This window comes from Caloenas nicobarica, chromosome 11, assembly GCF_036013445.1.
Source record: "Caloenas nicobarica isolate bCalNic1 chromosome 11, bCalNic1.hap1, whole genome shotgun sequence".
Lineage (NCBI taxonomy): Eukaryota > Metazoa > Chordata > Aves > Columbiformes > Columbidae > Caloenas > Caloenas nicobarica.
Genome location: NC_088255.1, coordinates 998,833 through 1,116,493, shown reverse-complemented (window position 1 = coordinate 1,116,493; position 117,661 = coordinate 998,833). Strand labels below are relative to the sequence as shown.

At 42.6% G+C, this 117,661-nt stretch overlaps 5 protein-coding genes across 7 annotated transcripts; 2 read left to right on the top strand and 3 right to left on the bottom strand.

The window, feature by feature from the left end:
- Positions 1-12,751: 12,751 nt before the first annotated feature.
- Positions 12,752-13,336, top strand: GP9 (glycoprotein IX platelet). The gene has a single exon (XM_065642921.1). The coding sequence runs from the start codon at positions 12,752-12,754 to the stop codon at positions 13,334-13,336; it is 585 nt and encodes a 194-aa protein (XP_065498993.1).
- A 16,497-nt stretch (positions 13,337-29,833) lies between these two features.
- RAB43 (RAB43, member RAS oncogene family) lies at positions 29,834-49,106 on the top strand. Its single transcript, XM_065642472.1, has 3 exons — positions 29,834-30,071; positions 39,565-39,748; positions 40,632-49,106. The coding sequence occupies exons 1-3, from the start codon at positions 29,850-29,852 to the stop codon at positions 40,883-40,885; spliced, it is 660 nt and encodes a 219-aa protein (XP_065498544.1). The 5' UTR covers positions 29,834-29,849; the 3' UTR covers positions 40,886-49,106.
- Positions 49,107-54,096: 4,990 nt separating this feature from the next.
- On the bottom strand, positions 54,097-67,014 carry LOC135993024 (haloacid dehalogenase-like hydrolase domain-containing 5). Its single transcript, XM_065642604.1, has 8 exons — positions 66,877-67,014; positions 64,663-64,872; positions 63,959-64,071; positions 62,189-62,282; positions 61,031-61,064; positions 59,978-60,152; positions 57,760-57,948; positions 54,097-56,410 (listed from the first exon to the last, which is right to left on the bottom strand). Exons 1-8 carry the CDS (start codon positions 67,012-67,014, stop codon positions 56,014-56,016), a joined length of 1,350 nt encoding a protein of 449 aa, XP_065498676.1. The 3' UTR covers positions 54,097-56,013.
- Positions 67,015-68,474: 1,460 nt separating this feature from the next.
- Positions 68,475-82,598, bottom strand: ISY1 (ISY1 splicing factor homolog). Of its 2 annotated transcripts, XR_010606799.1 has the most exons (12): positions 82,529-82,598; positions 82,383-82,405; positions 80,572-80,623; positions 78,886-78,951; positions 78,138-78,180; positions 77,819-77,931; positions 77,431-77,548; positions 76,476-76,598; positions 74,122-74,231; positions 72,933-73,019; positions 70,501-71,477; positions 68,475-68,567 (listed from the first exon to the last, which is right to left on the bottom strand). XR_010606799.1 is itself a non-coding variant. In XM_065642605.1 (11 exons), the coding sequence occupies exons 1-11, from the start codon at positions 82,529-82,531 to the stop codon at positions 71,370-71,372; spliced, it is 846 nt and encodes a 281-aa protein (XP_065498677.1). In that variant the 5' UTR covers positions 82,532-82,598; the 3' UTR covers positions 70,180-71,369. The 2 variants fall into 2 exon arrangements, 1 of the variants encoding a protein (XP_065498677.1); XM_065642605.1 differs by lacking the exon at positions 68,475-68,567 and having other exon boundaries at positions 70,180-71,477.
- Positions 82,599-83,927: 1,329 nt separating this feature from the next.
- On the bottom strand, positions 83,928-93,185 carry CNBP (CCHC-type zinc finger nucleic acid binding protein). 2 transcript variants are annotated; one of them, XM_065642757.1, is made up of 5 exons: positions 93,046-93,185; positions 86,696-86,815; positions 86,318-86,410; positions 85,931-86,129; positions 83,928-85,002 (listed from the first exon to the last, which is right to left on the bottom strand). In XM_065642757.1, the coding sequence occupies exons 2-5, from the start codon at positions 86,796-86,798 to the stop codon at positions 84,885-84,887; spliced, it is 513 nt and encodes a 170-aa protein (XP_065498829.1). In that variant the 5' UTR covers positions 86,799-86,815; positions 93,046-93,185; the 3' UTR covers positions 83,928-84,884. The 2 variants fall into 2 exon arrangements, with proteins under 2 accessions (XP_065498829.1, XP_065498828.1); XM_065642756.1 differs by having other exon boundaries at positions 85,931-86,133; positions 86,319-86,410.
- Between the last annotated feature and the right edge of the window lie 24,476 nt (positions 93,186-117,661).

Genomic DNA, 117,661 nt, shown 5'->3' with positions numbered 1-117,661 from the left:
TTGAGAAGAGAAATAGAAACTACTCCACCCTGTGGAGAATGCCATGGATGAGCTTGGTCAAGACATCTACGTTAATGGCTCTTCCTTCCAGAGAGTGATGAGGACACAGTGAGCGAAGCCCTTGGGGTGGCAGAGGGAAGAGCAGATGATATATCATTCCCTTCATGCAGTTAGGGGAAGGACTAAGCAAGCAGAACAGACCAGGAATTTGTTTGGTCAGAAAAAGTGGATTTCATTAAATTGAATATTATTTTGTTGATATAAATTGCATCGAGAGTTCATAGTAGGTCAAGAGCTCTGCAGTATATCTGAGGATATAGTACTCACCTGGGAGGTGGAAGATTGAATATAATTGAGTAGGGACTTAACTTTGGTCTCCCATATCATCATGAATTCTCTAACCATTGCACTACTGACCTGCCGGGTTCTCTCTTAATCTTTCCTCTTGGAGCTGCTCCACTTTGCATAAACAATTGCACGTTATGCAGAGCAAGGAATTAAACCCAGTTGTCCCATATCCTAGATGAAAGCCCTGATCCATGGGGTATCCACTTCAACTGTACATAAACCTCTTGGGTCACACCAGTTGAAATCGGCTTTTTGAATAAGGTCTAAGAGTTATCTCAATCCGGTCAAACAACTCAAATAAATCTGAAATAAGCAATTTACACTCAGTCTTCCCTTCTCGTCCCCAGAACAAGAAAAACTATTCACACAGCCCTTCGCATGGAATATGTCCATCACATTTTGTAGACTACACAATGGATCTTGAAATCTCCAAAAATTATTGTAGACCTCAAGCATATTTTCTGCAAAAAGACATATTTTTTCTCCCATACCTTTTTTTAGTTCTTCTGGTGATTCTTTTTTCAGATAATTAAAATTCCCATTCCATTGTTTCAAATACTTTAAATGCTTTTACCTCTCAATCACTCAATGCCAGTCTGGTTTACATTTCCTATTACCTATTACTTCAAGGTTGAGCTGCAGTAAACATTCATAAAAATAGCTATCCATATAGAAATGCAATTTATATAGATGGTATTTGCCTTCTTATCAAGAACCAACTACATATAGAAACACATTTGTTTTTTCTTTACATATTGTCTGTGCTACAATGTTTTTGTGTTACTGGTTTGATATTATCCTCTTCCAATCTGAACAACAAAAAACTTTTTTTAGACTCTTTCCAGTTTTACTCAAGTATCTGGAAATAATTTTTATCCTTATTTCCTTTTTTACCTAGCTCCTTATGCATAAAGAAAAATCACCTCTAGCCTGAAAATAATAGTATATCAAAAATTTAAAGACTTGAAGGGAACTTGAGACTTGCAACACCAGCATCAATGATTTAAACCTGTAAAAGGAACTGAGACCTTGTCACTGATTTTGGCTGAAGAAATGGGTCATTTACTCACGTTGGGTCTTTGTCAGAGGCATTGCCAAAGTCAGAGTGTGGAGGATAATTTATTTTGTTTGCTTTTCAGACAGATTATATTATTCCTGCTTGTATTTTGTGCACTTATTTCAGCAGTCTGAGACAGTCTGGTGGGTGAAATATCAAAAGCCAGGAGATTTATATCTATTTCAAAAGTGTAGTGCAAACATACTCGTCCTCAGAGAGCCGTGGTACCTGGACTCAGTAGTTAAAGCCAGTAACATCACTTAACAGACTACCTCAATGAACCTCAATTATCTGGTTGTATTTTCATATAAGAAGCGGTTAGGACGTACTTCTTAATGGCATTACAGCTTCTGTGGCATTGAGGCTGCAGTGCTGGCTGAGCTGATCAACACGGGGAGAGAAATCGCCTGCAGGCTGCAAAGTCCCACAGAGAAGGGCCTTCAGTTCTGCCTTTTTTCCATAAAGCAAGCTGTAAGCTTTGGAATCGTTACCATCAATATTATCATTATTAACTAATCTGAAGATTAATTCCCACATCTTCTTTGAAGTTGCCTCACTGAGCGACTTTGTCAGCAAGTGCAGCTGTTACTGAATGTATTTAGAGTGCAGGTTCCAGCAGATCCAGTGGCTTCCCATCCATCCATCCATCCATCCATCCATCCATCCATCCATCCATCCACACAGCCAACTTTTGGTCCCTACCTTTCCCTTCCTTTGCAAGGTGAACTGCTTCAGTTTAGGTTAGCTAAACTGGGAAAAAAAAAAAAAAGATGAAGATTTAAAAGATCTGAGTCAATCCTTAGCTTGTATTCAAAAAGTTCTCAAACGAAAATATATATAGTTCATGCTGTTGAAATTCCATTAGAGAAAGCTCATTCAATGGCATGAGGGTTTTGCCTGCTTACCTCTAATGTGAAAATAACAGCAGAAGGATTTTTTTGATTTACACTCTGACCAAGCAGAAGTTTTTGAGGGAAACTACCACATGCAAAATACCACATCTCAAGCTGTGATATACTGTGGTTCATATACAGCAATAAGTTGCGCGCATCCTTGTTGGCTTAAGAGCTAGATATGCTTTAGAATATACCCCTAGCAGTGGGTTTTAACAGGGTTCTAAACTTCTGAGTTTTCTGGACAATTTCTATACACACACTCTCACAAAATGAACACTTAAAAGGATGGAACTCGAGACTGAACCAGGTTCTTAATGAATATGAATTATGCTTCCTCCCCCCAGCAGGACAATACCTGCAGGATACATTTACATCTTGCATCTGTCTGCACTGGAAATAACGGAGTGGTACCAGGTGGAACAGATGGCAGGATGAAAGAGAAAAACGAAGCGGTGAAGAGCATACATCCATCTCCAGCAGAGCAAAGTGCTGAAAGGAAGACCTGGAGTACCCAGAAAGGCTTTTAGAGAAAAACACCTTAGAGATATAAGCTGTTCAACCTTCCTTTTCTCCCCTCTTAAGTAAAGATAACTTGCTCTGATTCATAAGATGGAACTGCTCCTGCAGCTGGCTGTTGTTGTGGTATAAGATGCCTTTTTCTTGTTCAACTTTGCTGAATGTTTTTGGCTTAAAGTAAAGGAAACAGACACTGATTTGTCAGGAGTAGCTGCTTCTGGGCAGGGTCAAGTGCAAACAAGACTTGCATATTACATGTCTACTCCAGTTTTCTAAAGAAAAAAAAATATTTTTCCTATCAAAATATCTGCAATACACTTAATGGAGACTGAGTGATTCCTTGGCTTTTGGCATGTGATGCACATCATGGCTAACTGTCTTTCCAAGCTGTGAAGAAATGGGGTGTCTCCTTTTCCACATCACCAAAGATCACTGCAGACGCCTTTGCCACAGTCACATCATGCCAGCAGTTTTACACGCTCATCTGATTCTCTGCAGTGGTTGTGCGATGCTGCTGCTGTTATTTTTATACTGTATGAAGCAGCACCCAAACTTTTCATTGTATTTGAAGCATTCTGCCCTTGGGGTTTTTCCACGTAAAGGAAAAATACTGCTATCAACTCTGTACTCATGAAAATTCATACCATGCCAACAGCCCAGTAAGCCCTTTAAAACCTTTCCGAGATGAATCTCAAGAACTTTTGTTCAGAGTCACAGAAATCTTCACCGTCTTCAAGACACTACTTTATGTGCTGACTTTGAACAAAACAGACAGGTGCTGAATTTCAGTTTACAGATTGCCTTAGAAATGATAGAAGCCTAAAATAAGGTGACATCTGCACTATTTATTAGTCATATCCAATATCCTGAAGGCTGAGAAAATCTCAGTCTTCCTGAATTGAGAATTAGCGTCTGTGCTTCTTTCCTCACATGTTCAATTTATATCCGCCAGGAACTTTGCCCTGAGTAAAATTGCTGACCGCCCTGTAATGTTCTTTTATTCCACTATCTATCACAGTCAAAATAAGGAGCTTCTTGAACAAGTATTTTTGAACACAAAGGTTTGATAGCCCTGCTTGACATGTCAGGGAAAAAAAAAGTAATTTTGGAACTCTGGAAATTAATGGATTCACATTTTTCTCATCCCACAGAAAACATAACGTTCACCCACTCCCTAAAAATAATATGCTTGTTTCCTGACTATATATCTGGAGGTGATTCAGCAAAGTCCTGGCCACTCAAGCCCAGGTCTAAGCCCTAGCAGTGAGTTTATTTTTCCCTTCCAGAAATCCCTCTTTTACCCAGAGGTTGGCACACGCATTAAGCTCGAGAAAGTACTTGGGTTACCAAGTTCTCATGGGCCCTGCTTCCTAGAACCAAACCAAGGGGTGTTAGTTCACCAGCTTCAGTAGCTCTCTTTATTGTTTCTTATTCCATACATATTTTAAGACCACGCTCCTGGTCGTAGAGGGATGGGACAACCTCCTCCCCTCCTTTTCTTTCATGTGGGATGTGTAGCTGTAATTTCCAATAGCACCTGCAAGCTCCAGAAGTGCGGATCAGTCTCTGCTATACCTACCCAGTTAAGCCCTTCAGACACAACTTTATTCACAGAAGTGAAACACTCTTTGTCATCCTACTGACTTTCAGAGCAAGATTAACAAATAATTAATAGAATTTTGATGTGTTTTTTCCCAGATACCAGACATGCAAACTGAGCAAAAGCTGAGATTTGTAGTAAAGCTCTGTTTGGCTGCAATCTAGCAATACTGATTAAGGTGGAGTTAGTATATCGACATCTAACTGGCCGTATATTCTGGAAAGGAGTCCTCACTACTATAAACTGTGTTTTATTCATAGAAATTCGTCAGAAAAGCCACAGAGTTTGGAGAAGAAAAAACAATTGTGTTCCCTAGGAAACAAATTGAAACATCTGAAAGATTGTAGATGATGAGTAAAGGCGAAAGGCAAAGCACAGAAGCAAAATCTCAGGCAAAGCACTGTGATTTCAGTAACACACTTAGGTCACAACAAAAGTAGCCCTTAAACAGCAAGAAGTATAAAATACTTCTGAAAGGAGCCAGTGACAAAGACTTAATGGGAAAGGGAATCCCATGGATTTTTGTTTCTTCGTCCTTTTATCTGAAAGAACCTCATCTTTCAGAGTTCTTCACATGAGGACTCCTCAAAGAAAAAAAAAATCTAGACGGATTTTCTGTAGTCAGAAAACCTGAACTATGTTCTTTAGCTCATGTAACTAAAGGTGCTGCAGCTTGATGTGCAGCCGGCCGAGGTATGAGGCAAACACCCCCGATTTCAGAGGCAAACTCAGGGTGAGCTGCTGACTCCAGGGGACAGAACTTCCCTAGCATTCCAGGCTCTGGTTTGTCCCGTTCGAGGCTGCAATGCTGCGGGTGTTCCGTGCCTGTCAGCGCAGAGACAATGACACCAACAGTGTCATCGCAGGACAACATCAAACCACCGAGGTTCATCAGAACTGATGTGGAAATAAATTATAAATAACCTCCAACTAGCTCCATTCAATGTAGGCAGTTTCACTGAAGTATAGCCATCAACACTGTGTTTCGACTAGAGAGAGTGAATGAGGGTAAAGAAATAATTAGATTATGTGGGAAGAGACTTGCAGCATCTTTTAATGAATTTACAACCCTTCTCAGAGGAACACTGCTTATTTATTTCCTGCTATATGTGACTATATGATTAATTCATCTCCCAGCTTGATGAAACTGACTCTCCAAACTCTTCATATATTAAAATTCAGCAATAAGAAATAATAGGATTAGCACAGGAGCATTTTCGGCTTCTGCGATTTTATCATGGCTCACACTATAAAGGTTTCCTTCAGAACCCAACTCTTGGAGATGTCACTAGAGGTGAATCTCAGCCTTCATTAGCAATATCTAGCCTTAATGACTATCAGCAGAACTTGGAAAACGTGAGCTTTAATGGCTCAAAACACCAAGTCAACATAGTATATTTTTTAAAATGCAAATGTAATGATTTGGGGATGCAGTGCAAGAATTGGAAAATTGGGGTGGCAATAATGTTATGTGGCATACTAAAGCAAATCCTGTGCGGTAAGACAGTTTGAGTGTTGTTCCTGACACAGGAAAACTCTGCAGTTGTGCCAACACCTTCTGAGCAGGTTGGGTGGGTTTGCTGGGGTGCGTAGTCCTGACAGTCCCTCTGCTCTGCAGTAGAAACCCAGCAGAACTGGATCCAATCTGTCTGCAGTCCCTTTCTGTGGCTCTCCCAGCACCAGCAGAAGTCTGGGCAAAAATCTGCCATTTGCTGCAGCACAAAGAACATAACTGGGCACAGCTGCAAGTTTTAACAACACAGTGTTAAACACAGCATTAGTATGGAAGGAGTAATATGACTGTAGCAGCTCACATCTAGAAAAATTTCATTCATCGTTGAAAAGATATCCAGAGTTGACTGGTTTATTTCAAAAAAAAACATGAAGTCATAGCTTTACAAATGGCTACATAAAAACTAATCATCTTGCCAATTATGAACAGTGAGTTAAATTCTACAATGAATTACCATGGTAAACTCATCACTTGGGCTTTTCCGATATAGTCTTTTACATCAGAGACTAATTAATTTCTAATTGATCTTTCCAAGAACAACTGTTCAGTGTGACCACACAGTTCAATGCCCTGCCTTCCACATTTCCAGCTCTTCAAGCAGAAAAGAGCAGGACTTTAGCTAACGGGGCTCAAGACTGATGTTGTTTATCAGCAGACTCCTTAACCAAGAACACACCACAACACTCAGAGTGCTGCTTCATCTCAGGAATTTTACAGTCCTACTGCAGCTGGTATCCAGTAACCTGGGAAAGACACTTAGTAATAAATATCTTTAGCAGGCTGGACTGCATTGTTACCAGGGCGTACAAACAAGGGTCATTTACGGCCGTTCTTTGGCTGATTTAAACAGATCACGTAATACACACCTCTGCTACAAATTTACCTCGAGGCTATCGAAAAGGTAATATTCTAAACGAGTATAATATTTCAGTCGTTCAGATAATTATTTTGAATTGATAAACTATATTTAGAGGTTGATTCAGAGAGTATATGCTCAACATTTAACAAAAATAGTAACTTGAATGACACCTAGTGGAAAGATAAGCAATAGCTGACGATTGCACAACCATGCACAGTTCTGAATAGTGAAAACAGCAAGGAGGGAGATTCTTCATGACAATGTGTGGAAGGAGAAAGAATTATTTTATGAAACGGGTGGAGGACAACTTAGGAGAAGAATTTCCTAAATGACAAGAGTTTATCTGCCTGTGTAATAATTTTCTGAGGAAATGGGATATTTGATTTGACAGAGGCAAAATTCAATCAGGTAAAAACAAAATAAATGTGCAGTGGGAAACAACACAATAAGCAGAACATGGACAGGATGGAAATCAGAGTTCTCCTCTGTATAAATACTGAAAAGGCTTTAGCAGGCTGGTTCTCCAGGGTGCAGCAGATAACAGGAATATTTTGGCCCTGGGGCAATGATAACTCGTGATGTGAGAGAAACCACAGCTTTTCTTTAATTCATTTCTGCAGGCAATATTCCTTGATGTGTGAATGAATTTCATGATTGATCTTTTTTTTCCCTTCTTTTTGCTTATTCACTCATTTGTATAATTCATGAATTACCACTGACTCACATCCAATTATAAAGAAATATTCTGCTTAGTCTGTTCTCACCAAGCTCTTTGAAAATATGAAGGAATAGATTTAATCAAGGTGATAGAGCTTAAATAAGAAGCACTTTTGCCGTCTGTTGATGTGACGTGGCAAGTTTTTCTAGCATTGGAAATAGAAATAGTGCTTCAGCAAGTCTTCTGTCTTTCTAGGTCAAGAATAAGTCATTGACAGCATTAAATGACTATAACTCCTTAAAACTATCTATAAAAAATAATGGCATATGCTGCCTAAATTTCCTCTTAGCAGGTCATGCGTTTGATCTGCACGTTTATCTTTAACTTGCAGCTTTTATTCTTAACTGCAAGGAAACTAACATTTCCCCCTTTTTTCCTCCCTGTGTAAGCAATCAGAAGCAGCAGCCATGTAATTGTCTGGAAAAGTCAACGCCTCAGAAGAAAACGAACCCAGAAATTTTGCTTTCAGGGAGCAAGGGAGCGAGAGGTTTTGGCTGGGAAACAAGAGCGTTCAGAAATACCTTTCCGCTGAGAGGAGACAGAGACTCTCTCATTCACAAAACGTTCAAATGGATTCATTTTGTGGAAAACATTTTCAGACTATAACAAGATTATAGTAGATTCTAACTTGTTTTTTCTTTTTTCAAACTGGGTCTTAATAAATCCTCTTAAATGAAAAAAAATAACATTTGGCTTACAAAAAGCTATAGCCCTAAAATCATTAATGCAAGTGCCTTGGATCTTAAGTTGGCTTCTGGCAGCTGCTCCCTGCAGGCAGAGCTGAAGGAACTGGCCCCCTGTCCTCAGCACAAGCACCAGCCCCAGGGCCTGAGCAGCTGCTTCTCCAGCCCCGTGTGAGCCAAAGCCGAGGAATGCAGGACACACCTTGGGGAGGATCTGAGTGTGGAGTCCAGAGAGTTCCAAATATTTTCATCCGTTTCAAAGCAAGAAGATGCAGCATTTGATTTCGTCACATAACGGGAACATTTTCACTCTGTGTGGCAGCATTCCGTTAGATATATGGCATAGGTTGTATGATACAGGAAACAGGCACAAGGGAAGACAGACATTTATGAAAACTATGGCCTAGTGTCGTACTTTCCAAAGAAATTATGTAACAATTCCTAAAATTGAAGGATCTTCCCACTATTAGCAGTCCACTCACAGGTCCAGCTGTTGAACATCTGACAGGCAGACGGACTATTCATTTCAACATGGGCAGAACCACTTTCGGCATCTTATAGAAAAGATGGAATTTCAAAAGGGGGCTGAAGTACTATGGTCTTCTCCCTTCAGCACTGTCTAAATTACCTTTTAACATACTAAAGAGCAGAGATGCACATTAAGGCATTTTCTTAAGGAAGTTGCTAACAAACTTCAGGCTACTGGCACTTGGTGAGACTTAATGAAGAAAAGTACTATAAACAGAAGCAAGAATTAAAGAATAAGAATTTCTATCAGAATAATATTAAATGTCAGAAATTTCCCTTTCCCCCAAGAACAGCATGTTATAAAGAGATAACAGCTCAGAAGCACATCTGTAACATCTGAAACTCACCTGGGTTTCGTTTCCAAATGCGGAACACAGCTCAAAACTTGGCCCCAAAACACCACACGAAACAAGAATCAGCCTAAATTCAACAGCAGTTGCACAGCACACAGGGTTTCCAAATATAAACTACCATCTTAATGCTAGAGTGTTTGTGTTTGGTAGCTAAGGCAAAGGAAAACTTATGTCAGTTCTATTCCACAATTTCATGTACAAAAAAAGAAAAAAATAAAAAAAAAATGCTATTTTTGTTTTACACTACTCTGCAATTCAGTTCTAACCTCCAAACCAAACCAGGACATTACACATAAATTATATTCCACAAAATATCCCAAGAACCAAAGCAGGAATTGATCCATACACACGTACCCTTCCTCACAGCCCCGGATTCCTGCCTGGCTCCACATGGCAGGGTGCAGGGTACAGCCTCTTCACCTAACACAGGGTCTCCAAGCCCCTGACCCCTACAGAAACCTTCCTTTCACTTGTTGGCTTCATCTTCCTTGAACATGTGCGACCAGAATTAAATACTGTACTTCATAGAATCATAGAGTCATTTTGGTTGGAAAAGACCTTTAAGATCATCGAGTCCAACCGTTAACCCAACACTATCAAGTCTATCTTGAAACTATGTCCCTAAGAATCTCATCTACACATCTTTTAAACCCCTTCAGGGATGGTGACTTTTCGTCAGTATTTCAACATAATGGCATTAACATTTCTCTATCCCCTAGTGATCTAATCTGACTAACAGAAGTTATTTTGATGCTACGGTGTGTTTTTACAAACTGTACTTAATCAGCAGCAAAGCAGATATCAACCACACCTGCCTGGGACTGAAACAGAACAACTCTATTTCATTTCTACCTTCAGCTGCCTTGGATCTTTCTTGGGCTTGCATGTGTCAGCAGCTGAAGCTCACATTAACTTCTATACCTGTAGATTATCACAGCTAAGGAAGAAAACCCACTAGATTCCAGACTAGTCATTTTAGGTTTTCCAGACATTGTCAGTTTTAATAGGAAAAACATATTAGCAATTAAAAAAAAAATTCAAAAGCATTTCCTCTTGTCTACAGAAAATACAAAAATGCCCCAAGCACTATATGCAGTGACACATGTCAACCATATATAGCATATATATATATCATATATATAGCATATCGTTCCAACAGGAACAGTTTTCTATTCTGCAAAGGAAAAGCGCATCTACTTGACCACATTTCCTCCCTGACTTTTCAAAAATCCAGCACCAGTTGCTGTCTGTGCTGCAACACTTCACCGGGCAGGGAAAGGAATCGAGAGCCAAGAAATACGGGTAAGTGCCAGTCAGACATCCCACCAGCTCTCCCTTCCTGCATTTTGGCCATGGTTCTTATTTTTATTTCATTTGGAATTTCTCGCTGTTCATACATTAAATCAGAAGAGATTGTCTTTTCTATAGATATTGCTTAACTTTTTTTAGTCAGATGACATAGTCTGTCCTTTTAAGATGTCTACTTTGGAAAAAGCAGCTCTAGTAGGTTTCTTTTAAAAATGAGTATCTAAATTCAGATCAAAGATATTTAGACTAGTTGCTTGCTAACAAAGACATAGGAGATTGTTTAGATTAATATTTCAGTTTCTTTGTGATGAAGTTTATAATTTTATGTAGCATTAGTACAATTTAAAACATAGGAATCTAACGCTGTCTAACTTTACTTTGAGAAGCTAATCACATAATCCTTGCAAGTAAACTGAAGTAAACTCATTTAAAACAAAATAAAACTTCCTAGAGGGAAAAAAAAAAGTTTTTAAGAGGAAACCTTTTTTTTTTTTTTAGTTCTACACCTGAAAACATTATTTTGAAGACTCTTTTTTCCAAATTCCATTCTATGTTAGTATAATTTAAGGTTCTTATCGCCTTAGTATGTAAAAACCTCTTTCCCTCTGTGTTTGTTGCTGTTAATAGGTCTGCTCTAGTTGCTTGCTATTTCTCAGGCTTTGTCCAGTCCAATTTTAAAATCATACTCAATGTGCTTCTAATGCTTGCCTGCAAACAAAGTTATACAAATGCTTCCACCTTCTTCAGTTTAAAGAAGAATTTTCTTTAAGTGCATAGTGTATAAAACCCCAACACTTTTTACAGTATCTGCCATTCTCCAAGTAGTGTCCAAGGCAATATACGGTCAGATATTTTTGCTTCAATACTTACTTATTGCAAATGAAAGGGGTGGGGGGGAGGAAGAAAAATAACAAGAAAATACATTTTGCTTATGGGATGTATTAAAACAATAAAGGCAGTTTCAAGACTGGAAATTCCCCAACCTGGACGAGGGATTTTGTATTTCAAATTCCAGCCTGGTCCCAAGGTTAGCTTTGTGGTTTTAAATGCAGCAAAGCAGTAGGAAATATAGGAAGGTTTAGAGGTTTTGAACTGCCAAATAGAAGAGACTTAGATGGAAGGCTAGTGGGATGTACTCTACAAAGTGGGAAGGACACAGCAGAAGGGATAATTACCTGCTAGCCCAAAGCACTGGAAAACAAGCAGTACCAGATACGTAAAATTTTCAATTCTCTATTCATCCAAATCTTAAACTGTATGTTCTCAGAGATGCATGAAGCTACAAGGCAGCAAAAAAGAACTTTTTGCCACATAAAGATACATCCTTCCTGGTTAGAGTCTTCATACTCTATGAAAGAAGATTTTTAACATTTAAAATTATTCAAGCTCTTAAGCTCAATTTTGAAAACTGACTTCATCACACAATTTTAACACTAGACCTTCGAAAATTAGATAATTAGAACCAACCTCATTTTTACTATCATCTCCTAGTGACATTCTGTTCCAGAACTTTGAACAATAATGCACCCTGTTTCCGCAAAAATAAGACCTACCCCGAACATAAGCTGTAGCATGATTTTTCAGGATTTTTGAGGATGCTTGAAATATAAGCCCTGCTCCAAAAATAAGCCCTAGTTACAGTTCATTTTAAAAAGTCAATTTAAATAGTGTCCAGGCAGCTATACGTGTAAAAAAGTAAAATTAATTGGCAATAGAATGCAGCAGGACAGACAGACCCTTCACCAAGAAAAGCAGAGACCTGACAGAGAACTGCCAGTTGTGTTGCCAGTGCACTACGAGCAGGAGACGTGGACAAGACGAGCACGTTTAAGGGAAGCACTATTGCTGGACATGAGAAATTGGGGCAAATGGTTCTAAAGGAAATAGAGCCACAGGAAATTCACAATGGAATTCAGTGTTTGGAGAGTTATGATGATGTTCCAGAATGTGGTGACATGACTATATTTGAATAAATGTTGATTTTTTTGTTCAAGAATAAATGTAGACTGCTGTTCATGGAAAAATAAGACATCCCCTTAAAATAAGCCCTAACGCATCTTTTGGAGCAAAAACTAATATAAGACCCTGTCTTACTTTGGGGGAAACAGGGTATGTTGTACAATTACAAAGGAAAAGCAATGAACTAGAGACAAATTATCTCACTGTGGTCCCTCCCAGTTGCATTTATGCTACATAACGTCAGGAAGAATGGCTATGTGGGAAATACAGAAAACTAAAGATCTCCTTCCAAAAACCAAAACCTCATGAGTAATCCTGAGAAAGAAATAGCTGTCTTGTAATTCTGCATTTAGCAACATGCTAATGAATCATACTTATTAGGTTATTGTTCTTATTCTGTGGGTAGCCGAAGCATGAACAAGACAGAGTTGGTCACCGTTGCAGGATTTGCTGTGTTGTTGCTGTTGCAGCTGAGTCACGCTGAAGTCTGTCCTCCCTCCTGCCGCTGTCAGTCCCTGGGAGAAGCAAAGGGTCTGCACATCGACTGCAGCTCGCGGCAGCTGCGGGAAGTGCCGGCCTTGCCGCTCCATACCAGGCGGCTTTATCTGCACAACAACAGCCTGAGCTGGGTTCCTCCCGGCGCTCTGGACGGCCTGCACGGCCTGGAGGAGGTGAGGATGTCTGACAACCCTTGGAACTGTGACTGTCACATTCTGTATCTGAAACTCTGGTTAGAAGACATCTCCGCAGCCTCTCTTGCAAACGTCAGGTGTGCGAGCCCAGCTCCGCTGAGGATGAAGCCCCTGAGGCAGCTGACTGGGAATGAGCTGGGGATTTGTAAGAGGTTTCTCCCAATTAAGTGTCTTGACTTCTTCTGGCGAGACCTCATTTTAATTGCTGGAGTAATAATTACACTTATTTTAGTAGCATGGGCTCTGAAATTCTCGAAAAAGCTGGTCTGCCAGATAAACCTAAGGCAATACGACTCCAGGCGCTGACTCCTGGGGAAGCATGCCTCCAAAAACAACCACAAGACACAATGACCTGTTTGCTACCACTGGATGGACCAGAAACATCAAACTGTTCTACCACAAAAAAGCATGTGCACTGACAACACTAGTTCTAATGGTGAGCATGCTAGAAATAGATCCCAGGGCTCAAAATCTGGGTCCTCAGATAGGCAAGCTTGATTTAATTTCCTTTCAAAAATAAGCTTTGCAATGTATTGACAAGCAAGTTTCATTCTGCTGCCGTCTACTCATATGAAAAGCAGTTTCTAAATTTTTAAAAAAATATTTAACTTAGCATTTTTCCACTGAATTCTCAGCTCTTATAGCAAGAAGATTTACATCACCAAATCCTACACTTCTTACTGTATGGAGATGAACACCAATTGCAGTGTTTTAGCAATTCTTTTCTCAGTTGAACACTGTGTGAGTTTGCAACTTGTTACTCCCTCACAGTGTCCCAATGGTGCTGGTAGGATCATTCTTGTATGCAAACAAATTCAATCATCTCTTCCTCAGGTTCGGGAGTTTCCTGCCAGCAAAACCGCTGTGATTATATAGGCCAGCCACTGAATGTATCCCTTATTGAATATGTTTAAAGATGGACTGTAATAAGAATATAACCAGTAAAAATAATTTTAAATATTGTTGAATTTCCTGGAGAGTGAACAATAAAAAAACATTCTATGTGAAACTGAAATAATGGATGCTTATTGAACATTCATACTCAGCCAAGTTTGATGTCTTTTACAATTCTACATATTTGTGGTTAAAATCCTACGACATTTCCAGAGCTTGTCTTTAACTGCTGACATCTGATACAATGGATTTTATGCAACAGCTCTGAAGAGGATGTACTCTCTTCTCTTCTTGTGCCCCCCACCCTCATAGAAAAGTTGTGGTGACTCGAGTCCATTGTTTTCTCCATAACCTGATCATTCACAGGACTCCAGGAACAGCAACGCACGCTGTGATCCTGGCTGCTCTGGTGATGTGAGGCTGCTTAGATGGGAGATCTCTGAAGGTCTTTGAAAATTAATCCTACTGTTGGCAGTTCAAATTAAGCTACGTTTTGCAAATGCTCCTCCTAGCCCCAGCCCTGAGTTAGGTATGAGAGGTTACCTGCTGGGATGCTACAGACAGCTTGGGTCTCTACCTAGCAGCTTGTCACAGAAGCGAGATTCCTTGTTCAAACACGGAATAGCCCTAGCGAAGCTGGTGGTTCCGTCGCTTTGCAATTACCATGTGCTATCACCTCTACAAGATGAGACAATGCTCGTTGCAATGTTAGTCTGCAAACGATACAGTGGGGAACAAGAAGAGGGGAGTCACAAACTCAAAAAGCAGTGGAGCACCAAACAATCAAAAGCAAGATCACACATCTAGAAACAAAAGATGGGTTGAGGACTCAATTTAGACAAGGCAAAGAATCCATTAATAACGACCTCCCATGGATGACATTGCGGAAAAGGGCTAATGCGATCTTTTTAAAACCGGGAATATCATTTAGGGATAGAAAGATTTATTTACTTCCATTTTTAGATAAGCTACGATAATTCAGTATCAATGTCTACAAATCAAAAAGAATCAGCTGCAGAAGAATCAGAAAAACAACTGTAATGCAAATAAAGGATTGGAAAATATATCTTAAAAGGAGCTTAATCAACTTCATTTAATAAACAGGAATTTAAGGAATGACAAGATCACAGCTTGTATGAATCAAGATGAAGAAAGATTTGTTAATGAAGGGCTGTGAGTAGAAATCGGACTAGAAACAGGGCTCAAAATCTATCAGTGAAAATAACTAAACACTGAAACAGCTCATCCCATGTCATGGTGAATCCTATAGCTTAACCAACACTGGGCATTTTTTCAAATTGGTAGGTGCTACCTGAAATGTGAACTATTTTAACAGAATTGCACGTGACACCTAATACATTACAGCTATTCTTATTGCTTGGGTCACCTGCCAAACTGATGGTGGGACGGGCCGTGAAAATGGAGAGCCCAAGGGCAGCACATCCCCAGCAAGCACCGGCAGCACCTGGGGTGCAGGCGCAGCCGCCTCCACCGCTCCACACAGCAGATATTCCCCTCTGCCTTCTCCAGCCGCGTGTCACGCTCTGCACCGCGAGCACTCCGAGTGCAGCACAGAATTGGCTTTTTATGAAGAGCTGCATCTCTGCTGCAGGAACCCAACCGCATAACCTAGAAACAGCGTGGCGTTGTAAGGTTGTGTTACCCTCCAGTGCAGACCAGAGGAAAATTGTGTCTTCAGATTTATGTGCACATTGCCATCAGGTGAGCACAAACATTCAGAATTTCTCTGGCCTTATTGAATGTTATTCTACATAAATAACCTCTGCAGGAGAGAATTTCAAAGAAATACACAGGAACATAGTGGTGTAGGCAGTTAGATAATTTTAGAATATTTTCTCTGTGCTGAGTTATTCAATTTTTTAAAAGGCAACCACCAGTTTGTATTAATGCAGAATATTCCTGAAGAAATGCATTCTGCAGTCCCTCATGGGGACTTTCCTAAATCAGATTTCTTGTTTCCCCAAATTAAATAATGATCACTAAGAGCTTATCTCTCTCTTTTGTGCCTATAAAGCTAGATACGCATTTTCAATCCTGTCATAAAAACAGGCCATGCAGCTTAATTAATCTGAATAGATATAGCCCATGACCGATACCAAAACAAAATTCAATATGCAGGTGAAATGGATGAGGTTATAACTATGCATTGGAACACAGTCATCTTAAAAGTTTGCTATTATAGGTAAAATAGTAAAGTTACTTTATGGCTTTGATTGTACAAAGATTTAAAAAATGAGCAATCAGCAAACATTTGTGCTTATATCGACCAACACATTAAATAAGAGGCACAGAATACAGAAAAAAAAAAAAGTAGTATTGGAGAGAACATGTTTTCTGACCTCATAAGAGGAAAGAGGAGGGTATCTCTTCCATAGCAGTATTTCACACTCCACTAAAACAGCATTGTATTTATCACTTCTAATAGACTTGGCTTCTACCTGAAAAAAACCCTCACAAAAAGGGAAAGCTGGAACTGGAGGCTCAAGAACAATGTTCAGCTGTTTATCTCACAAGGCCACTACGTCATGCTTGAGCCACACACTCCACCAAACTGCTGTGGTCGCTAACAATGTGCAAAGACAGGAAAATACGTCAGCTATCTCAATAAAACACGCTGACAGTGTTCCCAAGGGACTTTGGACAGATTGCAGAGACTGTGCCTGTATCAAGCCTGCAAGAGTGCAAACTAGCGGGTATACCTGTTTTCACATGTTTTGGTAACACAGATATAACTGCTGGGATTCTTTGCAACTAAAAGCTTTGAGTTTTGATTCAATATTTAGCAAGGTAAGTAGCCATGCTCACAAATATTGAGCTAGAACAAAAAAAATATTTTTAAACGGTTCAGTGTAATACACAGAGTAGATTTGCGTTAAATGCAATTCTGTGTAAACTGCTATTCAATTAATGTGGAAAATATTTGCAGGCTTCATTTGTTAAATGGAGTGGCAGGTGAATCACCTCTTTTCTTGACACACTGAAGATTTTCTTACCATTGAAGCAAAAAGGGTTGGTCCATCAGAACAACTCCTGTTTAGCAGCTTAATTCTTTCCTTCTGTCTGGTATACACAGTTAGGTTCTATTCCAGATCCACCATTTGAGTTCATGCATCAGAGAGGTTTGCTGGGTTTTAATTTTTTTTTCCCACTTGACACTAATAAATGTACAGCATTGTTTATAAAATAGTTGCCAATGCTCGTGTGAATAAACATAAAGGGACACACTTTGTTCCGGCTTTACGATTCCATCCCACACCTGGCCTTAGCCCTCAGTCAAAGTATTTAAGTATGTAGAAAGTGAGTAATGCAAAGTAAAATATTTTTCCTGTTCAGTTTAACCCCAGCTATTTCATAATGTATATGTCACATAATGACAGTAATTTTCCACCTTTGTTGCATGGCTACAGCTTGCATTGACCAAATGTGGAACTGTGTTCACAGAATCACAGTATCACAGAATGTTAGGGATTGGAAGGGACCTCAAAAGATCATCTAGTCCAATCCCCCCACTGGAGCAGGAACACCCAGATGAGGTTACACAGGAAGGTGTCCAGGCGGGTTGTCTGCAGAGAAGACGACTCCACAACCTCCCTGGGCAGCCTGGGCCAGTGTTCTGTCACTCTCACCATGAAGAAGTTTCTTCTCAAATTTAAGTGGAACCTCCTGTGTTCCAGCTTGAACCCATTACCCTTTGTCTTACTGTTGGTTGTCACTGAGAAGAGCCTGGCTCCATCCTCCTGACACTAACCCTTTATATATTTATAAACATTAATGAGGTCACCCCTCAGTCTCCTCTTCTCCAGCTCCAGAGCCCCAGCTCCCTCAGCCTTTCCTCACACGGGAGATGCTCCACTCCCTTCAGCATCTTTGTGGCTGTGCTGGACTCTCTCCAGCAGTTCCCTGTCCTTCTGGAACCGAGGGGCCCTGAACTAGACACAATATTCCAGATGTGGTCTCACCAGGGCAGAGTAGAGGGGCAGGAGAACCTCTCTGACCTACTGACCACCCCCCTTCTAATCCCCCCCAGGTCCCATTGCCCTTCCTGGCCACAAGGGCCCAGTGCTGGCTCATGGTCACCCTGCTGTCCCCAGGACCCCAGGTCCCATTCCCCTACACTGCTCTCCAATAGGTCATTCCCCAACCTGTACTGGAACCCGGGGTTGTTCCTGCCCAGATGTAAGACTCTACACTTTCTCTTGTTATATTTCATTAAATTTTTCCCTGCCCAACTCTCCAGCCTGTCCAGATCTCGCTGGATGGCAGCACAGCCTTCTGGTGTTAATAGCAGCTAGAATAATTCATCCGATAAAAGGTTTCAAACAGCAAAAGACCAAGAATAATCACAGGCTAACAGGACTAGTAACACATACGAATGCCTTCAGGTGAATAGGAAATTTCTTTCATTATTGAACTAGTAAACATATAAGAACTAACTACTAATTGAACTTACAAAATATACGTGGAGTGGCAGCAAGATAATTGTTAATTACCACACTTGTATTCTTTATACATTCTCATATTGATTTTATGTGTAAATGCACTGGTTTTGGAATTACTAAAATAGAATTTGAGGCTTCACAAAACTGTTTTTCTTGGACTCTTAAGGTCCACATACTTCTATGTTATGACTTATTTCTGAATCACACAATTTTGTTACTTTGGCCTGCCAACACGAGACATCGACTACACTGAAAAATTAACAATTCCTATCTAATGATTCCTTTGATAGTGCTAAGTTTATCGTAATGCTTAGTAAAGCTAAGTTTATCTCAGTAACGCAGTTTATTTGAATGCTTTTTCTCTTCAGAGCACTACAAAAAACAATTTCCGAAAGTGCTTTGTCAGTAGAACCCATGTAAATACTTTGCTGTTACATTGACTCCAATTAAATTTAGATTACACTCCATAACGGGTGTGTGACAACAAATTGCTTTGGTTGTGTAATGGTCACATGGCTGCTGTTTGTACCCAGCTCCTTCCCAGGCAATCCGCCCCCTCTCGCAGCATCTGCCCCAGCGGCAGATTCTCGGTTCATTCAGCCCATCGTCCCTGGGCAGCAGCACTGATGGCCCTTCAGCAGGGACATGGCTACTGACTGACACGGCAAGTTCATTGGAGGCAAAATAAGTCTCAGGTACTGGACAAGACTTCATTCAGGTTTCATTTGGCTTTACTTATGACTTTCTTGTTTGACCATCAATGGCCCAGTCCTTTAACAACCTATAGTTATTAAAATTGAATGGCACTGTTTTATGCATGTACATTCTCTGAGAAAAGTGGATGGAGACCTCTTCCCTCTGAAGAGTATGAAGAAATAGGGCTAAGGAAACCCAGATAATTTGTCTTAGTCCATGAAAAACAAAACCACACCAATGCAAAGCCCTTTCTTAAATGGCCTTGATCCTCAGGGAAGGAAGTGTCAGCAGGGATGGGGTACAGGCTCCCTTTTCCTCTATGAACCATTTTTTCTTGTCTCCTCTTTAGGGGTCAGAAGGTTTTTGCCTCTGATACTAATAATTTATTTCTTGGCTGCATATATTGCCTCTTTTGACCATGGAGAAGGACCATGGAACGTGACACATCTGTATAAAATCTACCTTTGCAATGCATTCCTATCAGCAGCAGTACACAGCAGCGGAAGAACGTGGCAGTTGCCACACCATAAAAGGCGCCTTCAAGACAGCAGAGCGCTTGGAAGCAAGAGGATGTTTGACTTCCCTGAGTTTGCAAGGCAGCTACAAACCCCGATAACTAAATTTTAAGATAGTTTCCAAAAGCTGAATTATCGGCAAGACTGAAACTAAAATAGCAGCGCTTACGACCTGAAGGAAAAGGGCAACTGCAGTCCATAAAAGAACACAGATTGTGCGTAACAGAACCTCAGAGCCCCTGAAGAGATTCCTCTAACTTCAGTCACGGCTGTGTCAGCTCTGAAACCAGATCAACATTGGCACCTAGTGGCTGCCGAGACTGGCCAGTGACAAGAACTCCCCCAGCCTTGTCACCCGTGGGTAACAAGCCCTCAGTAATGGGACGTGACAGAGCGATTTTCCAAACCAGCTCCCAATTACTGTTAGCTCTTCCTAGAGCCTTAATGCAGGTCTTCTGTCACCAAGTGTCACATGTTGAAAGTCACAAATTGTTGTCTATTGGCAGAAAGCTGTTACTATACTTCTAGACATTGGCAATACCATCTCAATTTACTTTCTTCACTGTGATTAATCATTTTTAGACCTTGAGTTTTCTGCTACTACAACTCCCAAAAACACAGGTCAATCTTTATATTAAAACTCAACATATGTTTTCTTTCTTCTATTCTCCTAAAGTCATTACGAACTTCAATTTAAATTAAAATTTGACTAACCACTTGGATACTGTAGCTTCACCCTATCAAAGTGCAATAAGGAAAAAAATTATAAATTAAGTAACTAAAACAAAATAATGAAATCAAAACAAACAGCACTTTGTGGGGGTTTTTTCCCTACCATTCCTCTGCTGTTCCTCAAAGTCTGAGATCTTTCTGAGATAGTTTTGAAAAAGAATAAAAACTTGACAAAATCAATCCTAAAAGACAACAAAACTAATAAATCTGTGGCAATATGCTAGCTATCTTCAATAAAGTTAGAGAAACCTTTTTAGATATACTTCAAATGTAGAAATTATGGTCTGTTGTTCTATTTTGCATAAAAACCCACAGTATGCTTTTTCTCAAGCAGCTTCTGGGGGTAGAGATTCTTACCATTTTTTACTTAAGCAGTTAGTGAGCTTCAGGTCAATGCACTTTCAAGCACCTTGTGAGGGAAACAACACGTTCATGTCACAGATGGCAATTTCACGTTTACGGCGACTTCCAGCCAAGAAACTTCAAGTTGTGTCCCCGTGCTCACTGCTGCAGAAGCCGTGCAAGACACACCAGGCCTGAGGTCCCAGCTTGCCTCCTGATCAACACAAACCAATCCCCAGAGCCAAACAAGTCCCACCAGCTTAGTGGGAGAGGCCCCATTTAGAATCATGGAATCATTTAGGTTGGAAGAGATCCTCAAGGTCATCGAGTCCAACCATAACCTAACTTAACTGAACAGGCCGAGAGCCATCAGTGAGAGTCCAACCAATGTGAACACCTGGAGAAAAGAAGTGAGAGCTGATGACTCTCCATCTTCCTGCTTGTGCTCAAAATAGTTGGTTTATTTTATTTGCTGTTGTCATGGATGAAAAAGCCCACCTTTTATGCATAACCTGAGTGAGTTTTAGGCTACTCCAGGAAATTCTGGTTTCAACACTTTTTCAGTAAATGCCATGCTAAGCTGCTTACCGATGGTTTCAAGCGTGTGGACCCAGTTCCATGGCAATGGCACCAGTGAGAGTGACCCTTGGAGCTCTGGCCGTGCTTCACCTTCTGCACCTCCTGTAAAGGATACAACCCTCAGTTATTACTTGAAAAAGACTCGCAACTTGTGAAGCAGAGATTGGTGCAAGTGCAACATTATTTTTTTCACTCTTTTTGAGGTTACTTTCTTTTTGTTTGTCACTATTTGTTCATTGATTGCAAATATGGCTTCACTAGACAGATACAGATACTTCATTTTGTCCTGGTTATCATACTAAACCACAAACTGGTTTTGCAGGACTTTTCAGCATGATCAAGTGAGTCTCAATATTTTAACTGGTTTATATATTTATAATAAATACATATATATATATATATATATATATTTAAGGCACAAACATCCAGGAACCAATCTCTTTTTTTTTGAGTATTACTACACCTCTTCATATCACACTAAAGGACAAAGCACATCCCACATGTACTTTTTTTTTCCACATTTGAGATAGTTGACTATTGTAGTCTGAAGCTCAAGTAGATAATAAATAAAACAAATTACTATAAAAAAAATAAAGAAAAACCTGTTCAGCAGAGGAGCAAGATTTATGTTGTTTACATAGGAGCTGACACCTTACCAGCCTCATTAAATTTAACTGAGCTGTGTGGTGTAGCTATATGCACATATACGTCTATCTTTCCAAGATTGATGCTGTACCCCATATGAATCTGAACCTGCGAAAGAAGCAATAAAGCCACCAAGTCTGACCTGCAGCATCTGCCTGAATGTGATCTCTGCTACTGTCACACTCAGAACTGCAACATTAAAAGAACGAGAGCACCGACAGAAGAACCAAACTTTCATGTTAGCAGTATCTATCATGACAATTAATGTAATTGAGGAACACATTTATTAACCTTCATTAATACATATATTTTTCTTCTCTTAGTTTCAGTGAGGATTTCTTTATAATACAGCCTAAGTTTGGCAAATAGAATACTTAAACTTCTGTTTCCCAGCACTGAGATACCACCTGTAAACAGAAGGAGACATTTCCCTGTATCACAGGCCATCAAATACCAGGTAGAGATCTGGTTTGTCAAATTCTGTATACAGAATTTTGCGAAATCTATAACATTGTACTTAAATACCTTTGAAGTATAACAGTAATATAACAACAGGGGTCAAAATCAGATTTCATAATATATCCCATGGAAATATACCAAAGGATTCACAAGCTTTTGGGGCCAAATTTAACCATGTATTTGGCTACATCTGAACTTCAAACATACTAATTAATTCCATTGACTCTTTCCAGGTCAAAACTTTGAGAAGAGTAGAAATAAATATCCAGTAATGCAGAAACTGAGAACAGCTGAGAAGGGGAGCACATTATTTGAGTCGGCAGAACACAGTCAGAGGAGCTGGAAAGGCAGAACATCCGTGTTAGTGCTGAGCTCTTGGCACAGGGGCAGAGAAAGCTGAACATAAACCAGCTCCACGCTTCTCCTGCGAGGTACACACACGTCCTCCACTTGTGTCATTTTCCAAGTACACTCAAGTATAAAAATCAGTCCTCCAACTATCTGTGTGCACCATGCAAACGATCATTTTAAGACCCTTTTTGGCATATGCACAAAGCAAACAAGGAGCCTTGCAGTCACTTCAGGTGGAATTAAATCCTGCCACTCTGATGGTGATGACAAATTTTTATAAGACACTGAAAAAAATATTAATTTTGGTGAGAATATCAAAATGCTTAAACACAAACAAAATGCAGAGGCTTGTGTAATACTCTTCTAGCAAACCAACAGTTTTGTTCTTTCATGTTCTCAGTATGATAAATAAGATAAAGCAAAGACTTACTGACCTGAGTGGGAAATCAGTTTCACTTCAGAAATTCAAATCTCCATCCAGTATTACTACCTGATGTTAGACTTTTTTGGAGAACATAGCAGTATTGCTAAGTGCTCAGCAGATATATTCCAAAACTACAGAGATACCTTTCTCATACCAATCACGTCTAGACCTGAACTGCATATGTATTACCTCAATTGCAAAGAATTCATACAGATGGAAGGCGTATAGGACCATTAATTTGTTGGTATGGGTATCAGTCTCAAATGAGTAATACAAAATTGCTCTTTATTCTTATACTTACTGTTCAGTGACTCAAAATTGATGTTGAATTTGCTGTGTATGAAATGAAAACAAAAATACTATTCTATTCATTTTTAAAAAAGGCATTTGCTTATCAAATTTTCTCCTTTTATGTATGCAAGATCTTCTTGCTCCTTATTTGTCTAAATCTTCCAGAGGCAGCATTACTAAGACAAAGATCTGGACTGTATTCCGTACTGGCAAAGTTATTTCACGTGTTCTAATCTGTGCTGCACCCATGCAATTCAAAGCAACAGTTGGCACAAATACTGCAGTTTTAATTCAGCCTCAGCTTTTTTATCACTGGTGATGGGGCAAAAGCAGTCATAAATCCAGCTTGCTCTCAGGACAAAAATGGGCCTACAAGTCAGGAGAGGAAAAATATTTTTCATTTAGGCTGAAAACACATTGAGTCAATGACACCGTATTTTCCTAACGCTATTTTTACAGTCCATGCTTGGAATCAATAGTTTTCTTAACCTAGCTTTATTAATCCGGCAACTAAATTACCATGCCATAGACATATCACCTTCTTGCTTGAGGGGAATAAAAGTTCCAAGCAAGTTCAAAGCTGAAAATTCACACGGCAATAAACTGCAGGGGAGTTTGGGGAGTACTGACAGAATCATGACATTGTGACAACTGTTACACTTATTACCCCCTCCAGTATGATAAGAGAAACAAAAGTCTTTCAGAAACCAGACTAGGCCTAATGTAACAAGACCAGGCAAAATGTAACAGGAATTTAACAGAGAAACAACAGCTCTGCAGAGACTGGCCATGAGGCAAAGCGGGACGGCCTTGGTTTGCAGGCTGGGCAAGCGGAATGTTCCAGCAGATAAAGCAAGAGCTCCGTGGCTTTTGCTGCACAGCAGCACAAACTGACAACACGCGCGCTCAAGAATCCAGGACAAGGAGCCAACACTTGTGAGCCAGGGAGTACAGGACTGCCAAGAGCAGGGACCCCAGATGGAGACCCTCGAATATTTGGGAAAACTGGAATGTGCACTTGAACCGAAGCTTTGCTGGCTGCGTGTCAGTTCCATCTTCTAGATATAGCGAAACATTGTTTGTAGGATATATTCTAGATTTGCTCAAATCACAAGGCCAAAGTAACAGTTCTCAGGAAATAAGAAACCTGTGAGACATAAGACTTAACTTGGAAAACATCTACACAAACTCTTCAGAGTTGAAGTAATCCTCATGGTACTAAAGGAAGAAAATGGGACACTTCATTTTCTGAATCTCAAATGCAGACATTTCAGATTTCACGTAGGAGAAGGAGCAGCAATTACAGCACAAATACTGACAAAATATATTGAAAAGAGAGGAAGTATTCACGGCCACTACCTACCCTATTCACACATTTCAGAAGGCAATGGAGATCAGTATGTTTCAAACGAAGACACTAACATGAGATCATACTCAGAAAAAGAAAGCCTTTTAGAAACTGTAAGTAGAAGAGGTAGAATGTCTTGAAAGCCGAACACACAATTGTAGAGAAATGAGAAAGCAAACTTCTTTAATGAAGAGAAGTACCAACAGATAAAGAACTCAGAATCAAAGTACTGCCACAAGCTGGGATGCATTAGTTATATGACTATACATGCAGGAATGAGCTGCGGTTTAACTCACTGGAACCTCTGTTTTTACCCTGGGTGATTTTTACAGTATCAACAACAGTCACGCTACTTTTTGGTAGCTTTATAATATTTTTTACTTTTACAGTGGTTTGGGGGAAGAAAATGTGTTCATATATATATATTCAAGAATATATGCACACAGGCACATTCGTACAAGTGTATATATACACACACAGACATATATATCACAGACATATAAATATATTTCTTCAAAAAACATATTCACATACCTTATATGCCCTTACTAAGATGAAGATATCTAGGCTGATACTGTTGAACGTTTTACAATCTTTCTTTCATTTTATTACATCAACACTAAAACATCACTAAGCCAAAAAGAGAGTTAACAAATGCAAAAAACAATACAGAAGGAGGACAATTTACACTGCCTAAAACTGATTACTAGATTAAATGCATCAGCTCTGAAAACTTGGGCACTACAAAAAGCTTTACCTAATCAATGAGCAGCACCATAATTTTTGAAGGCACAAATATATTAGAATAACTTCAGCTCCCTCAGCAATCTGCACCAGGGAAAGGAAAAGTTACCATCAAGAAATCCAGCTATTGTGGTGAGTATCAGAGGATCTCAGACATGTGGAGACTCTGAAAACACAGATTTTAAGACATCTGATAAAGTTGCAGGTATGTTAATCTCACTCAGAAGAATAAAAAGTCAGCAAGCTATGCAGATTTCCAGGTGGTTCTTTACAGAGTCTCTAGCACTTCAAGCAACTTTTCATGAATGTGCAGCCACAGGCCAACTGGTAAATCCTCAGTGCGTGTGCACACTCTGTGGGATTCTGGTTGTACTGGAAATGCAAGAGAGGAACACTAACGAGCATAAGCGCTGATCAAAGGTGTTTCACCCATTCCCCTTACTCCACATTCCTGAAGGCGCATCTACAATCTACAGTGGCAAGACGATCCAGGGCAACAAACAAGTCCAGGAACCGCACGGATACCTGAAACTAGGGGACTGGCCTGTGATGATTTGCCAAACAAACCTGACTGCGAGGAACCAGGGGTTTCAGTTTCATCAGCAACTCTCGGTGCTTCAAACTGTGATTAACAGCTGTTTTAAGAAATCTGTTCTGTTAATCGGGATGGTTTCTGAAGCGGTATGTCTCCTCTCACCCATGCAATGACTGGCTTTCGTTCTCTATAGAATGCAGACAAGGAAAACAGATGGGTCACCAAGATTGATAAAAGCCTTTAGAAACTAGAGCAGAGGAGAATTTGCATTGCATTCATCCAGAAGATGATTAAGCTATGTATATGAATATAGCATTTCAAATCACAATGAAGCCGGCATCCATAACTGAGTCAATTGAAAGGAATTGGAAATAGCTCATGGCTTCAAATATTCAAAATGCATAACTTGGAAAACTTCATGAATGCAATTAATTATTTTAAATTACCAGCTTGTTGTGAAACTTGGCTGATAACACATTCAACACTCCTGTTGGGTAACAAAAACATCACACATGACAAAGTCATACACTTTGCTGAACAACTGCATAACAGAAGCTATTTCATCGCTGGGAATCACTCATGGAGGAGACAGCAACGTTCTCCTCAGAGCAAGGCTGGGCTCTGCAGGCCCACCAGGAGAAGGACTCCAGAAAAATCCTTGGTTGGAGAAGTTTTAGGCCCCAAATTCATCCCTGTTGGTTGGTCAGCAGCCTCCTTAGAATTTGACAGTTTCACTGCCACTTGTGCTCGTACAATAACAGACCAGGCAAAAGCAAAAGTTCTGCTAGAATGGGCCACAAGCGATACAATTAGCATCATTTTTCAAGATTCCAGGAGTCTTCCAAGTGCTGGAATCACTGCAGATTAGAGGGACAAACAGTTGAGTAGTTATTTTGTACATTTTACATTTCTTATAAAAAGTAAACATTTATTTAGCAGCTATCTCTTTTAAAAAAGAAAGTACAATATATTACGATTTTTATTGTCTTGAAGAAAGCAATCCATTCAAGCTGACACAGCTATAAAATTAGCAGGATCTAAAGCCACCCAGAAATACGGATGCTTAAACATTCTTTTAACCAAAACCTAACCAAAGAACGTTTGGACCACAAAAGGAGCACTAACACATCAAACAGCATGCCTGCATTATAAATACAAGGAGGAAATGTTGAACTTCACTGAAAATTTTATCTTGGAACACAGCAGAAACAACGTACCAACCAAGCTATCATTCAAGCCGCCTCGGTTTTCAAGAACAATTTCGGCAATTGTTCTTTATCCACACTGGAAGCTATTAAGAATGAATACTCGCTACTGCACAGAATTACAGCAAACTAGAAACTTATAGAGTCATTGCACGATCACAAATCTTGGTTTGAACCCCTCCGCTCCTTCAAACAGTGCTGCACAAGACTGGGTAATATATTTTAGGACTCCATGTGTTTTTCCAGTGTTTGAGATGAGGTCACTGTGTATGTTTATTTAGAAGGTCAGAACTTCATTAATTTGCTTTGTAACTCCGGATCTCAAGCAGCTGCTTTCAAATAGAATACGGTCTCCCACTATCAAATGTGGCAATCGCAAGCGACCTTGCACCTGTAGCAAGGGCTCTGAAGCTCAACCCCTTCGCTAGAGTTGAAATGTAACTTGAAATGTAACGGAGTGAAAAGGAAACTGTGACTAAGGCCAGTACAGGGGATCTCCCATGTTTTGGTGCTGTTTTCTAGTAACTACTGGAGTGGCACTAGTGGAGAGAGTGCTCTTGACTAGTGAGTGTTTTCTGGCACTCCCTTCTCTGATGAAAGACCCCAATACAGCAAGATACAAATTGGAATTGACTCAAACCCATTTTGTTTTTCCTAATCTTTGCATGGAACAGGTGTTAAACCCAATGGAGTCAGGATTAATCAGAGACAAGCATTTTAACATTCAAATCACTATTTATGGCTTTCACAACTTGAGAGAACTAATGAAAGATCCCTCAAATGAGTGTAACAACATAACGTGACAATACATGAGTTTTGTCTGGGGAATTCTTCGTTTTAGAAGCAGATAAAGGCTCATGATGACAAGCAGCAACAATGGCAGTCAGTAGAAAAAAAAAGTTTGTAATCATTTATAGCAAGAATAATAGATTTATAATTCTCTTCATGGAAGTAGTACCTTTATTTTCCCACTAAAATGAGGTCATACAATTAATTCTAAATATTAGAGACTGACAACCTTAGCAATGTTTCTTCCTAAATAACCTAAGTTCCCTGAAGTGCTTTGCTCAGACACTGAAGACATAAAAAGTCCTAATTAGCACGACAGCATATGCTCAGTGATGTCTTATTTCCTCTTTAACACTTTTTCTGGCCTGGTTGATCAATATCCTAGAATTCAGCGGCAGCTTAATTCAGCGTTGCAGGCTACCAGGAACAGAACACCTTTGTTCCTGCCTGACATAGAACTCGCACCTCTGCTCTTGCTGGCAGGTTACCATGGATTGCCAAAATACGGAGACCTGAAAAGGAATCATTAGGAAGCCACCCAAAAATCCACTTGATTTGGAGCAATTCAAGACAAGCTGGCCTGGTTGGTCTATGATAGTCACAGGTCAGGTTGTTCACATCCTGCACAAACACCTATGGGAAATTTTAAACCTCACTCTCTGGCATTAAACAGTTTCATTTCGAAATTTGGCATTTGAAACTATGAGGATGGAATTCAGCAAATCTTTGTTACAAAGAACAGACTAAGAAAGTGTGCTGTGTCAAAGTATTCTATTAGTAAAGCTGATTTTTATAAGCACCTCGAGTCACCACATAACCTAAAGGAAAGTACCTATTGAAGAGCAGTTTGTTTTGTAGATAACCCAGGCAGCAGTTAAAACACAATTAATTCCAGATTCCTCAGATATACTTACCTCAATACACATAACCAGTTTGTGATGCAAGAGGAAATGGCCTCAAGTTTCACCAAAGGAGGTTTAGATTGGATATTAGGAAAAATTTCTTCACTGAAAGGGTTGTCAAACACTGGAACAGGCTGCCTGGGGAACTGGTTGAGTCACCATCCCTGAAGGTATTTAAAAGATGTGTAGATGTGGCACTTAGGGGCATGGTTTAGTGGTGAACTTGGCAGTGTTAGGCTAAAGGTTGGACTTGATGATCTTAAAGGTCTTTTCTAACCTAAATGATTCTGTGATTCTATTCTGTGATATATTCACACAGACATGTGTATGTAAGACACGTAGCATGATGTTAACAGTTTTAAAGACATGTCTGAACGGTGCAGCACCTTGCACGGGTGAAAAACCGTAGCCCTGAGCCTTGGCCTACAACTCTGGAAACAAACCACACCCCAGCTCAGACCTAAACATGAAAAGCCGATGAGGCAAATCAGCTGCACTTCCTGGATGACTCAGTGATGTAATTGCACCTGTTTACTGCTACGTGTCAGTAACTGTAAAATATATCAGCGGGATGTATACCACAAAAGTTAGTCCAGCAAGAATGCGAACGAATACTCGCTTGTGCAGGTTCTCTGTGCAGGACTGGGGCACTGGTAGCGATGAACGGCTCATCAGTGCCACTCACGACCGCTGACTCTTAACACGCTTGTTTGCCCACACACGATGGTTTACGTCGGACCGCGCCCCGAGCAGACCCCGCCAGCCCCGGCCGGACATGCCCGGGAGGCGGAGAGAGGGAGGGAGGGCCGGGCGGGGGCGGGCCCAGCGCTAGGCCCGGCGCGGCGGGGGGCGGCGGGCGCTGCGCACAGCGCGGCTCCCCTCGGCGGCGGGCGCAAGGCCACAGCGCAATGCCCGGCCCGGCAGTGTCGGGGGCGGCGGCGGGGCCCGGCCCCGACCCGGAGGAGAGCTACGATTTCCTCTTCAAGCTGGTGCTCATCGGGGACGCCAGCGTGGGCAAGACCTGCCTCGTTCAGCGCTTCAAAACAGGGGCCTTCGCCGAGCGCCAGGGCAGCACCATCGGCGTGGACTTCACCATGAAGAGCCTGGAGATCCAAGGCAAGCGGGTGAAGGTGAGCGGAGCGGCGGCCCGGGGCGGAGGGAGCGGCCGGACACTCCGGTTCCGGGGCAGGCGGGGAGCCGGGGCTCATCTCCCGGGCCGCCCCCAGTGCCGCGGAGCTCCGGGCCGCCACAGCCGCCGAGATGCCGGCGGGGTCGCCCGGCCCCGGCCCGGCTGCCGGAGGAGGAGGCGGCGGTGGCGAGACAGCGGCTGGCGGCGAGCGGTGCCGCCCGCCCGGGCGCCCCGTCCCGCTGCGGACTTGCCCGGGGCTGCTGTTGTGCCCCCGGGCGGGCTGCTCAGCGCCGGTGCCGCCTTCCCGAGCGGCTCCCGCGGGCGAGGAGGGACCAAGCGCATCTGTGGCCGTGTTTTGCTGAGGCAGGAACAGCCGTGCAGCCGCAGGCCGGGCTGGTTCCTCGTTAGCAGCGCCCGAAGGCCGGTAAAAGCCCCTCCAAGGCTCACTTGCGGCCGGGCTCTGCCGCCGCTCTGCCGTGAGTGCAGCACCCCTCTTTTCAGGCAGGCTTCTGGCGAGGGTCTGTTTACAAGCCAGCAGGAACCTCAGCTGGACTGTCATGTTTCCAGAAAGGGATGTGGAACTGGCACATTGAGAGAAGCCTGAGGAGTGGTTGCTGAAATAGGCGTATTTCAGTTATCTTAAACCACTGCTTCTAGGGTGTTTACTTAAACCAGAACACATCAACCCTAAATCTGACTTCCGTGTTTCTTATGCTGGAGAAAATCAGCTCGTTGTTCAGGTTAGAAAGAGGACAGGACATTTACCTGGTGGAATTATCTGCAGACCCTAAGTGGCATAGATTCCCCTACAACACATTGGCCTCTGAGCACAGGATGATCAAACAGCAGGAAAAAGGGCTTAAAGCACCTCCAGAATGGAGTCTGACGACTATCCTTATCCCCAGTGGAACTAAAAAGAATTTAATGCAGTCACTGCCTGAGAAAGATCATGAAACTGTACAGCTTTTGGTGACACAGAAATACGGTGATTGCAGTTGAATTTTGCTCTGTGTTTACCAAAGTGGGTGTCAAAGTCCTCTATTGTCCTTTTTTTTTTTTTTTAATAAATTAACTTTGGTGAGCAGAATATTAAGCAGAGAAAGTTGCAGAAATGGAAGAAATGAAGGCTCGAATTTTTGAGGAAAGGAGGGGGATTAGAAGTTCCACACCTAGCCAAGGTGTTTATTTCCTTGGCAGTGTCACACCTTTTCCTATCACATATAGCTGGGGTTGGCAGATGAAAAGGAAACTCGGATTTTCTGTCTGTGCTATTATGACCTCTTCTGTGCTTTCTAGCAGGGGAGCTGTTGGAAGTGAGGTTTCTCATTTCAGATTGAAGCCTGGCTCCATAGAAATGCCAGGCACATCGGAAGTGCCGAATGTGTCTGTTCTTGGTGCCAGGGGTCTGGCCACAGAGTTGGGGAGCAGGAGAGGACTGCCCAGGAAATAACCCCAACTCCCTACCTGTGCTCTTTCCTCTTGTCACTACTTACACCTGAATTAGTAGTCAGTCTGTAATGAAACCCGTGGGTTGTTTCTCAGTGTTTTACAAAAAAAACTAGTAAGAAAATGCAAGCTCTTGAGGCTTTTTCCTTGGAATGTTCTATACTTCCACTTAGAACAAAAATTAAGGAGGCACAGATTGAAGAAGAGTATTTTAAGCATTACTTTAGGCAAATTAATCCAACATCGTTGCTGATTTACCTTACAGATATTTTTGGTAGCTGCTGAGTCAGGGACACAGCTAGAGTATGAAAACATTTGCTTGGGAGTTTTTCTTTTTTTTGGTCTGTTAAGGAGTGGGTTGTATGCGAAGTTTCAAGTTCCAGTCAGACTTTTCCAGTTTGATTGAGACTTCAGAGCAGCCCATCCAATCTAGGTAGGGTTGTTCAGCATGTTACAGGAAAAGGAAAACAAGGATAATACTTTTGTGAGCTCCCTTATAGAGTAGGTAAATAAATTCTTAGTATTAGATGTGTGTATCTTGCACATTCTACAGATTTGGTTTTGGTGTGGGCTCCAGTGATTCTCGGAGGAGCACTTCAGCTCTCCAAACAGATCATATCCTGTCCCCGTAGTAAACAAGCCTGTACATGTGCTCTGTGAGAGACACTGTGTGTCTCATTGTGTCTGTCTCAGTCATGTGAGACATTCTGTTTTAACAGTTTCAGATAAATTGTTGATTGGGATGCCTTAAATTGAGGTGTTTGGGACATGTTTAAAATAAAGTTTGACCTTACAACAGGATCCATACAAAAGCATGCTGGGTGATGATTTTCTGTGCTGTTCCCATTTCATTATGGGTTTCTGCTACTCAAGACAGTCTTCGTAAAGAATGCAAAGGCTTATTTTCTTCTTAGCAAATGGTGCAGAATAAGACAATTCCTATTTTTATAATGCTTTGTAAGCTCATCTTCAGAAGGTCCTTCAGAACAAGAGAACAGAAGAAAGTCCCACGGAGCTTTTGAACGCTTGCTCCACATCCCCGATGGCCTAAGCTTCATCTTTGCTCAGGCTGAGGACAGTATTACAACACAACAGAGAGACTATGAGCCAGACACTTCTTTTGAGACTGAAACAAACATTTTAAGGTTAATTGTGTTAGTGTCCTTTTCTGTTTAAAACTTCAAATGTTGTCATTGCAGTTATATAATGTTTCTGAAACATTTGGAGCCCAAGGATTCTAAGTCTCACTTCCTTTTGATGCATTTTTTGTTGGATAAGGGAAAAGAAGCATGTTGGGATACTAAAGGTATCTAAAAGTTCTGCAAATAACTTTTTTTTGTTGTTTTTAAGCTCAAGGCTTTCCTTGCATCTTAAGGCTGCGTTCTTTCAAGTGCCTTAAGTGATACTTACTACACCACTGCTTCATCGGCTACTGAAGCTGACTAAACTTCAGATTTAAAGAGATGTTAATGCTTGAAAAAGGAGCTATTCATGGACAGTCCTGATAACTGAAGCATTTTCTTTTGAAATAAAACAGTACAGTATTGGTATCGTAAGCTTCCCCAGTATGTGCTAACCCTGATTTGCCAATATTTACCACTTCCAGAGAGGAAGAATATTTAAGGTTGTCTGCGCTGTCCAGTCTCCTGTTTCTCTTGTTCTTTTTTCAAGATCTCCAACTGTAATTTGAGGGGTTGTCTGGTGGGATGGTAGAGGCCCGTTGCCCATGGGACAGGCTGTTGTGAGCCATGGGCTCCTGGAGGCGCTGGGGAACAGAACCAGGCAGGGATTTGGCAGATCTCGTGCACTGGGTTCTACTGGAACTTCAAAGTCAAAGCTACCTGTGATGACCACCTTGATTTTTATCACAGAGGCAAATTCTGACCAGCATATATCCAGAATTTCCCCCCTCAGCTTTATGAAATGTCTGCGGTCTAATGTAATTTTTAAAAAATTTCTAGCATATGCTGTTTAACAGGCTGAAATTGTGGCATACTGCTCTATAAAATACATCCTCCTTAGTTGGCAAAATCCTACAGAGTACAGACTGTAGTTCCCAAAAGTTGTGGTTGTTGACTTAATGCATAGTGATTAAAGTCATATTGATAAAGTAATTACTTGTTCTTTAAGTGATAGAAAGAATCTGGCAAACAGAACAAAAAATGTTTTGTAACTGCTATGTCACTGTAAGAAAAGATTTATAAAATGGTGGAACTAAGACTACATAATGATAGGCAAGGACATTCTTAAGTCCTAAGTCCGTGAATTGTGGTTAGTAATAACAAAATTCCTTTCTTTCACTGATTTTCCTCTTATATTAATTGTGTATCTTTAATATCTACTTTATGCTGTCATTTCGTAGTGGTTTACATACAGTGAGTATTTTTTCCTTTATGCCATAGTTTTTCTCTTGCTCTATCTTTCAGAAAGCAGCAGAAGAACATTTGAAAACAAACACATTCCTTTTCTGACAAATACTTCTTTATGTATCACTGCACTTTTTAATTTGCAAGCTTTTTCAGCCCATGTGATATCAAGATTCTTGGCTTTGATTCAGGCTTCATGGCTGTAACTATATTCCTTTCAGAATGGCCCAAAATGTAATGTGTCATTGTCTGGCCAAATTGCAAGTAATATAAAATTATGACTTGTTAACTGTCTTGATTCCTGACTCTTGTATTTAATAACACTGCTAAAAGTGTTTTTAGGAGCAAGTGTTGTGATTTGTCAGTGGACAGAAATGTATATTATTGTTTGCCATTTGGGGTGACAGGATTTGGACACAGTTGGTTAAGAATCATTTAGTACGGTCTTTGCACCCACCATTTCATTGCTGGGAAATTTTATGGAAGTTGCTGTACGTTGAAGAACTCATAGCACGAAAGTGACATTTCTATCTTTTTAAAGGAAGGTATCAGCTATAGGATGTACTTCGTTATTATTAATGCTCCTTCACAAGCAAAAGTAAGCCTGAACTCCTGTGATACTTTAGAAGAACCAGGAAAGTACTTAATAAATAAGTTATGTAGGAAGTATGGGATGGAGAAATTATTTAACGTGTCTTGAGGCCATTTGTTAAGCATTAACCTTTGATAAACAATATGTTTATCAATGCAAGAAGACGCCACGTCAAACCATTTGATAATGCTCATGCTCTTTGGTCGACCTGTCACCTACTGTTTTGAACACTCCGTCTATTTCTATAGTTGAAACTCTTTCTTTAAGCCTAATCAGACACTCCAGAATGTTCTTCTAGAGACTCACCATAAATTTTGCCACCTTCTGTTTTCCTCCTTACATTAAGTTGAAACATTCCTTGTTTCAATTTTTCTCTGGTGGGTCTCATCCTCCCGTCATGTGCCAGTGTGAAGATCCTGGCTCAGTCTTGATGACCTCCTCCTAGGCACAGGCCAGCAGCTGACAGGTCATCTCCAGTCCCTCTCCCATGCTGAATAAGCTCGTTTCCCTCAGATTCTTCTCACAGGGTATGTGCTCCGGATACCTGACCATGTTGATGGCCCTCCCCTGAACTTGCTCCAGTTCTTCAATGTCTTCCTTGCATGGGCGGCCCAAAACTGGACACTGTATTTTAATTGGAAACTAATAAGTGCTGAATAAAAGGGAATAATCACCTCCCTTGATCTGCTGGCTCTTGGTCAGCTTGCTGCCTGCAGAGAGCCCCAGACCTTTTCAGCACAGCCGCTCCCCGGGCAGCCAGAGCCCAGCCTGCATCTGGGCAAGGGCTGAAGGAGATGAGCTCCTTCCCAACAGGAACAGATGAAAAAGCAAATAAGAAAAGATGTTCAAGACTTTGTCCAAAGTACTTATGGAAAGCTCCAATTCTACAGTGGTTATATGGAGTCGTGAAAAAACTTACAGGAGTTAATAGTTGGTTTAGTGCTTTGCTGTTCAGTGCCAGCCAGTGCCAAGGGCTCTGCTGGCCAAAAAATTCAAAGCTAAGAGCAGATCAAAATAACCAGCTTTTGTAACTAAATGGGCATTCAATTGTGAAACAATTAGCACAAGAAAGGTGGCTCGTTGCCTTTGTTCACTTAGAGTATTCTGTCATATTCCTTCTGAACAACAGGTATTTGTTCTTTACCCTGTCCTCATTTGTCACTAGGGATGGTCCCCTGAAGACCTGCTACCAACCTCTTACTGCATAGATAGTTTTCCTTAGTATCCTCACATGAATTTAACACAATCCTCCAGCAATCCCAGCTTCTCTCTTTCTTACACCGGAATCGTTGTGAAAGTAATTACAAACTAAGGAATTGCTTAAAAGGTTACTAAAGTGACAGACATGGCTTTCATCACATTATTTACAAAGCCGAAGCACTTAAATAAAGGAAATAAAGTACTTTGTGTCACATACTGCATCTGTGATACACTTATACAATACAAAAGACTCTATGATCCTACTTTTTTGGTAGCCTGTGGCTACTACAGTTCCCTTGGTATTTTGATTTTTAACATCTAACTTATATTGAGAGGCTTTAAAATGAGAAATACTAAGACTAATTTTTTTTCCAAAGAATTTGCAATTGTTATTTCTTGTCAAGAGTTACCTATTTGTAAAGATAGTTTAACAAAGAGACTATATAAAACTTTTACTGTAAAATGATGGGTTTAATTTGCAGTTGATTGGTATTTATATATAGTTGTCATGTTTCTTTTCAACAGAATTGTCTGAAATGTATCTGTGTACCCCTACTGGAGAAAATACTATTAACTTATGATCAGAAACGGTATTTTTGTAATGACTTATATTTTTTAATCCTGTATTGGACTGATTTACGCTATACAGAAATAATTTTTCGTAGAGTTTTGTAAGGATGTTGTCAAGCAAATTAGCTACATTTTGCCTCTAGGAATACATCTTCCTTTAAATTACGTAATCTGCTTCATAATATTTGCATACTCTCTTATGTCTGTAGTGTGTGTTCTTATTGTTTTAAAATAAGACAGTTATTAAAACTTCAAACACTGTGACAACCAGGTTTTCAAGCTTCCAAATTGTGAGGAGTGAGTTGTTATTAGCCCTCTACAAAGTACCTTTGCACACTGAGCGTGCTGCAAGGCAGACTGATCCTCAGCAGCTGGAGCTGCTGTCTCTGCGTGGGTCTGCCAGGGACTGAACAAGGGCTCCTTGCTCAGCTTCAGGTGAGGTTATTGCATCGGCTCACACCCACCTTCAGCAACAAGTTAAACCAAAGGGACATATTCATGATTAGTTCAAGACAACTTTGCCATTGCTTTCCTCCCTATGCAGTCTGTGTGCTTTCAGTACCATGTATGTATAATGAGTATAATGTATAATGAGTATTAACCCTTCAAACAAAAGGAAAAAACTTATTTTTCGGTTAAATCAGTGCTCTCTGTATCAGATTAACGGGTCCTAGTTTCAGTGGAGGGAGAGGGCAAGTTTTTGATGACTGCATGGTCTCAGTTTGGCTTAAACAAGTCATTAAACCATGCCTTTATTTGGCTGACTTTCCCTGAAACAAAGAGTGAGCACCCACCTGGCTCCTGCCAGCAGAAGGGATGGAACAGTGACCAACATGTGTGTTGGTTGATATGTTTGCAAAGAAAGTATCTGATTTGGGGTCTAATGTATCCTGTAGCCTCAGCAATGAAAGCAAACCCACAACAAACTGATGATAATGTAAAAAGCTAAATAATTCAGAATCCTTACACAAAAGAGGAGTGACAAGTAGGGGAGCACAAATTTCAGATTCCTGAGGGAAGGAGCCTACCTGGAGGAAGATGGCTGGGAGCTCTTGGGAAGGCCAGTCCTCTGCTCCGTGCTGTTCCCAGCAGGACACTCAGGGCTTCAGCAACTGTGTATAATACATTCAGTCCTGCAAACACAGAAATGCTTGAGTAAAAAATGTGTAGGGGTGCTGCAAGATCTTGTTGGTGACATTTTGAGGTTGCTTTATCACTACTGAAAGGCTGTGGAAATGGGGGAGGACCAGAGAAAGGCAAATATCATATTCAGAATGGCAAGAAATCCTGGGAACTGCAGGCTAGTCAGACTCATTTTGGTCCCCAGGAAAATCATAGAGCAGTTCTTCCTAGAAGAACTGAGTTTTGACCCCACTTTGAGCAGGCAGTTGGCTTTGCCACCTCCAAAATCTGTCCTAGTCTCAGTGATTCTATGCTACATACTTACACAGAGGTTTTCAAAATCCGGTGTACAGCACAAGGCCCAAGACTGGCTTGCTCAGTCACTCTGCAGGTAAATCACTTTTATTTATACTATGTGAAAAGTGTAAGCTAAACCTTTGGGTTTTTAAATTTAAAAAGCTTATAATTATTCTGTATGCACAGAATCTCTCAGACCTCTCCCAAGAGTTGGGTAATCATCATTAGCCTTGTTTTGCACTTTGCCTAATAACGTATTAAGATTTAAAACTATGTAACAGACACAAAGGTCTAGTGGGAGTCTAGAGTACAGAGAACATCTTACATAAACCTGCCACAAACTTCCTTGTCTCTAGTAATTGTCTGTTCTGTTAATAATCATTGCTTTGTGGTTTTCTGAGTCCATTACAGTCCCTTCCCCTCCTCTGAGAAAACTCTTACCAGGACAGAGAAATACTTTTTCAGTGGAGTGATTCCTTTTAAGCTGTATAAATAACATTTGGGATCTAAATGCTTGGTTAGCACAGGGAAGTGATCTGATCAGCACAGCCTATTCCAAAGTGAAAATTTATGCTAAAAAATGCAGCAGTCAGAAGATACAAAGTACTGATGTGCAAAAGAAAGAAATGGACAAGTGATCCCACCTAATTTGGTATAAAACATCATTGGCACATTGTGTTTAGTTGTCAGCACTTTAAAAGAAAAGAGTTCAGAGAGAGGAGAACTAATTAACAGGTCTACACGTACAGGGAAGATTTAAAAACCCAAGAATATTTGCTTACGTCCTGTCTCAGTTAAGAGGAGATGCAGAATATATAAGGAATGGCACAAAAAGACAAGCAGTCTCAATCCCCAAATGATAAATGAAAGTGCAACAGAAGGACAGAAAATAGAAAATTTATAAAAGGAAATTCTTTGGTTTCATTGCTGCTATATATTAAAGCCAAGAGCTTTGCAAGATTCAAAAAGGATTAGAGATTTAAGTGGAGAATGAGAACATCCACAGTTACTTTAGATTAAAAGCTCCTGCAATATAAGCTGTCATGTTCCAGGACATTAGACAACCTATAAAAGAAGAGGCTTTGAAAATAAATTTTCCCTCTAAGCAGGATATTGTGTTTGTCCACTCTTGAGTTATTTGGCTTCTTCCTCTGGAACATCTAGTACTAGGAACTGAAACCCTGATACTGAACTCATAGCTCATACGCTACTGGATTTAGGCAAAAATATGTAAGCTACGCGTTTCTTCCTCCTGCCCAGATGTAATGTCTCTTCTACCACCTAAAAAAGGACAAGTGAGTAGACTGACTACATCTTTGACTTTTTTGAAACCTAGAATTGCTGGCTTTTCTAAAAGTTTTATGTTTTTTATATATATTCTTTTAATTGTCTCATATTTCCTTATAAAGCAGCATCAGTGCTCTCAGATGCCAGTACCACATCCTACTCCAGTTGTAATTGTCCCTGCAGCACAACTGGCAAAGCTGTGTCAGTAGCTCAGAGGACAAGCTGATGAAAACCCACCTGATGAAAACCTCCAGGTGATGAACTGGAGTGGCTTGGCTGTGGACTAAGATCTTGTTTTGCTAATTCCGCTAGAGGAGGTGACAAAGGGGTAGGGCTGGACATACAAAAGTGATCATTTCATAACCTGCCACAGAAGGATGCATCAGAGCTCACCTGCAGGAGCCCAGGGTGTCTCAACTGATAAAGATAGAAACTTTGAGCAACCAAGCGCAAAAGGTTCTCCAGTATATATTATTGTTCTTAAATCGTGAACAAAGAACTAGAAAAACATGATGCCAGAATGTTATCGCGTATAAGGGAGATTTATAAGAAGGCTATTGAATCAAGCCCTGGCTTTTAATTCAGTGTCTCGCTGTATGCTTTGTTTTATTTAGCTGCAGATCTGGGACACAGCTGGCCAGGAGAGGTTCCGAACCATCACGCAGAGTTATTACCGCAGCGCAAATGGCGCGATCCTGGCCTATGATATCAGCAAGAGAGGCTCTTTCCTGTCCATTCCTCGCTGGATCGAGGATGTCAGAAAGTATGCCGGTTCCAACATCGTACAAATACTGATTGGTGAGTTAAAAATATTCATACCAAGCACCACATGTTACTGTACAATGTAATTAGTTGCAATACTTGTTTAAGATGGTTAAAAGTTTTATTTTTGGTTGAAGTTAAGATGTATGTAATAGATCCGATTGGAAATTTTCCCAATGTTGTTTTTTTAACTAGGAAGTGCTGATTCATGAAAACAGAAATGTTTTGCTTTGATCAATTTCTGCTAAGACGTAGCTAGCTTTGTATCAGAAGCCAGCTTTGAATCCTTTGCGTCTCACTTAAGGGAGAACTGGGTGCCCAGGATCTCCAGGGGCACAGCCGTGGTGGAGCTACTCTTTTCCAGGGCCCAAAGAAGCTCCATCATACCCAGCTAATGTGTTTTGGTGAACTGGAACACCCACATACTTCAGCAGATGGAGGATTTTGGAAGGACTTCAGGGCAATCAGGGTTTGTCAGTTCTCTGCTAGAAGTTCTCCTTCCCATCCCAAATTTTTCTGTCTCAGATGTGGCTCTCGAGGCCTGTAGACCTTAGTATTCTACATTTCTCTAGGAACCAGTAAACTGCTGCTGTTTCATACAATGGTTTTAGCTTTCACTTCTAGCCCATTTTTCTTCTGCTAAGGTCTACAGCCACCACTCTTCAGTTACTGACTTTTTCTGTTCTCTGTAGCAGTCATACAGAAATACAGGTTGGAAGGGGCTTCAGAGATTATCTCGTCCGGCCTGCTCAAAGCAAGGCTAATGGCAGGTTGGTCAGGGCCTTTCCAGTCAAATTTTGAAAATCTCCAAGAATGGAAATTCTGCAGCTTCTATGGGCAACCTGAGAACCTCCTGCTAAATACTTAGTCTAACATAAATAGTCATTATAAATTACTCCATTGTTTCTTTTTCTTCCAGGAAACAAGTCTGACCTAAGTGACCTTCGAGAGGTTCAGCTAGAGGAAGCTCAGAGTCTGGCTGAACACTATGACAATATCATCTGTGCCATAGAGACCTCTGCGAAAGACTCCAGCAATGTGGAGGAGGCTTTTGTGAAGATGGCTACAGAGCTCATGATGAGGCATGGAGGCCCCATGTTCAGTGAGAAGAATACTGACAGCATCAAGCTTGACAGCAAAGACGTTGTAGAAAGCTGGGGATGTGGTTGCTGATGCGAGCTAGGTGATATCCCTAACTTTACTGGAATTTAGATGGTGCTTCACCCTAATGCTGAGTAGCATGGTAGCCATATTCTCCTCCTCCTGTGAAACCAGCAGTTTTGTAGAAGTTAGACACAATCCTGTTTGCTTTGGTGTCTTATTTTTAAAAAGGGACTCTTGAGAGGTAGTCCTAAAAGTCAAGCCCTCTGAAAAACTTACTCAGCATTTGTCCCCACCATTTTCTTTTGCGTAACCTTCATACAAGTTACAAAAGTAGAGGAAACAACTTTGAACTGGTGATGTGGGGTGAGGAGACAGATGGTTGGGGAAGAGACTGATGCATGCCCAAAGTCCAGAAGCATTTAGCATGGAACTGTTGGCAAAGGAGGTTTCTTTTGGAATAGGCAGTCTTGACAGTGTCTCTTTAAATCCGTAGCACTCCACCAATGACCAGAAAGTGATGGTGTCTTTGATGAAGGTATTTCAAGTGTCAGAATACCCAGCGATTTGATTACAGGACCAAATAGCAGTCACCTGTCCTAGGGCATATGGATTGCTAGTTAGTAATGGAACAGGCCCAGGTGGAGAAGCCTTCTCTCAGGTTTTGTTATAATTTTTTTAAGTTATTATTTTAACAAAAAGCAAAATCAGCCCGAGCAATATCATGTGACTTGCTGTCAAGCAGGATTGGACCAGTGTAGTTATTTTAAATACAGCCTTGAGGAGAGGGTAGATGCATTTCACTTTTTGCTGTTTGCACAGTAATAGCTCCCTTTTCCAAGTGGGTATCATTGAGTTTTTTGCCCTCAGGTCTCTTAATTTCATTCCATAACTCAAGACCTGCACCACTGGATGCAGGAACTGGACAAACCTTGAACTGACTGGTAGCCGTGATCTCCTGCTGTGTGACTAATGGTCATCTACAGGATGAATTCTGGTCATATATTTGACATTATGTTACCAGAGTGTTTATTGCTTAAGTAGCATAAGTGTATCTGGGCTTTGTTTTGTTTTTTAAAACATCTCTCTAAATACAATCTGGGCATATAATGGGAAAGAAGACCTCAGAATAGCTGAAAACTGCATGCATTGCAACCTCTTGGCTGTGGAAAACCAGCGTCTTTTCTAGTGATTCCCTCCCAACTTTGTATTCATCTGCTTCCCTCTCACTATCACAAGTTACCAATTGCTTTTCATTTCTTGAAAACACTCAGCAGGAAAAATCTGTCACTGTAGATCAGAAGTCTACATCGTTATGGATTTGCAAAGGGAGCAGAAGCAGGATTATTTTAAACTGCAGTTAAAGCAAAGGTGTTCAGATGTGACAAGTGATTTTTGCAATCCCGATACTTTGAAGGAGCTCGTTTTCAGAAAGCACCCACTTAAAGTGAAGTCACTTGTTTTTTGAAAACCTTGATCAAAAAGGACCTGGATTGGTTTGCTACTAGGGCTACACCAGTCTTTAGCCATTCATCATATCCAGTATCATGAAAATAATGAAGATTTAAGAAAGGGCTAGTGGATCCTAATTTCAATACTATTAATCTTCCTACAAAAAATATTAAACCAGTCTCTGGTCTTCTGGTTTTTTTAAACTATGAGGTAGATAATTGAGGAGTTAGGGATGCTTTGTAGCCTGTTTGCTTCTAATTTAAGGAGTTAATTTTCAAGTTTTATAGTTGTAAGAGTGAAAGGGCCTTAAATTTTTCAATTAGTGTTGTTTTCACAATTTGAATATTTTATATGGAAGGGCAGGTTAAGCTCCAGTACTCAATACTATTTTTGGATAGTTTTCCAGGACCTTCCCAGCGCTCCTGCATCCAAAGATAACAGGCAGTACGTGTCCAGCAGTAGCTAGGCAGTGAAAATGAGAATTGTCCAATCTCTAGATTTATTAGTGATTAGCAAACCTGCTATTCCACTCTTGGGAAAAATTATGAAGGCAGTCCAAGCTACAGCTCAAGTCCCGAGAAATGTTTTTCCTCCTGTTTAGATGGTCCTTAAGATACAGAATACTAGCAAGCATTTGACTTTGTCATGACACATTATAGTTTACATCTGTAGGTCACAGTCCTGCAGTTCTGCATGCTTGAACATGGATCCTCAGATAAGCTCAGCGTCCCACTGTTTGCAGGATTAGTGCCAAATTACTTAAGCCATGCTGATGAAAATTCACACACATTTAAGAACAGTATTGCTACCTCTCAGGTTGAAATCAGTAGTTTACATAGTAACTCATCTTAAAACTGGAGCAAGATACAAAATGAACATAAATCCTGCTTCCAGTGCAGTCAGTGAATGATTGTGTTTTTACAGTAGATGGAGAAATGAGCGATTATTGATCCATTGCCTTAGTTTTGAGTTTTGTTTAGTAAACAAGTAGGATCAGACCAAGAACTATACTTTTCCTTAGGATTTGCCACCATATATCTCTTAAGTTAGTCTTGAAGGTTGAGCCTCTGTCTGCAGGTTTGTCTGTTTCAGTCAGAAAACATGAAATACAGCATCAGTGATTTGTTCACGGTGTTTTCAAATGAAGGCACTGATTCAGATTAGTTTTCATTTTGCTGTTGAAAACTAAGACTATGGCTTTAAGTCAGCTTTTTCTTCTAACTCTTGGCTCTTCTGTGTTGTAAGAAGTGTAATACAAGTTTGCATGCCCTACCTAACTGAACAAAAGGGGACAAAGAAACAGGCTGAAGACCTGGATTATTTTTTCAGGTTAGTAGCAGATACAGATAACAGTGCTTGGGCTATCAGTAGTAAAAAGTAATTTCAATTACCAAACCCTTCCTTGGTCTATTAGTAATAGCCCAATACTCAATAGGTTGATTAGCTTCTTGATCAGAAATAAATTAACAGGAAATGTAACTTAGAGCTTTTCACTCCCTTTCTGAAGGCTTTTGTGAAATCTGTAATTCACACACATAGCTATGTAATTCAAATATTAGGAAAACAGTCCTGTTGGTTTAATTCCATTAATCCTAGTGAAACCAAAAGGCTACCTGGGTGAAGAGAGTGAGTAGCAATAAACTTGAGATTTACGGGTAAAACCTCAGTTTCAAATCTTAGGTTACAAATGCGTGCTGACGTGCATGAAGTGAATAATTCAGGAGTGCATGATCAGAGTTCACAGCATAAACATTTGCCAAGAAACCTGTTTACTGGCAGTTGAACATTAACAAGACCATGGTGCAGTAATTGCTTTTAAGCAGATCTCCTTGGCTGACCACATATTTGCATCAGCATTTATCATTTACTTTTGGCAGTACCCAGACTGTGCAAAATATTACAAAAACAGAGAAGGGGACACTGATCCCTGCCTTTTACCACTTAGGAGTGGAATGCAGAGGCAAATACTGAAATGAAATCATCAGCAGAATGTGGTTCCCAGGAGCGTGGGCATTGTTATCCTTTGTATTAGTTTTGATTTAAGCTAATTTTATCTCCAGTTACCCATCCAGTCCATCATCGTGGATGGAACTTGTATTTACATAATTATAAATATTTGTACAATACCAAATGTGTCAGCCTAGAAACCTGCTAACATTTGCTTTGCAAAACAAAATTTTTAAAAAATGAGAACACTTAAGAACAGAGGAAAAGTCCTAAAAATGTTATTATTCTCACTGTAGTGGAAAGCAGGTCACTTTTGGGTGAGGAGAAACTACAAAACTAAATGAAGCCCAGCTAATACTGCATAGTTTTCTAAGAACTCCATGAAAAGTGGAGCTCTTGCTCATTTTTTTCTTTGCCTTTAAGGAAGATCATATTTATTTGAAGAATAGAGTGGATCATCACATGCAATATACATGCAATATACAGAAGCACCCTTAAATAACATTAAATCCTTTCCTTAGTATGCCCCAGTATATATTGTGCCACTAAGATTTACACCTCTATTATTTAATCTCATAGTCCCAGCTATCTGACCATTTGAATGTCTTTTGCCATCTCAGGCCAGTCCTGAGGGAACTGGGAGGTAGCAACATTATTAGTTTCTCTCTATAGGACTGTTTTGAATTTATATGTTATTTCATTAATAGAAATAGTCTATGTTTATGCATCCTGCCTCCAAAACATTTATTATATTAACAGACCAATGGTGTTTGCTCTATTGCATTATTTTGTGTAAACACTACGCTGGAGGAACATGAAGTGAGAACAATACATGCTTTGAAAACTGAAAAATTAAGTGACTTTTTTTTCAGTTTTCAAAGCATGTAATATATGCTTTGAATATATACATATGTATATGATTAGCAATTCATTAACAATTAGTATGTATACGATTAACAGTTAATACATATGTATATGAAGCCTCCCGGGTATCTTAGTTTTTACTGGCAAGGTAGTGTTAGATTTCTTTTAACTCTATTGAATTGGGTTATAAAGCTATTCTAAGCAGCAAAAAATCTCAGATGGAAGCATTTAATTGCAATCCTCGCTGCATACTTTAGGAAAACGCCCCAAAATATTCAACAACTAGATGTTCTGATTGCCAGCAGAAGTTTGGCCCTCTGTATCTGTTTTATCATTTCATTTAAGTTTACTTGGAAAAGAGCAGGGTTACAAAATCAAAACAAACCAACCAACCCAAACGTACATTTACTGTCCATGGAATTGTTGCCAGAGATTAGATTAAAAATAGCCAGCATACTCTTCTATCCTGATCTTAGCAGTTTTCTAATATGACTGAAAAATGTTAAAATGCACTTTAAACGTAATTATTTGAAGCACAAAGAGGTGGTGATTTTTCCCCCTGCTTTGTCTCTTTAACAAGTGTTTCTATTACTTGAATACTGATAAAGGCAGTTGCCTGTATTACATTCGTAACTTCAGGTGTCACTAAAGACAGACTGTGTCAACAATTGTATTGTTGGTCCAGGAATTAGTGGCCAGTGGAAAACAAGTGAACAGAATAACTCCACAGGTATGGAAAAGTGAAGCCTGATTAACAGTCAGGGAAGATTTTCTGTTTAGTCCGATTATATGTGTTAGGTTTAATCAATGCTTACTCAGTCCAAAGGTAAAATAATACACTATACAAAGAGTTACAGGTTTTCCTGTTCACTTTTTGTACAACAGAAATTTGACTACTGTCTGTATTGAACAAGAGTGGACTGCTAAGCTAGTTAAGTGTATGCTAACAGAACAGTTTAACATTTGGAGAGCTGTTAAATTGGCTTAAAGCTGTATTTAGAACCTATTCCTTCCATTATGAGGCTAAAAGTATGTCTCTCTCCCCTAGGACACCATTTTAAAAACCTTTAGAAGATCCAAGATTGTACATTGATTAGAATTTATTGAGGCTGTCTTTATCATCAAAAAAGTCATTTTTCATATTTCTTTTGCAAGATATTTTTAGACTTCGATTCAGTTATTTCCAACTGGATTATCCAGCTGAACTGCTGACACTGATTTCTACTTTCTTTCAGCCTTGAATTTAACAGAAAATTGAAGATTAATCTTCCTATCACAAAATGCTGAAGGGCCACCAGATAGACTATAATCAGCAGGTTTTTGCACATGTATATCTATCAATCTCCTGCTCCTGTGACAGTTACTTAGTATCTGTCATGTATGCATATAATACACTATACTCCAGAATCAATTGAGTCCAGCTTTGCAATCATTCATCCAAGCAGATAGTGTAAGTCAGGGTAAATTATTAGGTGGGTACAGCAGCTTCACAAAGCTGCTTCTGTTTAAGCTACTTCTGCCTAAGGCTTACCTAGCACATTCTAAATTCGCTGTTGCAGCTAAATTACCAGGAGTGAATTAAAATTAATTACTAAACTACTACAAGCTATATTATTACAAGTGAACTGTTTTAATTTAGTCATAGACATAACATTAAAAAAATCCTAAATTTATATTTTTAATTTTAAAGCCTAGACTAGGATAAAAAGAACAGTAGTCACCTATGTTCATCTTTCAGAAGAACATATACCTTCTTATTGACTACACTGTAGGAGTTTAAACTCTTAAGAGTAACAGAAGTCTTTTAGAAACCAGACTAGGCCTAATGTAACAAGACCAGGCAAAATGTAACAGGAATTTAACAGAGAAACAATAGCTCAGCAAAGCGGGACGGCCTCGGTTTGCAGGCTGGACAAGCGGGATGTTCCAGCAGATAAAGCAAGAATTCCGTGGCTTCTGCTGCACAGCAGCACAAACCGACAACACGCGCACTCGAGAACCCGGGACAAGGAGCTGATGCTTGTGAGCCAGGGAATACGGGACTGCCAAGAGCAGGGACCCCAGATGGAGACCCTCAAATACCAAAACAGGACTCCTGACAAAGGGCGTGATTATGTCAATAAGCTGTTCAATGCATCAACTAAGTGATAAGAGCTAATGAATATGCAATTGGTCTGTGTAATAAATACCAGGAAGCGTGAGCCATGCGCTTGATTAGAGGAGAGATCCTCCCTGCGTCCAGCACGCTGAATAAAGTGCCTGCTCGGTAACACTTGCAAAGCAGAGTTAAGGAGCCTTTTTGCTGACTTTTTGGTATCAAAACCTTAATTTTCCCATAAACTCAGACATCTTAAAGTACACCCTATTCAGATGTAACAGCTGGCTAAAAGGGTTCAAGTTTCTCTGAAGTTTAGCTTAGAGGAAGTACCTTACATATGACCAAAATTATGGCAAGCTAGCAGTTAAGATTTCTAATTGTTCAATCAATTAAAAAACAAAATAAAACAACTTTATGACACAAAGATTATCTTCTCCAGATAACGGCAGAGGAAAACATTAATTGGAAGACTGTATTTCCTTAGAAACTGTCTTTTTAAGGCAGCTGACCAACACAATCTGTGTATTTCCAAAAGCCAGTCTCTTCAGTAACTGCTAAGTAACAGCCTATTACGCTGCACTGTGCTGTAGAACATGCGATGATCAACAGCCAGGTTTTCAGCAATAAATTCTATGAGCAATGTAGACTCGTAAGAAGATGTAAGGGAGTGGTTTTGGCTATCTGAACTACCATATGTGAAAACAAGAGTGCGAAAGATTGTCCTTTGAACACGGCATGCAAACTTGTCTTGACAGTTTGAAGGTACTTCTAAAAAGCGAGTTAAGAGCTGAATTTTCAGAGACATTAAAGCTGCAGACAGATGCCAACCAATGTCTTCAAAAGCATCTAGTTACTATTGAAAAAAAAAAAGCACAAAACTTCTATGGAACCAGTTTTGCACTAAAGGGAAATAGTTACCAGGAAAAACAAATACATTCACGTGAAAGGCAAAGCATCCTGATAATTCCATATTTTTCATGTTCATTCCCTATTTCAACGCGGTGCGTAAGGATTTTTCCCCTTTATAAATGGTATTAAAATAGATTATTCTTAGTGTGAAAAGTGGTTTGATACTTGACAAAATAAAACGCTATATACATTTTCTTGAGAGAGTGATAATATTGATGATAAGAATAACTTTGCTAATACAGTTTGTGGTGTGACATAAGGGATTTGCAAGCTGGAGTTAAGTGTTGGAATGGCGCTACGTGCACAAACCCTTTCAAAACCAGGGGAAGCCAACAGCTGAGATCAGACACGGTCCTGCCTGGCTGACATACAGCAGACACATACCGAGCAGAAGGTGAATTGAGCTATTTGTAACCGTTTTTAAAGATTTCTATTTTGTAAGTCTGTAAGGAGAAATGCTAAGGTTTTTGACAGATCTGCTCAGTGCTGCCAACCAGCTTTTCCCTCTTTTGTGCCTCATTCAACAGTATCTGACAGATAGAAGCCCCACAACTCCACAGAGCAGGTAGCGTCCAGGTCAGCCTGGCTCACGCACCTGTTGGGGAGAAAACAAAAATCTCTAATTCATATTGAATTCATTCACTGCATTCTAAAATTATTTGAGGGATTTGGATGATAACAGTGTTAAAATTATTCTGCATTTTCTAGGACAAATCTGTTGCTGTTTTTCAAGGTTTCTTTAGAAATGCAGGCTGCACATTTCTAATCATCAGTAACTACTTTGCTTTTAAACTGTCTTATCACAATACTGTCTAGATCGTTTGGAATATGAGGAGACAAGGGAGCAAGCTTGCATACTACAGTAATTTTTATACTTTACCTTCATCTATTTATGAATTTATTATGAAAAATATTTTTAAACATATGAAACCTGCATTTTGTCGTGAATTTTCGCAAAGTAGTGGATACATTGTACTGTGTATCATTAAAAAGGTTTAATTAAAGCAAACATTTGGCAATTAATACATTTTGTGGTTATTTTATGCAGGTACCTTTCTGTGGTTTATTATCAGAAACAAAATCAAGTTTTAAGAAATTTTGTATCCTGTTCTACATAGCATAGTCTTCTACTTTTACACAAGATATGATCTAATGTACGCTTTATTAAACAAATGATGCTTAGCTCTCTTTTATCCCTACAATTGCCCATCCCTTACATCAATGCACGCACATTACATTGTTTCAAATTAGTAAACTCTACGGCATAATTGGCCAGAAGATTAAGAATGAAAACCAACGTGCTCAGTGTTGGAGAAGTGCAAATAACTTTTTTCAGTGCTTACAATTGAGTGTAAACAGTGTAGTTACAACTGTACATTTGCAGGGAACATTTAGATCCTGGATTTTATTTTATTTTCTGTAAATTAAACAAAGCAACACCTTCTTCCTTTTGCTTGGCCCTTTAATTCTAACATCAGTAGATGGGCTAAGCAGGTTTTTAAAACCAAATATTGATTCTGTATTCAGTCTGCAACTTCAATAAGAGCCTCAGATACCAAACTGGCAATTGGTAGTTTTCAAGGAAATGGTCTTGCTCTGAACCTGGTTCCCTGGAGTGCTGAGCGTAGCTGAACACAACTGTCAATTCTCTTATTCTTTACTACTGAAACATTCTGGATGTAAGTGTACATGTCACTGGTGTGCACAATGCTTTAGAGAATCAGTGTAAGAGATAAATAATGCAACTGAGGCTGAGACATGAGACAAAACTGGGAGGAGCGGCTGATAAACAGAAGGCTGTTGGGAACAAAAATACAAGGGAAAAGTCAAAGCTTAGCACAATGTTTCTTGTTAGCATTTCTCCTTCCCATCCCTCACCTAGAAACATTTTCTGAGTGAGAAAAAGGTGACAAAGAGCTGACGCTGAAGTTCTGAAAGTCGAGAGCGGTGAGAACACGGCTGTGGAACCAAACTCGTCCCTGTGAGTCCCCCCCACGACGAACAAACCCCGGCTGCTCCAGGGCCTCTCAGCCGTGCGTCCTGCCACACCTCACAGGAACCACCGTCGCCGTGCGGCTTCCGCGCCATAGCTGCTTATTTTCTTGCTGAAGAAAGCCCGAACATTTGTCAGTTTTGCAAAGCACATAAATCCCAAACATAAAGCAGAATCGGGGAGTAAACGTCTCCCGTTTCAGGAGCACCAAGCTCTGACTCTTCTCTCAAACTCCTGGGGTGCGATTTCTCAGCACCTGACAGGAAAAAATTACTGAAGAGGGACCAAGCGCTTCACACTTGTTCGAAACCAAGAAAGGGTGTGAATGAGAGGAAGTTAAAATTACGAACACTCTCTCCTGCTATTTTTTAAGCACTTTGGCTTTTTGAGGGTCTGTGAAGCTCATATTGCCACTTACCAAGCTGGAATTCAGACCACGGAGATGGAGAACCTGAAATGCCCTGGAGAACTGCATAGGGCCAGTGGTTTTGTATTTTCCTACTTCGATGATACGGAAAGTAAAAAAAAAAAAAAAGATAAGGGAGACAGAAGCGGAGAATCGCAATACCCCGCCTCCTTTCCCGCCGCCCAGCCGGGGCAGCCGCGCTGAGGTAAAACAAGATGGCGGCGAGCGCGGCTGGGCGGGAAAGCGGCCCGGCCTCTGCACCTGGAGGCGCCGCCGCCATGAACCACCGCAGCCTCCACGGGGGGAGGCTCTGTCCTTTCTCTTCCCAAATAAACTCATTTCTCACTGAGACGCCCCATACTCGCGTGTTTAAGACAAGAGGGTCTCCAGCTTTGGAAACAGCTGTCAGTGATAATTTTACGACTGTCCAGGGAACATCCTGGACTTCCTCAAAGAATTTGGCTGAGTCTGGTGAACACGTCTGTGTCTTGCAATGGCTCAATTGCACATATAGATAATATAAGTAAGGGTATTTTTCCCCAAATGACCACCAGACCACTCACGTAGGCGCAAATTTAATATGCCAATGCAGCGTAATGGAACTACGTATGCTCCAGAAATATCTTGCCTAATCTCATGAATATGTAATAGATAGGTGGAATTATTATAGTACAGATATTATTATATTAGATATTAGATTAGATTACATTAGATATGAGGTGCTTCGTTATTCTTTATGTATAAATAACCACTGGAAACTGGAAATAGGTGTGCTGGATTTGGGAAATTCCCCCAGCACCTGGTACCAAAAAAAGCAAGGTCTCCTTTCTAAACAGATTTCTGTTTCAAGAGTCTCGATTTTAGGTGACAAGGCTATTGAAAAGGCAGGTGCCACTTTGAAGAAATTTGTGTGAATACCAAAGGCAACTACCTATTGGTATCTGTTCACATTCACAGGGGATGGCCCTGCACAACTACATATTTGGAGCTTTTTAGGAGGCACGCCACAGATACCATCTCAGAGAACCACGTATTAATTTGGGGATTAACTCAGAGCCACCTTCTACTTTAAGCATTTCACTGTCTCCTGCCAAAAGCAGGTTAATTCACCAAAATGGCAAAAAATCCCCTTCGAAAACTAGAGATCATAGCGGAGAAGCGAAGCCAGGCCATGTGCGAACGCTGACACCTTTGCACCCCACGCCCGGCCCGAACCCCGCGTACGTTCTTCAGCATTCTCCCAGAATTAATAGCTCCTGCGCTTCAAGACCTCAACTCTGCCCAAGTGCGTGGGCCTCTCTGGGTACGTCCGCATCTTACTGGGATCGAGGCGTCTCTGGACGCGAAGTTCCTGCTCGCGTGTTTTCGATATTCTTACCGATAGTCGCCTGCCGATCCCACCGCGCTGCAGAGGCTGCGTTTCATCTCCTGCTACCACTGAAATATTTTAGTTTTTCTAGATATGATTCAATTACACCATATCACAGCATAGAATCACATTTGTGTTGCTGAAGAACAAAAGACATAGCGAAATAAGGAGTTGTCCCAAGAAAAAAAAACCAAAACAAAACCAAAAACCCCAACCTCATCCAGCAGTTTATAGAAAGAAGTAAACTACAACAAAATGCTGCAACAGATTATCACGAATTACTCACATCTTTAAGACAAGTTGCCTGGATATGGCATTTTAGTAAAAAATTCTGCCATTTGAAAAGATTATTCCATAGGAAGTGGTATCAATAGGTGTAGGAGACTGATTTAACAAATGTAGGATGTACTACAAAACACATTATTCTTTTCATTACATTAAGACTATTCAAGTTTCAACATGATAAACTTAATTTTAAATGCAACTATGTTTTTATATCAAAGAGGAGATACCTGAAAATTTGTTTTTCTTAAAATTTAAGTCTCATACATTCCTTTAACTTTAGTTTAATTGAAAAATGCTTCTAAAGAGAGACACATGATACTGGAGATGACACAAGATTGGCGTTTAAAAAATTGTCGATTTTGTATTAGCAAAAATAACTACAGGACATTTTTGTAAGGTTGTTTTTGAGGGCTCTTTTTTATAGAACAAAAGGCATCAAGAATAAAAACACTACTATGCAAGCCAAAGGGAAAGTTCTATTTAGAAGAAACTACAGCAAGATCCTCAAAAGTATTTTTAAAAGTGATTTCAGTGATTTATTTCTGCACATCCTGGTCACTTAGGTACAGTACATTTTAAACTTGAAAGATGTGTTGTAACATCCAATAGCTTACCTGTGTTATCACTGAAATACATTGAATATAAAGTGGGAAATACTGTGTATTTCAAAGAGGTAAATGTTGAAGCTGAAAACACACTGAAGAAGATAAGTGAAACTCCAGGTAAGAGAACACTCAAGGAAAGGAAAGCAAAGGTTAAGACAAGGTCTTAAGTCTTCTTCTTACCTAATGTAATATTCATTCATCTCACTCTTCACTGAGTGAAAGAACATTTTACTAAACTCAGTTTTCCTTAACTCTGAAAAAAGCACTTTTGCAGTACTAGAGATGGAGATTTCTTCTAAGAATTTCCATCTCTTAGCTTGTTACTAACGAAGAATCACTAAATTTCACTCCAAAGTACCATAGCAGGAAATGTTAGAAATTACAGTGGTAACTCTGCTGCAATGTTTTATCACGCTTGTTCTCAAAAACATTCTCATCTATACCACGTCCTGAGTGAACAGGGGGCACGAAATTCAAAGACTTTGAAGTCTGTCAGTGCAGCATCTTCATTTGTAAAACACGAAATAATAACACAGTGAAGAATGTCTGCTTTTTGAGGGGTCACATTAATACAAAAATAAAGATGGCAAGGCTTTTGCTGGAATTCAGCATTGAGTAAAGCAGGTGGAATCAAAGGTTTGCCTGACTCACATACTAGCACCTTCACACCAATATTTTCACCAGCAATGTAAGGAGAGGTGTAAACTCAAGCAGGACTCCCTGAGAGAGGAACGCACCTGCTTTTCTACTCATTTTGCAAAGTGTGAGTAGGTTGCTATACTACTAACAGGAGTATTATTTCAAAATTGTAACTGCAGTGCAAGCGCTCAGTGCACACAGACACGGGGACACGTCACCGAGGAAGCAACTTGAATTCAGGCTCAGAGCTCCATCTCTGCTGGGTGTTCGCAGTGCTAATTAGGGAACACGCTAATTCCAACGTACCCAGCTCGGCGCTGCAGGGAAGTCATGGGAGGGTCTGGCAAGTGGATGCTGCAAAGTCCTTCACGTTTGGCAAGAGCTCCAAGTAAACATCCTCCACGGTAACTCACTACACTCCTTCAAATCCTTCCTTAAAAATCGACTTTTCGTGATACATCACCAAAATATTTGCCTAGCTCACTGGAATGAAATAGCTCACTAAATGGCCTAAGAGGGGTATAGACTATGAATAAAAACCTGCCTTCCTTTCAGTTAAAAGACAGCAGCAGCTCATTAGCAGCCAAACAGGATTTTTTTTTCTACATATACATTATAAGTTAACATTTCCATAAGGGACGAAATTTTAAAAGTATATACACAGTTCCTTCATGAACCTTCTCAAGCGTTCATGCATATTCTGCGGAAAAAAAAGGAAGAAACAAATCGAACACCTTCTGCTCTTCATCAGCTTTCACATTTTTATTCCTTGCTTCGCTGACAGCCTGAAACCCCTTCTGGTAATAGTTAAAGAGCCCTGCAACACGCTTCAGTATCGAAACAACGCAACTTCGGTCACCTGACATTTTACTAAACTACAACCTTTACTTCAAAAGATCCGGCATACTTTGCAATAATTGGCGTATTACAGAAAAGTCCTAAAGAAATAGGTATCTATTTGTTTATTGTGACAACGAAAAAGCAAGAATGTGCTGCTGTAATACTTTCCCAGTGAAGAATCAGGAAATACAGTGTACTTAAGCTGGATCCAGCAAGATATGATGAAAGCTACTTCAAAACATTGTGAGTGAATGAACAATCCTGATAGCAGAGAGAGGGATAACAGCAGTTTGCAAATGGAGAAAACACAACCAAAAAAGCTCTGACTTCACAGCAGCAACGTTCTCTTCACGACGGGAGTTTTGAGATTTCGATTTCCGGATAATGAGCAGTGAAGAAGTTGGCCAGGAAATCCTGTCACTTTATGCCACCATCTGTCTGTAAGTGCTTTTAAGCCAGCGCTCTTCTGGTTCGGCAAGAACTTGGGAAAACTCAAGACCCATCGATTTTTGTTTGTACGATTTATAATTAAAAACAAACAAACAAACAAAAACCCTAAACCACACCAAAATGACAAAAAGCAAGTATAAAAACTTGGCTAGTCCCCAAGGTGGTGTTAAGTGATATTTGTGTATAAGTTGACCTTGTTTTTAAACACACTTAATTGGCTTATGTCACAAGTACACCATATACTGTGTTGTAACAAATAAACACAAAAATCTTTTCAAAGGCATCTTTTGAACGAAAATGTTTAAAAGGATTTTACAAAAATAACATAAAATAAATTACTTTTTTTTTTTTTAAATGAACAGCTCTAAAATCCACAAACCAAACAACATATAACATTGACACGGAACGAAAGGCCGCTTAATTATCACAGTGGTAGGAAGCTTCAAGTAAATCACTAGGCACTTTTGCCCAAACAGTAGTCACTCATTCAGTGGAGAAGTCCAACCGACAAAAACTCCTGAAACATAATTGCTAAAGCTTTCTAAGCTTCTAAATTCCTCAGAAAAGTGCAGATAAAAAGGCAAAGAGAAAAAGGCCAGGGATTATGCCACAGAGGACACCCTGTGTTTCCTTACGCGACTGTGTTCAGCTCAGCTAGAGTTCCCAAACTGGTGTAACAACTCAGCCTTCTCCACCTCACATGGGCGCTTCCATTAAGGCTTTACGTGTCAGAGTAGAGAGATGCAACGGCAGCTCCAGACAGGGGGGAACGCATAAAAAGAAAGGCTGCGGGGCTACAGGTGAGCAGCTACAAAGCAGCAGAACGGACTTGACCTTGGCTGCGATGTGAAATCACACCCGTCACTTGCAGAATCCCAAGCAGTAAGTAATCCACGTTGTGCTCCGTACCAGCCAATTTGTACCCATGTGAATGACCTTAGCACCACCATCTGATATCCTCAGGATCCCCAATACCGAGAAGCTAAAACCTTCCAGCAAACAAAAGAATGTACTGTCATGTGGGGATTAAGTACCAGTAACGTGCGTAAGCTACCATGAAAAATTGCTATTAAAGCACGTAACATAAAGGAGGACAATTAAGGGCAACTAAAGTAAGAAATTGCATATTTCAAAGTACTTTAAAAAGCATTACTGATATTTAATATACTTACAGTAAGTATATTCATATACCTACGTATATTAATATACTTAATGTAAGATTTTATTAATCTAAAAGTTAAAAATTTTAGAAAGCAGCAGTTGTGGCATGATTTTAAAGCACGGTGTGGTTTTTTTGGGAAGAAAAGCATAGCACTGAGCGGTCCTTAAGAAATCATGGCATCTCAGTTAGGTGCAAAGTTCTCCAACCGGAAGACCAGGTCTACAGCAGCATCAACGTCTGGTACAATATGATCTGGTTCTACTAAGCCAGGATCAAATCTAAAATCTCTGTGGCCATGGAACACCGCTTCAGTTAAGCTCTCCCCGGTGTCCAAGGGGACCTCGGTGTGAGGGTTGTAAACCCCCGTACAAACAAGGACAGACCTACAGTGGGCAGCAGCTGCAGAGGCCAACTCGTTCTCCCAGCTGTTGTCTATGTCCTCATCCTGCGAGAGAGCGGTGGATCCTCTGCCGCCTGCGGCTTTGGCCTGAATCCGGGATTTGGAGCCTTTTCTGGAGTTCTCCTCAAGATAGCGATTGTAAAGGTTAGCACCATAGACATCAGTCATGAGATTATCTCTGGAAATACAAGAAGAAAGTTTGGTCAGCCTGGCAATTTTAGTTGTCAAATTTCAATTGTATGAAAGTCATTTGTACAGTTTTGATTTAATGGTTCATTTTATACTTTACATAACTTTATGTGGAAGTATGCAGACATGAAGAAATCCAATCCTATAGCTATTTTATTATACCATTTTCATTAAGCGTGACGTATGATAAAAGTGAATAACTCTCCATATTGAAATTGCAGATGGGAAGAGGGGAAATCAAGGACAGGTATGAGCAGTCCATGACTGAGCTTATTATATTTCTAAGCATACTGGAGATTCTAGAACAATCTTTAATACAATGCAGCCTTATCTCTTTCTATGAAAAGGATTCTGTGATGTGATAGCACACACAGTAGCATATGACCAAGCTTCACGACCTCACAAATTCCAGCTCTACATTCTCTAATAACTGTCATTTAGTCAAAGCTTGTTGGTGTTATACCAGTAAACCTGATAAACACCCATGTAAATCTTTCTTTGTTAGAGTTGCACAGCCTGTTACAGATGTTTAAAAAAAAAAAAACAAGACCAGGGGAAATCTTAGTTGAATATAAAGCACTCTTGTGGAAATTACACATAGAAAGAGCAAAGCATTATTAATTCTCAAAATTAGAAACAGTGAGACTTGAAAACATTGTAAGAAGTACACATAGCACCAAGAAATTTAGGGGGTCCCAATGGTGTTGATAAGAGGAACAGAAGTCTTAGAAACCAGACTAGGCAAAATGTAACAGGAATTTAACAGAGAAACAACAGCTCTGCAGAGACCGGCCATGAGGCAAAGCGCGACGGCCTTGGTTTGCAGGCTGGACAAGCGGGATGTTCCACCAGATAAAGCAAGAGCTCCGTGGCTTTTGCTGCGCAGCAGCACAAACCGACAACACGCGCACTCGAGAACCCAGGACAAGGAGCCAACACTTGTGACTCGGGGGTACCGGGCTGCCAAGAGCAGAGACCCCAGATGGAGACCCTCAAATACCAAAACAGGAGTCCCGACGAAGGGCATGATTATGTAAATAATCTATGTTTAATGCATCGACTAAGCAGTAAGAACTAATGAATATGCAATTGGCCTGCGTAATAAATACCAGGAAGCGTGAGCCATGCGCTTGGTTAGAGGAGAGATCCTCCCTGCGTCCAGCACGCTGAATAAAGTGCCTGCTCGGTAACACTTGCAAAGCAGAGTTAAGGAGCCTTTTTGCTGACTTTTCAGTATCGGTATGAGAAACAACCTAGTAAGACTCATGTATTTTTCTCTGCTGCTATTTATGTTGCGAGTGATTTCCTGCTGTACTCGTTAGCGGTCCGACCCCTTACCCGACAGCGTAAAGCGTTTGAATTGGCTGTTTCCACTGTCGTTCCGCAGCCTGGGCCCTGATGAGATATTCCGCGTACTGGTACGTCAGCTTACTGGGTTTGCCCATTAAGGCCTCATATTTCAGATCTTTGCCAGTGATCTTCTTGTAAATGTTTTCCAAACATACCATGAATGTTCCATGCCCAAACCTACACAGATACAAAGACAAATTGAATTATATTTAATATAGATTTAAGAAAACCCGGCTTTTTGATTTCATGATCTTTCAGGAATAAATTCTATCCTGTAGCTGTCAAATCTCCCTCAGTTCGCACGCAACATTTCCACAGCTGTTTCACTGAAAATCAAGTGCTGATTAGTTGAACAATAAATACCACAATAAAAACACGTTACTGGGACAGCGCAACAGACTTATCTATTTTTAAAACGTAGCAGTGGTTTGTGTTAGTGTTACTTGCATTTAAGTAGATACCGTAGTCACAGAAGTGATGCCTAGCCTGTGATCTGTGCTCTGCAGAATCAACTGAATTACCAAAGAGGAGAAAGTTAGAATCAGACAGAAGGAAAACTGATCTCTCCTTAAACACAAGAGTATACCAAAACCCACTTGTAATATGGAAATGAAAAATCCCATGGGTTTCTCTAAAAAACTAGATGGAAAGGAGGATCAAGGAACAAACTATAATTTTACGGTATGCTTTTGATAGCTCAGGCTTTTTGATCAAGGTGGAAACACTGACGATGGGTCATCAACCATGCCGGTAAATCAGTGATTTATAAAGTGCAATCTCATGATGAAAAAAAGCAGGTTTACTTCATTACTGAAGTCAGGATGTGGGATTAAAGATGAACTAATAGATATCACTTGAGAAATATGGAATTACCCAAAACACCCTAAGAAGAAGAAGAAGTTGCTGTACAACAGTTCTATATACAATAAATTACACACGCGACTTAAGAAAAGGTGCTAGGTAACTTCTAACATACATAGATTAGTATTTCTGCTCAAACCAGGTATCTACAGCCTAAAAACCTGCAAAACACCAATATAATGAGCATCAGAACCCAGTAGAGATATACGAGGTGCTCTAATAAAGAAATAAAGTCTGTAGGGGCCTAGAAATCAAAATAGTCTTTTAAGGAAAAAGCCACAAAAAGGAAGCAGCTGTAGCACTTTCAAATGTGGTACAGAATTAGCTTTTTTGAATTAACCCTTCATTCCCTCTCTCCACCCTGTCTGTTCCTTTGTATTGTGAAATACCAAGAAATAAGCATAAAATTATTTGCAGTAATTGTTAGCAACAGCTGAAAACAACTTAGTCATGGTATTATATAATGGCACTGACGGATGCAGCCTTGTCACACTGCCAAACTCAGAGGAAAAAAATGAAACCTTGTACTGGATCTTTCCCAAAGGAGACAACCGAAATTATACCTGTTATTCACTGTAGATGTATTGGTTGCTTTACTCTAGCCGGGAAGTATCACACATGCATTTTGCTAATGTGCTAATCAGAGATGGTCTTTGCATCCACGTCAGGACATCTGACAAGATCTTCGACCCAAGATCAAAGCAGCAATCCACTCACAATAATGATTTCTGTTTCAGTGTATCTTCACATTTTAGACTGGGGCAAGGGCGGGGGAACAAAATTGTTAAAGAACTACCTTCTGTTGAAAACAAAATCAAACAAAACCACTACCAGAGATCATGCCACTGTGCTCTGTGTGCTCTATTTGTTTTTTCTTATGTTCCCTAAAGAGCTCACTGTATTGTCCTCAGCTCAAAACACTCACCGCTTTCAACCAGCACAGTCAATTCTTTACCCCACCAGAAAGCGTAGGTGGAAAAGGGAAAAATACCAAAGGACCTAATGAGAGCAAACAATGGCCTTGATAATTTTTTTTCATTTTTTTCCTTTGAATTGAGACTCCGGGGCCCTCAGGCAAAACCCCATATTTCTCTACTCTTCTAGGAGTGGGGAAACAAAAAGGTTTAGGGCTTAATAGCAGCTTTTACATTGAATAACTGATTTCCCGAATGCGATAACGTAGACAGCAATAAGGCAGCATTTGCTGAAAGTGCATTGCTTTAGAGATGTAGTCGAAGCTGAGATGCTACAGCAAGCGTTTTGTGTGAAAGTATCGACTCTGACTTCTACTGAAGAGATGAGGAAAGCCCAAACCCGCGGCGACGGACGGAGGTGGTAACCTGACCTTGGGGACTGCGCTTCGGCCACCCACATGAGGTCCATGTTACAGGCCAGCACGGGGATGTGCGGGCGGTGCTGGTGCCGATAGGGATTGCCGGGGTAGCCGCTGGTGAGCAGAACATCGATGATCAGCTGCAGGTTGGTCTCCCATCTGACCGGCTCCCCAAACAGAACAACAGCTGTGAGAACAAGAATTACAAAATAGAATTATGGAGTTAGTTAACAGGGCACCCAATCTCTGATGCTAAAACCTGGTCTAAAGAGGCTGAACGAGTCATTTGATTTAACCACGAACCGATGAAATAGTCATATTAACTTTAACTTTCACTATATTACATATTCATTCACTCACAGGAAATCTCGGAAGTAACGAGACCCCGCTGCAAAATCTACAGGTTTGAGATTTTTTTTATTGGCCAGGTTTCTCCATAGCACCACAAAACATTAACTTCTAAATTGTATTTCTAACTCTTCCATACTTTTGTGAATTCTGTGCTTACATACAGTATTTAAACAATCCATCAGAGATGTCATCTTGTTAGTCTTAAAACAAAATTTGAATGCTGTTTTTAGACATTTTTCTGGTCTCCAGCAACAATCCAACATGGATTTTTTTAAATCCTAAAGTCCGGTTTCTACTTTCCTGTACTTCAGGTGAGATGAGAGCGAATACATTGTGCTGAAACTCGGTGCTTCTCATAGTACAGCTCTGAAGTGACCGTCCTGACTCCTGTGCGAACCAGACCCATTATTTCTGAACACGTCAATTCATTCCTCCTTTTGAAAGGTCAGAGGAAGATGAAAAGGAAAGCAGACCTCACCCACCTTCTGAAACGTCAAAAACACATGGCTGAAAACTGCACACGTTAAAAAAAACCCCAGCTTTATCACACGTGATGCATTCCAAATTAATGACACATGCCATTAACAAGGAAATTTTAGAATTCCCTCAGCCAACTTTCTGAAGTGCCCAGCAATCTGAGAAGAAATTCTAGTTATCAAGAAAAGTACAATGAAGATATTTATTAACGGATAGTTGCAAGTAAAGATAACTGACCCTCAATCTTGGGAAGCTCCGCAGCAGAGGGGTACTGCAATAAGAAAAAAGTAAAAGTTTTCTACAGGATTAAACATCTACTACTATTTTTAACAGAATAAATTCAAGTATAGCTCCCACAGCTGCCTTTGGCAACACTGACAGGAAATGCACTATTTTGATAAACGCCTGACGTGGGTGTATTTAGAAACGTGTATTTCAGTTCTGAAGTGGCAAACGGGCAGCAGACACGTTCGTGTGTTCTACATTCACCACCCTCCTACAGCTATTTAACCATAAAGCTGCAGCTGTTGAATTTACTTGTGCATGAAAATATGGATGTTTAGTTTTCCACAGGAGTAAGAGGCCTCTAGTATTAACAAGACATTTGAAAAATGCTTTTGAAAAAACGTATTTCTTAACACTGCTAACATTTGCTGAACAAATAAGAGTTTGCACTTCATGATTTACGCCCCGCGGTGACAAATATACTAATGGTTTCTGGATCTTCTACATCCGCGTGGTGGAGAAGTGAGATGAAAGGGGGTAGAACTGAGTTATGGATTCTGCCAACCACAAAGAACTTCCTCACTCCACATGGGAAAAATCCACTCTCTATACTGACCCTGAATATGTGCAATACACACATGTATTTCCTGTGTATGCATTCACTTCTGTTTGAAATTCTGCACAATCCAGTTGAAACCATACTGTATGTAATGGTAATATTTAAATAACGGTATAAACAACAAAGGGGGGGCTTTGGAGAAAAATTAATTACCTGCAAAGCATTAATTTACAATCAAAGCAACCTCACAGCCTAGAAACAAGACCAAGACAATCCTATACTGAAGGAAAAAGCTTATTTTATCTTCCACACACCTGCAGAATGTAATAAGCTTTCCAAGACAGATTTTCAATTAGGTATCTGTACTAAATTATAAGTTTTCCCGCAACAGTGATTTACAAAATCAAAGATTATGTTAAAGAATTACCACCGATAGAAAAGAAAGTCTACAGTTGTTCTTGAAAATGATGTAACAAAATCAATAAAGAAGCAGAAAAGCAAAGTCAAAATACAATGCAAGAACAACATTAGCTCAGTAGTTTAAATACTGACCGCTGTTATAGAATGTCACCTAATGAGCAAATAAAGAATTTTAAAACAAAAATACTCACCAGAACATTAGGTCTTCTGTCATGGTCAACTACATCTAGCAAAGGGTGTTTCTCCCGCAATGTTTCGATGGTAATAGGCTGACAGAAACCAAGGCTGGGGAAATACCCATTAAGGATACACAACTGCTTATAGTCAACTATTTTTAAAACTGATAATTCCATTGTAACAACGTTAACACATGCAGTTTATCTGGTGAAAGAAATTATTTAGGAATGAAAGCAACACATCAAAGACTGACTTTTTTCTTCTGGGAGATAAAAAGATGATCACGTTGTTATTTATAAAAGGGAGACCTGCATGTCTGAAATCTTCAGACAGAAATTATGTAGAAATCTTGCTCAAAATATGAGATGAAAAGCAAGAATCCACTCTACACCTGCAATACTCCAAGGTCATCTTTACATAAGCACAAAACGAAGTTTATTTGACAGCAGGACAACATCCTGTGTCATTATTACAGGAAAGAAATATGAGCTAGTTGAGGAAAAAAATACTGTCTCCACGAATGGCTTTGCTTAGGCCACCGCAGCTGCAAACGGCCGGCCGGACAAACAGCCAGCTGGACAAACGGCCGGCCGGACAAGCAAACCCCATAAAGCTCAGCCCCCTGCAAACCTGCCCACTCCGGTGTAATTCTGCTCTACAGGGAGGCAAGATAAATACCGAAACAAGTAAAAAAACAGGAAAGAAGCAAGAGGGAAAAAAGAACCTCCCGATTTGCATAGCAGTGCTCTTACATGCTGATATATCCCATTAAGTTAAACTTAGTTAACAAGAGGTAATCAAACTAAACCTACTCATTTACGTAAAAGCAGTTGTGATGCTTCTCTCAATACTGAGACAACTTCTTACAATACAAAACAAGAGAGCTGTTTAAATATAATGATTATACAAACTAAGCCACCTGATTTTGTACTGTAATTAACAACACAGGCCATTTGTAAAATTATTTTTAAATAAGATTATCCCACATGAAAACGCTGTCTACCAGAAATATGCTTTTTATATTTTGCGTTCAGTCTTGTAATATACTTTGCACTTAGCCATGTCCAACAAATGACAGTTAAATGCAATGTTCCTTCAGTAACTTTTTCTCATCTCGGTATTGGAAATAAAGCTTATACTTAAATGTTGCATATACATCTTTTACAACTTATTATTTATACCAACTTTAATTAAATTCCCAATAAAGGAGGAAGTACAGAAGGGGGTTACTGGAAGCATGAGCAAAGGTTACGCAAAAGTTAAGGTCATTAAATCAGAGTTCGAAGTTTTGATACCCCTGCTACATCAACATAACTCAAGTTCTTTTTGGCAGTTAGTATAGAAGCGGCAAAATATTTTCAGGTCTAGTTCTGTTGTAGATGTTGGTTACAAAGGCAGCGCGACCCAGCCCAGCCACACGCTGCCGAGCGGATCCCGAGCCACTGAGCTCAAGCCAGATGCGACGAACAACAGATAGAACGTCACGCTCTCGTCCTCCAGAGAGCGTGAGCCCTTCGTGCTGAACTGTCATTGACACACCAGTCAAAAAATTAATTATTTCATTTTTTTCCTTCCCCATCAAAAACGCATAGATCAACATTAAACAAATATCAGCACAGGAACCATTTTCAAAACATAAATTTGACATCACAGTAAGAACTACCATTGCTTATTACTGGATTTCTAGTGTCGAAATATTTGGTCTTCACTTGATCCACAGGATCCCCTGACCTTGATTAAGGGCAACGCTTAAGTGCAAAGTTGTTGTGTTTTTTTAAAGATACTCTTGAGCAATATCAAGCAGCGGTCCTTGTCCAGATACAAGAACACATTTTTCATGATAACGTTTGAACATCCGCAGAGGACTGTGTGACATCATGACTTGATCTTGTGAAATCTGTTTGGGATTTAAAAACAAAAGGAGTCTGTTGTTTTTCAGATAAGTTACTTATATGTAGATTTAATTAATGGGTGTGAAAAATTCTATGCATTACAAACCAATCATACATCTCTACCTAAAACTCTACTATATCATTTTCTCCTAAGTTTCACAGACAACGTATTGATGATACGCCGAGAAAAACAGATCACTGACAAATCGTCACACACACTCCTTTCAGCTTCCAGAATTCCACTTCTCAGCATGAACACCAGGTTTCCTCTCCTAGTTTTGCAGGATCACCAAATTCATTTAGAAAACAAAAGGGAAGAGGAATCAGAACTCCTGTCTCACGCGTTATCACAGAAGACATTCCATTTGCTAAAGCACAGTTTCATGTTACTGGCACACAGGTTCTTTTCTTAAATTCGGAAGGAAAGGCAAGATTTCTTCCCACAATAATAATGCTGCAAGGAAACACCATTACCATTGGAAAAATCAGTACATTTACCAATGGAAATACCACTAGCTTTGGACAGTACTTTTAACTTTCATAATACCTCCAGCAAAGCATTTCAGAGGGCTTAAGGGAAAATTTAAGCTACTCACTGGCACTCCCAGTAGATGAGACAACTGATCAGCTTTTTTCTGGCGAAGGCAATCCCCTGCATTGGTGACAAATACCACAGGCACCAAGAATTGTCCCTGAGAATTAACTAGCTTTTGAAAGGCTGTTCGCGCAGCAGGAATCGGAGTCTTTCCTCGTACCAGCACACCATCGATGTCAAAAAGAAACCCAAAGGATGGCAGGACGTTGAGCTGCAAGGAGGAATTGGAAAGGAGGAGTACATTACTTATGCCCTTATTTACGCCCGTTTGATGAAGCTCGCAATAGGTAAAGCCCAACGCAAACAGAGAAGGACCTTTAACTTTGTGCATTTTAACGTGCCGTACAGACATAACCATGCACTGCCATACCCACTGTGAGAAAAAGCAGCACTTCAGCTCCCTTTTCCTCACGCACACAGCCTCGGGAACTCAACCCTGCTTTGCAGGTTGAACATTCCAGGACATTTCAGAAGATTGGGACAAATTGAGTTAAACGGATAAAACCAGGTACAAAACACTGGCTGCTGTGCCAGCAAGTTGCACTTCTGATTCATTTGACCTTGCTCTATTCCACAGGTAATTCCAATGCACAGAACACTAACAAAATAAACTACTAACAAAGTAAACAAAAGTATTTTTTTCAGCAGCAGGTACGTCTTGAATGCAAATATTGTACTTGGCTCCTCCCTTACAAGACGTTTAGATATCAAAACTGTCCCTTGCACTTCTCTGTTCCACAACAGGTTTGACTACAGCTAGATATCTGTTGCGCTCCTTGTACATCGCTTCACTTAATTCTTAGTTTTGTATACAGCAGACTAATGTCTGCTCTTCAAGTTAGCACCTCCTTCAACAAAGACGCTGTTTGAGTTACCAGAATTGATCTCATTGCCTGCCTTTGAAGAGCAGAGCTGGATTCATGAGCCCAGAGCAGGAGCGTGAGGCCAGCGGGGTTCGGGTGATGAGCCTGAGGAGACTGCGAGCAACGAAACCCGCACTGAATCGGCTTGGACAAGGACGGACCAAAAAGGGCCTGTAATCTGAGCCTCATTTCTCTCCTAAGCCTAAAATGGAACCGAGGACTCTTGGGATTTATGAATCCCTCTTTCATCTGGTGAAATAGGAGGGAGAAATCGAGTGCTGAGATCGGGTGTGATGGGAAGAACAGGCGCAGACGTGACCCCGGCCTGTCACAGACTGACAGGGAGAAGGGATTTTGCCCGTTTGGGCAGCACTTTGTTCCTCATCAATTATTCATCTGGCGCATTTTCCCGCAGCTGGGTACAGCAGAGACAGACACGGCCACAACGTGAAAGGTGACGCGGTGACAGCTGCTCCCTGGCACGCTGGCTCTCGCTGCCGCCGCTTCTCAAACCGTGACACGCAAGCGACATTCGAAAACCCGCGAGTTAGAGTACATTCCCCAGCAGAGCTTAATTTGATAAAGTCAGCGCTTTACCCATATTGCCATATCACTCGGCAGTTGGGTTTTGTTCAGTTTTACATGCAAATACGCCCCCTGAAGCTCCTTCTACCCTGTATATTCATCAATCCTCTATTTGAAAAGAAACCCCAATGCTACATCAAAAATAACCCAACTGCAACACCAGTGACTCCGCAGGCTTGCTGATAAACACGTCATAGTTACCTCGGGCTTTGGGAACTGCTATGTGAAATTACTGAGACTATATTGTAACAGTTTCGTAGTAAATGCAGTTCTTCACATTAGTATTGCTGTCTATAAATAAGGAAGGTTACAAACGTGAATTTTATAGCGAACGACAATGTAGGGAAAAAAAAAAAAAAAAGTCTTTTGCAGAGTATACAGAGAAAAAAAAAAAGAACTACAAAGGGAATTCGGGGTATGTCCAACAAGGAAATAACAAAATTAACGGCTATAATTTTGCTTTTGACCATAAGGGAACATCCGTCGCGACAGAGGAGCCCAGCAGCGCTGCAACAACAAAGGAGGCGGACGAAGCCGCTTTCCGCGGTTCCTCTTTTGCAACGAGCGGGCCAGATCGGCACCTTGGCCGGGGGGGAACCCCCGGTCACCGCCTCCCGGCTGGGGCGGCACAGACCGGGTCCCCCGGCCGCCCCTCGGCCCGCTCCCCGCATCCCCGGGAGCCCGCGCCCGACAAACCCCTTCGGGTTTCGCTCCGGCCGGCCCCGCCCGCCCCGGGACACACGGGCTGCCCGCGGCCCCGCGCTCACCTTGCCGCTGCTCTCCGCCGCCGGCGGGGGGAGGCCGGCGGCCGCGCCGCAGAGCCCGCTGAGCGGCGGCAGCCAGGCCGGCCGGCCCGCGGCGCCGGCCCGGAGGAGAGCGCGGAGCGGCGGCAGCGCCCGCCGCATCCCGGCCTCGAACCGCGGGCTCACCCACGCCCCCGACGCACGGCCCCAGAGAGGCCACGCCCCCCCCGGCACAAGCCCCGCCACCGGGCGCCCGGCGCTGAGCCCAAGTCTGACCTCATCAAGTGACGTCAAACGCCAAGCCACGGGCCCTACCGGCAGAAACCAACACCCCGTTTGCGTCACCGTGTCACGGCGCAGCGACCGGCCCGCGCGAGGGACAGGGACCCGCGGCTGTCCAACCCCGCCTCCGAGCCGGCAGGAGGTGGCACCACATCAGCAGCAAAGGAAAAGAGAGCAGCACAATATTTCTACCAAGGAAATAACAATTCTTTTCCTTAATAACCAACTCTACATTCTGTCTGGTTCTTCAGGAATCAATGCTCTTTGGAGAAAACGTATTTATATACACAAACACTGCAGCGTCTTAGATGTGGGATCTGTATCACAAAGGCATTTCCCAGCAACTGGACTTGAAAGTGAGAAAACAAGCACAAAGTATCATTAGTTAATGGATACTCCGCACTGCTATCTCTGCTTATCTTGCTCACCTGCTACTACAGGTTAGGTAAATCCACTTGTTTCCTAGTACCAACAACAAACACTCCTCCCCATCCTCTCTCAGGCTCCACAGAAATATTTATCCTCCAGTGATGTCACCGTAGTCACCAGGCAAATAAGGAAGCTGGCTTTCAATCCGCACCACTTACGTGGTTGGCACTAAATGAAATGGAATCGAATGCATTTCTAGAACGCACAAGCCGCAACTGCTGCACAGAACAGAGAGTTAGAAGAATAAGTTGGGGAACGAGCTGTTGGAGAGCAGTGTAGGGGAAAGGGACCTGGGGGTCCTGGGGACAGCAGGGTGACCATGAGCCAGCACTGGGCCCTTGTGGCCAGGAAGGCCAATGGGACCTGGGGGGGATTAGAAGGGGGTGGTCAGTAGGTCAGAGAGGTTCTCCTGCCCCTCTACTCTGCCCTGGTGAGACCACATCTGGAATATTGTGTCTAGTTCAGGGCCCCTCAGTTCCGGAAGGACAGGGAACTGCTGGAGAGAGTCCAGCGCAGCCACGAAGATGCTGCAGGGAGTGGAGCATCTCCCGTGTGAGGAAAGGCTGAGGAGCTGGGGCTCTGGAGCTGGAGAAGAGGAGACTGAGGGCTGACCTCATTCATGGGGATCAATATGGAAAGGGGGAGTGTCAGGAGGATGGAGCCAGGCTCTTCTGGGTGACAACCAGTGATAGGACAAGGGGCAATGGGTGCAAACTGGAACACAGGAGGTGCCACTTAAAGATGAGAAGAAACTTCTTCATGGTGAGGGTGCCAGAGCCTGGCCCAGGCTGCCCAGGGAGGTTGTGGAGTCTCCTTCTCTGCAGACATTCCAACCCGCCTGGACACCTTCCTGTGTAACCTCATCTGGGTGTTCCTGCTCCGGCGGGGGGATTGGACTGGATGAGCTTTCGAGGTCCCTTCCGATCCCTGACATTCTGGGATTCTGTGAATTCGGGAGGTTCTCCTCTCAGAGCTCCAGCCAGGATCATGCACAGAGCAGAACTCTGAAGCAGACAAGAGATCAAGATACGTGTAAATGCAAATAAAATTATGTCTATTTTAAAACCTAGACACATTCAAGGTTCAGTGTTAGAGTTAGGTTATGATTGGACTCGATGATCTTGAGGGTCTCTTTCAACTGAAATGATTCTATGATTCTAAGGCTGATGGTAAGAATTACAAGCCCAGCACCATACCCATGTCTAAGTCCAGCTGCACACCCTAACAAAGAGTTAACGCAGCACCTATTCCCCATTTCGTTCTCCAGGACTAACCAGAAGATGAGTTTCCTGGCTTTGGCTACAGAAGCTTCCCAGCCCTAATTCCACCAGCAACGTAGCAGCCTGGACAGCAAATGGAACAGACGCATTCTGTGATAGACCGCTGCTGGCAAAAAATTACTCTGCAATTTGTTGGCTCAGACGCAGCCAAAAAGAGCAGCCAGCTTAAAAATGCTGAGCACCCAAAGCTACAGAGTGAACATTCAGCACGGCGGGTTCAAGCAGCAGCCACAGTTTGCATCACGCAGTTCCATACTGCATTTCTGTACATTCATCCTATTTCTGTGTGGTCAACAGAGATCAGCACTGCCTTAGAGACTTCCCTATTTATCTCATCATTTAAGTTGTGCTCAGGGCTGGTAACTGCTCCTCTGAACTTGAATGCAATTACTATCTTGTCTTGATTTTTCTCTCATTCTTTCCCTTCATTCATTTTTTCATCCGTTCTGTCATTATTGCTCTGTCCCTGATCGGTCTTTACCCTTCTGTTTTCTGTCTTCTATGCTATAGATTCATATAGTGACAGAAGGAATCAACCGTCAGTATTAACAAACTCCCAGACTGAATCAGGCCATAAAAAACAGTTGTTTTTTTTCTCCCCTAAATCTAGTTTGGTTATCCCCAGCATATAGTTTAGCAAATTTACAGCAAGACTGGCATTTTTCTTCCAAAGACTGTTTCCTAGAAGAAAAACAGTCGTACTGAACAACAAGAAGAAAGTACAGTCTAGCAGAAGCGTGGGTGGCAAGAGCTGTTCACAACACTTTAAGTCTAAACACCTTTTTGGCAAGCCCACTTGAGTGCTCTCATTTTTTTGTTGGTGTCCCCTGACCCTGGTCACACTATGGTTTGGTGACCAACACTCCTGAGGCGTGACAAGGACTTGACAGACTGCCTGCCAATTCATGCAGCTCCAGGAACTCAGTTAGTGGCTTATTACCAGGCAACAAGGCCTTTCCCTTCACATACTAATCTTTTCCATTGATGAAGGACACCAGCCTGATCCAGTACTGCTGGTCTGTAAACCTGCTGCACATGAACACGAAAGACGCCTGTTCTTCCATTCTTGGCGGCCAGGAGTTTCAGGGAAGGAACTCTGGGAAACGGGCTTGTCTTTTACAGCAACGCAAACAGCACGTGGATAAAAGTACATCACCTTCTCTAAACCCAAGAACAGAACACACTCAAGGGGCAGCAGCAAAAACAAAAACCAACTTTGGAGACATGCTTGCAACTCAGAGCACACCAGCTATCACAAGTCATAAACATACTCGTTTGCTGCTTTATTTCAAAGCCGAGAAGGTCTCGCCACTAACAGGAACAGAGAGGAATGTGTTCGTAATGTTCGTTGTCTGTTTGCTATCAATACTCGAGATTTGAATTTGGCAGCTATGCTTTCCACTTTTTCAAGGGTTTTTTATCATTTAAATGGAGTAAGACGAAGCTTTCCTCTGTAACAGAGAGCTTTGGTTGCTCTGGAGTGGATTATTCACAATAGATAGTACTGAATGCTAAGAGCATCTAGAAACTGAACAATCCCAGACACGGTTACTTGGCTGTTAAATCCTATATTCCTTAGATAGCACTTCTACTCCACGGCTGCAGATGTCTAAATTAAAAAGTCATTAATTCAGAGCTGTATAACAACGTTAGTCACCTGTAAGACTCTAAACAGGCTCCACTGTAATGTGCCTCTTGTCACAGGATACACAAGCTCAGAGCAGCGGGGGATGCACAACTTCAAATCCCTACATGGAGGGCTGTTTAGGATCCCACTCTTTGGCTACGATTAGGGAAACACCACAATCCTTTGAGCTAGAATGAAACAAGACATCAGGTTGTAAATAAATTTTACTAACAAGTATTTGAACAAGGTCTTGCGAAGTTGGAATTACTTAAAATAGCTGCTGAAATATCCAGCATTTATTTAAGCAATTCACCCAGGCACAGTTACAAACCACAAAGCACGTAACGGCTTTTAGACACATTGGCGTGTTATATAAAGAACCAAATCACCTTCGAAGTCACTCCTAAGATCTCCCACCAAGGTACCTCTGAAGAGGTTCCAGGCTGTTCTGGTAAACTCACCAGGTGTAACGCAGCAAGTCACTTCTGGGCTCGGGTCGGCAAAAATCAACATGGAAAGCTGTGTACACGGACAGCCAGGACAGAGCGGCAGGAACGTCTGCCAGCTTTCCCTCGGCATTTAAGGAGTCACCGGGTTTGCGGCTCTATCTGTAAGAGGCACCACTGCACAGATTGCTTTACAAAGTGAAAGCATCAGAGACAGCTGCTGAAGATGTAGACAAGTTAATCTAGGTCCGACCTTTTTCAGCACCAAAGTGCAAGTCATTTCAGTGGATAAACCAAAGCGGTGGTTTTCTTTCTGCAGAACACACTGCAACTTCATCAGTTTACTCTTAAAATCCAACAGGACTTTCAGAGCTAAAAGTGATTGCTACCAGAACACACGAGCCTGCTGCTTCAGGACAGGTCATACAAAACCCAGGACATACTGGTGCCATGTTACAATCCTAAAAGGGTTTTTGCTTCCTCGCTCTGTGCCATGAGGGTTTCGCTGGCATACTTCTGAAGAAGCTCCATCTTCTTTCTCCGTACAAGAGCTTCCTCAATCTGCAAATATAAAAACAGGATGACATTTAGCTGAATTGGGATGCTGAAACCTAGCTATTGAGACAGAAGGAAGAAATACACAGGACACAGTGTGAAAGTTAGAGGTGGGTACTAGTGTAAAAGTAATTAAGATGAGTCAGGAGTATCTTTTTCAATACTCAGCTGAAGCTCATGGAAGCCAAAAGCAGTAAAACAGATGCCTCTGTTACAGATCTATGCTCCTACTCTTTTTAGTTCAGATGTTAGCTGCAATTTTATTTTACTCTCAGTACAGCCACCTGAATTTTGGTTCAAACAATTGTCTCAGATGTAGCTTTAGCAAATGGAGAACAAGTGGAGTTACGCCACACCAGTCCACACCCCTGAAATAACAGCTTAGTGGGTGCACCCTTCACATGAGCAAAGGCGAGGAACATTGTACCTGAATTTTGTCTAGAAGTGCCAGCCATACACAATTCTTTAACAAGCATGTACCTTAGAGATCTACTAACGGCCACCTGCAAGCCCTGTTTTCATCTCAGTAGTGATTTTATATTTCTCCAAACCACACACAGGCAAACAGCATCTCTCAAAAATAAATGTTCTGGACCTTAGCTTTTTATAATTTAGAATCTAGAAGGCACAATCCCATAGGCACAAGGTATGGAGTGATTTGCCACTAAAAAAGAAAAAACTATTACAGTGACCACTGCCTAATTAGGAAAGATTCCTATGTAAATCAGTGGTTACATATTAAGAAGCCAGTTTTGCTCTCTTCTTTAAGAAAACACCATTGGCCAGAGAGCAATGTTTTTAATTGTTATTTCTCCCCTACAGTTCTGACAAGCCATCACATGTATATTTTGTTGAATGTACCTGACTTCAGAGTAGAATACAGGATTGTTATCTGACAAGATGACAGCAGGGGAAACACCATCACATGCTGTGTGATGTGAAAACATACCTGCCAAAAGATACAGAACTCCAGAACGTTCCTGCCTATGTTATATTTCAAATCACCTGTCACTGCTAAGGTAATACATACCCTAGAGCGCTTTCAAAATATAATAGTCAATTCAAAGGTCAGGCCAGCAAAATAATTTTGGGAAATTTCTGAAAGCAAACCCTGCAATTCAGAAATCATTCCACTGAATTAATAAAAAGTTAGACTGTCAGCAGAAAAGCACAGTAAAGATACAGTAGGCAATTGGTTATCTTGATGATAATACCACAACACTTTCCAATTTATGTAGTACTTATGAAGGTTTTGGAAATTATCAAATGAACAGAGTAATAGCAATGGTACAGTTCAGGCCAGTTCCACAGCATTTGCAAGAGGATTAAACAGCTGTAGAGTCAAGTCACAGAAATAACAAGTCAAGGACATTTTTACTGATGACCTGGCACAAGTTGAGATCTCTACCTTGCAAAATCCAGCGTGCATCTCTGCAACTACTTTGTTTGCTTATGTCTTACCTCCTGTTGAGATGGCACTGGAACATGTGCAATAAATTTCTGTTGGCCTTCTTCACCTTCTTTTTCCTTGCCACCTTCCTCATCAGACTAGGGAAAAAAAAAAGCCACATCAAGTTTACTTTCTGAAGAGGTCATCGAAACCACCTTTTTTCACTTGTTCTGCCAGAAGAAACCAGACAGAGAATGATCAACACTACAAACACAAGAACTAGGTGAACAGGACCAAACAACAACGGAATATGACAAGCACCACATTCAGATCCTGCTCCTTGACATTTTCAGGATTGCTGCTTTCATTCTTCATATGGCTTTTCCTCTGCTGTGGCATGGGCATGAATGCAAAGCTATATTCTCTCCTCTCCCATACCTCTCTGGCTGTCATAGCAAAGCTATAACCAAAGAGGAGCCAGCTAATCAACAAGACAGGAAACACTTTAAAAGCATGTGTACCGCTTCCCTGGATAGCTCTCTACGGCTTCCTTCTCACGCCCCAGAGCTGGGCTTACAGATCATGAGATAATATAAATAACCAGAAAGGAACAACCAGTTTTACCTTATGGACTATGTCCTTTTTATTCTTGCAATAAACCCACTTAGCTAGTGTGAAATAAGACCTAGTTTCCAGAGTCCTACAGATCTTGAGGAGTGGTGGCAACATCCCTCACTTTGCTTACTGGCGCTGGGAGAATGAAGCAGCAAGAGCCAAGTCACAGCAGTGACTGCAGGACCAGCAAAGCTTTGCTGTGTCAGGATTCAACTATCATCCCGACACTGCAACCCCTGGGTTTGCTACGCACTGACAGTATGAAATTATACTGTACACAAAATTCTTGTGCTGCTCCCGATGCAGGTTGTACTTAGGAGCAAGACTGACCTGTTAACAACACGCTGCCCTACAAATATCAGCATTCCAGGCAGCGACAGTTAAATCCCAACAAGGTCTCAGCTGTTAGCTGTTTCTCGCTCCAGTAAGAAGCCTTTCCCAGCTGCCTGCACTTGTCACTCTCTAAATCTGGGCCAAGTGTACTCATCTACTACTGATTTTACTGAACAGGGACAATTGTATAGTGAGTTAGGCAGAGAGGAGGGCAGAACGCAGCAGCAGACAGGTTCTGGGCAAAATAACTCTACTTTAAGAATGCAGCCTAGAAAACACACGAAATGTTCCATCACCTTAGCCATCACATACCTCATCATCGTTGACAGCATAGATATTTACTTCCTCCTCCTCCTCTTCCTCACCTCTTGCAAGACGTGCTTCTCTCTCCATCTTCCATTTTTCCACCGCTTCTGCTAGAACTGGTTAGCAAAGGAAAGCAGAAGGGGAACTAAGAGCAAGTCAAAGCAGCACAGTCCACCAGTTTCCTCGACAGCAGCTCTGCAGCAACTGAAGCTGAAGCTCCCTTGATTTGTCTCCTATTTCCAAAGCTCTTCCAATGGACTTAAACTTCTTGCTTAAATCCTCTACATCTGTAACACAGGCTTACTGTAGAACCTTGATGTACCATTTATTAAATGTATCCATGTTACCTGAGCAACACCCAACACCAGCATTGTGGAAGTGTGGTATTTGCTAATGCCTCAGTCGGGGTATGTTTTAGACTCTAAATGTCATGGATAAATCCCAACCCACTTTCTGAACCAAATAACAGGGGCCAATGTGACTGGGCTAAGCAGCTCTTACAGCTCTGTAGCATGTCAACAGCTATAGGAACGTTGATCACCATGTAATTAATTAAACATGATTATTCTCCTTACAGCAACCAGCCACATAAGTCTCTTTCTTTTCATCTCATGGTGCATTTCTCTTATTTTGTAGCACAATTCTAATTCTGTAAATTGCTGCTAGGTAGGAGCTGCTGCCCTGCTCTATCTCACTCTATCTAGAGTGCTAGTAAGAGCGTTAAAACAAGTTTTAAGAAGCTTAATCAGTGTCATCGCCAGTGTATAAAAATCCTAGGAAGGTGCAAGACAGTCATTCCCGCTGACTCTCAAAGATTAAAGTGCTCTCCCTGAGAAAGCAAGATCTAACTAGTGGCACGTGGCTGTGTTTTTGTGTGGTTTCGTAACAGAAAAGTACCTCAAGAAGTTTTTTCAATACTTTGTTTCACAATAATTTAGCTCTTCTGATAACAAGGTAAAAACCACAAGAGCCTAGACAATAAGTGACCCTGGAAGGATTTTACCTCTTGTGCGCTAATAGTACATTAATTCTACATTAATAGTACACGTGTCAGCATCTCTGGTCTTGTAATTTCAAGTGGCACAATCACCAAAGGTAACAGTTTTCTTAGACAACTGCGGGAACCCAGATGAGCTCTCCTGTCTGGAACTAGCGAGGTGTGCAGGGCAAACACAGTGGGCGGCTGTGCTGGGAGTGCTGCGCCCACAACTTCCCTTCTCACGCTATCGATCATCTGCCAACCGCCCACCCGGTGTGGGGCTCAGGGCTGTGCTGCAGGACACACAGAAGTGAAGTATTTCCTTTCTTCCCCTCTTCCTCCCTGTGCTATGATCTTACCTGCCAAGGCATGATCTCTAATACGTGCTACTATGAAGATCTTGCACATGGAGAAGGGGTAACTGTATACGAAAAGGAGCATCATTCAAGTAAAATCTGATCATTTTATCTGTGGTGTTCCATGGAAGAGCCTGCCAAGGGTTCCTACACCAGGACATTTCCTACAGAGCACTGAGGATCTGCCTGCAGTTGAAGCTACGTAAGAAAAAAAATCATAAAGCAAACATATGATGCAGACAGCAACAGATTGCCAGGACCAGACAATGCTCACCAGGACTGAAAGAACTATTTAGAAAACAGCCACGCTCTTCCAGGTGGTGTTTGGCCTCCTCCTTGAAGAGACACAAACACCAGAAGATGGCACATGTGCTTGGTTTTAAAGAGGGTTTCAGGAATTAGACTCGTAATCCTGATGCTTCCACTGAGCAAGTCAGTAGAAACAAAACTAGAAAATTACACAAGCAGACACGTGGATAAATATTACCTATGGAGAATGTAAGGGTTTCAAAGGAAAAAATATTTTTAAAATGTATTGAAGTTCCAGGATACATGACATGTGAATAAATTAACACAGGCCACCTCGACTCCAGGGTTTCCAGAAGGTCCCTCTAAACTCGAACTAAAGAGCTCTGTAAATAATGAGGCGGGATAGGAAACGGATGGTGCGGTCAGTGTTCACAAAGGAGGGAGATAACCACTTGAGTTCCACAGATCTCCCTGCTGCAACCTCCTCTTCTACATTCTTTAGCGTTAAAAAGTTGGGGGGAAAAGGAGATTTTGCTTCAATAGGGAATCACTTGCTGACAATATTAAATCATTAACAGTAGCAAAGATGGAAGTGAACTCTAAAGCTCACCACTGAAATGCCGTACACAACAGTGATTTGGATATGTATTTGATGGATGAAATCTGACAGCTAAGCACAAGACAACACCCACAGGGGAAAAAAAAAAGCTATCAACTTCAGAGGCCATCATCATCCCTTCTTGGACAGGTTTATGCATGTTTTGAATCTCACATACGTTTCTTTTCATATTCTTGTTCTAGCGGCTCCAGAATCCCATCCTCTTCATCCCTGTAGCCATAATATTCTGCATCAATGTCTTTCATGAGCTCAGCTCGAGTTTTCCGAGGCGGTGGGAGGGCTGGAAGAACACAGGACTGTCACTCACCCGGGTCCATCGCCAGTGTCCCTCCCCGGGTCCCGTCAGCCTCGCTGCAGCTGCCAATGACCTGAGCCGCTGGCAGCACTGAAATGTTACTGTGCCCCAAACAAAACTGTTTGAATACGCGACCCGATGTGTCCCGTAGCAGCGTCCCCGCCTCGAGACAATTCTCCACTCTGCCACACACGCAGCTACTGGAGTCCCGGTGTTGAGCAAGATGGGAAATCAACAGAACTAAAAACCCAACCCAAGCTCCCTCAGGTCACATAGTCCTGCCCGCAGTTTTTCTCTGCAGATGGTGAACAAGAGTGAGCTGATTCCGCTGGCCTGCCTCGCTTGCAGGTCCACCTAATTCCCACTCATTCTATGTCAAGTCAATATATGAAGTTTTATCCGCTTACATCTACTTTTTCCTATTACGAAAGCTGACTTCTGCTTCTAAAATTATGTTCGAGCCAACTTCCTTTTCCTTTTTAAATTCTGAACACAGAGTACTATTTAGAACTTATCAATAAATTTAACCTGTTATAATGGAAGGCTTCTATAGAAAACCAGACCTGACTATTTTGAACTCCCAGTACAAAACAGTTTACTCTTTTCTATATTACTTTAATTGCAAATAACCAAAGGTTTTCTTTGCCCAAAGAAACAGCAGTCAATTAATTACTTGTGTTCAGCATTTCATTTAGCTGATCTAAGACACGGGCCAGGACGTGCTGTTACTCGCATTCCCCACGTACTACAGCAGACATTTTACTCGAGATACACCACTATGCAGATTCACGTTTGGGAAGAGTCACTATTTACTTACGTTCCTTTTCAAAAAGTTCTCTAACTCCTGGTAAATCCTTTGCAGCTCCAAAATATTTGTACCCTCTGTTTCCTGGAACTTCTTTCCCTTCATGGTCTAACATTTTCGGTCCAATCCGCTGGAAAATAAACAGAGTTCACTGTTTGAAATAATCAGACCACTGATGCAAACTCTTAAGAGGAAGGTAAAACCCCTTGAACTCGTGTTCCAAATGAAAAGACTGATTTGGTCATCATGGAAACAAATATTTCTTCTGACAAACCCCAACATTTTTAGGGGCTGAATAAAGTTCCTCTCTAATAAACGTTGGTGGTCAACTAAACGTTGCACAGGTTTTTCCAATTACTCCATTTACTTGCAACCCTGTTGTACAAAATAATCCACTTACAGCATAATCCGGACCACCCAGCTCCTTTATTCTGAATTCCCAGTGTCCTTTCTCCCTCAGAAGTTTGTTTATTTCATCGTTCAGGTCCCGAATTCTGAATTCACCCAATCCAGCTGTTGGAGGGGAAAAACAAACAAACAAACAATAAATTACACAGCTTACTAGAAGCACCAGAGTAACTGCAGAATTTATACAATGGAAACAGTATAGTTCACATGTGATTTTTACTGTAACTTCTTAGGACTGGAGATTAAAAAAAGAAACCCACGACAAAACAAAAAACAACAAACCAACCAAACACACTTAGAAAATATCTTACCATTTTGAATCTGTGCCACTTTTTTGGAAATTTCCCCGATGATCTAGTTAAATAAGAACACAGAAGTGAATTTCTCAGGAAAAAAAAAATGGCCTAAAAAACCCTAGAAAGATCCAGCTTTTAAGTTGGCTTTTTGATCTAGAAAATGGATCTGAGCCTATCAGTTCCAGATATCAACACAGATTTTATTCAGACACAAATATAAGACCTCAGAAGCTTAAAAACAAGGAAACATTTGCACAGCTGTCCATGTGATGAGGGCAGGAGCACGCGAAGTGCACAGCAAGGCTGTGAGAACTCGGTCGGACTTGCTTTAAGAGCGGATGAAAAGGGAATAACCCGTTGCCGCCTTCAGCTCCCGAGTCGGGTGCAGGGAAGACAGACCAGCCTGAGAGCTGCATGGCAATGGGACAAGTAGCAACACACACCAGTTGGAATGGGGCAAATTCTGATTAAATGCAAGGGGAAAAAGACCATTACGGAGGTAATCAACCACTGGAACAACAGCCCCAAAAGGTTGAGGAATCCGAATCCCTGAATATATTCAAAACTCAGCGGGACACAGCCCTGAGCAACTCGATGTTCGAACACTGTGGTGAACTACATCATCTTCCAATTTCAATTATTATGTGATTTAACTGTCAGCAGACTGAAGAAGTCTGAAAAAAACGTGTAAGCAGCTGCCTAAATAGGAAGAGCTAAAGTTCTACCTACTGTAGAATTAGAAGAATCTGTAGCTTGACATTACCTGCCGCCTCCATTTCTCAGCTTTAGGCAACTCATTGCACTCCGAGGCAAGGAAAGGTCTTCGCTCCTGTTTGACACAAAGCCACACACCAGGGAAATTTAACCCAGCATCAGTATATTCACAGCATTTCCTGCAAACTTCATGGCTTGATTAATCCCAAACTACGCTACCGAGCTCCAGTGCCTTCTGCTCCCACTGACTTGGGAAATGGTGATTTACAGCCCTGCCAAATAAAACTATCAAAGAATGTAACAATTTAATTTAATCCACTTTATTAAAAATGAAATCTGTCACTTTTTTTTTTTTTCTAATCACCCCACAATCCTCTCCAACATAAATAACGTTCCATTTTAAGACAGCATCATTTTCAATATACTGCCATCAAAACAAATCCACTGGCTTCCAAGTAGCTGTTAATTTTAGTCCTTTCTCTCTCCATTGCTACTACCTAAATACTGTAGTTTCCCCCAGATAATTTTGTTCTGTGCTCTCTCAACAACAGTTTATCCAAGACACCTTTTTCCCAACCTTCTTCACATTCCGCTGACTTGCTTACAACAAACTGAAACTTCATCTTACCTCTAGGACTCCCTGCGTGGTTATTTTGTCCCTTTCTCTACAGTATTTCTACAGCTTTGCCTTTTATATATTAAAAAGCCCTCCTTTGCATAATATACCAGAAACTCTATTCCATCGTATTCTCTGGCTGTTGTTTACGGAATCTTTTTCCATTATAGTTTCTCCAAACTTATTTTCCACATTGCTCGCACTGCAGTGTAAACCAGCATTTCTTAGGGTGCAAACACAGGACATCTCAGTTAGTTTCCAGAATTCCTTTGCCAGTTACTCAAAATTAAAAATTATAAAGCTGCCCAAAATAAGTTATTGATAACACTCTGATCCCCACATAAATATCCTGGCAATCTGAGTTACGATTCAGTGGAAAAATACAGCGGAATATCCAGAGACAGTTGAGAATCAGTCTCTAGGTTCCGTGGGGACTTAGGGGTGCTATTTCTTTCATTATAGTGGCGGGATTTTTAAATTACGGAGTTGCCTAGTCCATTTTTTTGTCAATCTTGCAGCGATCTGAACAGAAATCTACACGACAGTGAAGACAACTCCGAAGAGAGGCACAGCTCCGATGTGTTAGGTCAATAACAGGCAGCGTCACAACACACCAACCAACCAGATTAGGAGAAAGATTTCTCTGCCTCTTCTGGGCACAAATCCAAACAAACCCTGTGATTACTGTCAATAAAAATAAGTGTACGTGCATCAATTTGCCTAAGTCATTGCAGAAGGAGACAACTTCCGTCTCAAAAGCAATTTACATTTTCTACCCATCATGCTGCCTCTACTTATGGCATTATTGTAGGTGGTTTTTTTAAGCTACTACATATTCTACCTGCATTACATAAAAAAATTACGAGACGCTCAATTTTCTCTTTCTTCTCAGCAGCCGACACACATCTGAAACATACATAATTTTTTAAACGGGTTGTTAAGGAAATTCTATTTACCATTTCTGGTTTGTGTCACTGTGAAATACCGTCCCTACTGCAGCTGCGTTCCAGACAACTAAAGCCGTGCTCCGACGGGACACCTGTACTGAGCTCTGCACAGGGCTTGTGTTCTGCTCTTGACCAGACCTAACAAAGCTCTAGTTTTTTTTTTTAATCTTACCTTAACTTTTCCTTCCTCGAGCTGAGCTTGCCGAAATCTTGCCAAGGCCGTCCTAGAGAAAAGAAAGGAAGCACATTGACTTCTACAAACCTGCGTTCCAGCAGGTACAGATTTTGATCTGGATGTTTATTATAGACTTAATTACAGTCTGTAGAAAACAAAGGCTTGAACGTATTCATTGACTGGCTCTTCCTGCTAGTGACTTCTTCAAGACTAGAAATCTTCAGTGGTTAATTTCTGAGATAAATATAAATCCTGGTAAGCACCTAATTCATTTTTTTGTTTAGCATATGCCAGCATGTTAGATAATAGCAGCAAACCAACATCAACGAGTTATAAGCACAAGCATAAAGCATAACATATCTTAGCAAACAGAAGACTCAAGAAGAAAAAAAGCTTCAGTAAGGAAAGCAGCAGATAGTAATCAGGCCTATTAACATTACCAAAATATTCTGAGTCTCTCACAACTGAGCAGACTACACACACCACAGTTTTTTAATACACTTTTATTTATTTACTAAATATTTAATAGTTACGTTGAAAAGCAAGAAACAACTGAGCACATTTAACCCCTTTAGCAGCACACCTGTCCCTGCATCTAAGCCACTTCTCCAGGCTCCAGCTGCTGTGAAGAGGCATTTCCAGAACAAAACCCACCCAGCATCATGTCCCAGACGCACCAGACGGATCCCCCCCGAGAGCACCTCGCCAGGCACCACGCAGCGCTCAGCCGCTCTGAGTTACTGCTACAAGCTCGCCAAGTATTTTAGGGAAAAGAACAAACAGGAGACGAATACGTTGAAGAGCCTCTAATCTAGCAGTTCCCAATACGTGGTCTGCAAACCTTTTTGAAAAGTACTCAAGAAGGCCAATGCAAAAATAAATATGTTAAAAAACATTGGCTTAGCCTAAGCTACTCCCAAGCAAGAATTAACCCTGCACCAATGCTGACAGATTCCTCTCCAGCCCGGCATCTGCTCCAAAACCAGAAACTGTCTAAAAGCATAACAGGCTATTAGAACCTATTTCACCACGTTTCTCATGCAGTCCTTGCTGTAGTTTCTCCCCTGCAGCGGCTGTAGCAGGCCCCGCGCCCTCTGCAACACCAATACCCAGTTACAGACGCCGCCTGTCCCTCTGCTCTCATCGTCTCTACACCAGCATAACCGGTCTTAGGGCTATGAAAATGCTGAGGGGTCTGGAGCATCTTATGAGGAGAGACTGAGAGAGCTGGGGCTGCTCAGCCTGCAGAAGAGAAGCTGAGAGGGATCTGATCAATGGGATCAATATCTCAGGGTGGGTGTCAGAGGATGGAGCAGACTCTGCTCAGTGGTGCCCAACGCCAGGGTGAGGGGCAACGGGCACAGATTGAAACACAGGAGGGTCCATCTGAACATGAGGAGAAACTTCTTTGCCGGGAGGTGCCAGAGCCTGGACCAGGCTGCCCAGAGCAGGTGTGGGGTCTCCTTCTCTGAGACATTCAAACCCGCCCGGGATCCCGAGTGATCTGCTCTGGTGACCCTGCGTGAGCAGGGCTGGGCTGGGTGATCTACAGAGGGCCCTGCAACCCCAACCAGGCTGTGATAACACACACTCCCAGGGCTTTAAAAAAAGCTGAACAGTGAATCCCCCCGGGCAAGCGTGACCCTGTGGGTGTGAGCCACGGTGCAGGTGCCACCACACACGGGCAGAGCCTCGGTCTGCAGGGCAGGGGGCCCGGGAGCTCGGTCACGCTGCCCGGGCAGCAGCACGGCCAGCACAGGGTCCCCGGGAGGCCTCTGCCCGCCCCGGGCCGGCCGCGCCCTACTCACATGGCCTTCTCCGCGTTCCGAGCCTGCAAGAGAACACAGACGGGCTGTCACTGCGGGCGCCCGGCCCCGACCCGCTCCTCACCCTCAGCAGCCCCCGCTCCAGCGCCCACCGCGGGGCAGGGAGCGGCGGGAGGCCCCGCACTCACCATGACGACACCCGGCCCCGCCGCTCCGCGCCCGCACCTCAGCCACAGCCGGCGCGGAAATGGCGCCCGGCCGCACTGCGCACGCGCGGGCTGGTTCCCGCCCCGCCGCGCGTGCGCGATGCGAGGCAACGCCCCCCCCCTTCAAAAGTGCGCATGCGCCCGGCCCGCGCGGCTGGCGGGAACCGCGCGGCGAGCCCGCCGGTGCCGGGCGCGCGCGGCCGCCGCTGCGCTTTGCTCCTCCGTGTTTCGCACCCGAGGGGCTGCGGCGCCGCCGGGGCGGGAAAACCCCGTTGTTCTGCAGCGCCTCGCGCGGCGGGAACGCGGCGAACGGCACGCGCGAGGCTGGGTTAACAACCTGCGCTGCAGGAGCGCAGAGCAACCAAGCCAAGGGCGTTAGCTTGGAGGAGGCCGAGGGGTGACCCATTCATGGGGATCAATATGGAAAGGGGCAGTGTCGGGAGGATGGAGCCAGGCTCTTCTGGGTGACAACCAGTGATAGGACAAGGGGCAATGGGTGCAAACTGGAACACAAGAGGTTCCACTTAAATATGATAAGAAACTTCTTCATGGTGAGGGTGCCAGAGCCTGGCCCAGGCTGCCCAGGGAGGCTGTGGAGTCTCCTTCTCTGCAGACATTCCAACCCGCCTGGACACCTTCCTGTGTAACCTCATCTGGGTGTTCCTGCTCCGGCGGGGGGATTGCACTGGATGAGCTTTCGAGGTCCCTGCCGATCCCTGACATTCTGGGATTCTGTGAATTCAGGAGGTTCTCCTCTCAGAGCTCCAGCCAGGATCATGCACAGAGCAGAACTCTGAAGCAGCCAAGATCAAGATACATGCAAATGCAAATAAAATTATGTCTATTTTAAAACCTAGACATATTCAAGGTTAGTGTTAGAGTTAGGTTATGATTGGACTCGATGATCTTGAGGGTCTCTTCCAACTGAAATGATTCTATGATTCTAAGGCTGATGGTAAGAATTACAAGCCCAGCACCATACTGACATGCTGGGATTCCGTGAAGCCTCCCCCCTGTGGCTCAAAGCCACAGACCTTGAGGGACATCACATCTCATTTCACAGCTTTGCTTCCAACGCAGCTCAAGATGTAACTGCTTAACCGTAACCCAGATCCAGGAGACAACAGCACCAGTTTAGTTTTTCTCTCCTACAGCTGCCAATCAGTCTGGTTTTCTCTCTGAATTCACGCACAACCACCATCACAGGCCAGTTTTTCAACTGCTTCTGTGCCTTCTGCAGCCATTTGTACAGAAACGCTTCCGCAGCGCCCGAGCACACAGGGACACACCGCTCCGGTTGGACTGGCTGCTCCAGGGTTTCACATTTCGGTGCTGCCACATGGAAACACACAACAGTACGAAAGAAAAGTCCAAACTAAACTTTTTTTACACCTCCACATACCCCTTTTTAATGTGTTATTTTGCACTGTGTACATGAGAACCAAAAATAAACAAAAGGAACTTTAGCCAGACTCCCCTTCCTCCTCCAGCTTTATTGATAGTTTAAAATTACATTTTCTATGTTCTAGGACTTCAATTGCTTTTACCATCTTACTTTAAAAACTGATTACAAGCAAATGAAACTCAGTTGTCTAAGTGATATAGTATACAAAAATAACATCTTGATTTCTGTGAAAATGCATTTATTTGCAACTCCTGAATAGCTCCAAATTGTATATGCTATGAGCACTGATGTCTGGGTTTCAGATTTACTTTGAAATAGTTATTCAAAAGCTTCCCATTACGTTCTGTATCTCCAACGTGAACATTCATTGACTGAATTACTGTTACTTTTAAGGTTATTCCTGATTTCTCTCTCTCTCTCATGGCCATTAACAGGCATGTGCATCGTGTTTGTTTACTCCCACTCAGCTATATGCTCTAGGTAGGGCCTGATACAGATATTACTTGGTGTTAACAGCTACTGAGGTCAGACAATCCAAGGCCATTGTGATAAAATTAAAGTTATGAGGAAGTTTCGACACTTCCAGAAATTTCTTTCCTCCTGCATAGGATCACTTCCCTGTAACCCAGAGAGGGTTTTTGCTGGTCTGACTCAACTCTTCCCACTCATCAATCCCTATTCACCAGTGGCACGGAAAGGGGGTTCTTTAACAAAGCATTATACATAACACCTCTACCAAACTAAACATAAACATTTTTTTTGTAGTTAAATGCAGAAAGTTGATTTTTCCACCCCTTTCCTCCTTTTACACGGCAAGTAAAGCTCACTGGCCTGGGAGTAGCCTCTATCTGCCAACCTTTGGCCAGTGAAGAGGATTCAGAGAAAAATAATACAACCATCAATCGAAAAAGGAGGGGCGACAAAGGAAAATAATTAGGCTGTAGCTTCAATTGTGCATTCCCGTGCAAGGTGCCCTGACTCGCCGCAGCGATAGCAGTTGACTTCACTGGTCTTGCTGCAGTTGATGGCTACATGGCCAGTTTCACCACACCTGCAAAAAGCAAAGGATTTTATCAAAACCAGCCACGACAGTTACACAGAAAAGCAATCCTGTTCTGTCAGGTACATTCTCTACTTGTATTTCGTGCAACACTAGTTCTGCATTCAAGACTTCTACTTCAGTGTTCCAGAATTCTTCAAAGACAAACTTGCCTTATGTCAGAGCCAGAAACTGCTCCCCGACTGATCAACTCACATTAATCACCATCTACGCCAAAAACCACTGTACAGAAGGGTGTTTGGTTTTTTCTTTTTTTTAAACCAACAAACAACTGTGTGTCAGGTTTTGCCTGCTCTGATGCTTCCAACTACAGTTTAACCTTGAGAATAATTAGTTTTAACTCAAATGCACAATGTTCTCTTGTCTTCCTCAGACAGGAGGGACTCTCGCAGAATCCTGCACTCAGGAACACACTATTTCTAGTACAGGCCTGCATTCAAAAACCAGACAACATTTTGAAGCCGGTGTTTCAAACTGATTCAACACCCACCTGTATGCGCAGTTCCTACAACCAAGACAGCTCCAGTGTATTTCTGCTGGTGGTGGCTGTGCCACTCAGCCGACTTGGACAGCTTGAAATTTTTAGTTCCAGCTTAAGACACAAGGTAACCAACTCAAGCGGAAGTTTGTGCTACAGGCAAGTACTTTGTGTTACCTTCTGCAAAAAGATGCAGCCCTTTTTCCCATGCAGCTTAAGTGATTTAACATCTGCACTGTTCCGGCCATCTAGAGAGGTGTGCCACTGAATCCATCTGCTTGACTTTGCTAGCAAGTCTTAGTTTTGAACAAGAATACGTAACTGGCTTAAAGAAACGAGCCACCCAGTCAAACCTTAAGCTTCATTTCCTCACAAAAATTAGATACAGAATGAATTTATCACTTGAAGTACATTTTGCAGCTGTCTTTTGTCAGTTCTTACCTATAGCATTTCACTTTGGTGCAGTCTTTTTGAATGTGTCCAAACTCTCCACAAGAATAGCACTTCTGCTCGTCTGCATGGTCGCAGTCCCGAGCCAGGTGGCCGGGTTTGCCACAGTTGTAGCAGCACTGCTCCCTCTCCCTCTTCGGCTCCTTGCAGTCCTTCGCAATGTGGCCACCTCTACCGCAGTTATAGCAGGCTTCCACAATAAGAAAAACATACCAAACAAGACTATAAAACCTTGGTAGCAGGAGACGTAGCATGTTTCTAACGAGGGACATATACAGCTTGTTTCCAGTGAATTATGACCAGTGTGCTATGTCCTCCTCTTCAACCACAGATCTCTGTCCATGGGATTGAAGAGGTAGAATATTTAGTGATACTTACCATCCTCCTGAAGATCACAGTCCTTGGCAAGATGGCCAGACTCACCACAGCGGTAACAGATGTCCGGGAGAGATGAAGACATGAACTGGAAGCCTGCTTGAAACAGGTAACAGGAGGAAAAAAAAAAAAGCTTTAAGGTTTAAGTTAAGAATATTCTTAAGAGTTAATCAAGGACACTGCCAGTTGAATCGCAAACTTAGCTTCATGCTCAGAGGCCCCTGGCGAAGTTCTTACGCAGAGGTAAGAACCACCAAAATTACTGATTTGTGTCCTAACTTTCTTCACTTCAGACTAACAAAGCCAGTTTTACACACTATTCAAACAGTCAGCTAGAGATCTTACTGTACAAACAAACTGAAAGCCACAGCCATCAATCACCTCTGCCGCGGCTTCTCATCCCACGACCACGGCCGATTCCAGTCGGGCACTCCCGAGCCCAGTGGCCAGTGCGTCCACACTTGAAGCATTCGTTGCTGCTCATGGCTGCAGATCACCTGTCTGAGGAAAAAAGACATTTTCAGAACACCTTCTCCCCCAGCCAAGGGCTACATTTCAATAACAGATTCAGAAGTTTCCCATCCTCCCAGCAGAGGCAACAAAAACCAAGCAGGACTTCTGGCTAACTCAGTACTTTCTTGTACGATATCTGATCCTGACTATTAAAACCACTGTAGAGCATAAAAGTTTGTCTCTGCTTTGTTAGGAGTAAGGCAGCTGAAGAGCCAGAGAGACAGTGTACTGCAGAACTTTCCCTCCCATTCATTTTTGTATCCAGTCTTCTCTTCAAAAACTTATTCCTTATTCCTCAGAGTTAAAATCAAAAGCCAACTACTTATCTCTATGAAGTCTTCCTGGTAGTTGTTAACGCTTCCTCCTAAACTGGCAGTTAATACATTTATTAACTAATCAAGCTTCACTCTAGATGCTAATTGTAAGAATACGTGGTATTACACCTAAAGCCTAAAAGACGACATTAGCTTAACATTTGAGGACTTGACTTTTTATGACCTAAATAGCAGTTAAACTCTGAGAAACAAGAATTACAACTTCAACATATTAACCTACAGCTCAGGAGGCATACTTCACTCCCACGTTTACACGAAAGAAAATGTTTAAGATATCTGGTTTCCCTAAAAGACACCAGACACTTGCCAGATCTCTAGAAGGCTAACTAGGAAAACATCCTTAGAATGCCAGGGAGCCATCAGACAGGCCTGTCGGACAAGATAAACTGTTTCTTTTGCCCATACTGGGGAATGGAGGTTTCACTGAGCAGGAAAGTCCATCTGGCCCAGGCCACGAGGCAGCAGTCGGGATGGGGCAGGTTAAACGGATCGTGGTCACGGTACCATAACCCCCCCAAGCTGTACAACGGTTATGCAAGACTTCCAGAGCCAGAAAGAACAAGGAAGTTAAGCATTTAAATTGAAATAGTTTTTAAAGCGTGCTCAGGAGAAGTTTAAAGTACACCAAGTTTAAAAATACACCTGTCAAGCTTTGTTTTGATGAAGTCTCCTCAAGTTCAAATACTTCACGTGCTCTTTCCCAATGCATTATTCTTAACCCAACAGAAACAGAACCATTATCTGGGTGGTTTGGTCAGTTCACCTGATCTCCCATGAAAATAATCCTCCTGTAACCCCTACCATTTGTTACAGAACACTTCCCTCCCCCTCAAAACATCGAGCATCCCAGATCACCAGGAACCTTCCTGAGTTGTATCTTGAAGAAAGCCACGACAGAAGCAGTAATAACAACACGACCTCAAGAGGGAACCAGAATTAGCATCCTGACATTTAGAGCTTAAATGGAGAGTGTACATCTAAACGTGAATTTTTATGTAGAGTTATTTTTAAAGTACTCCAACACTGAAGAAATTTACCGTGGCTTTTTAGCCACTCCTCCCTCAACAAAAGTTCCCCTTTCTCCAATCATCTTCAGCACATAAGTAAGCATCCATCCTTCCAGCCACAGTAGAAGCCTGAGAATTCAAAGTACAGGAGGCAGAAATTCCAGTATGCTACTGCTGTAACCCCGCATCCACCTTCCAGCTGGACCAGATGATGGTATTTGCTCTTAAAATGAAGTTCTGCAATGCAAGGATGCAAGATCTTAGACATTGACAAGAACAAAACAACCGCTGAGCACTTCAGAGATACACTTGGATTTTACACACAACCCAGTCTTCTCTGCTTCATCTCAGTGTCCAAGATTTCAAACTATTTTATCAGGACACCCAAGGGTGAAGAGCTGTCTGTGCTGGTGGCACTCGCTGTGCTGTTGTTTATGCCCGTTTCCATAGCAACCATGTTGACACTGCAGAACAAGGACACCACAAAGCTGAGCTGGGCTCAGGCACAACAGTTGATGCCGCTTTTAATTTCAAGAGCAACAAGATGGGGTCTCTGAATTACATACCGAGATACATTCTTAACTTGCAACTCCTAAAAACATCTTCACAGATATCAACAGCCACCAGACTTTCATTCAAACCATGAACTCAATACAGCAGAAAGCGACAGGATTGAACACTGCCAGCAGTTATCCATACGAAGAACTGAACGTAAATAGCTTATGGTAAAAGACAAATGTTTAATAGGTGAGCTAGACCTACTTTAGTACAGAAACTTTTTCCATTGTGTATCTAAGATTATTATCTAGGCTGTCATTCTGCCAGTCGAGGTCAGGATCCACATGATGGACAAAAGCTCACTACTCATTGCCCCAAAGGAATCTGAAAAGTTTTACGTCTGATTTAAAGTTGCTTCATTTTTAACTACTCCTTCAACAGGAAAACCTACGTTTTTTCCCTCTGGTATACAGCAAATTGGCAAAGCAAGATTAAGCAAACTGAGTAAGAAATCTAGAGTCAAGCAGTGTCTGCACTATTGGAGACGTTAATTTAAAAGACTTTATTTTCAGTGGCCCCTTTTCCCCTGAACTCAGAGGTATTTGAAGGTTACAGCTGCTGTAGAAGTATGATAACAAAGCACGCTGCTCCATCTTCAGATATATTAAGTACATGAAGAGTACTAAACAGTCTGCCTGGAATTTCTCTTCACCAGTATTTTAATGTTTAACTTCTGCATTCTTCCTGTAAAGGATCTGAAACGGAATACAAGTCCACCAGCTAGATGTGGATGCAGCTGCCACTACTTTTACTTGCCCCACATTCTAAGAAGCCTTACCCAGACTTTTCCTTGTCCCACTGTAAACCATTAAAAAACACAATATAACAATTTAGTTTTCAGATAAAGCCAACAGCCACCTTTAAGGAGCAATATCCAGAAAAGGCTAGTTCAGAAGACCAGTCCTTACATGGACAGCCTCCAAGCACTTTGGACACCGTGACATTTTTCAGCTACTTCCAAGAGGGAAAAAACCCCCACCAAACTGTACAGTAAAAAAACCACTCAAGTTCCAACTCTCCTCTATTAGTCAATGCTCCTCCATTTTGTCACCAAGGCAAGTTTCCAGCAGTTCCTTTTACCTACCACGTCCACCTTAAGTAAGTCTTCTGCAACAAGGCTACTTGTTTAAGCCTTCTTGGAAAGTTTTCACTCGGTTACATCTATCAGTGTTTTCTGCAGCTCAAGTGTGTTAGACAAAGCAGCTTGCCCTCCCCAGAACTAGATTTTTAACCTCACCAGGACCAAAAAAAAAAAAAACTAATAATGGAAAACAAATTAGAACTATGGCCTCATTCGCATTTTTTGAGCCAGGTCAAATTCTGCAAGATATACTAAGCCACTGCCTCAGAGCAGATTCCAAAACTCATCAAGAAATTCAAGTCTAGTTGCCCCAATCCTTACCGTTCTACAAAAGAGGGCAGCCATTTACCTGAACTCCTTCTACAGAGCTCTGTAACTGTAGCTTGAAGCAGAAATAAATCACCTTGCAGTTACTCAGCAAAACATTCTGAGCAGTAGTTTCAGCCTTTGTTCTGTGTGATTGCCCTACTGATCATGGGTCAAGAGCAGCTCAAAGATCCAAGGGAGAGGTGCCACCTTAGTAATTTCCTAGGTCAGATTTGAAGCTTTTGAGCACAACTTCAGCAAAGTGACAAAGTTTATTTGCGATTCTTCTAGTGATACTAGCAACTTGATACTTCCTAGTATCAACTTTAAAGTGGAAGATCATGTCTTTGGGTGGCTTTATGGCTAATACACATTCAAAACTTTTAAAACAGGAGAGGTGCTATTAAACTCCAGTCTTCCCTCACAAGATCCAGCAATATCCAAGTCTGGTTTAGCAGCCCATCTAGACCTGATGAATGGAAAAAACCACTACTAAACTGCACTGTAATGCTCTTTTTTATGACTTTTAGTCTCAATGTCCCCTGAAGAAGTTTGCTTTAGCAAAGGCAAAACTAACTTGCGTTCCCAAGAATAGAAAGGAAGCTGAACTTCACCTCTAAGATTACTCACAATAGCAGTTCCTTAGAGCTCAACAACTTCTTAACAGTACAAGCCCAATACAAGGGGGCAGTTATCTTCATGATACTTACCAGGTGTAGATCACAAGCAGCAAGTATCACTGCCATTTGATATTAATAGGACTTCACTCCTTCAAAGGACAGACTAGATAAAACCCACCGCTAAAGCTGGCGTACTTAAGAGCTCTTTGGCAAGCCAGCCATATCAAAGAGGCAAATGTTGAGAAATCAGCAGTTTCTTCCCAGGCTGTAGGTGACCAACCCACACCACCACGCCTGGACTTGACGAGCCAGCCCAAACATGGCGAAACACCCATGTAGTAGGAAGCACAGCTTTGCCTTCCTATAAGATAAAGGAATTGAAAGGCAGAAAGAACTGCTAACAGAAGTACCAGCATTTCATTTCAGAAGAAGTATTACTCAATCTCCTTAGAGAAATGCTACCCATGAAGGGTTTTTATTTCCTAATAAGCGTGTTTGAGAATTCCTGAACACATGACACATGACTGTCACCAAAGCTACTCAGTATTCAGCTGGCTGAATTTCCACACCTGCAACCTGAAAACAAGCTACAAACAGAGTTAGCAATGCTCCCATCTCCAGCATTTGGCATCACTAGAAAAGAAACAAAATTAAGTTTTCTGACCACCAGGTAACAATATTCCAACAATATCCCAAAGAAGTAGTTTGAAACTTCAAGAAAACCTGCAGAAGGGGCAAGCCAAGCCCTACGCTCTACATTCTACGCTCAATACATTCCACAGCCAAGCTGATCCACAAATGCTGAACTAAAACTCAAGAACTTGGATACCTAAAGAACAGCCAGAAGCCAGGTCAAAAAGACATCATGACTTCACTTAGACTAGTAATTCTTGGATAGCTTTGTTGACACAAACCAGAAGGAGAGCAAAAGTTCCTAAGAGTAACTCTTGCACTTTGTCTAACCATCCTAGTTAATATAGAAACTACACATTATCTACCAAGCATGTACATTCTTCTACCATCTTCCCCTTTTATTTTTGATTGCTATCTGTAGAAAGTTTTAAACTTCAAGAGAAGTAAACATCAGCAACGTGGAGTTTTTAACATAGAATTCAGTCTAGACATTGACTAAGTCTGTTTAAAAAAAAATGGGATGTTAAGCCTGTAACTCACAAGGTCCTTGCACTGCCCTAGCGAACTCATTTAACCTCTTCACTTTGAAGACAGATGCAGGATTCCTTCTCTAAGGAAGTCTGTGTTGAGGAAGAAAACAGACTACGCAACGCTAACACTGTGCGGCAATGGGACCGTCCTAAGTGCCGAAACGAAAATTAAACCCACTATTAAGTTAAATAATTCCTTTATGACAATTCTGGATACTAAATGAGTAACACTGGTTACTTGAGAACTATGTCTGACGGGAACTTCAATAAAAGGCTGCTCCACGAGTCTGATGCAGATGTCACGGGCTATTTTTCCTATCCATTTATAGGTCACACTTGGATTCGGAGCGGGCCGCCATCCACGCCTGTGGTCGGAGACGAACAGCCCGACCCCCCGCGCCCGGCCCGGCCTCACACGTGGGCGGCCACGTGGTGCCCCGGCCGGGCCCACGGCGAGGCCGGCGGAGATTAAAAAAATACAAAAGGGGGGGAAAAAAAAAAAAGCAACAGTTTTATTTCAGCCACCTTCCACCCAGTCCCCGCTCTCACAAGTTCTTCTCCTCCCCGAACCCGCTGCAGCCGCTCGCCCACAGGGAAGTTCCTCAGTCCCCCGCCGGGCCCAGCCCGCGCGGCGAGGCCGGGCCGGGCGCTTCCCCCTGCCCGGGCCGGCCGGGTGAAGCCTCGGCCCCCGCGCTGCAGGCCTGCAGCCTGCCGGACCCCGGTCAACAGGCCGACCGCCGCCACCGGCCCGCGGGCTCGGCGGAGACGGTTCCCGGGAGCGCCCGGCCCGAGCGAACGGGGTGAGGGATATCCCCCCCCGGCCTCCCTTCCCCCAGCGCAGCGCAGGCTCCCTCGGCGCCTCCCGGAACCCGCCAGAGCCTGACTCACCCGCCGCCACCGCCCGCCCTCGCAGGGCCTGCGGGCCCCACCCCCTCCAGCGCCCCCCATCCACCTCCCCCCGGGCTCTCCCCGACCCCCGGGCCGGGGCACCGCGCCCGAGGCCGGGCGGGCCGCTCGGCGCCACTTTCCCGCGCACTAGGCCGGAGTGCGCCAGCGCCATCACCCCCCCCCCCCCCGCGCTCTGCCTTCGCTGCCCACCCTCGGCCCCAGCAGCTTCCCCTCGCCGCCGGGGCCGGCCCGGCAGGTACCTGCGGACCGCCGACCCGCTGGGCGCACGGCCGGACGACAGAAGGCCCCGCTGCTCCGGCCCCGCCGCTGCTCCCGCGTCCCTTCTGGCTGCGCCACACGCGGTTTGCACACGGCCCCGCGCGCTCTCCCCCCGGACCACCTCGCCCCTCCCTACTACTCTGCGCACGGCTCACTTGAGTCCACCCCTCAGCCAATGGGAGCAAACCGCTTTTCCGGGGGGGGCCAATCGGAGTTGCAGATGGGGACACCCAACCATCGCAGTCGAAAGGTGGGAGGGGCCCGCCCCGCGGGCCTGTCCGCTGGCCGGGCTGCGTGCGGCGAGGGGGCCGGGCCGGGGCCGGCGGCGCAGCGACGCGCTCGCTCCGGCGAGGCGGGGCCCGGCCCGGCTGTTGGCGGGCGGGGGCCGGGAGGCCGGGCCGGGCGGGACCCGCGGCGGCGCCGCCGCCGCCATCTTGGCGGGAGGGCCCGGCGGGAGCGGCAGGAAATGGTGGGCATGGGCCCGGCGGCCGCGGCGGCTCGGAGCGGAGTCCCGGGCCTGCGGCAGTGCCGCCGGGGACACCGGGGAGCGCGGCTCCTCGTGTTCTCACACGTACCAGCCGAAAGACGCGAGAGAAAAATGCCCTTTTTTGAGTCGAATTAGCGAACAAAATCTGCGCCCTACACGAGTCTCATAAATAATATCGCTGCGTAGTTTAGTACTCAACTATGAGGCGTTTTACATAAACCTCTCTCCCTTTCGCCTACATGAGCTAGCAACTAAGGATTGCACCAAACCCACTTCTGTGAGTACAAACAGCCGCAACACGCACCATTGCCCCGGTCGGCTCGCCCTCGTTTTGTTCAAAAAGGCGACTTTCCCTTCGTTTCGGTACAGGAGCAATAAATCCCCGCCGGGCCCTGGGACTCAGGGTCAGTGCAAGGCTGGCGGTGGAGACACTGGGGACTGACCTTTCCTCAAGCTGTAAATCTAATATTCTAGCACTGTAGTTGGGTTTCTTTTATTAGAGTATGAGTAACAACATGTCTTCTCCTCCGTGCTGTTAAGCGCAGTTCACTTCAGATGGACTTAACTTGGTCTTAGCTGTATTTCGTGTGCTGTATTTGCGTGTCTGTGTTGTGTGTTTTACAATACGCCTGATCTTCTACAGACCTAAACCAGGCATCGCCATCGAGGTTTCATAACGGGATGAGCCTTTCGGGCCCAACTCTGCATGTTACGCTGTCATGTCTTAATAAAACTTTTGCCAACTCTTATTCTGTTGGTTTGTTGTGTTTTTCTTTTTTTCTTTTTTTTAAAGCAATGTAAAAACATCGATATTGCCAACAAGCTTTGAACTCATAACAATGTTTTCCCCATTAATTACATTTTTCATTTCTACTGTTATAGCTCAGCATCATTTTCATGGCCTTTGGTTGCCTTGGGTACATTACAATCCTGTTCATAAGTAGTCGTACTTTTAATTACTACTCTTTTCAGGTGATAAAGGGAAGAAAAATAATGTGTGTAGCTAAGGAACTGCTCAGAGCTTCTAAATCATGAGTGTGTCTACAAATACAACTAAATACAACTAAACAAGAGATCTGTATCACTAAGAAAGAATGCAGGGAGAAAATCATAAATCCTCCATTTTTTCATCATATCTTTACTGGTTTTTAAAGGACTAGGCCCTGGCTTCTGTACGAGTCTTTGTAACAGGACTCAGGAATTTGAGGCTGACGAAACAATTGTAATACAACTTTTCTAACTACTTCTTGTGTTTTGCTGGTTGTACTTCTGGTACTGCCCATGAGGCTGGGAACGCCAAGCTTCATCTTGGTGGCAATCAGGGTTAATTGTCATCAGAAGTTTTTGTGACTGGTGCAGCCAGTGAATTACCCTGGACAAATCAAAACTGTTCATTTGAGGATCTTCAGATCATATCCTGGACTCTCCCTTAGCTGAAATGGAAATAGGGTGGAACTGTGAGCGAAAATGCATTACTCAAGAAGTGTTACTGCTAATGACAAACCAATTAATCATCCTCTCTAAGCATACTGCCTCAAATACAGTTCACTGTTCCTATAATAGAAGATACATGTTTCATTATAAGGGATGACATTTTTCCCCAGCAGATAATGAGAGTCTCCTAACAGCATTTGGTTTGTGTCCCTACCTCAAGAATTAATTTGGCTTGCTGTATCTTAGTAAAACTTGCAATTCTTGTTCTGCAGGTTTCTCTTGGATATTTAGGCAAAGGATAGTCTTGCAGTTAAAGAACAAAAGTGAGAGGCACATCTGCTCCTGGCTGGGTCAGTGCTTCCTACAGAAAACAAAGTAGACAGAAAACAAGGTAGAAGCAGAAAGTCTTTAAATTGCTTATGCACAAGGAACAGACAATTTAATGTCAGTTCCAGACTTCTCCATTGTCTTAGCTCTGCCCTCAAAACTCCAAGCCTCAGAACAATTCATGAATAACTGCTCAAAGGAGCTCAAGTACAGTGACAGCTGAAGGTGATCTATTGTTTCAGCAATGCATCTTCCCTCGTGCACGGTTCTTAGAAGCGTTGAGGAGCCAAATCATTATAAGACCCAATAAAACACCAAATCACACTTTGCAGCCAGTGTTCCTGCATTGTTTTCCTCTGAGTAGTTGGACGTGTGGGCAGAAAACTCTTTCAGTTGCTGGGCAATTGTCACCGCTTCTCAGCCACATCGTTTTATTGTTGAAGGAAATCTTAATCTTGTATGTGGGATTTTTCAAAACCAAGGAGACCTAAAATAATTGCTACGGATCATAAGTATTCAAAAGAGAAGCCGCTTTTGGAGTACAGTTTAGTTGAGAACAACTTGTCAGCAGTGGTTTCGGAACAAGTGGTACCTGTGGCCCATTCCCTCCCTGGTCCCCAGCTGTTTTTAAAGATTGGCAAGTGACATTATCCCTCTAGGATCAATAGATTGCTTGTGACATTCCATATGATAGAAGAGAATCATATTTTACCCGGTTTAAGCCCAGTGGGTCAGCAACAGCCACCTTCTGCAAAACAGGGAATCATCCATTGCTGAAAGAAATGGAGTGAGTCTTTAGTCAGCTCTGTATATTTATTTCTTTAAGGAAGTCACAGTCAAGTGGCTGTTGAAAAGAGGCCGGATAAAACATGCGGTGAAATCAGTGGGTGTATTGAGAGCAGAGAGACCGCGGCTGGTTCATGCCCGTCCATAGAAGGGACAGTGCAGGAAGCCTCAGTGGGGAGCTTAAGAGACTTCGGAAATATAGAAGGCATAATCCCCTGGAAGATGCAACAGATAACAGGAAAGATTGGCCTGCTTTTTTTATAAAATATGCATATTTATATTCAATCTTCATGGTTGAATTATTTCATAGGCTCATATATCCATTTTTTTTGAGAGTATGTCTATGCTAAATTTGTTATGTACAATCTTCTAGGGTAAAATTATTCTAGTTGAAGAGAAGCAAACATACTGACTGATTCCAGATGCTTAGTTCATTTTGATTTATTATAATTAGATGATGAGATTTCAAATAATTACTTGCTTAATGCATATAATAATACAATAATGATTAGTTACTCATGACTGTTACACAGATATCCACAGTTAGAGTCAGGCAAAAAGAACTTCCTTTGCTAACGAAGTTGTCCAGCTACGTATAGGCTGGATCATCAGACGAGCTCCTAACGAGGAGGCAGGTCTGGGTGATGCAGGAAGCCAACCTGCAGCTCAGGGTCAGGTCCAGCGGCAGCGAACAGGGTGAGATGCAGCCTGGTGATGCCATGGAAGCCCCCGGTGCCAAGGCAGGGCTGAGATCCAGCCAGGAAGGCTGGGCTCCGATCAAGCCTGGAAGACGAGGTTCAGATCAAGGCAGGAATGCTGGGCTCAGATCAAGCCTGGAAGACAAGGTTCAGATCAAGGCAGGAAGGCTGGGCTCAGATCAAGCCTGGAAGACAAGGTTGAGATCAAGGCAGGAATGCTGGGCTGAGATCAAGCCTGGAAGACGAGGTTCAGATCAAGCCTGGAAGGCTGGGCTGAGATCAAGCCTGGAAGATGAGGTTCAGATCAAGCCTGGAAGGCCAGGCTCAGATCAAGCCAGGAAGACGAGGTTCAGATCAAGCCAGGAAAGCCGGGCTCAGATCAAGCCTGGAATGCTGGGCTGAGATCAAGCCAGGAAGACGAGGTTCAGATCAGTGCAGGAAGGCTGGGCTCAGATCAAGCCCGGAAGGCTGGGCTGAGATCAAGCCAGGAAGACGAGGTTCAGATCAGTGCAGGAAGGCAGGGCTCAGATCAAGCCCAGAAGGCTGAGCTCAGTTCAAGGCTGGAAGGCTGGGCCTAGCTCAAGGCCAGGTCAGCTCAGAGTGGCCCATGGCCAGGCACAGACCCAACTGTGTCACAGCTGGATATGGGGCTCAGACCCACACCCCACAGCATGGCTTAGGCCTGGGCCCAGGTCTGGGCTGGGCCCATGAGCAGGGGGGTGGGTGGAAGCACCAGGAAAAGCTGGTCGAAGCAATTAAAGTCTATTAGTACACTCATGGCCCTGACATTATTAAATGTGCTCAGTGACTCTGTTGTGTCTTTAAGATTTAATATATTTTAAGTAACTTACTACATTGATTTTTTGCTGATGATACAGATTACTTCATTAGCCAGACAGGTTTTCTAAGTGTGCAATGCAGTTTATAAATTACATGAAATCGGTTATTCAGAATGTCCTGTGGAATAAAAAGCTAGAGCTTACGTGGTACGAAGGAGAGCAGAAGTCTTCACGACTCGGTTACAGCAATGCCTGAAGCAGCAGACGGGTGTCACATGAAGATGGGAAGACACAATCTGCATGTGAAGGCACCATGAGCTCACACTCAACATAACCAAAGTATACCAGATTGAGATACAGTGAGAAAATGTCTATTTCAATAAAGGATTCTTTAAAGCGTGTTCTTAGATAAGAAAAAAAACACCCAACCCTCTTTTTGCTGTTCTCCTCTTATTTTTAAAAGAAGCTATGGAAGAACCCGTTGTGTCCCAGCTGCTCAGCATACATTAATATTTTGCACTGTGTCCGTCTTCAAGCTATCATTTCCTTTTATCACACCAGCAATCCTACCATTGAGACAATTCTTATGTGTGTTGAGCTGACTAGAGCGTTAAAAATTACACTAATATTTGATGGTCTGTATGACGCTTCAAAGAACTGTATAGCACAGGATGGAGCAGTCCACACGCAAAAAGAATGCTGAAGAATAACGTGTATAACCTGAAGTATAAAGCAGCTTAGCCACCATACCATGACAATAATAGTGGGTGTTTATGTGGACACAGTCTGGGTGAAGCTCTGCTATCCCTCTACAATGGGATATTCAACCAGAGGCTCAGATTTTGTGGTGCTGCCGCTTCTATTTTTGCACAGCGCCCCAAGGTTCAAACGTGCCAGCGTAAAGCCAAGGTCGGGAGGTGCCAGTGGTGGCAGAGGGGATGCGAGGAAGCGCAGGACCGTGTGTTATCAGCTGTCCCGTCCCCCGGCATCTGCTGCGATCAATCTGCAGCCCCGGGTGTCTGCTTGCTGGCTTGCAAATGCTTTTCTCACTTCTCCCAGTGATTTACACAAGTTATTCCAAAATTTAAGTATTGCTGACTAGGAACCAGTGACGGAAGATCTCTCTGTAGCGTTTTATTCCAAATACAACTAAAAATATTAATTACGAATTTAAGATGATTGGACGACATGGGCCCGAGCCTTCCACAATGTACGTGCCAGTTGACTGCTGGTGCAATTCTGTTCACTTCACCAGGGGCCTCCCCAGCCGTGACTCCAGAGCAGGATCAGATCCAAGAGCTTAAACTTCTCTTTGCTGGGCAGCTGCACTGAATTGTGTAGAATACATTATGAGGTCTACATTTGAGATTCGTAATCAGCCCATCTTGTAGCAGCATGTGTTTGCTGTCAAGCAACTGTAACGGGGCACCAGAGATGGTACCTTGCTTGGAGGGCATCCCCACATGGCTGTTTCAGTGAACTGTGGTGAAGAAAGAGATTCTCAGGAAAAAAATAATATGTCAGAGTGCAGCAGCAGCAGCCCAGAGATATCCGGATGCTAGAACAGCTTTTTTAAGTTTTCAAGAGGCAACCGTAAGGAGAGAAAATAGCCTGTTCCAAGTGGACGGGACCGCGGGACAGCCCAGCAGAGGAGTACAAAAGCAAAGCTCCTTTGTCCTCCCACACTCCAGCGCTCCCCAGGATCATGTTCCCAGCCTCGTCTGGATGCAGCAATGCTCAGCTTGGATCCAAAACTGAAATGAGCTCTTTATCTGCACTTGACTGGACTCCAAACGATTTCAGTAAGAGCAGGCTGAGTAAGGACTTGGCCGCAGGTGGATCAGAGCCCTTGCAGTGTTTATTTATTAAATATATCCCATTTGGTGTCCTGTTTGCAGCCTGCCAAGGCAAAAGGGATTAAAACTTCCCCCCCACACACACCATCTCATTACTGAAATAATGAGTGGAACGTTTTTTTCCCCTCTACATTATTACTGGAATAATCTGTCAAGCAATTGAGTTGTTTCACCTTATCACAATCTTTGCCAAGGAAGATTTAGCAGCATGATAATTTAATGGAAAATATTATAGCCACATTCCTTTCAGACATAAATTCTATGTAGAAAGATAGACACCTAATGGGAAAAAGTTTGTGTGCATATTACAAAGGTTTATCTGCTTTATTGTTTGGGTTTTTTGTTTTTTTTCCAGGATGGTGTTTTACCTGAAATAGTGGAGAGCGTATATAAGAGTGAGCTAAGTGAAGTTATCCCACCTCTTATTGAAATGTGAATAAAAAAATGACAGCACGATTTCAGCTTCATGAACTATTAAGTAGAAGTACAAACATAATTATCAGAAATACTCTTGTTAACCGAAAGATGGTTAAAAGATGTTCACTGAGCGCTGTGCGAAGCCAGGTTAGGGGGCATGCCTGGCAGGAAGGAGCAGCATGAATTACAGTCGAGGCAGAAATTATCTAAAAAATGTAAACACTATCAACAACAAAAAGATAACTGAATTCCGTGGTAATTTCAACCGCCTAACAAATGAAAACCATCAGGCTCTACCAACAGAGATGACAAACAGTTCTGTAGTGCCTAGAATGTTTTTATGTGCTAAAAATAGGCATGTCTCACTTGAATTGCATGAGAAACTGCAAGCTGAGGATGAGTAAAAGGTCATAAAAAGGTGCTTGGCTCAAAGGTAGAGAAAAAGCATCAGAGCAGACATATCAGAATTAAAAGTTATGCTAAAGATGTGGATGTTAGATATTCTGCAGGGCTGAGTTAATAGAGTTGCTTTAATTACATCATAGGCTACAAGTTAGAGCAATAGTACAGGTGAGGCGATGTTAAAGGTCAATGGAAGCCCAGATACTGTGGGGTTCACCAGCAGTGCAAACAGTTGGTGTTTGGAATTGTAAAGGTGAAGATTTATGGGTAAAAATTAAGCAAGAGTTTTACTTAGCAAGGAACTACCTTCATTTCTTAGGCTTCTCCTCATTAACGTGTAAAATTTAACTTGGTGGATAGCTACCCAAGTCTTGAGTTTCAGAAAAGGAATTACTCATGCACATATGGTCTGCTATATAAACTCATAGTCTGTAATTCACAATAGGTGTGATCTGCTCTGTATAAATAAATAACTTTCTTCTATTTTCCAGCTTTTTGAATCGATTATTCATAAAATCTTGTGGTGAATTAGTCTTAGGGAATCTAGGAATGGCTCTCTCTGGAACATACAATTTACCTCAATACTTTTACGTAAACTCATCCCTGGTATGAATGCAGAAAGGGCTTCCATTTAACATTTGACCTTTCAAAATACATTTTCCAGCGCACTTTCTTCTTTCAATATATTCCTTCCCACACTAAATAGATTCGGCTCTGCTACTCAACGTGAAAACTGCTTGGAGTGCCAGCCGGGCACTGTGCGTGTGGGGGGACACAGTACGGAAGGGCTGCAGGAGATGTACTCACATAGAGCAAATACAGTCCAGACAGAGCCATATGTTGCACAACACGCATTGACCTTACGTTGTGTGGGGGTAAGTCGGGGTTCACAGAATCACAGAATCCCAGAATGTCAGGGACCAGAAGAGACCTCGAAAGCTCATCCAGTGCAATCCCCCCGCCGGAGCAGAAACACCCAGATGAGGTTACACAGGAAGGTGTCCAGGCGGGTTGGAATGTCTGCAGAGAAGGAGACTCCACAACCTCCCTGGGCAGCCTGGGCCAGGCTCTGGCACCCTCACCATGAAGAAGTTTCTTCTCATCTTTAAGTGGAACCTCCTGCGTTCCAGTTTGCACCCATTGCCCCTTGTCCTATCACTGGTTGTCACCCAGAAGAGCCTGGCTCCATCCTCCTGACACTCCTCCTTTCCATATTGATCCCCATGAATGAGGTCACCCCTCAGTCTCCTCTTCTCCAGCTCCAGAGCCCCAGCTCCTCAGCCTTTCCTCACACGGAAGATGCTCCACTCCCTGCAGCATCTTCGTGGCTGCGCTGGACTCTCTCCAGCAGTTCCCTGTCCTGCTGGAACTGAGGGGCCCAGAACTGGACACAATACTCCAGATGTGGTCTCACCAGGGCAGAGTAGAGGGGCAGGAGAACATCTCTGACCTACTGACCACCCCCCTTCTAATCCCCCCAGGTCCCATTGGCCTTCCTGGCCACAAGGGCCCAGTGCTGGCTCATGGTCACCCTGCTGTCCCCAGGACCCCCAGCTCCCTTTCCCTACACTGCTCTCCAATAGGTCATTCCCCAACTTATACTGGAACCTGGGGTCGTTCCTGCCCAGATGTAAGACTCTACACTTGCTCTTGTTACATTTCATTAAATTTTTCCCTGGCCAACTCTCCAGCCTGTCTAGGTCTGTGGGGTAAAATGAAACTTGGTGAGATGGTTCAGAACTTCTGTTCCTGTGATACACACACTGCCGTCACTTTGGCTGTTGGGACATCTCTGAACTGGGTGTCCGCACATGTGGCACTAAGAGACTCATAGTGCAGCCCACAGGGTATTTTTTACACCAGGGGCTGTGTCGACACAGCACGTGGAGAAGGACAGTCCTGGATTTTCACACGTTTAGCTCAACAGCCTCCATTATATGCCCAGCTAAAACTGGGATTCCTTAAACCTGTATCCGTGGGAACTGAGGAAGGTTTCCAAGCATCAGGCCTATAGAGAAGGTGGTTATTCCCATTTTGTAATGTTGTATGCAGGGACATTTTGTTTCCCCAGATGTTTTTTCTCCTCCTGTGGTCTCTCTGGAGTGGCTGGAAAGTGCAAAAGATTCTTGTCCCAAGTATTGCATGTGGGTTGCAAACTGTAACTAGACTCCTCTCTTGTGTTGTCAAATGCCACAACAGGACAATGTATGCCTAGTCTTTTCCTTCAGAAAAGTGGCTTACATGGCTCATGATAGAAAAATACTGTTATTTCCCAAACAGGCAGGAGCAAACAATTAAAAAGTAAGATATGCCTTCTTGCATGTTCTGTAGCTTGGCCAAGCTGCATCATAAGGAAGAGAAGAGTCACTGTCCAGTCTGCTGCTCAAGGAGAGCTCATTTACAGCAAGGGGGAGAAAACAGAGCCCAATAAAACGGATACCTGTTTGGAAGAGAGCTGGAACAAGTCTGCCTGAAGTATGGGTTAAATACTAGATGACATTTTAATGCAAAATAATAAGTGATTTTTTGAAGATCTTATTTTGATGGAGGAGTCAGAATAAATCCAAATCTTACAGAACATGTGGAAATGTTGCTTCAGTTTCTTACCCCACTGCATGAGCAATGAGATTTCACACTTTTAAGGCTTTTTTTTCCCCAGTGGTTCACAACCATCAGCCCAACTTCACAACGTCTTGGGAATGGAAGAAGATGAACTGGATCACTGCTGAAGTAAACCAGGATCTGCTTAAAAACTCTGTTAATTCGATTTGGCGAGTATTTTGATTCTAGCTCTTTTAGAAAGAGTTTACATGAGTAGTAAAATGCAGGAATACGTCACCTAGAACGTAATTTTCTTCCTGGCTCCAGTTTCTTTTTCAGTGTCAGACAGAGGTGGGTGGAATAAAGTGTTTATTTATACTCCAAAAGGGGGTTCCCAATCAACTACCTGAGTGATTTAAGCATCAGGTGCCTATTTGGCAAATTACATCAAGTTGTGTACATGGACTTCAGAACTGCAGACACTTGGTTTCCAAGTCATCTCTAATTTCAAGTTCATGATACAACATATACTATATACGATGACTGCTTCATAATTTATAGAAGCTCTATAAAAATAGTCACCGAAGAAAATTATGCAGAAATGGTGTTTGTTTACAGCATTCATTATTCTATAAGTCATCTTTAAAAAAATTTTTCTTTTAAGATCCAGGCAACCGAAAGTCTGGGCATAATTATATCATAAACATCCATCTCCAAGGCTGGTCATACTAATAAAATGAGTCATCTCAAAGGATGTTTTATCCATGGGTGCCTGAAAATGGCACAATACAACATTTAGGAAAAGATAGGAAAAGGAGGTTGTATGTGAAATTAAGAGAAAAATCAGATACCCCGGAAAACTGAAGAATAAATAGAATTCTGCCTTTGAAGAAAGAAGACATTATTTTTCAAAAATTGTTACATGCTTTTGTCGCTCGTGTGTACCAGGATGGAACACATTGTCTGCCAAGGTCATGGTCATTTTCCCAGAAGCAGCTCTGAATCAGCTTCAAAGTGGGAAAAGTGACAAAAGTGACAGCAAAAGGAAAGTACATCAAGAATGTACTTTCATATTTTGAGTTGGGAATGACCTTGGGTGTTGCCTGATCCTTCTGTTGTTACGAACTTTCATACAGTGACTAACATTGACACCAGAACATTCAGAAACAAATACATTAATTAGGCAACTTGATGAACAGGTTTGTGGCCGTGAAACTCCTGCCAGCCTCCATGAGGAATTACAAGCTCCGTGCGTTTGGTTTGCAGTAGAGACCCGAAATGCAGGACCTCCGACTGGACTGACTGTTGCCGACCGTAACTTACTCCGTGTTCGTCTGCCAAGTCGTGTTGTAGATGGTCCTGATGGCTGAAATCTCTTCACGATACCACGACTGACAGCCCGACTGTTTCTGCATGGAGCTGGGAGTCTGTGCTCCCTCAAGGCGATGGGTGATTCCTGCAAGTCTGGACAGGCTTTCCATTTGAAGGAAGAACAGAGAGGCACGTTAATCAAACAGCTCCTCGTTCCTCGTCTGGTGGACACAGAAATCTCTTCCCCTTGTACATCTATAAAGGGAAGGTCTGGCTGCGCTCTTCCATTAAAATTTCATTCAATGAAATGAAACCTCCCTCTACTGAGACAGGAAAGTGCCTTTTGGCCAGTGCATTAGTACTGGTGAATATAATTGTTAAATCTTCAGGCCCACATACCCGAGCACTGAGGCTGCTAGAAACAGTAACTGCAAATGTTGATGATGCATGTGAATTTCTAGACAAAACTCATCCAGAAAAGAAACCCAGTTATTAGAATACATGCAAATGGTTGTAGACCAGCACTCCAAAATGGAGGCATGCTAGAGTTATTAGAAGTTTGTTTATACAACCTTAATTTAGGAATCTTGTGGACAGAATTCCAATAGCCTTCAGTGAAACAATTCAATGCTATTTTATCCCAGCCTCCTTGGAGTGAATGGGGGTTGCATGCTGATGGAACGACGCACAACGAGACGGGAGACCACAGGAAAGGGAAAGGACAATTCCATGGCTCCGAGCACTGCGCCTTGGCCTGGGTAACTGAGTTTTGTCCATGTTTGCATCACAGGTCACCTGTGTGATACCAGACAGGTCACACAAACTAAACTTTTCGCAGGTGGTAGCTAAATGTATATGTGTAATTTTCAAAGGTTCTATATTTGAGGCACTCAGAAGTCAGGAATGACCACTGCTGTAGGCAAGTCCTAACACCGAAGCATGGGAGCGCTGGAGTTACCAGAAAATGGGTCACAGGAACTTCTTCTAAGCCAAGGGTCATCCCTGGAAATTGTTGAATTAGTTTTATTAAGTCGTCCTGAGTTAAACTGAGTTTGTGTCTAACCAGGTAGGGGAAGACATCCATGCTGAAAATTGTATGAAAATGATTTAAGATTTGGTAGAGTCACAAGGAACCCACCACAGAGTCTTCCAGAGGAAAACACTGGTAAATAATCCATGGTATTCTATCCCTCTTCGTACTATCTCTAGATAGATAGGGGAGCCAGCGGGAGAGATGATAAAGTGAGGAAGACAGGGGAATTTCTGTCTTTCCAGTTATAAAAAGTGTATCATTGATACAACACAGGCTAAACAGCAAGGTTTTAAAGAGTGTACAAAACCACTCACACAAGCGTCTCCACACTAGTCATTCATTTGAAACAGAGGTTGCTCACGCACGCTTTCTAACGCAGATCCTAGTAAATGTTTAGAGGCATTGCCTGCAGCTAAAGGCAACGTTAAGCTTTGTATCTGCTTCCTCCCGTTATATCCAACTCTATCGCCTCTTTTATTCTGAAAAGCCCTTTCTGAAATGTTCAGTTCCAGAAGGACAGGGAACTGCTGGGGAGAGTCCAGCGCAGAGCGACGAAGATGCTGAAGGGAGTGGAGGAAAGGCTGAGGAGCTGGGGCTCTTGAGCTTGGAGAAGAGGAGACTGAGAGGTGACCTCATTCATGGGGATCAATATGGAAAGGGGGAGTGTCAGGAGGATGGAGCCAGGCTCTTCTCAGTGATAACCAGTGACAGGACAAGGGGCAATGGGTACAAACTGGAACACAGGAGGTTCCACTTAAACACGAGAAGAAACTTCTTCATGGTGAGGGTGCCAGAGCCTGGCCCAGGCTGCCCAGGGAGGTTGTGGAGTCTCCTTCTCTGCAGACATTCCAAACCGCCTGGACACCTTCCTGTGTAACCTCATCTGGGTGTTCCTGCTCCAGCGGGGGTATTGGACTGGATGAGCTTTTGAGGTCCCTTCCAACCCCTGACATTCTATGATTCTATGATTCTATGAAATGTCCCCACCCCACAGCCCAGAGAGGAGCTGTACAAACCTGGCAGCACATCCTCAGCTCCCGGGTTCTGGGCAAATTCCCTGCAGCCAGTGTGACCTGGGCTGTGACATCCCGGACCTCGTCACTGCCTGACGTCCCTGCTGATGTTATTCCTGCTCCTCCCCACCTCCACCTCTAGTAACAATTCTAGGTCTTAGCAGAGTCTTAGCTGACATCAGCGGGTCCTTTCAGTCGCATCGGTGAGGCTGAGGAAACTCAGCTGAGAATATGTGACAGCGATGAGTGTTCGCAGAGTCACGATTCCTCGATAATCCTGTACTTGTCCACTGCTCCATGTAGACCTCATGTGGGGCTCACGGGTTTGGGGGGCAGCTCACAAGTCTCCTAAGTTTTTCTTTGCTTCACTTTCTTTTAAGAGAGTAACCTGATAGAAAAATTACTCCCAAGTAATTATGCTAGAGTACTTGGAGACTGATCAAATGTAATGCAAGTCAAAGATTTTCTGTCTGTTTGGTTTTTTGTTTTTGTTTTTTGTTTTTTTTTCAAACACAGACTCTGGCAAAACTAAACCTGTCGAAATCAAATCTGAAACTCCTGGTTTGTTTTTCTATATGACACCTCTCGTTCTGGGCTTTACATTGAAACTTGGGAAAACAACACTTGTGGAAAATGAGGGAGTGCAAACTGGTAGAAGTGGTCGAGCAGAGCCAGGGGAATCCCTCTGTAAAACCAGCCTAATTCCCTTTGTGTCTGTGAGAACACAATCACTGTTCGTATGTCGTCCCTTACTTTTGTGCTGCCCCTGAAAATAAGGGATTTATTTCTGAAAACTAGAAAAGAGGATTCAGAGAGAGACTGTCACTAACTAGTCAATGGCTTCCTCATCTAGACTAAGTTTAAACAAACATGCTAAAATGACATCCAGTTAAAGAAATAACTTTAAAGCGTTCTCCTAAAATACAATCCAGCTTATTTTTATTACTATATCCTAGAAAGCTACTGGTTTAACCAGGTCACCATGTACACTTGCACTTGAGAGTGTGACTGGCTCAGGGAAGTGATTCTATATTTGAATAATGACAAGGCAGAAGCCACACAGTACGTGACGTGACGTTGGTCCGTGCAGGGCAAAACCCAGAGAGCTCGAGGGCCGTTTCACCCCGTTCATACCGCGTAGAACAGGATGGGTGAATTCCAACAGATCCCCTTTCAAGTTAACTCCATATTTATACTCCTGGTGCTCATCTGTTGCACCAAGAAAAGATCATCTGAAAAATGTGATCCCTGTTAACAGTAGCTAAAAAGCTCATTCAGCTCACCAAGTAAAGCACGGAAAATGCTCGCTGGCAGGAACAACAGCTGTGTGCTTGACCTTTACCCATTCTCGCTTTTCTCGCTTCGCATTCAGGCCAGGCTCAGTGCGTTCTTTGGAGCCATGTATTCGGAAAGAGAGGGCTATTTTTATTCACTGTGTGGTTTCTCAGCATAGTGGGTCTTTAGGAATATTTCCTTTCACGTCAAACCCTTGAAGCATTTTACAGAGCATAGTCTGCTCTGGCAAGTCAGTAAATTTGAATTCATGTTTTGAAGTTTTATTGTGACTCGGAATCTGATGTGCAGAAGGCAGATAGCACAGTTGATGAATAAAGCAAACGCAGACTACGTAGTCCTGCTAAAGCTATTACCAGAATAGTTTACTTTTTCCATGCACCCAAATTAAACCCTTTATACAAGCAAAGTAATCCAAAACCATCTGGCACCAGAATTTGGGATTTCATAATGCTTTAATGCAAACCATGTGAGCAGGATGTTAAAAATGTCTGTGTCAGTGGGTTGCATTAAGACACGTAAAAAAGATGAACTTTGCAACGGTTTTGTCCAGTTTTCATTATGTCCAGTCAATTAATACTTTATACCCTTGTCGTTTAGCAAGGATAACTTCTGCACTGTTACCTTCCCTCGCCTGACACTTGTCACTTTACTGCTCCTGAACACAGAGGAATAACCAAGATCAGAGAGGAGGAACCCGAACTATGAAGCCAGACATACAAACTCCAGCATAAAGCTAAATAGCCACATGATTTTTTTTCCATCTTGTTACTGCATGACAGTAAGAATTGGTTACTATGGGTCATCAAAGACCTATTTGGCCTTCAGTCTGAAAGAGATGCTTCATACTTTGCTTGGCTGTTCTCTTGAAGTCCTTTCCCACCCTACATTTCCATTTCATAAGCAATGGGAGTAACTGTGACACAGGGAACTCAGGATCACTTTGAATTCAGTGTCACTCTCTCTTCCTCTCAGGGCTGAGTCCTGCAATGAGTCACCGCTGAGTGACCAGGCTCATACTGGTTCTGGGGAATAGAAGCCCAATGTTTTCAGAAACCTGAGCAGATTGCAGCCAGACTGACTCCTTACGTATTTAACAAGCAGAAACTTTCTCTCTCCTGACCATGCCTCTCCAAAATGTGCCACAAAAAGTTTTGCTGATGCACACTTTATCTTTCCAGATTCCTTGGGGTCCCAGCCAGTTATCTTCCCCACCTGGATTCTTTACTCTTCTCTACCGATCTCGACTGCTGGACTAAGCTCCCAGCTTGACCGTGGACCTGTCTCTGAGCTGTGGACCTGCCCAGCAGTCACTGGACCTGATCCTGGTCCTGACCTGTTGGCCCTGTCTCATCTTGGTGAATCTGTGGGATAATCTGGGCTCGTGGTTGAACCTCGCTGCTACCTGTGGGTCTGGCCCGCTCACCAGGGCTGGTGACCACGGGGCTGGTGACCATGGGGCTGGCCCTTGGCTGTGTCACTGTGTTCTGGCTCCCTGTCCCTTGGGGAGCAGCTGGTGCTGCTGCTCCCTGGCAATGGGCACAGCCTTGTCAGGCTGAAGTTGTTTACGGATCCCCCACAGTTCAGAAAATCCAAAATTTGGTGACAACGTAACTGAAAATAGACTTGGGAAAAAAATCTCGAGTAATAATGATCACAGAACTCTGCTTATCCCAGAAATCCTGCTGCAAAACAGAAACAATTTATCCGGTGCTGATTATTTTGCATTAACCTACGCAATGCCCAGCTTGCCCGGTGCAGCGAATTCTGTCAGCTGCTGGAAGATAAGCTTTACCCTGGCAGGGTGGAGCAAGAGAACAGAGGACTCATCTGGCACCAAGCCTTTACAGGCAAAATTTCACATGAGAAAACCTCGTAATAGTGTCAGTAAAGTAATCACAACAATTACATTAATCTGGGAATGTAGGACTGAGATCCTTAGGGCAACTTCAAGTCTCCTCTAAGCATGTTGAAAATCACCTAATGGTTGCTCAGCTCTGTCGGGCAATCAATCAGGCAAGGACTAAATGAGTGCAGGAATCTATTTTATATAATTTAGCATTTCTTCTATTGAAGCCTCAGGCAGCTATTTCTTACTTGTGAGACGCAGATCCTACCGCACCCACCAGTCACACTGGTTTGTGTCTCCAGCTCCAGGTTCCGGGGGGGCAGAGCGGGTCAGGAGGCTGGCACGGCCCCACGGCAGATCCACAGCACCACAGTGCTCGTGTCTCCTGTCATCCCGCTTCTCACCCACCTGTCTGTCACCAGAGGAGGCAAAGGGACCTCAGCTCAGAAATGCAGTTTCCAGACCATCTCTCGAATTTGCAAGCCTTTTCCTCTGGAGCTTCTCCCCTTGTCGCAACCTCGAACAAGCCCCCCCCGGTTCCTGGTTATCCATCCTGCACAACTTTCCTTTTCTAGCATCTTCCCAGAGCACAAGCTATACGAGCATTGGTAGGTTACTAACAGTAATATAATATATTGGTAAACTACACTGATAGTATAGGACATTACTACTAGTATAGTCATTTTAACAGAAATGTTTACTGATAATTTAGGAGTTTGTTCCAAAATAATGACAAAATCTGTTTTTCAAATTAACAGCTTCAAGTATTTTGTTTTTCTCCTTTTATAAAGCTGTGTTTATCTCTCTTTGCATACCAAAACAACTGCCAGTTTGCTGTCCCTGTCCCCAGGCCATGGCTAAGGACAGCCTGAGCCGTTTCAGGGCTTCGATGTGCGTTCCCCAACACTGCGGATCTTCGTGTCAGCCACAAGAGGGAGGACGTGACATGCGGTACTGAAGATCCCAGCTTACCCAACAAGTTTCCAGTTTACAGGAAAGTCACGCTAGTTTACGTTAAGATTCTATTTTAAATCGGTTTAGTCAAATTCGGTGCAAGAAGCTGGCTGACATTTGTAGTCAAGCACAAGAATAGCTTGTTTTGGGTTGCCATAAACAGATTCCAAATTGACATAAACTAAGCTAAGAGTCTTTACAGAGGTGTTTATACCAGTGTAACAGAATTGGTTGAAACCTCCGTGGAAGATTAACCAGCGGGACTTTTGTGTTTGGATAAGCACTAAGCCTGAAATACATTGCTTTAGCTTAGAATAGGAGTGAAAAAGTCTGGTTTAACTTCAAAAGTAAACTGTGCACTATATTAATCACCAGCTTCACAAAAAGTCCTTCTTGAAGAAGAGACTACTCATCTGTATTTGATTGTTTCTATTTGAATATTTTGCATTAGTTTTTGTTGATGATTGTGCTTCATATGAACAATCTCAACACTGGGACATTCTGTGAATGCAGCGACACAACTGAAGATGAGGGAGAAAAGATGTTCTAGCACTTGAGTATTTGAGAACTTTGCATTTAAAACACCATTTGTAGCTGACTTTCTGGTAGCTCTCTAGAAAAAAAATACTCAGAATTTGTATTAATGATGGTGCTGAGCTGTTGCTGTTTGGGGTTTTGGTTGGTTGGTTTGGTTTGTTTTCTTGTTTGTTAGGATAGAGGGGGAAATCAATGTTTGGAGTGATTCTATTTTGAAAGGTCTGGATCCGCAGAATTTCTTCTGGATATTTTTTCCGTCACTCGCGTCTCTCAGTTAAGATTGCCTTGTTTCTCCCTTTCATACACTTCCTCCTAGGCTTCGTAATCTACATTGCCCCAAGGAAATGCAGCTGTCATGATGGTTCACAGATCAAAATTCAGCCTTTAATGTAGCTAAGGCTTGATCTATTAACTACTTTGAAGATTATGACCAAAGCCTTGAACTGGCATCTGAAATATGAAACTTCAGCATGAGTTAATGAGGCCCAGGGAAGCCGCACAGGAGGCAGCAATTGCATCCAATACGTTATTGGATAGATATAGAATTATATGTAGCTATATATTTCATATATATATATAATTATAGAGACAAAAGCAACTAGTGCTGCAGAAGTAAGTAGGAGGGTAAAGTCTGAGACAATCTGAAGAAGATGGATAATTTTAAAAGCAAGAAGGGAAATTTCGACTACAACATTACACAGACAGAGAAGTCGGCAAAGTCTGAAGACAAGGGTGACACAACCTTGCTCAGATTCACAAGAAGCCAGGCAGCAGCATTCCACGTCGTGAGGAGTTCCCCTTAAAAACACCAAATCGGGAGAGCGGTTGCCCTGGCAGCGACAGGATGGATAATGATATTCCTCGAATGCACAGGGTCACTTGACAGTGGGAGGCTCCAGTGATATAAGTGGCAATAATCAAATTTCTACACCGTGGGTCATGTCAGCTGACAAGTAAATGGAGGAAAATAACCTAGACGGAGAAGGGATGTGGCAGTGACAACCACGTGTTTGTATCTGTAAGTTTCTTTTGAGTGAAAAAGAACTTCGATACTTAAAACTACTGTTAAAAAAAAAATAGTGGTACCTACATGTTTACCAGCACAGCACTGGAATGCCAAAGATGAAGCTACAGTTTTATGAGTCTGAGCTGAAGGAGCAAATGAACAAGGAGGAGTCATTCACATCAATTAAGCAGGGTACATTTCAACATCAGTATAAAGAGAGATGCTAAGATTAAGAATTGACCAGAAACAGCCCAGTAAGTTTCCACCAAATCAACATTTTCTGATGGAAAACTGTCCTGGTGGGAAAAGTTTCAGTAAGCTTAAATTGTTACATTGGAAGTACTAGTTATCACTTCTCCATTCTATAAATATCAAGTTCTCATGACTGCTGGCTTTTCGAGTTTGATATTATGATTATACTGTGTGTCTCATTGGAACAGACCAAATGACAGAAAATTTAAATGGACAGAACTTACAGAGTTAGGTATTAGAATTATTCCATTCAGCATACACTTCATGGAGGCTCCCATTACAAAAATACATTAAAATTTTGATTTGAAATACTTACCACTACTTGTGCAATTCACTACAACTTGGTTGTACTCTGCAGATTCACTGTCTTCTGTTTTATACATCACCAGTTGAATGAACATATTTCCATCTGAATATTGAAGAGGAGAGCCTAAAAAGCAAAAAAAAATAAATGAGTCAAATTTTGTATTTTCAACTGGGTGATATTCATGAACAAACAAATCTTTTATCAGCTGACACACAGAAAACCGTGGTAGCTCTATTCATACAACTAGTCCTAGGTTATCCTTCAGGCTTCCCCACCGAGTCAGGCAGGATTTGGAAAAGAATGAATTTTGAGATGGCAGGTCATCACCCAATTGATAATGAGCATTTTTTTTGGTGTGTGATAGGAGGAGGACTAGACCTGAGGTTCAAGGAATTTCTTTCTAATTCTATGCCCTAATTTGGACACCAGTATAGATGAACTCAGTAACTAGGTTATTGTGAATGAAATAATCCCTGCAGAGTTAGTTCACAGCAGGTTGTTGGTGCCAGCACAAGGACACCATGTGCAGACACACCGTAACCTTCTGCCGAGGGGACACTTCACAGATGACTTCCAAGAACTGAAGCTCTAATTTAGAATTAGATGTTAACCACTTTGTACTTTTGTTTTGACCAGGTATTTATTTTGTCCAGCTGTCTGGCAGCCGGCTGCTCTGTCAGGCTTGACTCTCTACAGCTGAGAAGCAAAATATGAAATGCAGCTTGATTTTTCACAGGGACTTATTTTTCTACTTCTTTAGGCTGGCTGAGGAATAAGGCATAAGTCTTTATGTTTGTTTCTCAGGCCTCGTCTCGCTGTTCATTACAAATACACAGACTTTGTGCCTAATAAGCACAACTATGACAATGCTGAACAGCATCGATGTCCCTCAGAACAGCTCAGCCAGTTGTACCACGGCAATGGCCCATGATACAGTGACACAGGCTTCAAAAACATCTTCATGTTGAGAGTCCTGTGTCTACGTGTGCAGCAGCGCTCGCTAATGAATCGCAGTGCTCCACATCTGCACAAGCCCAGATACAGCCCGTGGTTTATGGCTTGCAAGCACTTGGCTGCAGAGGCTTCCACATGTTCTTCATATCCTTGTCGTTGGAATTTTTCAGTCCAGAGCCATGACATGCCCGCTCCAGTGCTCCCGTCCTAGCAGTGAGCACAGCACCGAGATTCTAGTATTAGTTCACTTTTTTTTTAAATGATCTGAGAGGGACTTAAGTGTTAATGAATCTTTGTGACATGGGTTTATAATAAAGTGATCTGGGCTCCCCAGTTAAAGAAGGACAAGGAATTACCGGAGAGTCTCCAAAGATGCTGAGGGGTCTGAAGCATCTTTCTTATGAGGTGAGACTGAGAGAGCTGGGGCTGCTCAGCCTGCAGAAGAGAAGCTGAGAGGGATCTGATCAATGGGATCAGTATCTCATTGTCAAGAGGATGGAGCAGACTCTGTTCAGTGGTGCCCAACGCCAGGGTGAGGGGCAACGGGCACAGACTGAAACACAGGAGGGTCCATCTGAACGTGAGGAGAAACTTCTTTGCTGGGAGGTGCCAGAGCCTGGCCCAGGCTGCCCAGAGCGGGTGTGGGGTCTCCTTCTCTGAGACATTCAAACCCGCCTGGACCGACCTGTGTGATCTGCTCTGGTGACCCTGCGTGAGCAGGGGTTGGGCTGGATGATCTCCAGAGGTCCCTGCAACCCCAGCCAGTCTGTGAAATTCTATGAAAGAGGGGCTTCAGGTTTTCAACCCCTTAACCCTTTTCCTCCACCCAACACCGTCACAACCATTATTAACTTGACATTTGCCATCAGAAGAAACCCCTGTTGCTGCTTGCCTGCCAGCTGCAGGAGAGGTTTTCAGAAGCCCTCATGCTCCTGTACCCAGGTAGGCAATCCTTTCTACCCATCTGCAGGTATTTTGCAGAACAGCCTTGCTGCAGGGAAATATTGTTAACTCTTTCCAGGGCAGCCTGTAATCTAAAAATGAGCCAGAAAAAAGAATGTCAGTGTTTTGTTTAGGAGCTCCAGACAACCCAAATCCCATTGTTGGCCTAGAGCATCAAACAAGGCTCTTGGCATTCAGAACATTCCGTGGGACATTGTCACTTGCTTTGAATCATGAAGAGAGAGGGCAGGATCTACCCTCGCTGGTCCTCTTGTTGAGATCAAGCCTAAAACTATGCTGCTGGAAAAAAGGTAAGTGCATGCAGAATGCATGTTTTAAATCAGGCAATAAATACAATCCCTCAAATAATGCAGCGTATGCTCAGGAGAGCGTGTTGTCCCCATCCACGTGGTCACCGGCCTCTGCTGCCTCCCAGATCTGATGTGCTGGGACCAGGTCCATCAGATCGCAGCTACCAGAGCCTCGAGGGACCCACGTCCTGTCCCGTGAGGCTGTATATGTAACGCAGCTTTCCCCATTCAAGCTCCGGACACTTTAACTAATATTTTCAGATTGCTACTGATGTGAATAAGAAAGGAAATCTGGCAACAATGAGAATATGATGCAAGATTCCAGCCAGACTTGTTCTGTCTTCAGCAGAAATTAAAGCCTTGTTCAGGCTTCCCAAGGGAGAAAAGCTTTCAGGGTCTGTTCACCAGGGAGTCAGAGAAACATCTATAAAAATAATCTTGGAAGAAATTTGAGTGTACTGGGTGGTACTGACATATCAGTACAGCATCTTGTATCTTTTGTTGGACAAGAAAATAGGAACATTTGTATTTTAGCTTTATTATAGCTTTGCAATTAGTAGAAGGCAATCTATTATTAGCTGTACAGCCTCATTAAAGTCATCTGCGCTCACACAGATGCGTGTTTCTCTGTCTCAGCAACGACTCTCTAAAAAAGTCTCAAGTTTATCCATATTGGATCCTTGTGATTAGAAGGTCCTTTTCAGTTACCATTTCTGATTTCTAATGCTCGTTCTGAGTATTAAAAGTACCCATTCGCTGCTAAGCACTTTACCATACATAGGCTTCAAACCTTTATGAAACAACAAAGAACAATACAAAGCTGTCACCCCCAGTTCTATGTAAATGCAAGTAGGCCCATGTCCCCAAATGCATAATTTATCTGTTAAAGATATTTGATTGTTTTATGACAGCCAATGGGCAAAGTAAGAAGGAAGCTGAAAGCGAATTCCCGTATTATTGTCACTGAGTCTCTGCCCCCCAGCCGATCTCAGAGCGGCTCCTCCGTTTTCTGGGGACACCCCATGAGCCGCCTGTGGCTGGGCAGGATTCTCGCAACCCATACGCCGTATTTATATGTCACTCATCCTGTTTCATTAGGGAAAGTGTGTTCAGCAGAGCCACCATCCCATGCTGGGGGTCGCTTGGCGGTGGTGGGGAGATGCCCGGAGCCTGCCCAGCAGTGGGGCTGTGCATGGGGGTCACGGCAGGTACGCCCCACGGGCTCAGCAGCCTTGTCTCCGGAGCATTCTGGCCTGGCCACAAGCCGTCTCCTTTGTAATCTTCCTTGCAAAACTTCAGAAAAACAGTGTTTCCAGTGCTTCATCAGAGCCCTACCTACATAAAAGGATTCTTTGACTTAAATCTCAAGAAGCTGGATATTTGGGGCTCTGAGTTTGGCCACAGGTCAGGCTTCACAGTCAGGGAACTGGAAGCTCTTTCAAGACCAGATGTTAACTCCTTAGCCAAAAAATACTTCCGCTGAAATTCTAAGGCTAAATTAGTACAGCTTTACAAGTCAGACAGTTTAATTTTATCTCATTCTGTGCAGCACTGTCCTACACTTGGTGACTGTTTATGATATTCTACGTAACATTACATATCATGGGGCAGCAGACTCTGCAGAATGGAGACTACAGCTTCAGGGAGGCTGTTACTGAGTTTCTGACTCCATGTGTGTTCGGACAGCATCAGTGATGGACACAAATCCCATTAAGAGCAGCCAATTGATAAAAAAGGACTAATACCAAGGCATCAGTTTCACATGGGACTGTAAAACCGAGCAACTCTCTAAAGCAAATCCCACTGAGTACAGAACTGTTGTCCCAAAACCAGGGTTCCGTGTGCATGCTGTGCTGCTCTGCATTCTCGGCAGGAAGACAGGAACGGCTATGATGGTCGCACAGAAACTTTGACACATCGTGCCAGGCTGCTCCCAGCTGGTGGAGATGCTGCCTTTATGTACCATACCTGGAAAATAACCCAAGTTCCCTGACCAGGTGGTCCAGACTGGCTCAAGTCTGCATTGCATAGCCCTGGGCCCCGTGTAGTTGTCCTGAGATCACTGTGATTGTTGTTTCATTTTTTCCCTCAGCTGGAAATGCATGAAATAATAGTGTCTGTTGCAGCCTACCACAGCTGCAAGGTACCGATCTCCTGCCTTTAGGCATCTGAAGATGTAAGAACTACTAGAGCAGAATCAGAACAAACGCGGTACAGTTCACATCCACCTCTCAAGGCTGAAAATGTCCCGTGGTTTCCTTTCCATTCTATAAGGAAAGCCAGAAGTGAACTAACCTGACTGGGGTCCTAGGATGAAACAGCAGTTAAGCCACATTGAGTTTGTACATTCAAACCACTGAATCTTCAGTGGAGTTTAATGATGTAGGAATGATGATCTGCGTATTTGTGTCTCAAACTGCTCCCTTGAAGCTTTTCAGCATCTCCCTGAGTACAGGATCCCCTGTCTTCTGGGAAAGAGTTCAAAGGCGACTAACACAATGCAGGGCTGGAAGCTCCCCCAGTGTCAGCCCTCGGCTGCCGATGTCCTGGGACACTTCTTAGTCAGCTACAGAACTCCCACGGGCAAGGGGAGCAAAGGGGCTCAAAAGCTGTTAATAAATTAAAACTATTAGAATGCTGCCTAACTCTTGATTTTGGGAAGAACTGCGCAGAAGAGATAGCTCCAATCAATACAATATTTTATACTTTATCCGTAAGTTGAAGCTTTATAGACAACCTTAGCAAACTCAGGCAGTAGCCTTTAAAAGCGCAGTGTTGGTAGTCAGTTTAACACCCTTGCTTCTATTGTTTCTGGCTTTAATAAATACATTCCTCTTGGGTCAAAGCTCTCCATGCTTCGTTCTAGATCAAAGGCCAACTTTCATGTGTGAAAGACCAAATGAAATGGGTTTTCAGCTGTGAATTATTCAATAAGTGGGAGTAGGAAGGAAAGAGACTTTCATGTTGTGATAAAAAATGTTGCCCTCTGGTTACTGAAAACTTCTAATCAACTTCAGCCATCTTTTCAAAAGTCTGTTTGGACTGAGCAGAATCAGCTCGCAGTGACTCTCAGTTCTCCGTGACTGGTTAAGGTTGCTTTGGGAGTCA

Bases quoted from the DNA above. Each gene is read 5' to 3' on its own strand.
- GP9 (XM_065642921.1), top strand. From the start codon at position 12,752: ATGAACAAGACAGAGTTGGTCACCGTTGCAGGATTTGCTGTGTTGTTG.
- RAB43 (XM_065642472.1), top strand. From the start codon at position 29,850: ATGCCCGGCCCGGCAGTGTCGGGGGCGGCGGCGGGGCCCGGCCCCGAC. The intron at 30,072-39,564 runs GTGAGCGGAGCG...TGTTTTATTTAG, and splicing joins TCCAAGGCAAGCGGGTGAAG to CTGCAGATCTGGGACACAGC. The intron at 39,749-40,631 runs GTGAGTTAAAAA...TTTTTCTTCCAG, and splicing joins CATCGTACAAATACTGATTG to GAAACAAGTCTGACCTAAGT.
- LOC135993024 (XM_065642604.1), bottom strand. From the start codon at position 67,014: ATGCGGCGGGCGCTGCCGCCGCTCCGCGCTCTCCTCCGGGCCGGCGCC. The intron at 64,873-66,876 runs GTGAGCGCGGGG...TCCTCCTTGCAG, and splicing joins CGGCGGAGAGCAGCGGCAAG to CTCAACGTCCTGCCATCCTT. The intron at 62,283-63,958 runs GTATCTTTAAAA...GTATTTCCCCAG, and splicing joins CTGCTTGATATTGCTCAAGA to CCTTGGTTTCTGTCAGCCTA.
- ISY1 (XM_065642605.1), bottom strand. The intron at 78,952-80,571 runs GTAAGATTAAAA...TGTGTCAAACAG, and splicing joins TCGAGGAAGGAAAAGTTAAG to GAGCGAAGACCTTTCCTTGC. The intron at 77,549-77,818 runs GTAAGTGGATTA...TTTATTTTCCAG, and splicing joins TGGGTGGTCCGGATTATGCT to CGGATTGGACCGAAAATGTT.
- CNBP (XM_065642756.1), bottom strand. From the start codon at position 86,798: ATGAGCAGCAACGAATGCTTCAAGTGTGGACGCACTGGCCACTGGGCT. The intron at 86,411-86,695 runs GTGATTGATGGC...TGTTTCAAGCAG, and splicing joins GATGAGAAGCCGCGGCAGAG to GCTTCCAGTTCATGTCTTCA. The intron at 85,003-85,930 runs GTAAGAACTGAC...TGCTTTTTGCAG, and splicing joins ACCAAAGTGAAATGCTATAG to GTGTGGTGAAACTGGCCATG.